The sequence below is a fragment of the Hyperolius riggenbachi genome, chromosome 9, assembly GCF_040937935.1.
Source record: "Hyperolius riggenbachi isolate aHypRig1 chromosome 9, aHypRig1.pri, whole genome shotgun sequence".
Lineage (NCBI taxonomy): Eukaryota > Metazoa > Chordata > Amphibia > Anura > Hyperoliidae > Hyperolius > Hyperolius riggenbachi.
Genome location: NC_090654.1, coordinates 285,575,146 through 285,719,324, shown reverse-complemented (window position 1 = coordinate 285,719,324; position 144,179 = coordinate 285,575,146). Strand labels below are relative to the sequence as shown.

General features: G+C 47.1%; 3 protein-coding genes across 3 annotated transcripts in view; 1 reads left to right on the top strand and 2 right to left on the bottom strand.

The window, feature by feature from the left end:
• CNIH1 (cornichon family member 1) overlaps nt 1–37,606 on the bottom strand; it is a 39,567-nt gene extending 1,961 nt beyond the window's left edge. The window contains exons 1-4 of the mRNA XM_068252387.1: nt 37,341–37,606; nt 17,197–17,265; nt 3,395–3,507; nt 1,745–1,888 (exon numbers count right to left, since the gene is read on the bottom strand). Coding sequence (XP_068108488.1) covers nt 1,745–1,888; nt 3,395–3,507; nt 17,197–17,265; nt 37,341–37,421 — 407 coding nt within the window. The 5' untranslated portion in view covers nt 37,422–37,606. The remainder of the gene's footprint in view (nt 1–1,744; nt 1,889–3,394; nt 3,508–17,196; nt 17,266–37,340) is intronic.
• An 18,081-nt stretch (nt 37,607–55,687) lies between these two features.
• GMFB (glia maturation factor beta) lies at nt 55,688–89,275 on the bottom strand. The gene is made up of 7 exons (XM_068252384.1): nt 89,175–89,275; nt 67,440–67,536; nt 64,658–64,707; nt 62,557–62,606; nt 61,130–61,212; nt 59,352–59,425; nt 55,688–56,515 (listed from the first exon to the last, which is right to left on the bottom strand). The coding sequence occupies exons 1-7, from the start codon at nt 89,175–89,177 to the stop codon at nt 56,444–56,446; spliced, it is 429 nt and encodes a 142-aa protein (XP_068108485.1). The 5' UTR covers nt 89,178–89,275; the 3' UTR covers nt 55,688–56,443.
• Nucleotides 89,276–89,868: 593 nt separating this feature from the next.
• On the top strand, nt 89,869–126,484 carry CGRRF1 (cell growth regulator with ring finger domain 1). Its single transcript, XM_068254720.1, has 6 exons — nt 89,869–90,064; nt 99,446–99,585; nt 102,330–102,507; nt 115,513–115,660; nt 120,969–121,076; nt 123,188–126,484. Exons 1-6 carry the CDS (start codon nt 89,961–89,963, stop codon nt 123,491–123,493), a joined length of 984 nt encoding a protein of 327 aa, XP_068110821.1. The 5' UTR covers nt 89,869–89,960; the 3' UTR covers nt 123,494–126,484.
• The last annotated feature ends 17,695 nt before the right edge of the window (nt 126,485–144,179 follow it).

Here is a 144,179-nt window from a genome sequence, read left to right as displayed (position 1 = left end):
CTGCAGGGGGCTGGTAGAAGCAGAACTAGCTGGCAGCGAGGGACCAGAGGATTAGTGAGTGGCTGCGAGGGCACAGGACTGCTGCAGGGGGCCGGTAGAAGCAGAACTAGCTGGCAGCGGGGACCAGAGGATTAGTGAGTGGCTGCGAGGGCACAGGACTGCTGCAGGGGGCCGGTAGAAGCAGAACTAGCTGGCAGCGGGGACCAGAGGATTAGTGAGTGGCTGCGAGGGCACAGGACTGCTGCAGGGGGCTGGTAGAAGCAGAACTAGCTGGCAGCGGGTGACCAGAGGATTAGTGAGTGGCTGCGAGGGCACAGGACTGCTGCAGGGGGCTCGTAGAAGCCCCAGGTGAGTAAAACTCATTTTTTTTCTGGCTTAAGTGTCCCTTTAATAATGCAACACTGCAGTTAGAGATAGTTTCATTTTTTTTATAGCATTCATACTGAAATCTATTAAATATCTATGCCTACTGTGTCGCAGTAATAGGTCCCTTTTGGATCAGATTTGATCAGACAGGGATCCATCTAATAGTCCCATGTGTTAGCCATCTACAAGTGTATGGCGTATAGAAAATCGTCCAGCGGAACAAATGGTGGTGCACTTGAAGCAGTCCGCAGTGCATTACTGTTTAACCTCCTTAGCGGTAACCCCGTGTGTGACACGGGGTAAGCCGCCGGAGGGTGCCGCTCAGGCCCTGCTGGGCCGATTTACTTAATTTTTTTTTTTGCTGGACGCAGCTAGCACTTTGCTAGCTGCGCCAGCACCCCGATCGCCGCCGCGCGCCCGATCGCCGCTATCCGGTGCGGCGCGCGCCCCCCCCCCCCAGACCCCGAGCGCTACCTGGCCAATCAGTGCCAGGCAGCGCCGAGGGGTGGATCGGGTCTCCCAATGACGTCCCGACGTCGCTGACGTCGGTGACGTCATCCCTCCCCGTCGCCATGGCGACGGGGGAAGCCCTCCAGGAAATCCCGTTCTTTGAACGGGATTTCCTGATCGGTGATCGCCGAAGGCGATCGAAGCGGGCGGGGGGATGCCGCTGAGCAGCGGCTATCATGTAGCGAGCCCTCGGCTCGCTACATGATAAAAAAAAAAAATTAAAAAAAACTGCTGCGCTTCCCCCTGGCGGTATTTTTCATACCGCCAAGGCGGTTAAAGGACAACTGAAGTGAGAAGAATATGGAGGATGCCATATTTATTTCCTTTTAAACAATACCAGTTGCCTGGCAATCCTGCTGATCTATTTGGCTGCAGTAGTGTCTGAATAACACCAGGAGCAAGCATGCGGCTAATCTTGTCAGATCTGACAATGTCAGAAACACCTGATCTGCTGCATGCTTGTTCAGGGGCTATGGCTGAAAGTATTAGAGGCATAGGATCAGCAGGACAGCCAGGCAACTGGTATTACTTAAAATGAAATACATATGGCAGCCTCCATATCCCTTTCGATTCAGTTGCCCTTTAAGCTACACACAATTTAGATGAACTTTGGACTACAGAACGTCACAGGATATGACATCACTGCTGTATTGAGTATCCTGAACTCGTACGTGGCAAGCTGTCTGTAGGACACCACAGGATATGACACCACAGGATATGACACCACAGGATATGACACCACAGGATATGACATCACCGGTGCGTATCCTGAACTCATACATGGCAAGCCCCCCCCCCCCATTTCTCAGCAAATAGAGGAGGGTGTCAGTGGAAGCACAATGAGAACACATATCATTGCATGTCTTACCCGTAAAGGTAGTAGAAAAATGACAGCAAGTAAAAAGCTAGTTTACACCATCCTTCCTTTTGACAATATGCCAGAATATCTGCATTCATTATAGTGGTGGGATCGTACAAGCCGGGCCCGCTCATCACCGGTCTGCTCATATACCTGAAACAACAAGAAAACACAGTGAAGCACAGAGTGATAGCCGGGGACTCCTGTGTACAGCTTCCCCGCACAGGTTTCTTCCATTCGTCTTGCTTCACTTTTTCCTCTTTCACAATTATGCAAATTATACAATGCACTGTATATTCTCATTATCGTAAACTCTGCTATAGCAAACATTCACTCCATGCATTGGAGCTGGAGGAACTTGTGATTTTTTTTTTTAAACAGATGACATTACTTTGGTACAGAATTCAAGCAGGATAACTATATGATTAATAAAAAAAAAATAGGAAAATAAGTAATTGTATGTTATTCTAATGTTTAATTCTGCCTTGCTCTAGCAAAACAAAAATACCGGATCTCAAAATTATGAATAAAATGTACCTTTTCCCTGTCCACCTCCCCCTTGCCATTTCCCCCGTGCCAGAGACCCCTCCTCCCTTTGAAGCGCGTTGACCAAGGTTTGTCAATGGGGCTCGGTTGCAAGCTTCAGGGAAGTCCCAATGCTGAAACAGCAAGGTGGGGGGAGATGGGAAGGGGGGGGGGGGGGAGATCCTTGAGGAACAAGAGGCTCCTCTCTACAGAGGTAAGTATGCGATTTCATTTTTATTTTAAAACTCACAGGTTTGCTTTAAAGAGAAACCGTGACCAAGAATTGAACTTCATCCCAATCAGTAGCTGATACCCCCTTTTACATGAGAAATCTATTCCTTTTCACAAACGGATCATCAGGGGGTCTGTATGGCTGATATTGTGGTGAAACCCCTCCCACAGTGTGATGTCAGCACCATGGTCCTGACTGTTTCCTGTCTGTGACCCTCATTGCACTGTGGGAAATAACAGCTGTTTACAGCTGAGTCCAACTGCCAAAAAAGCAAGCAGCATCTTCTTCCAGTGACATCACCTGCCAGCAGTAAAAATGTCACCATCTGATAAATGTCAGAATGTAAATCAGGGAGAGGAAAGATTGTACAATGGGCAAACACTGACTAAATCATTTATACATAATTATTGTAAAAATGAAGCACTTTTTTTTATTACATTATTTTCACTGGAGTACCTCTAAGTGACCTGTGGGCAGTTTTTTTTTTTATGTGTCCAGGAATCTAAAGTCTACCCCTCTTCGCTTTATAACTTCTGCTGTGTGGTATAATTTCCCCTCTCAGCTGCAGAGTCAGTCCACCCATATAGGTGTTGCTGGGTGGATCAATAAAAAATTCAGCTAAGCAAATAACGCTATCATGTATTGTTCTGATCTGGAAGCAGGTGTGAGGGTCAGATGCCATGACACTGAACTTGTGAGCAGCAGTTTTCTGAGAATAATTACACAACCTAATAAGCACTGCATCTTATAATGGGCTCTTTGATTAGAGTCTGTCCACACTGCCAGCTGCAGTGCTCCTTTCTTGCGGTTATGCTTTACAGCGCAGCGCTGAGAAGAAAGCACAATCAAGGCTTTACAATGGCTCTGAATGTCAGACGTTGGTAGAATGAATGAAATATTACCTCCAAATATGGTAAGCCAGCAGCGGCATGTTTAAACTGAGCGTAAGCCACTCTGCCGCACACAGAAACATGACACAGAAGAATGCATGGATGAGATACTCAGGAAGCACAAGCTGCAAGAGAGACAAAACAGAGAGAGCCGTTACACATATACACAGCTTACACAGCTATAATAGCGCCTCAGTGACCACACCCCCATACATAGCACTTACACAGCTATAATAGCACCTACCCAGTTGGCCACACCCCATACACAGCCCTTACACAGCTATAATAGCGCCTCAGTGACCACACCCCCATACACAGCTATAATAGCACCTCCCCAGTGGCCACACCCCATACACAGCTATAATAGCACCTACCCAGTGGCCCCACCCCATACACAGCTATAATAGCACCTACCCAGTGGCCACACCCCATACACAGCTATAATAGCACCTAGTCAGTGACCACACCCCATACATAGCGCTTACACAGCTATAATAGCACCTCCTCAGTGACCACACCCCATACACAGCTATAATAGCACCTAGTCAGTGACCACACCCCATACACAGCTATAATAGCACCTCCTCAGTGGCCACACCCCATACACAGCTATAATAGCACTTCCTCAGTGGCCACACCCCATACACAGCTATAATAGCACCTACCCAGTGGCCACACCCCATACATAGCGCTTACACAGCTATAATAGCACCTCCTCAGTGACCACACCCCATCCACAGCGCTTACACAGCTATAATAGCACCTCCCCAGTGGCCACACCCCATACACAGCTATAATAGCACCTACCCAGTGGCCACACCCCATACAGCTATAATAGCACCTACCCAGTGGCCACACCCCATACATAGCGCTTACACAGCTATAATAGCACCTCCTCAGTGACCACACCCCATACACAGCTATAATAGCACCTAGTCAGTGACCACACCCCATACATAGCGCTTACACAGCTATAATAGCACCTCCTCAGTGACCACACCCCATACACAGCTATAATAGCACCTAGTCAGTGACCACACCCCATACACAGCTATAATAGCACCTCAGTGGCCACACCCCATACATATCTATAATAGCACCTCGTCAGTGACCACACCCCATACACAGCTATAATAGCACTTTCTCAGTGGCCACACCCCATACACAGCTATAATAGCACCTACCCAGTGGCCACACCCCATACATAGCGCTTACACAGCTATACCACCACCTCCTCAGTGGCCACACCCCATACACAGCGCTTACACATCTATAACACCACCTCCCCAGTGGCCACACCCCATACACAGCTATAACACCTCCGCAGTGGCCACACCCTATACATAGCCCTTACATAGCTATAACAACACCTCCCCAGTGGCCAAATCCCATACACAGCGCTTACACAGCTATAATAGCACCTACCCAGTGGCCACACCCTATACATAGTGCTTACACAGCTATAATAGCACCTCCTCAGTGACCACACCCCATCCACAGCGCTTACACAGCTATAATAGCACCTACCCAGTGGCCACACCCCATCCACAGCGCTTACACAGCTATAACACCTCCCCAGTGGCCACAGGCTATATACTGAGGCCACCGGCTTCCATAGGCCGCATCAAACCTTGCACAGGACAATAACAATGTTGAACTTCATCCCAATCAGTTGCTGATACCCCCTTTTACATGAGAAATCTATTCCTTTTCACAAACGGATCATCAGGGGGCGCTGTATAACTGATATTGTGGTGAAACCCCTCCCACAGGAAACTGAGGACCATAAATCCTGGCAGTTTCCTGTCTGTGAACCTTGCTGCATTGTGGGAAATAGCTGTTTACAGCGGTTTCCAACTGCCTAAAAAGCAAGCAGCAGCTACATCACCTGCCAGCAGTAAAAATGTCACCATGTAATAAATGTCAGAATGTAAATCAGGAAGAGGAAAGATTTTACAATGAGCAAACACTGACTAAATCATACATAATTATTGTAAAAATGAAGCACTTTTTTATTACATAGTTTTCACTGGAGTTCCTCTAAGTAATTAAGCTACATACACAGGCTGGGCTGAGCTCAGCCATGCAGACAATAATGACCACCATGGCCAAGAATCGGGCAGTCAGACCGGCAGCAGCTGCACGACGAGCAATCCTCTGATGTTGGTTATTGCTAAAGAGCCGATGTGCTGGATCTTCAGTGATGCCTAACACCCGAGGATAGCTCAATCGCATTGTTCTCGCCACTACCCTAGCCGCCTGAAGCCACTGTTGTACGGGGTCGTCATCCCTCCACGGCAACATGACGACTCTGTATATCGTCGTTAGTGCTCCGTTGCCCGGCACAGACCGCTACACGATCCCTTGGGCAACAGAGATCCAGCAAACTCTGTCAAGCAAGTATGGGCCTCAAGAGTAGTTACTGAGATGTTAGGAAGTATAATCCCACTTTAAGATGAGATGGCTTTAGTTGTTGAAGTGATAACACTGTCAGTAGGTGACTGGAGGCTAGGGAACAGGATTTACAGCCAATCATGTGACTTCCCAGTCACATGACCATTGTGTTAATTAAGATAATTGTAATAATTATCTGATCACAGTAAAGCTGTTACAATGATTCCAAAGACCGGGAATTGTTTCTTCCTGGTTGCCTGCTGTCTCTCTGGGATTTGTGTAAGGGAGGGTAGTGTACATAGACACTGTCCTGTCACATCATACTTTTTCCTCTTTTTAACTAATTTTTCAATATTTTTTTTTCCTGATTTGCCCATAGACAGTGATGATATGAAATCTGAATAGGTGTTATTCGGATTTCATCCAGGTAATTAAATCACCTGTGCAGGTGGGAGAGGGGGAGTTAATCTTACCCATCAGGCGTCTTCTTAGATCCGTCCCTCGGCACCTCCCACGATGCGTTCCAAGCCACGGTCACGTGATTACAAATACTTTCTCCTTCCGGGTTGAAGGAGGAAGTGTATAGTCACGTGACCACCACTAAGAACGCATCGTGGGAGGCGGCGAGGGACGGATCTAAAGAGACGCCTGATGGGTAAGATTAACTCCCCAGCCTCCCCCCCCCCCCCCCCCACCCACACAGGTGATTTAATTACCAGGATGAAATCCGACCACCACCTATTCGGATCACATCCGAATCAGTTATTTGAGCATCCCTACCTATAGAATTAGTTTTGTGTATAACGTACTTGTTTGGGGGACTACAGGACATAGATGAGGTCGTCAGATAATGAGACTCCATCTCCAGATTCTGGACCCTACTGGTAATTTTCACTTTAGATAATATCTTTGATCAAGAAAATGATCGGACCGGGCAATTCCCCAATGACATACTTACCTGAAAGAGAAGCCTCTGGATCCTAATGAGGCTTCCTATGGCATCCTTCAGTTCACATTGCTGCTCACGGACCCTCCAAAGAATACTGACAAGGACTTGTTATAAATCTGATCAGGGCTGCACTCCACTTCAAGCACAAGCGCAGCCATACTGCGCCTTATTCGTGCCAGAAGAGGGGCGTGGCCTCAAGCAGCAGGAGGGTCCTGAGCAGCAGAGGTTAGCGTGGGAATCTGGAAGATCCAGAGGGGAGGTAAAGGTAAGTATGGGTTTCTGAAGCAGAGCTTGGCTCAGGTTCTCGTTAAAGGTGGCCCCACAATAAAATGATTGGTGAAAAGTTGAACATACGTGTGTGGTACATTGGTCATATTTTTGAAATGTTACAGTCAGAAAAATTGATTGCAATTCTTGAAATGAACAGATATTTAAGAAATTGTATGGTGTGTGGCCACCTTTAAGCCTCATCTACACGTGTAGATGAGGCGGCGATCCGGCGGCTCGATTAGCCGCCGGATTGCCTCTGCGGAAGAGGCGGCACGCTCGTCCCGCTCGTCCCCGCGCCGCACCGCTTATCTTCCGCTCGATTCCCTGCCATTGTCCCCTCGCGGGGATCGAGCAGGGAATCGGCGGTGGGGAGATCCGTCCTGTCGGATCTTATCAATCGAGCCGCATCAGCGGCTCGATTGATAAGGAACATCGCGGCCGCATCTACGCGTGTAGATGCGGCTTAAGATTGCCTTTCTCTTAATTGGGTGGGGGTTGATGCAATGGTCCTGATCCACAGGCAAGTAGCATCTGTAGACATCCTGCTTATTAATGCATAACTAGAACAGGACTGGGGAGTCTACTGCATCAAAGGAAGAGAGTTTATATGCTGGCTTTGCCCTGCTCCAGGTTTGCCATCCTGAGTGAGAGGAGGGAAGGTTCATAACTCTATTTCCTCCACAGATGAATGACATGTTGGAGACACCTGGACACCATGAACAACAGCGAATGGATATTTTCATAAGCAGCAATCATTAAAGTGGATCCGAGATGAAAAACTAACTATAACAAGTAACTTGTCTATATATCTTATCTAAAGTTTAGATAGTTTACACAGCAAATATAGCTGCAAACAGCTTGAATAGAAAATGATTATTTCTTCCTGTGATACAATGACAGCCGCCATGTTGTTTGTAAACATTACACAGAGGCAAGCTTATCTGTATCTTGAGCACTCAGCCTGTGAAAAAAAACCTAATCCCCCCTCTGCCTCTGTAATCAATGGCTAGTAACACCTCCTCCTCCTCCTGCCCAGACTGAGCTCCCATGAGCCCTTGCTACTGCCAAGGCTCTCTGAAAACCTGTGGGCGTGGTTTATTTATTTTATAGGGAATTATTATTATTGATTGTATTTATAAAGCGCCAACATATTATGCAGTAGGAATTAGAGTATTTAAACAAAAACCAAAAAGTATTTGGCTTGAGGAATGCCCTATAAACAATAGGAAAGGAACACAATTATGCAATGAGTAAAAGTTCACCTCGGATCCACTTTAAACCAACAAGACTAACATTTTGAGAAAGATCAGTGGACATGTAAAAAACAGCATAAAATATATAAAGGGGCCAACTAATTAGGACTACTGTAGGAGGGTAGGGAGGGGGGGGGGGGGGAAATTGAACTTCCCCAGGGGTTCTAATGGTCCCTGGCAGACATCTTGTGCCCGCGCAGCCACTCACTGATGCTCCGGCCCCGCCTCACTTCTGGAATTTGTGACTTTAAAGTCGGCAAACCACTGCGCCTGCGCGGTCATGTCCTCGCTTCCACTGATGTCACCAAGAGCGTACCCTACACTCCCGTTGACATCAGCGGGAGCGAGGACACGGCCAGGCAGGCAAGGTGCTTTTACGACTTTCACAAATTCCGGAAACGAACAGGAGGCAGGCACCGGAGCATCGGTGAGTGGCTGTGCGGAGACAGGACGTCTGCAGGGGGGCTGGTAGAAGCCCTGGGCAAGCACGGCTGTGGAGTCGGTACAAAAATCTTCAGACTCCTCGGCTTATAAAACCACCGATTCTGACTCAGTGTACCCAAAATGACTCCGACTCCTTAGTCTAATACTTACCAGGGCTGTGGATTTTGTACAAAATAATCAGACTCCTCAGTTTATGAAATCACCGACTCCAACTCCGGGTACCCAAAATTTCTCTGACTCCACGGCTCTGCGGGTAAGTTCAACTCTTCTCTCCCTACCCCCCTACAGTACTTCTTTAAGCAAAAGTGGTGAAGCTTTATCTACCTGGGGCTTCCTCCAGCCTCTAGAAGTCTCTCTGCTCCAGCAGCACAGTTCCATTGTCCATCAAGCTGCTGCTGTCCCCTCCATGAGCTTGTCGATCCCCAGCTGGATGGCAGACATCTGCTCATGCGCAGCTCACGTGGTCGCGAGCAATCCTGCTCTTGCGCAGTACAGTTCAAAACAAGCATGCGGAGGGGACAGCGGCATCCTGGAGGACAACGGAACTGCACCACTGGAGCAGATAGACTTCTAGTGGCTGGAAGAGACCCCAGGTAAGTAAAGCTTCACTAATTTTGTTTAACTCATGTGTCCTTTAAGGAAACCCGAGGCAGAGGGGGAAGTTATTTACCTGGTGAAACTCCCAACTCCTCCCTTCCTGCAGTGTACCAAGTCCATCAGAGTCCTCCCGATCCCCTCCAGTGTGTCACTGTCCTCCTCTGAAAGTATTGCGCTCTATTGCTCTGAGCAATGTGCAGAAGCGCAGGTTAAGTCCTTGTGAACTGAGCATGCACTCTCAAAGAGGTGCACAGACAGGACCACGCATGACCAGTAGACCAGACCAGGGTTCCGGTGGTTGCAGTTCTTTCTGAGGTGGCAGCAGCACACTGGAGTGGATCAGGCGTACAGTGGGGGAACCTGACAGATTTTTTTTTTTGGGGGGGGGGGGGGGGGCAGAAGTATCCTTTAAAGGAAACCTGAAATGTGTGGAAGAATGAAGGAAGTTAGACCCGTACTTCGGTAGTGGAAAGCCTCTGGATGGTCTGCGCTCCCAGCCATGGACGGATGCATCTGGACTGGGCATGTGTGACTAAGGTCCAAGCATGCCCAGTAGAAAGAAGCCACTTTTTTCCTCCATGCGAAAGTGGCTTCACTCTACAAGGCATGTGCACCCTTATTCACTCATAACCAGTCCAGACTTGCTTGTCCACGGCTGAAAACACATCCAGAAGGTGGAGCTACCCTGTGCTGGTGGGCAATACAAGAATCCATGATGTAACCGCATTATCAAACTACTCAGGTAAATTTCTAACTCCCCCAACCCCTTATTTTAGGTTTCCTTTACCGACCACCAAGTCCACCAGCCAAAGAGCAGAGCACAGCCCCAACTGCAACCCCCCCAATCCAAACAAGAATCTTGCAGTGTTAATATCACTTCATGCATTAATTATGACCTAGCGGTTAATAGGAGACACGTGAGGAGGATGGTTACAGGGTCAGGAAATGAAGCTGTGACATGCCTTCAGAATCAATGGTTAGCTAACAGATTGGCGAATTAGGGAGAACACCGATTATATCATGCCGCTAACTGCCCCACAAAGGAGCTCACTATCTAAAGTCCCCAGCAGAAAGCTCAGGAGATGCCTGCAATTCTGCCTCTAAGGAAATGCAGCTCAGAGCTGAGCCAATCACAGGCACTTCCTGTTGATTTTGATTGGCCATTTCCATAGCGCCAAGGTGGGGTTCTACAAGAGTAGCTATTTACAGGCAAGAGGGTGGCCTAATCTGCGCAGTAATCACAGATTCTAACTGTACTTACAACAAGGTCTAAAGTAAATTTATTCGTGAGCATGTGTCTTTAAAAAAAAAATAAAAAAAAATAACTTAACTTAAAGCGAACCTTAAGTCAAATGAAAAAAAATGAGATTTACTCACCTGGGGCTTCCCTCAGCCCCCAGCAGCCGATCGGTGCCCTCGCAGCTCCGCTCCGATGTCCCAGGACCCGCCGGCGAGCACTTCCGGTTTGCCCGTCACCGGCCGACAGGCATGGGAACGCGAGTGATTGTTCGCGTTCCCAGCCTGTATATCGCCCCCTATGCTGCTATTGTGGCCGCAATAGCAGCATAGGGGGCGATATATAGGCTGGGAACGCGAACAATCACTCGCGTTCCCATGCCTGTCGGCCGGTGACGGGCAAACCGGAAGTGCTCGCCGGCGGGTCCTGGGACATCGGAGCGGAGCTGCGAGGGCACCGATCGGCTGCTGGGGGCTGAGGGAAGCCCCAGTTGAGTAAATCTCATTTTTTTCATTTGACTTAAGGTTCGCTTTAAGGTGGCCATACGCTGGAGGATATAGATATAGACAGACAGATCATTATCTGATCAGAGAGTGGATCTATCAGCTCAATTGGCCCCACATACTGCACACAGATATTCAATCAATTTCAGCATCTTTGAAAATCTGTGTGCCTGCCGGAGTGCCAGGGCCACCCTGCGGTTCTAACCTATACGCCGCGTGGTCCCGGATCCTGCTGGTCCCCACCGGCTGCTCCACTTCTATTCCTGTGTATTTTAATGCAGGGGACAGACACTAGGGGCTAGGCCTGAAAGATAAATCGAATGTAAATCGAAATCGCGATCACCAAGATCAGAATCGTCAAAGTGGCGAATATCGCAATCATGAAAGTTCCACATGAGGAAGTGTGAAGAAGCGCCTTCAAACTTTCCCAAAGTCCCAGTGCGTGCAGTCCGCAGCGTTGGACGTACCTTCCATCCTCTATCGCCCTCTGCCGGCTCTTGTGCATGGCAAAACTCTGGGTTCCTGTATGTCACAGGACACACAGGAAGTATTCTGTGCATTAGAGCCTGCAGGAGGCGAAGTGGATAGACGGGCATCGCTGGACTCGTGCTGGAAGCTATGTTCAGAACTGATGTAGCTTGGGGGACAGAGGAGGCACAGAGAGACACAGAGTGGGCACAGAGAGAGACACAGGAGATGCAAAGGGTGCACAAAGAGAGAGAGGCGGCACAGAGACACAAAGAGGGCAAGAGAGAGACCCAGAGGAGGCATGAAGAGGAAAAGGGGAACAAGGAAAGACAGCTTGATTTGAAGGAAATCGTGAATCGAAATCGCAATTTCGGACAGAAATCGATCAATTAAATTTTTTCCTAAAATAGTTTAGGCCTACTAGGGGCGCTGTGACTACACCTGTATTGCATCACACAGGCACCTGGGGACAGGAAGTGGAGAAGACACCGGTGAGAAGCAGAGACCAGGACCAGCAGACACCAGGCTACGCAGCGGACAAGAGAGAATCTTCTCAAACGCCTCTAGCGACGCGCACTGGACCTACCGCCAATTAACCTAAATTTTTCGCCCAGACTGATCCACCCAATTGAGTGCTTTCTGCACCAATTTCTCACCGATTCAATCACAGTGATGAACCGTCCATATATCGACAGGAGATAATTACTGACTAGTGAGGTAAATTACTGACTTGTGCAGCAAATACCTCAAGAAATTGCAATTCACAAAGATGACAGCTTTGACCAGTTGGTAACTAGCAATCTCCATGCAGTGAAGTTGACAGACGTAGCAGACAGGCACTAGAAAGAATCACACAGCCCTGCTTCTCACCCAATTTGATCCAATGCACTGGCGGGCGGGACATGAGCAGAAGGAGACATTCACAGAAGCTTTTCTTTATCCCTTTAGATGTGTAGCTCTACACTGATACACAAAATAGGGCCCTCTAGTGGCTGCATGCACATCTAAATGCAATATTTTACCGACCTAAATTTTTCTTTTTACCGGATAACTCTTAGTGAATTGAGGCCAGTGATTTTTTAAAAAAATGTAACCAAAGCTTTCCCTCCAGGATAAGAAGATTATCAGGGATGCCGCTCTAGAAACCGCCATTTCGGTAGCTACTAAAAGGTTAACATCGCTGTAGTAACCATTTATTGACGTCCCTCTGAAGGCATATAACAGTTCATGTTGTTCTCAGTCAGCAGGCAAAACCAACCCGTTCCGTATGAGAAGATAAACAGCTTTGCTGCAAATCTGGAGGGATGGAGATGAAACAGGCATGTTGGGGGAGGGGAATCAATCCAACAGATGTTCCTAAAAATAAAACGTGGCAGTTGAACATTAAGTGGAGTGTACACACCTTCAGTGCTATTTTCACTCTTTTAATCTTTTTCAGCTTTTCAAATGTCTTTTTTTGTGCCGACAAAGTAAAAAGCAGATTGAAAGAATGTTAGTGTGACAGCTGGGAAGACCACAGGGAGATTAATAGCCAGAAAAAGAACCAGACATTCTCATCTTCAATGCAGAAACACAAATGCAGTGCCTACAGAATACATCACAAGGTCTTAAAGGTACAGTCCCACTAATGCAGGTTTTTTTTTTTTTTAAATAAATGTCCAACGTATTTACGACGCCCTCTCCTTTAATCGTTGTCCACTTTAATTAAAAAAATCTATAGCGCACATCACTCAGGGCTGGGACCCACTAGAGCAGGGATGTCTAACCAGTCCTTTGAGGGCCAAGGTCCTCACACATTTTTGACACAGCTCAAATGAATTGATGGGTCTGAATCAGGAAAGCTGTGGTCCATCAGGTAGAACACATTCCTCTCTTTCGCAGTCCATCCTAAACACCGGCATGGATCTGGCCCTCCAGGCCAGGAGTTCCACACCTGTGCACTAGAGTGATTTTGTGAGCGTTTAGGGAGCAATTCAAACCGCTAGCGATTACCCTAAACGCTCAGCTAATGTTAATGGATGGGCCAAATTCCACTGGAGCGATTGCGATTACCAAATCGCAAAAAGCATGACATGCAGCATTTTTAGCGTTCCTGCAAAGTATATAAACGCTGGCGTAATCGCTCATCAAAACCTGCACAGAGCGATTTTGCTAGCATTTTTACATTACTGCACACTGTAAATAAGTTAAAATTAATTGAAAGGACCAATCAGAATTAAGACCGCTAATCACTAAACAATCGCTGGCAAAAAGCTAACACTTTTTAAAAACGCTACCAAAATCGCTCATGAAATCGCTTACAAACCACTCATATAAAAACGCTAGCGATTGCGATTAGCAATAGCGTTTTGTAGTGGGTTCCAGGCCTAAGGGCTGGTGCACACCAAGAGCGCCTCTGAGCACTTTTAAAGGATACCCAAAGTGACATGTGACATGATGAGATAGACATGGGTATGTACAGTGCCAAGCACACAAAGAACTAGTCTTTCCCCTAAAATAAAACATCCTCCAAAAATAAGACCTATCTTATATTTCAAGCATGCTTGAAATATAAAACATCCTCCGATAATAAGACCTAGCTTTACCGCGAGTGACAGTTCCTTGTATCTGTCCGTACTGCTGCAGCCTGCTTCTTCCTGTTTACACATGCCCACCAATTAACACGGACTCTTCCGTATTTCATTCATGCATGGATTGCCTCCTCCTCCTCAACACCCACTGCTGTGAGTTAACAGACCTGGTATATACAAAGGAATATACAAACACAGGCATTGCTTTCAGTAGTAATTACCCAGTCTGCGCCTTTCATCTAATCAGCAGTGGCTCAGTGGGGTGCCTCTCACTGCAACCTTCTGACCAGGACTGATCAAGATGAGCTGGGAGTCCCCTGCCTTTATGGTGAGACAGCCCTCTATTGGCTAGTCAGCAACTGTCAGAGGTGAGATAATTCCCTGGCATTACTCTATGGTTTTCTCTCTCCCTGTTCTCCCATCCCAGCCTATGCAGATTCAATATGCCACTGAATAGTGGCATTGCTTTGACCAAACCTACATCCCTGGTTACCAATCCAGATCACTCCACCTGCTTCCCCATACCTGCACCTCTCCATCACTCCATATCTTCCAGTACAGTAGTGACTGCAGAAAGAGCAATCCAAGGGACTTGTTTTTCTCTGTTTGTTGTAGATGGAATCATAGTGTATGCCCATACACTAAAGTAGAGTCCCCACACACCTTATACACTAACATACAAAACACACCCCTTAAAATATAAGACATCCCCAAAAATAAGCCCTAGCACACCTTTTGGAGGAAAAATTATTATAAGACAGTGTCTTATTTTCGGGGAAACACAGTATGCTGTGTTCCTTTTTTTCTTTCTCTGCCTGAAAGAGTTAAATATCAGGTATGTCAGTGGCTGACTCAGACAGGAAGTGACTACAGTGTGACCCTCACTGATAAGAAATTCCAACTATAAAACACTTTCCTAGCAGAAAATGGCTTCTGAGAGCAAGAAAGAGATAAAGAGAGTCAGGACTGAGTCAGCCATTTACATACCTGATATTTAACTCTTTCAGGCAGAGAAAGCGATTCAGCCTCAACGTTAAGTATAGGAAAGTAGAAAACTGCTCTAGAAAGCGTTGAACAGAGCGATATTCCAAGCGTTTTATTGCCCAGAGCTGTTCACTTCCAGATCAAAGTTTACAAGAACTACAAAGTCACTACAACCAAACGCTTCAAAATCACTCCAAGGCCGCCTTGCATCCGCACATGGCATAGAACTGCTTGGCGGCAAAAGCAGCTCGGTGACCGAACCCGTTCATGTCTGTTATTGTGGCAATGAGCTTCCAGGGGGTCCTGGCATCCAGCCATATTTATTTCTTGCAAATTTTTGCATCAAAAATGCCATGTTCGATTTCGAGAAAATACATTGTATTCTTGCAGTACGGTCAGAGGAAAGAATTTTTTCTTTCTGATGCTAAAATTCACAGAAAATGGTAATTTTATCACACAAATTCAAGAGAAGCGCCAAAATCCTTTATTATAGCATGGAAATTCGTGAAAAATGTGAAAAAAGACAAATGTACTTCAAAATAATTTTTGATTAAAAGTCGAATTTTAGATTATTCTTTCTGAAATTAATGGCAAAAAAAAAAAAAAAAAAAAAAAACAACAACAAAACAGCGTTTTAGCTCATAACTTCCCGTTAACCATTTCAGCCCGCTGGGATTTTTCACCTTATGCATCGGAGCAATTTTCACCTCCCATTCATTCGCTAATAACTTTATCACTACTTATAACTATTTATTGATCTATATCTTGTTTCTTCCGCCACTAATTAGGGTTTCTTTGGGTGGTACATTTTGCTAAGAATTATTTTTTTATAAATGCATTTTCACAGGAATATTAAGAAAAAAATGGAAAAAAAATCATTATTTCTCAGTTTTCGGCCATTATAGCTTTAAAATAATCCATGCTACCATAATTAAAACCCATGTATTTTATTTGCCCGTTTGTCTCGGTTATGAAACCATTTAAATTTTGTCCCTATCACAATGTATGGCGCCAATATTTTATTTGGAAATAAAGGTGCATTGTTTCCGTTTTGCGTCCATCACTATTTACAAGCTTATAATTTAAAAAATGTTCGTAGTATACCCCCTTCAAATGCATAGTTCAGACCCTTAGGTAACTATTTGTCTTCCTTTTTTTTTTAATTGTAATTTTTTTTCCATTAAAAATGTTATTTGGGTAATATTTTGATGTGGGAAATAAACAGTTAATTTTTAATGTTGTTATATGTGTAAATTGTAATGTAAAATATATGTAGATGTAGTTTTACTATTTGGCCACAAGATGACCACCTTGAGTTTTTTCTTCCCTCCCTGTACTTCTCGCTATGCGGAAGCACAAGGGGGATGCGGAAATTTTGATGCGCAGAAAGACTGAAGCCTCTTGTAAGAGCGCTTCGGTTTTTCTGCTCGGGAGACGGATCGGGACCCATGTTCCCATTCACAGATCCCAGGGCTACCGGGGGACAGCACGGGGGCGGGAGCACCACCGCAGCAGAGCAGCCGCCCGGACGTGAGCTTCACGTCCGGGCAGCAGAGATGGTTAAACAATACCATCTGCCTGGCAGTCCTGCTGATCTCTTTAGCTGCAGTAGTGTCTGAATCACACACCTGAAACAAGCATGCAGCTAATCTAGCCAAGCTTTAGGCAACCCAGGCAATTTGCATGGTTTAAAAGGAAATGGGTCATCCTCCATATCCCTCTCACTTCAAGTGCCCTTTAAAGCCTCAGATCCAGCATGCTGATCAGGTGTTCTCACCAACATCTGACCACATGCTCGTTTCAAGGGTGACATTCAGACACTACTGAAGCCAGAAACATCAGCAGGATGCCAGGCAACTGGTATGTGTAACAGGAAATACATATGACAGCCTCCATATCGCTCTCACTGCAAGGACAACATGGGAATTTAAACCTTTTCATTATTCCGGTCTATCTTATACTGCTACTGAAGTGTCACCAATTATACCCTCCCCCCCTCATTTACAGCTCTGCAATGCCGAGTGGGAGTGTACCTTTAATGTAACCACAAAGCCCACCCTCTAAGGCTGGGATGTAGATGGAGACCACCTCCACAGACACAACAAGCATGAATGACACACACGCGCCCGAGGGTCCCCAACTTACTGGATTGAGGGTGTTACACTGGTCTATAGGATTTTTGTAGTCTGTCTTCAATTCATCAAACGCAATTATCTGGAAGAAAAAAAGAAAAGGTCAGTAATCACAATGTATGTTGGTCTCCACCTATATGCCATTTGGGTCAGGCAATAAACGGATTTCCTAAAAGCCGATACACACACTACTGTGTTTCCCCTAAAGTAAGACATCCCGAGAATAAGCCCTAGCAGGAATTCCTAGCATGATTGAAATATAAGACATCCCCCAAATGTAAGCCGTAGCAGCAGCCCACATGACACCAGCAGGTCACACTCAATACAGAGCCTGGATACAGGAGAGCAGCAGTATAATGTGAGTTCTACAGTCCTGTATATGTGTCAGGCAATTTGTGTTTTTGTTGGGGCCAGCCCTCCTGATCTGTCGTGATAAGCATCAGCAGCACTTCACCTCTTCCCAGGACACACAGCTTATCCTATCATAGCTCTAGGGAGCCTGACAGAGTTCTCTGCCTGCAAGAAATAGACTCCACATGAGCAGCAGAATCAATTTCTTGTGAGAGCCATTATCTGCAAACCACAAGCTCTGTGTATGCTGCTTGTGTTTCAGCATGGCATGCAGTATATACATTTTGTATAGGTAAACTACCAGGGTTTCCCCTAAAATAACACATCCTCTGAAAATAAGCCCTAGTGCATCTTTTGCAGCAAAAATTAATATAACAGTGTCTTGTTTTCGGGGAAACACGGCAGATCAGGGACAGGGATCAGGACCGGAGCCCGAAGCTGTACAAATGCAAAGTTGGTTGAGCTGTGTACACACACACACACACTAGATACTCAGCAGAGGCACTCGTCATCTGCCGCCTCGGCAGAGTTAAATATCGTATGTACAAGGTTTATGCTGGGATTTTTCAGCCGATTTACTGTCCAATCTTTTTTCCGTTGGATTTTCTTATCTTTTCTTATCAATTTCCATTCACTTCTATGAGCAATCGATCGAAAATCAGATCGGACATGTCAGAAATGATCTATCGAACATCGATCTGCCAAAGAATCTAATGGTGCATTCCCAGCATAAAAGAGAAACCGTCACCAAGAATTGAACTTCATCCCAATCAATAGCTGATACCCCCTTTCCCACGAGAAGTCTTTACCTTTTCACAAACTGATCATCAGGGGGCGCTGTATGGCTGATATTGTGCTGAAACCCCTCCCACAATGTGATGTCAGGACCATGGTTCTGACATCACACTATGGGAGCCTTGTTGCATTGTGGGAAATAACAGTTTCCAACTGCCAAAAAAGCAGCATCTCCTTCCACTGACCTCACCTGCAGTAAAGAGGTCACCATGTAATAAATGTCAGAATGTAAATCAGGGAGGGGAAAGATTTTACAATGGGCAAACACTAACTAAATCATTTATACATAATTATTGTAAAAATGAAGCACTTTTGTTCAATATGTTATTTTTACTGAAGTTCCTCTTTAAGCATCTGCAGCACCCGGTTTCCCTATACAATTCCTGTCGGCACTGAGGAAAAGCAAGATTCCAGTGAGCGGACTCTGTGCACTAATACTTCTGTGTAGTAAAATCACGTTCTATAGGTGTCTAGGACGCAGCAGGCAGAGATGGGCTCTCCTGGGCTAACATTTAGCTCAATTCTGCTTTTCTGGTAGGTATATCCAGGGCTGTAGAGTCGGGAGCAGCTGGAAGCCCAACATCACTGCCATCCAGTGGAAATCCCAGCAGAGACTCTCCTTCCTTCGTCAACTGAGGAAGTTCAGCATGGCCCAAGAGATTCTGACAAGTTTTTACTCCTCTACCATTGAGTCGATCCTCTGCTCCTCCTTTTTAGTCTGGTATGCCGGCTCCACCGCCACGCATAAACTACAGAGGGTGATTAGGTCAGCGGAGAGGATCATTGGGAGACCGCTGCCCCACTTGACCACCTACAGTGGTGTGAAAAACGATTTGCCCCCTTCCTGATTTCTTATTCATTTGCATGTTTGTCACACTTAAATGTTTCTGCTCATCAAAAACCGTTAACTATTAGTCAAAGATAACATAATTGAACACAAAATGCAGTTTTAAATGATGGTTTTTATTATTTAGTGAGAAAAAAAAAACTCAAAACCTACATGGCCCTGTGTGAAAAAGAAAATGCCCCCTGAACCTAATAACTGGTTGGGCCACCCTTAGCAGCAATAACTGCAATCAAGCGTTTGCAACGAGTCTTTTACAGCGCTCTGGAGGAGTTTTGGCCCACTCATCTTTGCAGAATTGTTGTAATTCAGCTTTATTTGAGGGTTTTCTAGCATAAACCACATTTTTAAGGTCATGCCACAGCATCCCAATAGGATTCAGGTCAGGACTTTGACTAGATCACTCCAAAGTCTTCATTTTGTTTTTCTTCAGCCATTCAGAGGTGGATTCACTGGTGTGTTTTGGGTCATTGTCCTGCTGCAGCACCCAAGATCGCTTCAGCTTGAGTTGACGAACAGATGGCCGGACATTCTCCTTCAGGATTTTTTGGTAGACAGTAGAATTCATGGTTCCATCTATCACAGCAAGCCTTCCAGGTCCTGAAGCAGCAAAACAACCCCAGACCATCACACTACCACCACCATATTTTACTGTTGGTATGATGTTCTTTTGCTGAAATGCTGTGTTACTTCTACGCCAGATGTAACGGGACACGCACCTTCCAAAAAGTTCAACTTTTGTCTCATCGGTCCACAAGGTATTTTCCCAAAAGTCTTGGCAATCATTGAGATGTTTTTTTAGCAAAATTGAGACGAGCCTTAATGTTCTTTTTGCTTAAAAGTGGTTTGCGCCTTGGATATCTGCCATGCAACCGTTTTTGCCCAGTCTCTTTCTTATGGTGGAGTCGTGAACATTGACCTTAATTGAGGCAAGTGAGGCCTGCAGTTCTTTAGATGTTGTCCTGGGGTCTTTTGTGGCCTCTCGGATGAGTTTTCTCTGCGCTCTTGGGGTAATTTTGGTCGGCCGGCCACTCCTGGGAAGGTTCATCACTGTTCCATGTTTTTGCCATTTGTGGATAATGGCTCTCACTGTGGTTCGCTGGAGTCCCAAAGCTTTAGAAATGGCTTTATAACCTTTACCAGACTGATAGAGCTCAATTACAGTACTTTTGTTCTCATTTATTCCCGAATTTCTTTGGATCTTGGCATGATGTCTAGCTTTTGAGGTGCTTTTGGTCTACTTCTCTGTGTCAGATAGCTCCTATTTAAGTGATTTCTTGATTGAAACAGGTGTGGCAGTAATCAGGCCTGGGGGTGACTACAGAAATTTAACTCAGGTGTGATAAACTACACTTAAGTTATTTTTTAACAAGGGGGGCAATCACTTTTTCACACAGAGCCATGTAGATTTGGAGTTTTTTTTCTCACTAAATAATAAAAACCATCATTTAAAACTGCATTTTGTGTTCAATTATGTTATCTTTGACTAATAGTTAACGGTTTTTGATGAGCAGAAACATTTAAGTGTGACAAACATGCAAAAGAATAAGAAATCAGGAAGGGGGCAAATAGTTTTTCACACCACTGTATATAACACAAGACTGCGCTCTAGGGTGTTGAGGATTGCCAATGATCCCTCTCACCCAGGCTTCCGCTACTTCAGCCCACTTCCCTTAGGCCGGAGGCTTCAAACCATCTCCACCAGGACTGCTAGACACAGCAACTCTCTTTCCCTCAGCAGTCAGCCTCCTAAACTCCCTCCACATACTTCCATCAGAGAACCCCCACTAATAGCTGAGGCCACACCTTGGCCGTTCAGCTGGCCCAGATCACTCTGGACTAATCAAACTAAACCAAACCATTGGTCCCATTTAATGTAATTTAATTTCATATCACAATTTCTGAAACTGCTCTGTGCGTAAAGAACTGTGCTGCCACCGTGGCCCCCTATGGTTAACTGCATGCCATGTCTCTGTATGTCTCTCGCTATCCATTTATGCCCTATTCTGAGCTTTGTATTGTGCCAAACCCAATTCCGAGCATGACCCGGTTATGCTTGGCGAAATAAATGATTCTGAATTTTGTGTACCTGGAGTCGGTGGTTTCAGTTAACTGAGGAGTTGGATGATTTTTGAACCAAATCCATAGCCTTTGTAAAAATTAAGACTGAGGAGTCGGAGTCGAGGAGTCAGAGTAATTTTGGGTACCTGGAGTGGGAGGTTTCATAAAATGAGGAGTTGGATGATTTTCGTACTGACTCCACAGCCCTGGGTGTATCTACATGCTTTAAATCTCATCTTAGGCCAGACACCCACTAGGAGTGATTTCTAATCGCTAGCGATTTGAGAAAGCTCTTGCTAATGCAATGCTGTGGGGGATTTTTATAAAATCACATCGCTCAAGTGGGATCACACCCACAGCATTACATTAGCAAGAGTTTTCAAATCGCAAAGCGCTCAGAAAATCGCTCCTAGTGGGTTTCTGGCCTAAAAGTGGACCTGAACTCTTGCACAGGACAGAAGGAAAACAGAGAAATGCCCCCTGTATGTATTTAGAGAGTTTAGCCTGAGTAATCCCCCCTCATTTGTGTCTAATCACTAGCTGTAACTTGATCTCTCCCCTGTGTCACATGACTGCCTATGGCAGATAAGCTCATTTGAAAAGCTCAGGCTGCAAACAATATGTCTGCTTCCATGAATCAGGAAGTAGAAACTGTGCAGATATGTTTTAGGCTTTGAATCAGCTGAAACAAAGAAATGTGTTTTTGTTTAAAGTTTATTATGCTGTTGTGTATTTTTTAGAGGCCTTTCCCCCTCTACACAGGATGCAACTCATTTTCATTCGCTTCCCCACTAGCACGCGTTTGCCGAATGGAAGAACACTGATCTTATGGTATAAATTGCAGCTAATGCTAGTGCGATTTATTAGCTGAATCGCAGATGTACTGAATGCAGCATTTTCATACGAACTCTTTGTAAAACAATTACACAGTGCTGTTTGATTAGATTTGCAAGATCTATTTCCCTGGCAGAGAATGCAATTACTAAGCAAAAAAAACAAACAAACTATTTTGTTATCCACTTTATCTCACAGGTTCTTTTCTAGTCTGTAATGGCAGAGCTGTAGTGATTGCTATACGATCCATTAACACCTCTGACCCCCTCCTGCGTACTGCCAGCCTTCCAGTAACACAAGCTCAATCTTTCAGAAGACCTGACAGAAAAGATATAAAAGGTGTCAGTTGCCTGTCATGCTAATCTTGTACTTGCAGTAAGGTCTGAGACACGCCCGGAACATGTATGCAGCCAGCAGTCACACCTGGAACAAGCATGCAGCCAACAGAGTCACACCTGGAACAAGCATGCGGCCAGCAGAGTCACACCTGGAACAAGCATGCGGCCAGCAGAGTCACACCTGGAACAAGCATGCAGCCAGCAGAGTCACACCTGGAACAAGCATGCAGCCAGCAGAGTCACACCTGGAACAAGCATGCAGCCAGCAGAGTCACACCTGGAACAAGCATGCAGCCAGCAGAGTCACACCTGGAACAAGCATGCAGCCAGCAGAGTCACACCTGGAACAAGCATGCAGCCAGCAGAGTCACACCTGGAACAAGCATGCAGCCAGCAGAGTCACACCTGGAACAAGCATGCAGCCAGCAGAGTCACACCTGGAACAAGCATGCAGCCAGCAGAGTCACACCTGGAACAAGCATGCAGCCAGCAGAGTCACACCTGGAACAAGCATGCAGCCAGCAGAGTCACACCTGGAACAAGCATGCAGCCAGCAGAGTCACACCTGGAACAAGCATGCAGCCAGCAGAGTCACACCTGGAACAAGCATGCAGCCAGCAGAGTCACACCTGGAACAAGCATGCAGCCAGCAGTCACACCTGGAACAAGCATGCAGCCAGCAGTCACACCTGGAACAAGCATGCAGCCAGCAGTCACACCTGGAACAAGCATGCAGCCAGCAGTCACACCTGGAACAAGCATGCAGCCAGCAGTCACACCTGGAACAAGCATGCAGCCAGCAGTCACACCTGGAACAAGCATGCAGCCAGCAGTCACACCTGGAACAAGCATGCAGCCAGCAGTCACACCTGGAACAAGCATGCAGCCAGCAGTCACACCTGGAACAAGCATGCAGCCAGCAGTCACACCTGGAACAAGCATGCAGCCAGCAGTCACACCTGGAACAAGCATGCAGCCAGCAGTCACACCTGGAACAAGCATGCAGCCAGCAGTCACACCTGGAACAAGCATGCAGCCAGCAGTCACACCTGGAACAAGCATGCAGCCAGCAGTCACACCTGGAACAAGCATGCAGCCAGCAGTCACACCTGGAACAAGCATGCAGCCAGCAGTCACACCTGGAACAAGCATGCAGCCAGCAGTCACACCTGGAACAAGCATGCAGCCAGTGGACTTAGACTCCATATGCAAGTGTGATGTCATGGTTGAACCAAAGAATGCTCACATCTGTGCAGATTTGTGCCTCTGCACATCTAATGGACTGAGGAGGACATTTTAACTTCTTCATGACAGCACCACTTTGTTGTTCACTACTTCAAGTCTGCCACTGTCCCCATTACCTTATTCCTTCCTGATTTCCACTCCCTCAACACCTGCTTACCTCCTGCACCAGTCACTGACCTCTTTCCTGTCCATGGCCAACAATCTGCATCCTGCCTCTGGCTCTTGCTTGTCCACAACCACCAATCAGCATCCTGCCTCAACCTCTTGCCTGTCCATAACCACCAATCAGCAGCATCCTACCTTGACCTCTTGCCTGTCCATAACCACGAATCAGCATCCTGCCTCAACCTCCCACCTGTCCATAACCACCAACCAGCATCCTACCTTAATTTCTTACCTGTCCATAACCACCAATCAACATGGGGCCTTGAACTCTTGCCAGTCCATAACCACCAATCAGCACCCTACATTGACCCCTTACCTGAGCTTGACAATCTGCTGCAGACCTTGACCTCTTTCCTGTCAGTGAGCACCAATCGACTGCCTGCTTTGACCTACAACCTGTACATGACCACCAATCTGCTGCTTGCCCCGACTTCTTGCCCATGGCTAAAGGCACCTGATAGCTAGAGTGACAGTTCCAGGCAGGATCATTAGACAGGGGAACAATGTGTACGGTTACAGTGGGTGACAGTACGGCACACGAGGCATTAGTTTCTGACAGTAGGGCGAGCACTCGCTCTGGACTCGCGTCTTAGATGGCAGAGTTCCATCTTGCACATACACAAAGCTTTAGTGACGTGACTGTATAGAAAGAAATCCTATGGATAAGAAGCCAAAACAGATATACACAACTGCTAATGCAATAGTGGGTTAAAATAGGGTTAACGTACAAGAGGAACTTCCTGTGCACCTGCACCACCCTGAACTTGAGGAATGAATGTCCCCAAACACACCAGAAAAAAAATTACTGCATGACACAGATCTGCTACACAAACCACTTTGTAACCTGTTATTTAGAGTAGAATTGTCACTGCTATACTCCGCATTCCTTTCAGAGAGATTAAGTCTGTGCCCAACAACCTTCCAGTCTCAACAACGGAATGATGCGAAGGAAGCAGAGGCCCCTCCCACGGAGCCTGAAATTATCTCCCTTAGCTCAGCTGCTGCTGATCATGTGATGCAGCTGCAGAAACCATTAAAAAAATACATTACTAGATGGTATTTTAAAAATCCAGAGTCCTTTCTCCAGCATCTGCTTCCTTCCTTTGCCTTCTCCATGTGACTGTTGAAGGCAGAAGCCCTTGTTATCGGAGTGCTTTGTGGCTGGTGATATGACTATGCGCTGTGGCTGCACAGAGCTGGTATATGTATATCATTGCATTTCACATCAGATATAGGAGCTCTCCAGGGACTACAATCTGCCAAACAGTAATGAGTCACTCCAAGGAGAAGAGTGAATGTGGGATCTCCCGGAGGGTGTGTATAGGAGGAGCTGAACTCCACAAGGGAAAGTGGCTGCACAATTTACACAACGCAATGGCAGAGCCCCTAAAAATCATGCTCTTCTCCAGCCGTGTACCCCGCCTAAACCTCACCCATGAAAATCTTGGCTGGGAACACACTCGGCTGCGCGATGCTGCGGGCGTTTCCGGCGCTCTGCGTTCCCAGTTGCATTTCCCGCATGCTATTCACCACGAACATTAGCGATTTTGCAGCACAATGTATTTAATTAAGAAATGCACAGAAATAAGAAGGCGGCTGGGAGTTCCCAACTAGGCAACGACATCAGAGGCAAGAATCTAGTGTGTGGACACCTGCACATGATGTTGTTTAGAGACCAGCCATGACGGATCACTAAACTGCTAACAAGACATTTTCTACTTTAGTCCCTCATGCCAGAGGACGCTGCTTACTCACTCGCTCTCTTCTGCCCTCCTAGAATATCACACACTGTACAACTATAAGCTAGCATCGTGGCCGTACAGCACTCAGGCCCAAAACCGTCTCCAAACAACTGATTATCAATTGACCCATATCACAAATTGGGTTTATGACTTTCGGTCAAGAGCCGGGTCATCATACTTCAGACTGCTGGGGGGCCGGAACATACATAAAATAATGTTGAAAAACCATTACATTGAATCTAGGTATTGATTCTCCCCCCCCCCCCCCCCCCCCCCAATCATGCCTGGAGGAGACCTCCCAGCAGCAGCCATTCAGTCATATAGCACCCAAAGAACGTCTTTGTGCACCAGACAGTGAAGAAAACCCAGGTAACAGCCCGATGTCCAGTTGGACAGCAGTGTCACCTGATGTAGAACAGGATTGGAAGCCAGCGAACTTACTGGTCATTGGCTTCTACAGTATGTGGATGGGTGGAGCCAGCATTGCTATTCTATATGCGGGCCGCCGATTTTTAAAGGTGCAGTGGGCCACATCAATAAGTTATACATTTTGTGTTTGGGGGGGCCAGTGAAAAAGCAAAGGGGGGGCTTTAGAGCATTCTGGTGATTCTGGGTCAGGTATCTGGGCTATCTGTGATATTTGGTCCAAGACCTACCCATTAGGGCTCGTTTCCACTAGTGCGGTGCGAATTGTCGGGATTCCACCACTGACGAAATCGCATGCGGATGCGATTCCGTGTGCGTTTTTTTTTTTTGCAGCGATTTCGCATAGGCAGGCTATCAGCGATTTTAACCAGGTCACTGCCTGGTTCAATTTACCTTAGTTTTAGTGCGAATTCGCATGCGAAATCGCGGTAAAAACGCATGTGCGATTTCCCCTATTAAATACATTGCCTGCGATTCGCCTGCGTGTGGAATTTTGCAGGCTCTACCGTGCAGAAAATTCCTGCACAGAAAAAACGCAGCAAAAAACTAACAAGTGGAAACAGGGCCATCCACTTGTATTGGTTATGCGAATCCGCATGCAGACAACGCATGCGGATTCGCTCTAGTGGAAACGGGCCCTTAAAGTATCAATCTATGCCTTGCACTGATGAAGAGCAATACATCCAAAACAGCTGCATACATGTTGGATTAGCACAGTTCCGTAGAATAAAAGCTAACCTGAAGTGGGGAGGGGAAAAGAGTCAGATACTTACCTCAGATGGACCAGAGGCTTCCTGGATCCTTGTAGAGCACAGTTACTACACAGGGTCCCTCCTCATGCTCTGGCCACACCCCTGGCAGTGGACAAGCGCATTCAGAATTGGTCTGCGCATGACCAGTAGAATGAATCTGCTCGTGCAGAGGCGTTCCCTCCATGCAAAAGTACGTCTCCTGAGCATGTGTGGATCTTACTTGCACATGCCCAATCCACTCGCCCGTCCACAGCATGGAGCACAGCCAGATGAAATCTATGCAGCAAATTCTGGACCATCCAGAGGATTCCCAATACTGTACTAACTACTTTTTTTATTTCTGTTTAGCCATGCTGACAGATCTCTGATCCATGCTGGCACCACTGGGGGCTCTGAAGACAAATCCTATGCCTGCTAGTAGGGTTGTCGCGATATACCGGTATCGCGATTTCAATGTGCATGGTTATCATACCATGCACATTGTCAAAATACCGGTTTTTCCGCATTCGCCGCCCGTCACCACTCAGCGAGTCGGCTCTCAGGCGCCGGATATGACGCGCATCCAGTGAGGACGCGGCTGCTGGAATGCACAGACTGCCTCCCAGGCTTCCACCAGCGGCGCCCTATGCAGAGCACTTCTCTTGAGTCCTGGGCTGGCGTCATCAATGACGCTCGTTCCCGCCCAGCGTCTCTGCACTCTAAGTGAATGAAGCACTTAGGACTGAGGACTTGGCTGCTGACAAGCGAGTATTTGTCCCCTGACTCCCCTCTCCTTCCGGCTCTCCACCTAATTCTAGCTACGCGTATCCCTATGCTGCAGCTACCTACCACTAGCTACACCTATCCCTGGCTACCTATGCTGCACGACCTACCACTAGCTACACCTAATCCCTGGCTACCTATGCTGCGCCACCTACCTCTAGCTACACCTATCCCTGGCTACCTATGCTGCGCCACCTACCTCTAGCTACACCTATCCCTGGCTACCTATGCTGCGCCACCTACCTCTGGCTACACCTATCCCTGGCTACCTATGCTGCGACCACCTACTTCTAGCTACACCTATCCCTGGCTACCTATGCTGCGCCACCTACCTCTAGCTACACCTATCCCTGGCTACCTATGCTGCGGCCACCTACCTCTAGCTACACCTATCCCTGGCTACCTATGCTGCACGACCTACCACTAGCTACACCTATCCCTAGCTACCTATGCTGTGGCCACCTACCACTAGCTACACCTATCCCTGGCTACCTATGCTGCACGACCTACCACTAGCTACACCTAATCCCTGGCTACCTATGCTGCGCCACCTACCTCTAGCTACACCTATCCCTGGCTACCTATGCTGCGCCACCTACCTCTAGCTACACCTATCCCTGGCTACCTATGCTGCGCCACCTACCTCTGGCTACACCTATCCCTGGCTACCTATGCTGCGCCACCTACCTCTAGCTACACCTATCCCTGGCTACCTATGCTGCGGCCACCTACCACTAGCTACACCTATCCCTGGCTACCTATGCTGCGCCACCTACCTCTAGCTACACCTATCCCTGGCTACCTATGCTGCGGCCACCTACCTCTAGCTACACCTATCCCTGGCTACCTATGCTACACGACCTACCACTAGCTACACCTATCCCTGGCTACCTATGCTGCGGCCACCTACCACTAGCTACACCTATCCCTGGCTACCTATGCTGCGGCCACCTACCACTAGCTACACCTATCCCTGGCTACCTATGCTGCGGCCACCTACCACTAGCTACACCTATCCCTGGCTACCTATGCTGCGGCCACCTACCTCTAGCTACACCTATCCCTGGCTACCTATGCTGCACGACCTACCACTAGCTACACCTATCCCTGGCTACCTATGCTGCACGACCTACCACTAGCTACACCTATCCCGGGCTACCTATGCTGCACGACCTACCACTAGCTACACCTATCCCTGGCTACCTATGCTGCGCCACCTACCTCTAGCTACACCTATCCCTGGCTACCTATGCTGCGGCCACCTACCACTAGCTACACCTATCCCTGGCTACCTATGCTGCATGACCTACCACTGGCTACACCTATCCCTGGCTACCTATGCTGCGCCACCTACCATTGGCTACACCTATCCCTGGCTACCTATGCTGCGCCACCTACCACTGGCTACACCTATCCCTGGCTACCTATGCTGCGCCACCTACCTCTGGCTACACCTATCCCTGGCTACCTAAGCTGCGGCCACCTACCACTGGCTACACCTATCCCTGGCTACCTATGCTGCGCCACCTACCACTGGCTACACCTATCCCTGGCTACCTATGCTGCGGCCACCTACCACTAGCTACACCTATCCCTGGCTACCTATGCTGCGGGCACCTACCTCTGGCTACACCTATCCCTGGCTACCTATGCTGCGGGCACCTACCTCTGGCTACACCTATCCCTGGCTACCTATGCTGCGGGCACCTACCTCTGGCTACACCTATCCCTGGCTACCTATGCTGTGCCACTTACTACTGGCTACACCTATCCCTGGCTACCTATGCTGCGCCACCTACCACTGGCTACACCTATCCCTGGCTACCTATGCTGCACCACCTACCACTGGCTACACCTATCCCTGGCTACCTATGCTGCGCCACCTACCACTGGCAACACCTATCCCTGGCTACCTATGCTGCGCCACCTACCACTGGCTACACCTATCCCTGGCTACCTATGCTGCGCCACCTACCACTGGCTACACCTATCCCTGGCTACCTATGCTGTGGCCAGCTACCACTGGCTACACCTATCCCTGGCTACCTATGCTGTGGCCAGCTACCACTGGCTACACCTATCCCTGGATACCTATGCTGCACCACCTACCACTGGCTACCTATGCTGTGTCCAGCTACCACTGGCTACACCTATCCCTGGCTACCTGTGCTGTGGCTACCACTGGCTACACCTATCCCTGGCTACCTACCACTGGCTACACCTATCCCTGGCTACCTGTGCTGTGACCTGCTACCACTGGCTACACCTATCCCTGGCTACCTATGCTGCGGCCACCTATTACTGGCTGCACCTATCCCTGGCTACCTATGCTGCGGCCACCTACTACTGGCTACACCTATCCCTGGCTACCTATGCTGCGCCACCTACCACTGGCTACACCTATCCCTGGCTACCTATGCTGCGCCACCTACCACTGGCTACACCTATCCCTGGCTACCTATGCTGCGGCCACCTACCACTAGCTACACCTATCCCTGGCTACCTATGCTGCGGGCACCTACCTCTGGCTACACCTATCCCTGGCTACCTATGCTGCGGGCACCTACCTCTGGCTACACCTATCCCTGGCTACCTATGCTGTGCCACTTACTACTGGCTACACCTATCCCTGGCTACCTATGCTGCGCCACCTACCACTGGCTACACCTATCCCTGGCTACCTATGCTGCACCACCTACCACTGGCTACACCTATCCCTGGCTACTATGCTGCGCCACCTACCACTGGCAACACCTATCCCTGGCTACCTATGCTGCGCCACCTACCACTGGCTACACCTATCCCTGGCTACCTATGCTGCGCCACCTACCACTGGCTACACCTATCCCTGGCTACCTATGCTGTGGCCAGCTACCACTGGCTACACCTATCCCTGGCTACCTATGCTGTGGCCAGCTACCACTGGCTACACCTATCCCTGGATACCTATGCTGCACCACCTACCACTGGCTACCTATGCTGTGTCCAGCTACCACTGGCTACACCTATCCCTGGCTACCTGTGCTGTGGCTACCACTGGCTACACCTATCCCTGGCTACCTACCACTGGCTACACCTATCCCTGGCTACCTGTGCTGTGACCTGCTACCACTGGCTACACCTATCCCTGGCTACCTATGCTGCGGCCACCTATTACTGGCTACACCTATCCCTGGCTACCTATGCTGCGAGCACCTGCTACTGGCTACACATATCCATGGCTACCTATGCTGTGGCCACCTACCACTGGCTACCTATGCTGTGACCTGCTACCACTGGCTACACCTATCCCTGGATACCTATGCTGTGGCTACCTACCACTGGCTACACCTATCCCTGGATACCTATGCTGCAGCCACCTACCACAGGCTACCTATGCTGCGGCCACCTACCACAGGCTACCTATGCTGTGGCCTGCTACCACTGGCTACACCTATCCCTGGATACCTATGCTGCGGCCACCTACCACAGGCTACCTATGCTGCGGCCACCTACCACAGGCTACCTATGCTGTGGCCTGCTACCACTGGCTACACCTATCCCTGGATACCTATGCTGCAGCCACCTACCACAGGCTACCTATGCTGCGGCCACCTACCACAGGCTACCTATGCTGTGGCCTGCTACCACTGGCTACACCTTCCCTGGATACCTATGCTGCAGCCACCTACCACTGGCTACCTATGCTGTGGCCACCTACCACTGGCTACCTATGCTGTGGCCACCTACCACTGGCTACCTATGCTGTGGCCACCTACCACTGGCTACCTATGCTGCGACCACTTACCACTGGCTACACCTATCCCTGGCTACCTATGCTGTGGCCTGCTACCACTGGCTACACCTATCCCTGGCTACCTATGCTGTGGCCTGCTACCACTGGCTACACCTATCCCTGGCTACCTATGCTGCGCCACCTACCACTGGCTACACCTATCCCTGGATACCTATGCTGCAGCCACCTATTACTGGCGGGTGGGGGCAAATTATTTAATGTAAGGGGGTGGGGCTCAGGTTCAAATTATTGTTTAATACCGTATACCGTCATACCGTGGTATTTTTTTTTTTTTTTTTACGGTTATTATATGTGGGATTTCATACCGTTGCAACCCTACCTGCTACGGTGCCCGCTTATTGGAAAGAGGGAGTTTATGAAGCTAGCCAGTCAACCTGGTTTGGAGAAATCAGATAAACACACCTACACTGGCTACTGTGTATAGGTCTCCTAACACTACACACTGTAGATGAAACCAGGGCCGTACAAAAATCATCAGACTCCAAATCCTTGATTCATGAAACTACGAACTCCGACTCCAAGTACGCAAAATTGCTCCGACTCCACAGCCCAGGGTAAAACTCTGCTGAGAATCCAGCAACCGTACCGTCCAGTAAGTGCACCACTCAGAAAATGCTGCAAGGTATAGGGCCTGTTCACACAGACGTTTCCTGGGCTGTAAACGTCAGTCGCGGCACTCGCAACCCAAATTAAAAATACAAAATTTTAGCAATAAAATCTATTTTCTAAATTATAATAATAAATAGCAGCCTTTTTTCAGCAGCATGATGACAAATATAAAATATTTTACATAAATTGGAGGAACCCCTCCCTTCCTTTCATATTGCTGGGACAGAATCCGGCAGACTGGTGGAGGATATAAAAAAACAAATACAAAACACAGGCTGCTACTGATGATGTCACAGGGGGAGGTGATCTCAGCTTGTGTGAGATTTCATATAGACGACGCCCCTGTGAGGGAGGGTAGCTGATGACAAACACGCCCATGATCTAAAACGTCCTACTAAGCTCAGAAGCAATGGCTGCCACCTGTATAACCCTAGTTATGAAAAGAGAAGGGTGAAAAGCATGCAGTGAAATGCTCACAGGCTTGAAGGAGTGTTTATCTTTGTATGTGTCAGAGTGCTGCAACTAAATATTTTGAATTTAAAAAAAAATTGGTTTGGGTCCGCTTTAAATGACGCCCATTCAAATGAATGAGCAGCGCTAGTACCATCATTTGCACAAACGCCACGTTTTTTTGTCCTGATTTTTCACGCCCCCTTCATCAGGGGTGAAAACTGCTAAGTGCTTTTCTGTAAGAATGCAGAAAAGCATTTAGAGGAAATACAGAGCAGAGCCCGTGTGAGCCGGCCCTGAATCGTACTGTTATTAGCATATTATGGCATTGCTTATCAGTTTTATATCCCTGACCTCTGTACCTGGACTGGAGTCTAGTGTGTCTAGCACTTCACAGTTCAAAGCATTGTTTATTCCCACCTCGTTTCCTGAATCCATCAGTTGTCAGCTAGGTTTACACCCTGTGTTAGGCAACACCATGCAGGGTGTTAAGGTGGCCAGACAACTCTCGACTTGACGTAACAGCAAGAGACCCCCAGCGACGTTCCCCCTAGTGAATGAACGTGCCACTGGTGTGTGTATTTATAAATTACCTGTCCTATATCGCCCACCCGTCTTCCATTCGCCCACCCGTCCTCCACTTCTTCCTCTTCTGTTTGCACCTATAGCATGTGTGTGACATCACACGCTAAACGCCAGCAGTGTGTGAAACCCAAATGGAAAAGGAAAATGCGGAAGACAGATGGGCACCACAGGACAGGTAATTTATTTATTTACTGTATTTATAATGCGCCAACATATTACGCATTAGTTTAGGTTACAGACAATATTTAGGGGTGACATACAGCAATATGACAATACAGGAATACAAGAAAAACCAGATCATGCAGCACAGTATGAGTACCAGGTAATGCTTAGTCACTGGATGGAGCATGGAGATCACACAGCACAGTATGAGTACAAGGTAATGCTTAGTCACTGGAGGGAGCATGGAGATCACACAGCACAGTATGAGTACAAGGTAATGCTTAGTCACTGGATGCAGCATGGAGATCACACAGCACAGTATGAGTACAAGGTAATGCTTAGTCAGTGGATGGAGCATGGAGATTAGGCAAGTTGAGTTCACTCAGATCCATCGGATGGGTGTACGGTAATGGAGGTGCGTGAACAGATAGGAGACATAAGGAGGGACCCTGCCTGCCCAAAGGCTTACAATCTAGAGGGAGAGGTAAGGACACGAAAGGTAGGGGACCAGAGTTCAGCTGCGGGTTTAGAGCACTAGTGAGGGGAGGGGGGGGGGGGGTAGGCCAGAGTTAAAAGGTGAGTAATGTAATAAATGCACACAGGGGACACATTTATACAGTAGGGGGTAGCAGCTAGGCGGCAGACTCTGCTGATTCCCAAGAGAAATGTAATGCTGAAATTGATCGGGATCGGGCTGCAGTGTACGGGCGGCCGACAGATTTCTCTCTAATCAGATTCAATCAGGGTACAATGGTTAATTTGCATATATTCAGCAGTGGTGCCTGGGAGACATCTCGAGCTCACTCCAACCTGAATTATCGCAAATTCTTTCTGTTTTAGGAAAGCAAACTTTTGTTTTTCAGATTCAATCAGAAAGATTTGTCTCTTGGTCAAATCTACCCATCATCGCTAGATGTATGGGTAACATCATCACCACCAACACTGTGCTCTTAAGTTTAGTTCCCACTGGGAACTACGTGCTTAGCCACTGTGATTTTGCAATGCGTTTTTGCACAGTCTGTTAGCTGAATCGCTCTGAAAGATATTGCATATAGCAAAATTTTGATTTCTAAAAATCAAAACACTGCTGTGGGAACACTGATAGGGTGACACTGCACTTGCGCTTTACCAATCAGCGCAATCAACCCCAGTGTGAACCAGCCCTTACTGCTTTTCAGATTTTCTGCTTTTTTCCCAGGCTGCTGAGAATCGCTTTTTATTAATGCCATAAAAACGAGAAAGCGTTGTGTGCTCAATTCAAGGCCGTTTTGTGGCTGTTGCCTCTCCCAGCTTAGATTGTGTTATGGACTATCAGGAGACCTCGGTTTCCCTCTGCTGAACAGAAGATTTGCATCATAAATTGCCAGTCACTGCAGAACAGCACCCTGACAAATACAAACACCGACCGCTGAATGGAACTGGGAGACACAGAAGCCTCTGATCACCACCTAGAGAGTCACTGATAGGTGATGGACTGCTGAAGGTGCAGAATCTGTCAGGCAACAAATACAGAAGCCACAGCTATGCCATTTATAAAGGGGTACCCCTCGGGCCTAAAGGGACCCAAGACAGATATTTGAATATGAGATCAAACAAATCTAACCCTAAGGATGGCTCGTAAATGTTTTTGAAACAATCTACCGGGGGGGCGGCATGTTCTCTAGCCTCCCGTCCCTCAAGTCTACACACGCCCGTCCATCTTGCTACTCTGTGTGCCATAGATGGAGTTCAACGCAGCCACAGTGATGTCGCCCCCCCCCCCACACACACACACACGGCATTCTGGGAGATGTAGTCCATTACTAGATCATCCCCAGGAGAGGTGGGCTCCTGACCCAGTGATTGCTGTAAGCCAATCACAGCACTTAAAAGGGGACAGACAGCTCTGGTCTTGAAGCAGCCAGACACGTACGGTCTTGGAAAATGTTAAAACCTGCTGTCAGGACAGCGCTCGAGCGACGCGTTTAACACCCACGTGAACTGGGCCGAATGCCTGGTACACACCATGGAATTTCCTGTCAGACTGATGGGTCGATTCAAATATTTCCGAATGGCCTGGTCTGATTTCTGATTTGTTTTTCTGCTCAATTTTGTATAAAAGTGCTCGGAAAATAGATCAGAAAAAACGATTGAAAATCAGATCGGACCTGTCGGAAATAATAGATTTGACGCATCTGAGGGAAGATTGCATGGTGTGTACCAGGCATAAGCCTGCCATACACTGGGAGTCCTTTTCCTGATGTGTCCAAAAGACAGGTCCCTCTCTGATTGGAGATCTATCATTGCCACAAGCTACACACCAAATGTTAATAGATTTTAACATGAAATCCATTAAAAATCAATTACCACCACTCTCCCAGGTGACTCCTGTTACTGCTGCTCCCCAGGTGCCCCGTGCAGTGTTAGCGCAGCGCTCTGACACTCACTTCTGCAGACGAAGCGCTCCCTCGTCTGTGCTGCCGTCATCTCCTGGTGACAGGTGGGTGCTCATGTACACCGCCGGTTCACAGGGTCACTTCGGGCACCAGGAAATGATAGCAGGACAGAGGAGGAAGAGGAAGTTTATGTCAGAGTGTTTTTTCTGTGCCAATTCTCTGCATTGGGCCCCAGGGAGCAGCATTAACAAGGGGAACGCATCACTGGACGCACCCTTAATCAACAAGCAAATAACTGTCCTCTGTCATCAGTAATGAGTCGATGCCTGCTATAGATCGCTAGAAATCACAATCAAGCAGCATGCTGAGGCAACAATCTGCAGCATATGCGATCATAGTGATTACATCTGCCGAGGAATGAGACTCTATGGGCACCTTTAGACATTAAAGTGGATCAGAGATAACCTTTTACTCATCGCATAATTGTGGTCCTTTCATATAGTTTATAGGGAATTCCTCAAGCCAAATACTTTTTTTGTTTTAATACTCTAATTCCCTATAAACTAAATAAGCCACGCCCACAGCTCCTTTTGTGCCTTGGCACTGTAGCAAGGGCTTATGGGAGCTCAGTCTGGGCAGGAGGAGGTGGTTACTAGCCAGAGATTTCAGAGGCAGAGGGGAGGAGGGAGGAAGAGAGGGGACTGAATTTACACACAGGCAAGCGGATAGCATCTCCAGCCCTCAGCCTGTGACAATGTGACAGACAGAACATGGCTGCCCTCATTGTATCACATGAATAAATAATCATAAACTTTTGAAGCGGTTTGCAGCTAGATATGCTGTGTAAACTTTAGATAAGATATATAGACAAGTTATTTGTTCTAGTTAGTTTTTCATCTCGGATCCGCTTTAAGCTCTAAAGGGCAGGTGCGTCTCTCCTTTTGTTTCTGCAGACTGGCTTATGCATTATACAACTGTGCTCAGCTCTGCAAATTAACTTGTTTGTCAAGTACCTAAACACACACCTTCAATTAGTGCCACATAAGACACAGGCACTATATAAATCAATATTAAATTACTGCTAACATCTTGCTGGGTATATTGTATGCCACACCTATCATTGTAATTATATTATTACTAGTTATATTTACTATACTTTATATAGTGCTGACATTTTGTGCTGCACTGTAAGGAGTCTCTTCCTATTCACAGTGGGGCCACAGACAGATATAAGACAGATAAACCACATCCATACCAACATCTTTATACATTTTGAGTTAAACTGGGCTTCAATAAAAAATAGCACTAAACAGTCACCCCTAGCAACCAGCCTGGTCCTATGTTGCTGATGAGCAGAGCTGTCGCCCTGGCAACCAGAGTTGAAGATGAGAGCTGACTGGTTGCTATATGCAACAGCTTTATGAGATGTAGCAATACAACAACCTGGCAACCAGAGTTGACTGCGTAGCTATAGGCAACAGCTTCATCTGATGTAGTTGTAATCAGAGCAGTCGCCCTGGCAACCAGTTCACTGTTCAAGGTAAGGGCTGATTAGTTGCCATGGGCAACAGCTCGATCTGAGGTAGTAGTAAGCAGAGAGGTCGCCCTGGCAACCAGAGTGGACAGTTGTGGAGGACAGCTGATTGGTTGCTATGGGCAACAGCTCCATCTCAGGCGGTAGTAAGCAGAGGTCGCCCTGGCAACCAGAATGGACAGTTGTGGAGGACAGCAGATTGGTTGCTATTGGCAACAGCTCCCCATGAGCAGCAATGAGGTAGTAACCCAGCCCCCAGCACTGGGGTCCGGACTGCCCCGACTCTCCATCCGCCCCCGGGGCCTCCAGCGCGGCCCCCCGCGGTACTCACATGCCAGATAGCGAAGAAGATGAGCGCCGCGGTAAGCAGCAGGGCCAGCATGTAGCAGAAGGCCGCGAACGTGAACGCCATGTTCAGTCCGGGGAGCGCAAGTGCTGGCGGCGCGGGGGCTGCTGGGTAAAATCATTCACCGGCCGCTGCCGCTCGGCCTGTGTGAGGAAACACCAGCCAGTGGCGCGCGCGCGACACTTCTGCCAATAGGAAGGCGTGGCCGCGCACACGCGCGCACCAGGGATGGCGGGAGGCGGAGCCGCGCGTGACGCTCCTGCCCATAGAAAGGCGGAACCGCGCCACTACAGGGAGTACACCGGAAGTCGGAGCAGCGCTTTTTAAGCTTCCGCCAATAAGAAGGCGTGCGTGCACGCCAGTGGTTATCGAGGGCGGTGCCGTGCACGGCGCTCGAGGCTACAAGGCGGGGAAGCGCACGCCGGTGTTGTGTCTGATTACGCTGCCTGTGGATTTGCGCTGCCCCGCATGCGCAGTAGGAGACTGTGCGGCCACATTTCCTATAGAATGATGCTGCTGGAGGTAAAATACTAAATATCTCCGCTCCTACACCTCTTACACTCCCCAAATGTTCAGGGTAGGGAGGGGACCCCCTGAACGACCTCTATGCTAAAATGCAGCCCCCGAGACCCGCTGGTCCCCGAGATAGATTTCTCTAATCCATCTCCTGAACCAGCGGGTCTCGGGGGCTGTAATTTGGCATAGAGGTCGTTCGGGGGGTCCCCTCCCTACCCTGAAAATTTGGGGAGTGTAAGAGGTGTGGGAGCGGAGATATTTAGTATTTTACCTCCAGCAGCATCATTAACTTCACACTGAGCATGCGTGCTACTCAATGTACAAGGGAGCTTCCAGGCAGCGCAATCAGACATTACACCGGGTCCTGGGGGGGGACGCGGGATCGCGCATGTGTCTTGTTAGCGTGATGGCGTTTGTCATCTCGCTGTCTGCTCTCTCCCATAAAGCATACTGTGATGGCCCATACTCACGGGCTACATTTGTGGCCTGTTGCTAGCACACGGGAGCGTGTGCGCGACAGGCCGGCGACTGCTCGTCGCCAGGTCCCTCTGCATACACACGGCGGAGGAACCTGGCAACTGATGCGAAGGAAGCTGTTGCTGATGTTCCTCCCCCCCAGCCGGAAGCTCAGGGTATTCCCTGCTGGTTGCTGTCGCTAGTCCGCATACCCACGAGGACTAGCGACAGTTGCGGCGGCAACTGTCGCCAGGCGATTGACCGCGCCAATCGCCTGGCGACGAGCGACGGTTCGGGGTTCGCGCCCATGTTGCGCCTCATACACACGGGCGACCTGCGGCGACAATTGTGGCCCGTGAGTATGGGCCATGACTGTCTTCCCTCCGTCTTCAGAACATTCCCCCCAACAACACCCATTCTCCAAGCCTCCACCCAGAGGCAGCTCATCCACCCCAACCATAGTGTATATACCACCCCCTGATTGCATATTCTACACCCTCCTGATAATCCACCCATATCTGCTCTACATCATCATGTAATATCATCCACCCATATCTGCTCTAGACTACACCCTCCTGATAATCCACCCATATCTGCTCTACATCATCCTGTAATATCATCCAACCATATAGATCATATTCATATTATCCTACCCATAGCCGGCCTATAGCTGGTTACCTATACTGAGGGCACCTACACTTGATTTCCTATACTGGGGGCACCTATAGCTGGCTACCTTTACTGAGAGCACCAACACCTGGCTACCTATACTGGAGGCACCTACGCCTGGCTACCTATGGGGGCGATGGAGACCTTCAACTGACTTCCTATACTGGGGGCACCTATACTTGGCAACCTATATTGAGGACACCTACACATGAGATCCTATACTGGGGGCACCTATACCTGGCTACCTACCTATACTGAGTCTGAGGGCCTTTTTTTGGGGGGGGGGGGGGGGGCGCACTGCGGCTATAATGCGTGGTGCAAATTGTCGGCTATGTGCTATCATTGTAAATGGGGGAAGGGGCTAACTGTCCCACTGATTGTTTTTATTAATATTCCTGAAATGTTCTAGCCTGCATTTTTAAGTATATTCAGGATAATGCACTCTTTCCATCCATTCATAGTATTTTTTCTATTATACATATGTGACGTGTCACAGAGATCATTTGGGATGATGTGTCACAACGTCAAAAAGGTTGGGAGCCACTGTCCTAGGAGATATCTCAGGAGAAAATGTGATTTGCATATGGGCCTGTGTGTGTGCGTGCAAACGCATGCGGGAAGAGGATGAAGGGGGGGCACAAAAATCAGGGTTCGCTCAGGGCGCTGTGAAACCTAAGGCCGGCCCTGATACTACCTAATAAAACACCTGTGTCTCTGCGTCCCATGTCCCTGTGTGTCCCTGCATTTGCGCTACTGCGCATGTGCCGCAGGGACAGCCGTTGTTGGGACGTGAGCAGGACAACCAGGGGTCGGGCGGGCTGACAGGTGGCGGCGGTGACAGACCTAGAGCCATTTTTTTAAATGGGCTTAGGTCAGCTAGTTGAATTATAAAGTGCCAAAATATTCCGTGGTTTTGTACAAAGTAAAGGGGGACACTAACCTCCCAGTCAGAGCCCCCTTCCCCTCTAAAAATAGCATCCTTTCTCATGTACATGTATTATAGTTGCCTATGAACTTCAGCAGTATCTTGGCTCGGGATATTGCTGAAGTTCCTTTTTTGGAAATGTCTCTTCTTATCTCCTCTTTTCTTACACTAAGCCAAGTGTGCCCTACATACATAAATTAAGTAGCCATGTTTCCTATATAACAATTATTCTGATCTGAGGTCTGAATGATGGGGAGGCGTGCGCCCACGGTTCTGTGGCGCCCATGGCACGTTCCATGCCTATACCCCTCTAGATACGCCTCTGCCATCAACTGAGGTTATTTACAACCAATTTGATTAGAATTTCTGATCGCTCTAATGATTTTTCACTAGAAATTGGACCGTTAGAAGCCACCTTAAAGAGACACTGAAGCAAGACTAAATCTCGCTTCAGCTCTCATATACAGCAGGGGCACGTGTGCCCCTGCTAAAACGCTATCCCGCGGCTTAACGGGGGTCCCTTCACCCCCAACCCACCCCCCGCAATACTTGGTCGTAAAATGGTCGCTGGCTGTCTCTTCCTGGAGGCAGGGCTAACGGCTGCAGCCCTGCCTCCCAGCGCGTCTATCAGACGCGCATCGCCGCCTCTCCCCCGCCCCTCTCAGTGAAGGAAGACTGAGAGGGGCGAGGGAGAGGCGGAGATACGCGTCTGACAGACGCGCATGGGGCAGGGCTGCGGCGGTTAGCCCTGCCCCAACCAGGAAGCGCTCCCCCGCTGCACAGAGGGGGTTTGGGGGGACAGGGACCCCCGTTAAGCCGCGGGATAGCGGCGGTTTAGCAGGGGCACGCATGCCCCTGCTATCTATGAGGTCTGAAGCGAGATTTATTCTCGCTTCAGACTCTCTTTAAGAAATGAACATGGGGTACATAATAATACAGACAAATGGAAGACATAAGTGGTGACAAAACACAGAATCATATAATCTACCCATATCTGTTCTCTATCTCCATGTAATATAATCCACCCATATCCATTGTCCATTTCCATGTAATATAATCAAAAACCGTTAGGCCCAGCACTCAGAATGGAGACATGTGCTATAGCTGATTAGAACTCTTTGCCTACGGAGATCAAAGTAGCAAAAAGTGAATATCAGCAGCACCGCTTAGAAGAAAATTAACTCTTTATTGAAAAACATGCAATTAAAATCACATGTCAGGAATGGGTTGGAGGCAACTACAGCCCGCTGTTTCGGAGCGTGTTGCTTCTTTGTCAAGTTGTAAGCTTGTTAAAAAAAATATTACTTAGTATTTATACAGTGCCAACATCTTCCGCAGCATTGTACAGACTATATTGTCTTGTCACTTAACTATCCCTTAGGGGGCTCACAATGTAATTCCTACCATAGTCTTATGTGTTATGTCTATGTATGTATGGTGTAGTGCGGGGGGGGGGCCAAACTTAAATACAAAGTGGGTCGATATTAAGCTCTGGGGCCAAGTCATGGGCCAACCTCAATGTCTAGTGGCCACCTCTTTGCCTTATAAAGTTTAAGTTCCCTGGTCTCTAATAGCCCCCCTCCATCCCCTATACAGTTCCCTTACAACACCTTGCAGCGCTGGGTCCCCGGTTCGAATCCCAGCCAGGTCAACATCTGCATGGAGTTTGTATGTTCTTCCCGTGTCTGCGTGGGTTTCCTCTAGCTACTCCACTTTCCTACCACATCCCAAAAACATACAGATAAGTTCATTGGCTTCCCCCCTCAATTGGCCCTCCACTATGATACATACATGACAAACTCTGGGCCGTGGGCCAAATGTGGCCCTCGGAGCCATCAGATTTGGCCATCAGGTGGTTTCTCCACTTTGTATTATGTTTGGCCCAGTCTAAACCACCAGATAAACTATATTGGAGGGTAAGCCGTAGAACAGTGTTTCTCAACATTTTATTGGTATGTACCCCTTTTAAAACCCTGTACTCACCAAGTACCCCCGAGCATGGTAAACATTTTCTCAAGTACCCCTTCACATGATAATTGATTCTAAACAATTTCCAAGCATTTACTATTGCTTTAAATTAGCTAAAACACTAATTTGGTGTTGTTTAACCTTCCTGGCGGTAAGCCCGAGCTGAGCATGGGCTATGCCGCCGGAAGGCACCGCTCAGGCCCCGCTGGGCCGATTTGCATACATTTTTTTTTTGCTACACGCAGCTAGCACTTTGCTAGCTGCGTGTGCAATGTGATCGCCGGCGCTACCCGCCGATCCGCTGCTATTCGTCGCACCGCGGCCGCCCCCCCTAGACCCCGTGCGCTGCCTGGCCAATCAGTGCCAGGCAGCGCTGTGGGGTGGATCGGAGTCCCGTATGACGTTATGACATCGGTGACGTCATCCCACCCGGTCGCCATGGCGACGGGAAGCCCTCCAGGAGATCCCGTTCTTTGAACGGGATCTCCTGATCTCCGACAGCTATCATGAAAAAAAAAAAATAAAAACGGATTTGCTGCCCCCTGGCGGATTTTTTTAGCAAACCGCCAGGAGGGTTAAATAAGATTTATTATTTCCTAAAACTCTAAATTTGTTATTCTTTGTTAAGTATATCAAGTCCAAGTACCCCCTGGAACCATCACAAGTACCCCCTGGGGTACGCGTACCACAAGTTGAGAACCTAGGCCCTAGAACACCAGGGAAGCCATATGGGGAGAGGGACAAAACTAGACATCAGGGAACTGTATAGGGTAAGGAAGGGGCCCCTAAACACCAGGAAACTGTATAGGGGAGGGAGGACCACTAAACACCAGGTAGAACATTCGTTGTTGATCAGCACCATTAACTGCACCCGATCGATCGATCGTAAGATTGATCATTCAGAAGATTGTGCCTTCAATGGCCACCTTTAGTCAGGATACTGTGGAGGGGGGGAGGAGTTGCTTAGGCCATTGCATCCTCTCACCCACACCACCAACTGTGCTGTCAAATACTGCGGTGCGGCAGGGAATAATGCCAGCAAGTAAATGCTGCAAGGGAGAACTGGGGGGCAAGACTGGTTGCATGCAGATTTGTAAGCAGGGCCACCTGCAAAGATCTGTGGGTGGGGCCACCTTCAGAGATCTGAGGGTGGGGCCACCTGCAGAGATCTGTGGGCCGCTCTGGTGTAATGCCCGGTACACACCATGCAATTTCCCATCAGATAGACAGCCAAATACATTATTTCCAACAGGTCTGACCTGATTTCCGATCATTTTTGTATAGAAGCGATTGGAAAATCGATCCAAAACCAAATTGGACCTTTCGGAAATTATCTATTTGATCGTCTGATAGGACTTGGTGTGTACCAGACATTAGTATTTAGTGGGGCCCTGTATCCCATACTGCAGCTGGCAGTCTCAGGGAGGGGACAAAAAGCCGGCGGCTGAATAAAGGCAATACCAATAATCCCCCATGAGAAGATGGACTAGGCCACAGCATGCCAAATTGTACTGTGATTGACAGCTGCATAGGAAGACAGTGATTTATAGTTCATCTTACTCTGGGATGAATGTACATCATTTAAAATGTTACCATTTTTCATGACAGTGCTCTATCAACTGCACCACACCATGGAAGACAAATGTACAATTTAAAAAAGACCACTCCAGTGAAAAAAGAAAGCAGTTAAAATCTGACAATTTCCTCATGGGGGATTCTCCGGGTTTTCTTTGTTTTCAGAAGAATTTCCTCACCGGTAGTTTAAATGCCAAAACAATAAGATACCAGACAGCCTCCCTACTCACTTGTACACTATTTTGGCAGTTAGACTTAGTAACTGCCATTCAGGAAAAGCTTTCGATAAACAAAGAAAACCCTGAGAATCTCCCACGAGAAGATGGACTAGTACAAAACCTGTCTGTTTTGTCAGATTTTAACAGCTTACATTTTTCAGTGAAGTTGTCCTTTAAATAAATTATAAAGTTCAATGCATTATCTTTTGTTTTGTTTTTTTTACATAACATGACGTTCAATTAATATGGCAGTGCTTCAGAGCGGTGAAATACAATATCACAGAGAACAAAGATCTAGCTTAGAATCTATTATCGAGTACAAAAGGTCACGGTCACCATAAGCCGATATAAGTGCCACTCTCTCCGGATTTTCTCCCTCTATAGCGCTTGTTTTTTTCTTTTCCTCGAACACCATGGCGACAGCTAAACGCCCAGCTGAAACAGAAGATGTGACATTTCACACCTATCAGGATTGTCAGTCTGTGTGGCCTTCTCTGTCAGCTGTAGACAATGCAGTCAGCCAGACATTTCTTAACCACACATTTCTTAAAGTGAACCTCCAGACTAAAAATCTACTCAGCAGCACTGAAAAGGCTTGGTGTTTCTTTAACAGTTTCACAGCATCAGAACTTTGTTTTTCTTACCCAAGCCTCATTTTTAGCTGCACAGAAAAAAAATGCCCGGGCATTTTCCCCCTGATGCTGTGCAAAGCATGATGGGATTTCTGATGTTGTTCTCCTTCTGCTGTTTTGGCGCAATTTTTTTTATTTTGAATTTGAGATTTGAAGCCTAGCGAGTACAGCTGGGATGAGTGATCAGGACACAGGACAGTTGGAACTGTGTCTCATGCTCCCTGTCACCTAATTTCAACCAAAAAGATGGCTGCCCTCGTGAAATCACAAACATTTGTCTGTTCTTTTAAAACAGGGTGGGTAAGAGATGATATTACCTATCTATTTTAATTAACATAACTAATGTAACTTAATGACCGTATGTGTGTTTAGGCTGAAGTTCACCTGTAAGGCATAGGGCCCACAAGCCAGACATTTAATTTCGGCGCCTCCATAGGCCGTAATGAGAATAACAGCTATAGCAGCGCTCAGTGACTAATTTGGGCTTGGCGATTGCCAGTGCTCAAATTACAAGAAAAAAAAAAAGAAAAAGGAGGTAATACTGCCAGCGGCAACAGCTGGTGCCCGAAAACGTGCCCCTCACCCCTAAGTTGCGACAACTCGAAGGGGGAATAGCATTAACACCACCCCAGGACTTTCAGCAGGCACAGGGGAGCAGTCTTGACTTCACCCTGCGCTGAAATTTGACCGCGGCCATTTTCCATGTATGCCCAAGAGCTTTTCAACTGTGGTTTTGAATTGCCGGAATCACTAGCGATTCCAAAAGCACTAGGATAATTAAAGTTAAAGTGGTATAAAACCCTGACATAATATTCAATAAAAACATGTTTTTCTACTTCTTATATGCCATACAGGTATCATATTTGCTTTTGTGCATAAGTGTTATTATTCATTTAGAAATTACAAGTTCCCAAAGTACTTTTTTTTTGCTCTGAGAGTTGCCTTTGCATTTTACTCAAAACTGGTTTTATTCATCTTGTATTGAAGGCAGAAATGCTTTCTGAGTGTCTGACTGTGTTCAGGAGCGTCTGCAGTGTCAGAGAAGTGTTTACTTAATTGTATCAAGTGAGAAATGTAAACACAAGATAACATTATCTCCACTTCGGATGCGTCCAGCTTTCTCTGCACTGAGCTTGTAAGTCCTGTGTTTAACTAGTTCAGTGCTGTTCTAATTTAAAAAAAAAATGGTGGTAGTATAGAATATGCTGTAAATAATCTTTTAGAGCAAAGAAGAAATAATGGGTTTCATTCCGCTTTAAGGCTCCCTGCACACTGCAAATCCGATTTGCGATTCCGATTTTGATTCAGATTTGCAATTCCAATTTTCCCTGAATGCTATCAACAGAAAAACGCATAAAAAAAATGCAGCATGCAGTCGAACAGTGATCAGACAGATTGGAAAATTATCTATCTAACCATCTAATCAGCTCAGAATCAAGCCGTGTATTCCCGGCATAAGGGCTTGATTCAATAAGACAAATAGCACGTCTTATCAAAGTTAACACGCCTTATCAGAGTAGCGTAGCAAGCGCTACTAACTTATGCCTGCTAATTGGCAATGGCGAGAACTACACTCGTCCTGATCAAAGTTAACACGCCTTATCAGAGTAGCATAGCGAGCGCTAGGAACTTATGCCTACTAATTGGCAATGATGAGAGCTCCGCTCGTCCTGCGGGTTCGTATGCTACTCTGATAAGGCATGTTAACTTTGATAAGGCATGCTTATTTGTCTTAGTGAATCAAGCCCTAACTGTGAAGCATGGTGGTGGAGAGATGATGATGATTTGGGCTCGTTTTGCAGCCACAGGCCCCAAACACCTTGCAGCCATGATACACTTTTACATACACTCACACAGACAACAGAACGAAAGTCAGTCTAAAAAAACCGGTTGAATTCCTTTATTTAACCAAGTTAAACCAGAAAATGCACAAAACACCAAAAAACGCTGCCACTAGTAATATAGAGACATCATATACTACAACCTGGGGAACAGGCGGCAGCGGAGAGTTCAGTCTTTTAGTAACTATAAACATCAGGGATTTTTTGTTCTTTTGTTACTTGCATACAAAAAAAGGCAAAAGAAAAAACGTAAGTCACAAGTAAACTTCTATACCAAGTAAGAAATACAATTGTGTCTGAAGTGCTTTATATACAAAGTACATTGAAATTTACTCGCAGAATAAAAAAGCCACACTGAAATGAGATGACATTTTTATTTTTTATACACAAGTTTCTCGAAGTTTTGGACATCAGGTAGTTTGTTATCACTACTAAAGTGAATTTGTGTTTCCACTTATAAAGATCCGCACAGAGACAGTACAGCGATGCAGAGGAATACAGAGGCTGCCTCTGGGGGGGGGAGAAGGTTAGCAGCCTGCTTCTAATGGATAGAATACTTTCACCTGCTCCATATTATATACCCTATGTGGTATTTTCACCACAATATGTAAGTGACGTGACGACTGGGGGCTCCAGCATGGACCTTAGAATACCCACTTAAAGTGAACCCGAGTTGAAAGTGATATAGAGGCTGCCATATTTATTTCCTTTTAAGCAATACCAGGCTGTCCAGTTGATCCTCTGCTTCTAATACTTTCAGCCATAGACGCTGAACAAGCATATGCAGATCAGATCTGACAAGATTATCTGTGTGCTTGTTTCTGGTGTTATTCAGACACTGCTGCAGCCAAATAGACCAGCAGGGCTGCCAGGCAACTGGTATTGTTTAAAGGACAACTGTAGTGAGAGGTATATGGAGGCTGCGATATTTATTTCCTTTAAGCAATACCAGTTGCCTGGCAGCCCCTACTGACCCTCTGCCTCTAATACTTTCAGCCATAGATCCTGAACAAGCATGCAGCAGATCAGGTGTTTCTGACATTGTCAGATCTGACAAGACTAGCTGCATGCTTGTTTCTGGTATGGTTCAGACACTACTGCAGCCAAATAGACCTACAGGGCTGCCAGGCAACTGGTAATATTTAAAAGGAAATAAATATGACAGTCTCCATATCCCTCTCACTTCAGTTGTCCTTTAAAAGGAAATAAATATGGCTGCCTCTATTTAACTCTCACTTCAGTTGTCCTTTAAATCAAGTTATGGCAGAATAAAGTCTTGCTGGAGGACTTAGCAGGAGGGGGCAGTATAAACATTTTAGGTATAGATTAGGTTTAGGCTAGTCTTGGGAGACCAGAAGCATAGGTGAATTTAAAGCACTCACTCAGCCTTAATTATTAACCTCCTTGCCGGTTATCCCGAGCTCAGCTCGGGGTAACCTGCGTGGGAGGATTTCTCAGGCCCCGCTGGGCCGATGTTCAAATTTTTTTTCCTACACGCAGCTAGCACTTTGCTAGCTGCGTGTGGTACGCGATCGCCGCCGCTACCCGCCGATTCGCCGCCGCGCCGCCCCCTCCCCCCCAGACCCCTGCGCAGCCTGGCCAATCAGTGCCAGGCAGCGCTGAGGGGTGGATCGGGATTCCCTCTGACGTCCAGGACGTCGGTGACGTCATCCCGCCCCGTCGCCATGGCGACCGGGGAAGCCCAACAGGAAATCCCGTTCTGAACGGGATTTCCTGCTTACTCTGATCGCCGGAGGCGATCGGAGTGGGTAGGGGGGAATTCCGCTGCTCAGCGGCTATCATGTAAAAATTTTTTTTTAAAAAAGTGCTGCGCTGCCCCCTTGCCGCGGGAATTGGACCGGCAAGAGGGTTAACAACAATTTCTTGTTTCTGCACTCAGTACTCGCATAGTAGAAGAATAAGAGTTTTGAAAAGTGTACTAATATATGTTTAGATTTGAGGCATGGTCATGTGACTGCTGACGCCTCTTGTCTCCTCCTCTGTGTTGTCTAGGAGGAGGAGTTGCGTTTTCTGGGACGGCTGATGTAGCCAAGTAACCCCCCCAACAATCAGATTGTGGGCGAGGGGGTGGCCAGGCTACGTTTAACCCTCACTTAACTGCTTGCTCCCTGTTTAAGGTCTTCGGGATTCCTTGGAAGAGTACTCATGTCCCCAAGTACTTTCAAACAAGCAGATCTAGGGATACGCCCATCTTCCAAAGCTCTCGGGACGTGATCGCTTCCAATGAATCCCGAAGGCATAAAAACTGAACAGGGGACAGCAGTGGAACAAGGACACAGAGGGAGGACCTGGAACAGTCTATGGATCCAGAGACTTCCCTCTATATAGGAGAGCACTTAACGATTTTGTTTATCGCTCATTTCAGGGTTGTTTTAAAGAGGGAATAAACTGACAAAATATTCAATAAAAATGTGTTTTCCTACTTTTTATTACCCATACAGTTATCATATTTGCTTTTGTGCACAAGTATTATTTTCCTTTTACAAATTCCCAAAGTACAGTCTATCTGCTCTGAAAGCTGCCATTGCATTTTACTGCACAGCTGCTGTATTTAAATATTACAATCTACCTAGTGATCACTTCTCAGTTCTCTCTGCTTCTACTAGGTGTGCAGCTCAGTTTCAGCACTGCTGCTAATATTTACTAATTGTAGCTGAGAAATGAATGTAAACAATGTTATCGCCTCTTCAGATTTGACAGGAAGCATTCCACTGAAGAAGAACGTGCTGTGTTTAACTGTTTGAATGCTGTCCTGCTATCATTTGTTTCATGCTGTAAATATTTTAGAGCAAAGAATGCTGAGTTTTACACCACTTTAATATGACTGACCAGAATGGTGGCATTTTGTCTGTAACGGTCCAATAAAACTACACAATGGAAATGTTCAGCATGTAAATACTAATCCTCACATAAACAGGCTCCTCACTGCAGATTCCCAGCTTTACTTCACAGTTTAAAGTGCACCTCCCCTCTCTCTACAGCAAAGGCAGCCATTTTGTTGACTGCGTCATACGTAAACTGGTTGCTTGGCAACCAATGGTTCATATCCGAATCCGTGGAAAGGCTTATAGGCCTCTGCCTAAGGTGGAGAATTTCCACGAATCTTACATCTAGCAACATATCTGACATAACCCGGTCTGCACAGGAGACAAAACTATAAACTGCAAACTACAGCAAAATATACAATTTACACTCTTAGCTTTAGTTCTCAACTGATTTGGATTTTTTCTTGTGCCTCTTTTGGTCTCGATTATTTCTCATGTTCATCACAACCATTCTTATGGTCCCCATACAATCTGAATTGATTGGTAGCCCTGAGAGATGCAGCCCAGACCTAACTGCAGATACCAGAGAGATTTATGGTGACAGTCTGTAAAGCAGACAGCAAAATGGCTGCTATCTGGACCCAAAATCAAGCATCAGTCTGCTCAGAACAGCTTATAACTTGTACAGGTGGAGCAAAATGATCGGGAGCCAGTCAAAACAGAATGCCATAAATGCCAAAAACATCTGTCCCTAAACAAAGAGTTTGTGTATTTATAGTAAAGTGTGCTTAAAATGTACCTTCCTCACCATCTGTATCCTCCACAATTCACCCTGGAAAATCCTCCAGTTGGCACAAGCATAGTCTGACCGCACATGCCCGTTGGCGGGAGCGCAAGTGGGTCTGGCATGGTAAGGCCGCACCTGCACAGTACACCCCAGATGGGAGGATTTTGAGGGCCGAATAGCAGAGGATCCGATCCAGGCGGCGCAGGACGGCAGCGAGAGAACGATCAGCCTGGAGGGGGCTGGAGGAAGCCCTAGGTATGTGTCATTTTTCTTTAAATCTCCCCCCGTCTCAAAATGACATACTAGGGCCCTGCCCAAACATCCACTATGTATTTATTTTACCCACCTTTTAAGAGGATACCCCACCCCCTGAGAGTATGAGCTGTTATACTGCAGAGTACGCTGATCTCAATTTAAAATAAGCAGGTGTCCACCACTCAGTGAGCCAATCAGAATCCTCCCTGGGGAGGGACGATTCCCATTGGTCCATGTGGAATAGGGCAGGACACAAACTTGCGTTCGGCTAGTCAGAACGGATCCCGTCTTAATGGATTGATGTGAACAGATTCCTATTGCTTTGCATATACTTGCATTGTGAAAGGAGCTGCTTAGTAAAGCCACACAAAATTATTATTATTCTGGGTCAGTGAGTTAGTGCACCATTTTGCCTTGTGGTTGATGGGGGGGGGGGGGGGGGCACTTTTCAGTACCAGATAACCCCCCTCCTTTGAAAGGCCCCTATCACAAAAAAAAATTGTAAAATTTAAAATACATGTAAACATCTACAAATAAGTTTATTTCTTCCAGAGTAAAATGAGCCATGAATTACTTCTCTCCTATGCAGCTGTCACTTACAGTAACTAGTATAAATCTGACAGAACCAACAGATTTTGAACTAGTCCATCCCTTCATGGGAGAGTCTCAGCAAGGCTTTTATTCTTTATAAAGACATTCTCTGAAAATTATTTATGCAAGGATGCTGGCCAACCTCCCTAATCACTGCACCTTTTTGGGGGGAGTTGGACGGATCAACTGCCATTCACTAAGTGCTTTTGAAAATAAAGAAATCCCTGAGAATCCCCCACGAGAAGATGGGCTAGTCCAAAACCTGTCAGTTCTGATTTCTACTACCTACTGTGACAGCAACATAAGAGAAATGGAATTTACAGCTCATTTTACTCAGGAAGAAACATACTTCTTATTTGTATGGGTTTACATGTATTTGAAATTTTACGATTTTTACGATAGTGGTCCTTTAAGGAGGTCTGGTAAGGGGAACAGCGGATCCCCCCTCTTTATTTGGTCTCTTGGTGGAAGATACCAAGTGAAGAGGGGTAGTAGCATTGCTGATGGATGGGAAGATATCAGATATTGAAAAGAGGCATTTTTGAGCCGATGATGTCACATGAATGGCAGTGAATATAGGAGAATGTCACATTTCTTGGTCCTTTAAGTAAGGCCTCCAGCCTCCACAGCACCACATGTAGTAATCCTATAGGTCAAGTACAATATACACATTCAGGAATGGCTTGTTAGTACCAGATGGTCATACATGCTAATTATTCCAAGTTGATGTACATTTTATGCTAATTCTATACACATATGCAGCTTAAAGCGGACCCAAACCAAACTTTTTTTTTTAATTAAAAATATTTAGTTGCACCACTCTGACACATACAAAGATAGATAAACACTCCTTCAAGCCTATGAGCATTTCAGTGCATGCTTTTCACCCTTCTCTTTTCATAACTAGGGTCATACAGGTGGCAGCCATTAGCAATTCCTCCTTTGCTGGACACTTCCTCCTCCACCAGTCTGCCGGATTCTGTCCAATAAATGTAAAATATTTTATATTTGTCATCATGCAGCTGAAAAAAGGCTGCTAGTTATGATTACAATTTTAAAAAAAAGATTTAATTTCTGAAATCTTGTATTTTTAATTTCGGTCCACTTTAAAGGGAACCGGAGATGGCGGTGGCGGGGGAAAATTCATACATACCTGGGGTTTACCCCAGCCCCATTCAGTCCTTTGGCTCCCTCACCGTCCTTCTCAATCCACAGCTAGGGTCCTCTGAAGTTTATCCAGTCGCTGCCAGGCTGCGCGTTCACCACCATTGTGCTTCCGACACCAGCAGTGCATTAAGCTCAAAGGATGCACGATGGGGGTACGGGCACGTGGCCGTGCATGTGCAGTGTGCCCAGACTGGAGAAACTTCCGAGGACCCTAGCAGCAGATTGAGGCGGCCTGGGAGGGCCGAGAAAGGGTGAAAAGCATACACTTGCCCAATGAAAGGGAAGCATCTGTCTTTCGCCACCACCTGGGGCCCCCCGGCACATCAGGGCCTGCGCAGACGAGGCTCTGGTTTAGCGCGCAGGAGTGGCCTTACTCGCGCGGGTACAGCCAGAAGAGGAATGTGCCTCAATATGTTTACCGACAAGAATTTTTCTGGGGTGCGCGCTTGCCGACAAGGGAGCGTTGAACGGCATGGGACGTCTTCATAGGATCCAGAGGCTTCCTTTTTTCTTAGGCAAGCATGTGCTTTAGTATCTGAGCTTTGGCTCAGATACACTTTAAGCCGCATATCTCTGCATACAATTTGCATCAAGCCAGTATTAGCATCTTACTGACCATCCCTAGTCATTAGCACTTAGCAGGCAGCAGAATGCACATAAAGCAGCACTTCTATCAGCCACCACGACCAGCAGTAGCATCTATAGCAGTACTACATTCAGCATGGCAGTAGGAAAGGCATTGGGCCCATTTCCTGTAACAACAAATGAGCTGAAATGAGAACAGGATCTATTCAATTAGTGAGTTATGAAAATTGCCATTACTAATGTATGAAATAATGTTAGTGGCACGACTCATTTCACAGACCTGCAATTATCATACAAGTTATGGCTGCATGCTTGTTACAGGTGTGTAAATCAAACCACTGAAACCGAAGGACTGACATGACAGCCGGGCAGCTGACAATGTTCACAGAATGAGGTAGGCAAATGGCGGCTTTCAAATTCTCTCCAAGTAGGTCTGCTTGTAATTCTATTGCACACATACAATTCAATTTTTTAAACTTTTTTTCAGATTCAAGGATTCCGATATTTCTATTTGGTTGAAACTTTTAAAAAGCGATCTGACCAACGCATCATACACTTGTGTTTAATTTTCCCACACGGCCGAGAAATAATCAAAGGAAAAAAAAATTCAATTTTTTATACAATCAATTTTAGCAGAAACAGAGAAAACAAAAATGTACAGTTTTTGTTTTAGCGGGTGTGGCCTCCTTTAGGGTATTTATAGTTAAAGGATACCAGAAGTGACGTGTGACATGATGAGATAGACATGTGTATGTACAGTGCACACTAGCACACAAATAACTAGCACACAATTATCAGTGAGGATCACACTGTAGTCACTTCCTGTCTGAGTCAGGACTGAGTCAGTCACTTACATACCTGATATTTAACTCTTTCAGGCAGAGAAACAAAAAAAGGAACACAGCCTAGTTATTTGTGTGCTTGGCACTGTACATACCCATGTCTATCTCATAATGTCACTTCGGGTATCCTTTAACTGTGCTTTAAATGATCTTAGTGGTATTATTGGAAAGAATCACTAGACAGCAGAATCAGCAGATCAGTAGGAACAACTCGCTCATTCATCATTTGTTATTCAGCGATCAAACCATAGCGCTGGAGATCGATACTCGTACAAGACACTCACAATCAATGCTAGTGACGCTGGAATGATAAAATTCAAGTGTAGCTTAAAGGGAACCCGAGGTGAGAGTGATATGGAGGCTGACATGTTTATTTCCTTTTAAACAATGCACATTGCCCGGCTGTCCTGCTGATCCTCTGCCTCTAACACTTTTAGCCATAGACCCTAAATAAGTATGCAGATCAGATGTTTCTGACTGAAGTGTGGCTGGATTAGCTGTATGCTTGTTTCAGGTGTGTGATTCAGACATTACTGACAAGAAAGATCAGCAGCACAGCCAGGCAAAAGGTATTGTTTAAAAGGAAATACATAGGGCAGCTTCCATAGGTGTCACACCGCAGGGTTCCTTTTAAAGAATACTTCCAGTGAAAAAAAAGCACAGGGCCTGTCGTGTGAGGTTCTGCCCTAATGCTGCCAGGATCGCACCGATCGGTCTCAGGGTTACTCACCTGCTGTCGCATAATTCATTAGGCAGGTGAAGCTCCGCCCCCTGCTTCAGCAAGACAGTCACACCCATTTGTTTCTGCAGTTTTCCGAAACTCTGGCCACTCCCACCTGAGTTGCCACGGCCCGCCTCTAGTTCGGCAGCCACCAATTAGGTCCAGGCTGCCGAGCTGGGGGCTGGCCATGGAAATGCAGGTGGGAGTGGCCAGAGCTTTGGAAGACTTTGCAGTGCCCGAGGAGGATGGTGGAGTTTCTAAAATTGATGAATCACGAGTGAGTTATTAAAAAACCACTATCGCAAAAATGCAAAAATCTAAAATACATGTAAGTACGTACAAATAAGAAGAACATTTCTTCCAGAGTAAAATGAGCCACAAATTACTTTTCTCCCATGTTCCCGTCGCTTACAGTAGGGGGTAGGATTCGGACAGAACTGACAGTTTTTTTTTGACTAGTCCATCTCCTCAAGGGGGATTTTTAGTATTTTGTTTATTCTTTACAAAAAGGGCTCCCTGAAAGGAATCCATACAAGATACCAACCACCCCACCACCACCTGTTTGTACGGTATTTTGGCAGTTGGACTGAGCAACTGACAGTGCTTTTGAAATAACAGCAACCCCGATTATCCCCCATGGTGAGATGGGCTAGTCCAAAACCTGTCAGTTCCGTCAGATTTCTACTAGCTACTGTAAATGACAGCGACATATGGGGAAAAGTAATGTATAGCCCTTTTTAAATGTGCATCTTAGTTGTATGTGTTGACATGTATTTAAAATTTTACAATTTTCACAACAGTGGTCCTTTAACCCGGAGTCCCAGCGGTCGTGGAAGCGGTAAGACAGAGCCTTGCATAACAGGCTGATTCTTTCACTGTGAGTAGTATTTAAGGTATCTGGATGTAACAGCTGCCCCCTCTGTCTATTTTTGACTCAATCCTTGCTCATTCCCAGTTGCATTCATTCTGCAAGCCAGAGTTATTTGCATCCGACTGACTATCCTGAATGAGAACACAGCACTGGTAGTGTATGTGCAGGGGGACCCCCCCAGCCCCTTGTTCCTTAGTGAGGATACACAGGAGCCAATCCAGCGATTCCTATGTGCACCTTTATCAGCAGAGGTCTGAGGGTAGTAGTTGGAGGATGCAAACTTTTTAGTAAAGATTTTTTTCTATTATTTATACTATAAGAGTTGAATAAATGTAGATACAAAAATTCATCTCGAAAAGAAACGAGGCCTTTCAACAGAAGTACATCAACACTTCAAGTTTATGGCGGAAGGAGACAGCTGTCATGTTTCCTTTCAACAGGCAAAAGGAAACGTGGAAAGACATGCAATAACACACGTTATAACCATGCGGCTGCATGCACATACATGTCAATGGTCCCAGCACTGCTGTACAGTTCATCGGTTAAACCCCAATATCCAGGCAAAAAAATGTACTGGGGGGAGGGGATATCTTATCACTTTCCCACTATGAGTGGTCCTCACTGCTTCTGGGGTTCACTCGGGACCCCTATTTTCCCTGCCACCCCTCCAACTGGTCTTCAGGACTCTCCACCCCATAGTGTCTGGATGCCACACTGGTGATTGGGAAGCCACCCAGTTAGTCCAAAGGTCCGTACACACGCCGGACTGGAAGCAACGACGGGTCCGTCGTCACCTCCCGCTGGGCGGGCGTTCCAGCGACAGTCCGGCGTGTGTACAGTCTGTCTGCAGACTGATACGGCTGTTTCTGAGCGATCCGCCCGGCGGATCGCTCAGAAACAGCCGTATCAGTCCGCCGACAGTGCGTACACACGCCGGACTGTCGTTGGAACGCCCGCCCAGCGTCATTGCCTCCAGTCCGACGTCTGTACGGACCTTAAGCAGCTCCCATTACCATACTGTAATGTGAGTGGCAAAAAGGGGCGGGGTGCTATCTTGGAGGTGGCGGTCTGAAGGTCTTTAGTGGGGGACACAGCGGGGGAGAAGAGGGGTCCTGAGCAAGGGAAAGCGGCAGCGAGGACCTGTCACTGCTCGGAGAGGGGAGTACAAACTTTTCTCCCCACCAGTAACTTTATATTCAGCCTGGAGATGTTCTTTAAGTGGTCCTGCAAAGAAAACAAAAACCCACACGCATTGAGCTACAGATACATGCGCTCCACGTCATAAATAAGCCAGGAAATAGCAGTCAGAAAGGCCGTCGATAGAAGGTGGATGGTGATAGAAAATTCAGAACATAACAAAAGACGTCAAGCTCCAGTGTCACCAGGATGAAACGGGCAATGTGCTGCCTTTCCGGAGCGGCTGAAGAACTACAAGTCACAGCAGGCCGCTGGCAGAGCCTGAGTGCGCTCGCAGTCCCTCCGCGGCTTGAGGAGGGGAGCTGCCCACACCAAGCCCCTCGCTTCTCCCACTCCCAGCAGTGAGGGGGTTAAGCCACCAATTTATTCTAAGGAATTGCGCACGTTTGCAGCACAGACACTCGCATGTGGGCGGACATCTTGTCTAAATGAGGAATAAGAAGTACAAAGGGAATACTTTTACATAAGAAAAGAAAAAAATACGGCTTAGTGGAAAAATCCCAGCTTCTCCTGCAACCACTCTTCAGTGAGGTCCTCGGTATTCCGGATCTCAAATACCTGCAATAGAAAAGAGAAAAACAATATGATGTATGTAGCCGAGCGTGTGTCTGGTATAATATACAGGGATTGTCTGACACCTAATCAAATTCCATTTACCCACTGCTCTGTTTATTATAAAGCCTTACCCTGCACTGCAAGCACTCCAATCTATTCAGAAATGTTTCTGCTGTAATAAATCTCATCTCAGTCTGCCTGACTATTTGTTTCATTGTTGACGAGAAGGAAGCTCGTCACCACCACCACCTCCCACATACCTGCTCCTTACTGATTGGCTGAGGGCAGTTCAGTGAGCTGATGAAATCTGATCTATGCTGTACTCTCATGTGTTTACAAAGCAAGCTAACTATGACAGTGCAGTTTCTAGGAGTAAAAAAAAAAATAAGGGAAGAAATGACATCAGTATTGGCTTCAGTCAGAGGGAATTCAGATGGCAAATGCCTGAAACAGAATACTCTTTATTTACTTTATAAAATTCACTGAAATAAAAATGTGGACAATGCAATACATGTGTTATGTAAGTAGAACAAGTATTTATCTACTTATATAAGTGTTTTTTTTCCTAGGCTAGTATGGCTGTTCCTGCTGCTTTAATTTCTCCAGGGCCCGCCCCTTGCTTCCTGGTGCCCTAGGCCATGCCTCAAATCCGGCCATGCATTTCTCAGCAACGATTGAAACAGATTGTCCGTTTAACCACTTGCGTACCAGCAGTCTCTGCCCGCTTAAAGGGACTCAGAGCTCCCAAAAAAGATGTATACATACCTGGGGCTTCCTCCCGCCCTATCAGCCTGGATCGCTCCCACGCCGCCGTCCTTTGATGTCTGCAGTACCGGTACCGGGTCCCCGCACTTCCGTTAGAGCCTGTTTCTACTACACGCAGATTGGATGCAGAAAAACTGACTCCAATTAATGCCTATGGGCCTGTTTCCACTTAACACAATATTTCTGCTGCAGATTTTCCCATAGGTATTCATTGGAGAGTTTTTCTGCATCCATTCTGCGTGTAATGGAAACAGGCCCATAGTCGGAGCCAGTCTGACGTATGAGAAGTGCGCCTTCTACATATCTCTCCAGCAGCAGCTGCTGGATTGATACGTAGAGGGCGCACTTCTCCTGCATAGACTGGAGCCAACTGACGGAAGTTTGGGGACCCGTTACCGGAGCTGCAGACATCGGAGGACGGCGGCGTGGGAGCGATCCAAGCTGATGGGGCTGGAGGAAGCCCCAGGTATGTATATTTTTTTTGGGGGGGGGGGGGGGGGGTGGAGCTCTGGTACACTTTAAGGACCAGAGACTGCTGATATAGTAAAACGCTGCCTTCCGACGAATCACTACACATACCCGCCGCTCTCACAGGTCACGGTCTCATCGCCGCAGGCTCCTCTTTCTGCCGTCTCTATGACGGCAGAGCGCTGACAGTCGGTCAGGAGCCGCTTTCATTAGTTCCTGACTATTAATGCGAGCCAAAGTGATTGGCTCTCCATCATCACGCGGCCAGAAGCCATTGAAAGCGGCTCCTGACCTCCTTACAGAGCTCTGCCATCATATAGACGGCAGAGCGAACGAATTGCGGCGGGTGCAGAGCGGCGAGATCGGTGGTAACGGCGAGGGCACGCGATGCATTAGTATGTTGAATCTACGTCCGGTCAGAGCCGCAGCACCACCTGCTGGACGTAGATTCATGCTGCGCCGGTCCGGAACCAGTTAAAGTAAACCCTAGGCGGTAATAAATAAAGAAAAAAAGATACTTACCCAAGAAAAGGGAAGCCTCTAAGGGCCGGTTCACACGGACGCTTGGCGGCGTCTACCTTCAAGCGTTCGGGACCCATCGGCTAAACTCTCCCATTCAAGTGAATGGGAGAGTTTAGCATTGCGCGGTTACCGTCGATTGCATAAACGCGGCGTTCTGATCCCGATTTAACGCATCGTTTCGGCCATCCCTAGAAGCCGCATGCAACGTCCAGGGACGGCGCGGCTTCATGTCTCCGCACGAGAAACGCCGATCGCGACAATCTCCGTACTGCCGCCACCGAACGAGACGTCACAGGACGACGCAACTTCCTGGTCGCCCCAACGCTGCCTGCCGCCCGTGTGAACCGGCCCTAAAGGAAGCATCTTCCCTCTTCCCCCTCCAAATCACTGCTACTACCATCTTTTAGATCGCCTCGGCACGCCTCTTTATGTACGAGCACGTGGACGTTGGGTCCGGCTTACTGTGCAGGCGTGGCCATACTCCCAGAGGTGCAGGGACCAGAGTTCCCCTTCTAGAGCCAATCTTATTGTGGCCCTGGCCACAGTTGTTAAGGGGAGGGCGTAGTATGGTGGCTGCACTATGGCCACACTTATAGCACCCATGGCAGTTAAAGTATGACCATGGGAGTGACCAAAGGGTGAAAGGAAATAGGGTGTGAACACGGGTAAAACAGCGTAGCGAATATACATTTTTCTGGGCAATGATTTGTAGTTACACCCCTACTAGTGAAGGCCCATACAGAAACCACTCCTCCTGAAAACTGTGGCCCTCCCTTGGAAGCTGGCAGGTAAGGCGTGGGGGTGGTCAATAAGATGCTAGCAATTCTGAGTTGATGCAAATGCTATGCTAATTTTATGCAACTTGGAAACGGACCAATCAAATTAATCCGCTGCATCTGGTCAGTTTCCAATGATCTGGATGAAGTTAGCACAAGCTTTGCACCAGCTCGGCATTATCAGCATCCGATCGACCATTCCGGCTAGCGAGGAAGATTTCCCCGGCTCATTTGGTGCCGCTCAGCATTGCAGCGCGGGAGGTTCACTTTACCGCCGCCCCACAAATCGCAGTGAGGAAGGAAAGTACCTTTGTGAGTTCAGCTTGCTGGACCAGTTTGTTTTTGCTGCCGGCGTACATCATCTGCTGTTCCGGCTTACAGCCTGGATTGGAAAGGAAAGATGTATATTTTCAGACACGCCATATGGAAGAACAGTGACACATCACAATGCAACGGAACAGATTTATGTTAATCTACTTATTAATATGCGTTGATACAGCAAGAGTACATCTCCCACAGTGCTTTACAGAACACACCAAACCATCCCATGTACTAAATAAAGACACTGATGCCTATGACAGATGATCGCTGTGATTGGCTGGCTGGGAGAGGGAGGGAAAGAAAAATATTTTTTTTTTAAAAAAGGGTAAATTTATTTAAAAATAAATATTTTTAAAAAATAAACAAACATGCCAGCAGAAAGCTCTGTTGGTGGGCAGAAAAAGGGGGGGGGGGGGGGGAGGGAAATCACTTGTGTGCTGAGTTGTACAGCCCTGCAGCAAGGCCGTAAAGCTGCAGTGGCCTGATTTGTAATTAATAGCCTAGTCACTACGGGGGTGTAAGCCTACGGTCTTCAAGTGGTTAAGCCAGTTGCGTGTGGTCCGGAGAGACCAGGGAATCGGAGAGACTGGAGAGAATCCAAAGACATAACAACAAAAGTTGTTTAGGTGATACCTTTAAAGGGGAACGGAAGTGAGAAGAATATGGAGGCTGCCATATTTATTTCCTTTTAAAAACAATACACATTGCCTGGCAGCCCTGCTGATCTCTTTGGCTGCAGTAGTGTCTGAATAACACCAGAAACAAGCATGCAGCTAATCTTAGCAGATCTGACAATGTCAGAAACACCTGATCTGCTGCATGCTTGTTCAGGGCTGTGGCTAAAAGTATTAGAGGCAGAGGATTAGCAAGACAAGCCAGGCAATGTGCATTTTTAAAAAGGAAATAAACATGGCAGCCTCCATATCCCTCTTGCTTTAGTTTTCCTTTAATGACTAACTGTACAAGATTCCTCTGCAAGCTTTCAAAACTAAGTTTCTTCTTCAGGCATGATACAGAGCTGGATAAGAAAGGTACAGTTCTGATCCAGTTCTGAAACATGCCTGAAGAAAAACTTAAAGTTTTGAAAGCTTGCAGAGGAATCTTGTACAGTTAGTCATTAAATGTATCACCTTAACAACTTTTGTTGTGATGTCTTCGGATTCAAGTGGTTAAACTGCAGATAAATCAACGTTCCAGGAAATACCGATGACTAAACATGGTTAATGGGCTGCCGATATTTATGACTTGCATGCAAGTTGCATGGAGCTAGTAGCTCAGCCAATCAGAATCAGCAGCAAGTTCATCTGATTGACCCATTTCAAGCTGCATATTATTTGCATTACATCTGAATGCAAGCTAGAATGATGTTTCTCTCATTGACTACTGACAGTACTTGTAGATTAAAGGGGAACTGAAGTAAGAGGTATACGGAGGCTGCCATGTTTATTTCCCTTTAATCAATACCAGTTGCCTGGCAGCCCTGCTGATCTATTTGGCTGCAGTAGTGTCTGAATAACACCAGAAACAAGCATGCAGCTAGTCTTGTCAGATCTGACTTCCAAGTCTGAAACACCTGATCTGCTGCATGCTTGTTCAGGGGCTATGGCTAATAGTATTAGAGGCAGAGGATCAGCAGGGCTGCCAGGCAACTGGTATTGCTTAAAAGGAAATAAACATGACAGCCTCCATATACCTCTCTCTTCAGTTCCCCTTTAACCATGCTCTGCGATGTGACCCCAACACAGGAAGCAGCAGCCAGACTTACCTACAGGACTGGAGAAGATGAAGCACAGGGGGTAGGAGACCCGTCCGTCCTCATGCTGGTACTTATAGCTGTACACTATGAATGTGAGCCGAGGTTAAGGAAAACAACAGCTGGATATATAAAGCAGTAAACGAATCACACACACAGACAGGACACAATGGGCTTGATTCACAAAAGTGTAAAAGCTTGCGCGTGTAAAGTTTTGCGTGCACCGCTTCGCGAGAAAAATCAGCTGCTTCGCGTGCTAGGTAGCGTGATGAGCATACCTTGCACGCAAAGCAGCTTATTTTGCACGAGAAGCGGTGCGCGCGAAACTTTACGCGCGCAAACCCTAGTGTGCATGTGCAAAGCTTTTAGGCATGCTAACTGTGTTAGCACGCTTTACTGAATCAAGCCCAATGTATGCAGCATGAAAAAAAAAAAAAAAAAGCGCAGGGTTTACAGTTAGTAGAATCTCGCTACAATTAGCGATATTCTTCTACTGAATTTCCATAGCAGAATATTGGTAATATTTACCGATATTTTTCTATGGCTAAACCTAACCCTACTCTCATACAGAACCCTGCCTCTGCCGAAACCTAACCCTAAGAACCTCTCCCCGGGTGGTGCCTAACCCTAAGACTCCCCCCACCCCGTGGTGCTTAACCCTAAAACTCCCCCCCCCCCCCCCGGTTCTGCCTAACCCTAAGACTCCCCCCATCCCATGGTGCTTAACCCTAAGGCCCCCCCCCCCCCCGGTGCTGCCTAACCCTAAGACTCCCCCCACCCCGTGGTGCTTAACCCTAAGACTCCCCCCTTCCCCCCCCGGTGCTGCCTAACCCCAAGACCCCCCGCCCCCACCTGGTGGTGCTTATCCCTAAGACCTCCTTGGTGGTGCCTAACCCTAAACCCCCACCCTGGTAGTGCCTAACTCTAAGACCCCTGCCCTGCCTGGCAACACGCGTCTGATTGGCTGCCCAAAGCCAGGAGTGCTCTGTGCATGACGTCACATCTACGTAGTGCACATGTGCAGAGCGCTAACAGCCGCACAATCAAGAGGAAAACGGGGGGTTGTGAGCAGTGGGCATAAAAAGAGCTTCCTACATGTGCCTGCTCCCCAAATTTGTACATTTTTAAGAGCGCTAAGGTACCCTTTAAGTCTATAATAAAGTAGTTTTGCATAGCGAGAGTGATGGATTGCCAGACACCTTCTCAATGACATCAGGGGACACACCTGTGCGCACGCTAGACTTTTACAAATGACTCCTGAAATCTGAATGTGATCTGGTAAACAGCGTTATTTCTGATTTATGTAAAATAAAACTCTCTGGCATTCTCTCCGGTTTTCACAAGTAGACCCCATCCGTATCTGCGGTCAGCTGATCAGCAGCGCAGGCCACCGCAGAGATTCCAGGTGTGGATGTCGCTATTCACATGTGAAAGGATATCTGGGCTGCCTCTCCGGTAGCTCGTCTTTCAGCTCATCGGGGGAGATGCCCTGCTCACAAGAGAGAAGAGACAAACAGCAGCAATTAGTAGGGCAGGTCCCTGGCTGCAGTAATTGCAGAGCCCGATCAGCCCCGGGGAATAGAGCGAGGCTGGGATAATTTAATCACAGCTCTGTAAGAAACTCAGCTATAGAGAGAGCTGTGCTGCTCAGCTGCCATGTGTGCCCATACGCTCTGACGGCTGAGAGTGCCCATACGCCCTGAAGACAGAGTGTGCTGTGCTGCTCTGCTGCTACGTGTGCCCATACGCTCTGACGGCTGAGTGTGCTGTGCTGCTCCGTGTGCTGATACGCTCTGACGGCTGAGAGTGCTGTGCTGCTCCGCTTCTACGTGTGCCCATACGCTCTGAAGACAGAGTGTGCTGTGCTTCTCCGCTTCTACGTGTGCCCATACGCTGTGACGGCTGAGTGTGCTGTGCTGCTCTGCTGCTACGTGTGCCTATACGCTCTGACGGCTGAGTGTGCTGTGCTGCTCTGCTGCTACGTGTGCCTATACGCTCTGACGGCTGAGTGTGCTGTGCTGCTCTGCTGCTACGTGTGCCTATACGCTCTGACGGCTGAGTGTGCTGTGCTGCTCTGCTGCTACGTGTGCCTATACGCTCTGACGGCTGAGTGTGCTGTGCTGCTCTGCTGCTACGTGTGCCTATACGCTCTGACGGCTGAGTGTGCTGTGCTGCTCTGCTGCTACGTGTGCCTATACGCTCTGACGGCTGAGTGTGCTGTGCTGCTCTGCTGCTACGTGTGCCTATACGCTCTGACGGCTGAGTGTGCTGTGCTGCTCTGCTGCTACGTGTGCCTATACGCTCTGACGGCTGAGTGTGCTGTGCTGCTCTGCTGCTACGTGTGCCTATACGCTCTGACGGCTGAGTGTGCTGTGCTGCTCTGCTGCTACGTGTGCCTATACGCTCTGACGGCTGAGTGTGCTGTGCTGCTCCGCTGCTATGTGTGCCGATACGCTCTGCCGGCTGAGTGTGCTGTGCTGCTCCACGTGCCAATACGTTCTGACGGCTAAGTGTGCTGTGCTGCTCTACGTGCCGATACGCTCTGACGGCTGAGTGTGCTGTGCTGCTCCACTGCCACGTGTGCCGAGACACTGACGGCTGAGTGTGCTGTGCTGCTCCACTGCCACGTGTGCCGATACGCTCTGCCGGCTGAGTGTGCTGTGCTGCTCCGCGTGCCGATACGTTCTGACGGCTGAGTGTGCTGTGCTGCTCCACGTGCCGATACGCTCTGACGGCTGAGTGTGCTGTGCTGCTCCGCTGCCACGTGTGCCGAGACACTGACGGCTGAGTGTGCCGTGCTGCTCCGCTGCCACGTGTGCCAATACGCTCTGACGGCTGAGTGTGCTGTGCTGCTCCGCAGCTAGATGTGCTGATACGCTCTGACGGCTGAGTGTGCTGTGCTGCTCCGCTGCCACGTGTGTTGATACGCTCTGACGGCTGAGTGTGCTGTGCTGCTCCGCTGCCACGTGTGCTGATACGCTCTGATGGCGGAGTGTGCTGTGCTGCTCTGCTGCCACGTGTGCAGATACGCTCTGATGGCAGAGTGTGCTGTGCTGCTCCGCTGCCACGTGTGCTGATACACTGACGGGTGAGTGTGCTGTGCTGCTCCGCTGCCACGTGTGCCGATACGCTCTGATGGCTGAGTGTGCTGTGCTGCTCTGCTGCCACGTGTGCAGATACGCTCTGATGGCAGAATGTGCTGTGCTGCTCCGCTGCTAAGTGTGCTGTGCTGCTCAGCTGCCACGTGTGCTGATACCCTCTGACGGCTGAGTGTGCTGTGCGAGAGGAGACTGCAAGGGGTAATGGGTGGGGCAATAGCACAGGGGTGACTGCCGTGGGGGGGGAGAAGTGGGGACTGCAAGGGGGAATGGGTGGGGAAAGAGCATGGGGGTGACTGCTGTGGGGGGGGGGAGCAGGGGAGACTGCAAAGGGGAATGGGTGGGGCAATAGCACGGGGGTGACTTCCGGGGGAGGGGGGGGGCAGAGGGTGACAGCACAAAGTGACTGCAAGGACTGAGTTAGATCCGGGAAATGACTGACCTCATGTTCCTCTTCTAGCACCACCAGGCGTCGGTCTTTGTCTATTTTCACTGGAGAAGAAACAAGAGACATCATCAGCAAATAATCCTACATAGGCTGTACACAGAGGTGGACGATCACATGCTAATATTATATCTCAACCGATGCAAATTTTGGCCAACTTCATTCTGCTTGGAAATAGACCAGACCGAATGCTTTTACTTGTCCATTTGTGAGCTGCATAAATTAGTGATTAGCTTTTCTGATGGCTCTGTGCAAGGTCAAAGGACAACTGAAGCATAAGGGATATGGAGGCTGCCATATTTATTCCCTTTTAAGCAATGCCAGTTGCCTGGCAGCCCTGCTGATCCTCTGCCTCTAATACTTTCAGCCACAGACCATGAACAAGCATGCAGCAGATCAGGTGTTGCTGACATTATTGTCAGATCTGACAAGATTAGCTGCATGCTTGTTTCTGGTGTGAATCAGATACTACTGCAGCCAAATAGATCAGCAGGGCTGCCAGGCAAGTGGTATTGTTTAAAAGGAAATAAATATGGCAGCCTCCATATCCCTCTTGTTACAATTGTCCTTTGAAGGTTCAGCACATACTAATTCCATTTCCTGTACAGCCAAACATTCCCTCATAATTCACTAAAGTCCAGTCCGGCTTCATATTACACTCAGGCTCACAGTGGGAGGCTGTGTGGCCCGGAATATAACAGGAATGCTATGGAACCAAAAAGTGGTACCGCACTTTACAGCAGCGTTGGTGTCTCATACAGTGAAGCATACAGTGAATGCAAAGTATGCTTCACTCTACTGTTAACATGCATGTTGTGCAGCAACTCTCTGCATGCAGTGCGTTACCATACCGCAACCTGTTACAAATCAGTTGTTACACTGCACTGCTTCACCGTGAGTGGGGCCTCAGGCCTTTTCTAGGCCCCTTGAAGTACACTTTAACCACTTGCCGACCAGGGGATTTTTCAATGATCGGTGCTGCGTGGGCTCTACAGCCCGCAGCACAGATCAGGATTGTGCCAGGGCGATCAGACTACCCCCCCTTTTTCCCCACTAGGGGGGGGGGGGGGGATGTCCTGCTGGGGGGGTCTGATCGCCGCCGGCTGCATTTGCTTAGCGGAGGAGGGCTCTTCAAAGCCCCCCTCCGCAGCGTTCTCCGCCGTCTCGCCGCTCGCTCCCTCCCCCTGTGAGCTGCGCAGGACGGATTTCCGTCCTGCACATTGAAGGATAGGCTTCAGCCTATCATATGCCGGCGATCCCCGGCCAGAGATCGCCGATCTGCCTTACGGCGCTGCTGCGGATTTCTTCCCCGCCTGTTTACATTTTGCCGGCGAGCCGCGATCAGCGGCTCTCCGGCTGTTCACAGAGACACCCTCCGTGAACTGACATGGAAAGGCCGTTTCCATGGTAACCCGCAGACGACCAGTTTACGCCAATCGGCGTTAGCTGGTTGTCAAGAGGTTAAAGTGGACCTGAACTCTTGCACAGGACACAGGGAAAACAGAGAGAAATGCAACCTGTGTGTTTTTAGAATGTCATTTGATCTCTCAGCTGTGTCAGCACAAAAATTCAGCAGCCCTTGGCAAGCAGAACTAATATGTAAACACAGGATGTTAACCCTATGTCTGCTTCCATGAAAGCAGGAAGTAGACACACTGCAGACTTATTGCAGGATTTGTATCAGCTGTAACAAAGAAATGTTTTTCTGTTAAGGTTATTAAGCTGTTGCTTATCTTTTAGCGCAGAGAGGACGTTCTGAGTTCAGGTCCGCTTTAAAGCCATTGCAGGAACTTCCCTAATCTCTATCCACGGTCAGATAGTGTAAAGGGGCCCATACACTGGACGATTTCAGCCATCGATCGATCAGAAATAGATGGCCGATCGATGGAAAGTCTAGGTCGATCGGCTGCTGGCAGCAGATTGATGGCCCACAGAGTTGCATTGGATCTAATGGTGCAATAATGCATTTAGATCAATTTTCAATAGATTTCCAATTGATTTCATTCTGAAATCTATTGGAAATCTGGTAGTGGATGATTGGTGTCAGGACACCTTCTGGGGAAAAGACACAGGAAACAAGAAACACGGGAGCCCAATAGTGTAATATGTTTAGTCACAATTGTCAATGTAGAAGATAGGAATCTACTCACAAGAGTGGGTTGCAGAGGGGCAACCGACCACAGGAAGCAGGTGGAGACAATTAACCCGACTCAACTCGGGGAGGTCACTAAGGACCTGGATGCGGTCGCTCTCCTTGGAAAAAAAGAAGGGAGGCAGATGTCCACCGTGGGGTAAACCACATATGTTCTGCCTCCACCCCTCACACAGGTATCGTATGGGGGTTAGGGATGCACTAAATGGTTTAAAGAGGCGCCCTGGTGGTATATAAAAGCGTTTAAAAGCAGTTTTAAAACCGATAAAGGTTTGAGGTTGCTTACCTCAAGGACGACAAATCTTTGTAGGGACAAAAGATTTTATTGGTAGCACAGGCAACGCGTTTTACGGGGTCTGAGCACGCTTCCTCAGGCCAATAGCAGTGCCAGGCCAATTGAAATAGCAAGCTAAGGGAGCCTCTCTCTTCTATTGGAAATCTGTTCCTAGTGTGTGGCACAACATCAGATACATTCCTGTCAGATTGGACCAGAAAGGCATCGGACAGGAATCTATCTAATGGTCCAATCTTATGAAAATCTATCAGTGTATGGCCACCTTAACAGTGTTTGGCCTGGAAACCTGTATTTTCACACCTCTGTGCAGCTGATAGGAGAGAGTTACGTACTGATAATAGCCGCATTGCTGGTCTCTTTGCGGAAACGGAATTTCTTCAGCTTCTCTACCAGTTGCTCGTCCACCTCACACACAACCAAGGACTCACTCTGTAAGACAAGACAGGCATAAATTCATGGCTGCGATATCCGGTGAGCTCAGGGCTGACTATCGGTATACAGTGTTACATAGTCTGGTTGAGAAAAAGAAAGACTTTGATCCGTCAAGTTCAACCAGGAGGAATAACAAACCCTTCCCTGAACCCGCACATATCCCTGTTGATCCAGGGGAAGGTGAAAAACCTTACAAGGCCTGGGCCAATTAACCTTAAAAGGGATCATTCCTTCCTGTCTCCAGAAGGCAGTCAGATAGATCCATGGATCAACTCTCCCGGAATGACCTAGTAGGTAAAGCCTTGGATACCCTTCATTCCAAGGAAAGCATCCAAGCCCTGTTCAACCACTACGGTATATCTACGTCCTTTGTGACTTCATAAACGCCACAAGGACGTAGATATACGTCTTGAAGCTGAAGCAGCGCTGTGCTTGATTGGACATTGCTCCTGTGAAAAACCTCAGTCACTATCAGCTGCAGCACTAATTGGTGAAAGGGCATATATGTTCCCTGAGCCAATAAGATTTAATTTTTTATCATTAAAAATACTTATATTTTCTCAGTTCATACTGAAAAATACACACTGTAGCATTATTTCATTGCATGCGCAGTACTGTCACGCCGGCCGCCGTGATGACGCGACGCGGCCGGCGTGGTGACGACTGACGTCATCTTTCCGGAAGAAGGAGCCCGACACTCGGTCCCAGTGTCGCCGGGAGCCATTTCTGAGCAGGGCCTGGGAGAAGAGCCAGAAGGACGCCTAGGGACCTCCCAACCTACGGTGGGCTGGAGAAAGCCCCAGGTAAGTTCAGATTATGATTTTATTTACTGCTCGGAGTCCCTTTAAGTTTTGTGATAAATGGTTGAAATAGCCAAACAAAATTTGTGTTTTTTTAATTTACAGTAGTGCTTTTAATTTTAAAAATGGAAATTGGTTAAACTAAGAAATGTGTTTTTTTTAATTTTCCCCTCTTTTTTACATTAAAATACATAGAAAACAAAATTGTTCAAGGGAAAAAATGCCATAGAATGAAAGCCTAGGTAGTCTTAAAAAAGATATATATTTCATTTAGTTGTCATAAGTAGGGATAAAGTTATTGTTGATTAAATAGGGACATAGCTAAAATGTCAAAACTGCTCTGGTCCATAAGGGGGAAATAAGGTCTGGATGCGAAGTGGTTAAATGTAGATAGAGTTAGCCGTAACTACTTCCTGAGATATTCCAGATTTTACCCACTCTCACTGTGAAGGACCACTTTCTAAACAGATGGCAAAACCCTTTTCCCTCCATACACAGATCCTGTCCCCTTGTCCACAAACCTAGGGACAAAAGCTCATCTGCCAAGCTTATATATTGCCCTCTGATGTAGCTAGTGTTCAGCACTAAAAATTAAAGGATCTCTATTGGGAAAAATTGTACATTTTAAAATACATATTGATAGAAAGTGAAATGCAACAGAATTTTTTTTTCTCCTATGTCAGAATCAGAATCATTGGGTCATGCCCGGAATTGGGTTTGGCACAATACATAGCTCAGAGGTGCAGTAGGTCAAAGAAGATGCCGTTTACAGGGCTACAGTAAAACATAAAACAGTGATAGGGAAAAGCATAATACATACATACACACTATAACAGCAGCACAAAAAACATAGTGAACACAATAAGCTCTCCCGAAAGTGGCACGAGAAGACACATATGATCAGTTCAGTGCAATTAACATTGTCCGTTTGACAGGTTGCCCGAGACCATTACTCTAGTCAAAACTCAGCAGGTGGTGGAGCGCTAATGGCGGGTGGAAAAATGTGGAGGGAGTTCAGGAGGTTAACAGCCGAAGGGGGAAAAAAAAAAAAAAGTTCCTATGTCTGGTGGTCTTGGTGGATATGACCCGCAGCCGCCTGCCCAGAGGTAGTGGGCTGAAGAAGCGGTGAACTGGGTGAGAAGGGTCACTTGCAATCTTCAGTGCCCTTTTGCGCAGTCTCGTGTTGTACAAGTGGGCAAGAGAGGGCAGGGGACTCCCGATGATCCTCTCTGCCGACCCGATGACCCTCTGTAGTTTGTGCCCGTCGCTGGCGCTGGCACCCGCGTACCAAACCAGGATTGAGGAGCAGAGGATTGATTAGATTGTGGAAGTGTAGAAACATGTCAGAATCTCCTGGGCCATGCCAAACTTCCTAAGCTGCCGGAGGAAGTAAAGTCTCTGCTGGGCCTTCCTCTGAGTGGCAGTAATGTTGGGCCTCCAGTTGAGGTCACATGCGATGGTAGTGCCCAGGGGGCGCGCGCAGGACACTCTAGACATTTCTGTACGTCACTGTCGCTTACAGTAGGCAGTCGAAATCTGACAGGTTTTGAACTAGTCCACCTCCTCATGGGGGATTCTCCGTATTTCCTTTATTCTTTAGAAAATAACTATGGAAAGGATCTATATAAGGATACTGGCCAGCCTCCCTACTCGTTTGCATAAGTAGCTAGGACAGACAACAATAAAGGACACAGCCTCGGAAGAAGCGCTGGTTAGCGCGAAACGGCTGTCAGGCTGCTTGTGGCCACTCCCACTGATCTGACCAGTTTTCAGCAACTTGGTATGTGACTTCTTTCACTTTACTCTGTATGTGGAATGATCTACAGGGCGATTAGGCCAGATAAACATCCATCATTCATGCGGTATAAAAGACAGAGGATCAGCAGAACAGCCGGGCAACTGGTGCTGCTCAAAAGGAAAAAATATGGCAGCCTCGATATCCCTCTCGCTACATTTGTCCTTTAACTTTTCTCTAATAGCGCATCAGGGATGTCTGTATGGCGGATATTGTGGTGAAACCCCCACAGTGTGATGTCATGACCATGGTTCTGAGGCTACGTTTCCACTGTAGCGTGACATTTTCGCCTGCAATAACCCTGGAAAAAGCTCCATTCACTACCATTAGTTGGCAAATAAAACGCACAAGTGGAAACCTAGCCTGACAGTTTGCTGTCTGTGAACCTTGTTGCATTGTGGGAAATAAATGGCTTTTTCCAACTGCCAAGCAAGCCGTATCCCCTCTGTATATAGATCTCTCAGTAATGACATTCTGCAGAGATCTCAACAGGAATAAAGAGGTCAGCGGTACGGCGATTGCACGGATACTCATGGTGCCCTTGCAATCTGTAAAACATGCGCAATTTACATGCGTTCCAAAAATCAGACTGAAATATTCAGTGAAAAAGGCCCCCAAATTTAGTCAGAACCATGAGAAATAATACAAATAAACCATTTATTTTGGTGCCTCATCCTACACCTCCATGTTTTGTCAGCAGGAGAGAGTGTCGCTCGCGCAGTAAAGAAAACTCAACATTATAACAGCAAAGTCCCCAGACTTGGTGACTAATACTGCGCCGTTTGCAGCCATCTTAATTTTACTGCACTGCTGCAAATCCAAGCTTGCCAGTCAAGCCAGCAGGGGAGCTACAAGATATGTCACATTTTTACCTACAGTATATATATATTTCTCACAGTATAGTACTTAAAATGATAAACTATTATTCATTGGAACCCTAATATCTACGCAAAACTACAAAAAGTAAAAAAAATACATAAGCAATTGGAAAGCTGAAAAGTCTATGCAACACCGTGCACTGTTTCACATACCCATATTAGTGTTATTTGTATTTTATATAGCACTGACATCTTCTGCAGCACATTACAGAGTACATAGTCATGTCACTGACTGTCCTCAGAGGAGCTCACAATCTAATCCTACCATAGTCATAATCTAATGTCCTACGATATTATTATTATGTATTTATATAGCACTGACATCTCCTGCAGCACATTACAGAGTACATAGTCATGTCACTGACTGTCCTCAGAGGAGCTCACACTCTAATCCTACCATAGTCATAGTGTTATGTCCTCCCATATTATTATTATGTATTTATATACGGTAACACTGACATCTTCTGCAGCACATTACAGAGTACATAGTCATGTCACTGGCTGTCCTCAGAGGAGCTCACAATCTAATCCTACCATAGTCCTAGTGTAACATCCTACCATAGTATGCAGGTAGCAGTGGGGATGAGCAGGTCCAGCACAGCAGATCTGACGTGTGCGCGAAGTATAGAATGGGATCTCTGATACCCTTGTTCTGCAGGCATGTGAAGCTGAACTGATCAATGTTACTGTGTTACTCTCCTATCAATCACCTAACTGTAACCGATCCCTTTATTGATAAATCTGCTTTACCACACCCCGATATTAACCCCTTCCTGATGCCCAACCTTACCCTCCTCTATAACGTAAAACTTCCCGCTTGGCACCTGACGCTGACATCCTGTGCTGAAGTCTATTGAGAATGGGTGTGCAGTGTGTGGGAGAAATCACATTAGGCGTTAATCTAAGTTTGTATGGCCTGGGTACTCTAAAGTACTAGCCATAGTACTAGTACTCTAAAGGATTAGCCATAGTATGCCAGGGGAAAAAACACATATATAAGTAGATAAATACTTGATCTACTTACATAACACATGTATTGTACTGTCCACGTTTGATTTCAGTGAATGTTATATAGTAAATGAAGAGAATTTTGTTCCTGGTGGGAACCATGTCTTTTGCCCACAGCTGAGGCTAAATCCTGATGTCATTTCTGCCCTTTACTTTTTTTTTTTTTCTTTTCTCCTCCAATCGCTGAGTAACCTCAGCCTTGCTTGTAAAACACAAGTGAGTAGGGGATCGTGTTTCAGCTAGGCAGGGAAATAAATGGAAGAGGAGGAATATATTATAGATAAAAAGAACTCCCAGCATGCAACTGTTTGGCACACACTACTAAAGGGCCAGCGCTCCTAAGGTATGTGATATCTCCAAATCATAACAGAAGAAAAAGTTCTGAATGCAGGATTAGCATCTTTATCACTTAATACACTCAGACCAGTTGCGGTTGAAATTTGATTTTTATGGTGACAATCCGGCTTTAAAGTGGGATGGTCACCATAAAAATCAAATTTCAACCGCAACAACTGGTCTGCGTGTATATAAGAGAGACTAAGGCGAACAAAAATTGCTATTTTTCCCTTCTAGTTCACTTCAGGAGTCTCAGTAGAGGTAAACCGCTGCATCCCGCGGCAAAACGAGGAGTTTATACCCCCCAAATCCCCGGGGGACAATCCGGACGGCGCTTCCTGGAAGAGGCAGAGCCTTCAGCTGTAAGCTCTGCCTCTACTGATGTCAATCGCCATGGATCTCCGCCTCTCCCCGCCCGTCAGTCTTCCTTCACAGAGAGGATTGGGGAGAGGCGGAGATACACACGGCGATTGACGTCAGTAGTGGCAGAGCTACAGCTGAAAGCTCTGCCTCCCTGGGCAGCACAACCAAGAAAGTTGTGGATGTTTGCCCCAGATTTGGGAGGTATAAACCCCTTATTTTGCCGCAGGGTTTACCTCTACTGAGACTCCTGAAGCGAACTATGAGGTAAAAATAGCAATTTTCGTTCTCTTCAGCAGTCTCTTTAAGTGATACAGATGCTAACCCTGCATTTAAAACTTTTTCTGCTGTTATGGTTTGGAGTTATCACATACCTTAGAAGCACTGGCCCTTTAATTGCCATTGCCAAACAGTTGCATGCTGGGGGTTCTTTTTTAACCTATACTATATTCTTCCTCTTCCCTTTATTTCCTCTCCTAATGACATAAGACAGTGCACTTCCTAGTATAGACCTCAGTGGGAGGGTCTGAAGACTCTGGGAGGAGGGCGGGTAACGAATACACAATTAGCAAGAGGAGAAAAAAAGAGTGAGGGAGGAAATGTCGTCAGGAGATCAAAAGGTAACCAAGATGGAAACTGCCTAGTATAGGATTCTCTACTTCTTTACAAAATTCCCAGGAATCATAACGTGGACAGTGCAATACATCTGTTATGTAAGTAGAACTAGTATGTATCTACTTATATACAGTATGTGTTTTATATTTCTAGGTTAGTATGGGTGTCACTTGTTCTTTAAAGTGTACCCAAGAGGAACTGAATGTGGGGGAGGGGGGGGGGGAAGATACCTAAGAAGAGAGAAGCTTCTGGACCCTGCGAAGGCGTCTCACATCCTCCCAGCTCCTCGCAAAAAATCAGACACGAGCTTGTTGGATTAGCCATAGTGAGCTCCCTCCTCTCTTCATGCACAGGTGTACTGCGACTGTACAAGTAATTCCATGTCTGCGCAATAAGCACGAGCCTTTAATGGCCGAGCTACTGCACAGGCACGATAGCAGCGAGTCCACGCTCATGGAGGAAGAGGAGTGAGGCCGTGACCTTTAAATCTAATGGAATTCTTAAAGTGTAACCGTCGGGCATAAAATCAAAAATCAATTCTTTATTTTTATCTGGTAAACAAGTAATACGGATGCTAACCAGGCAATCCAAAAGTTACAATCTCTTTTACTTTTCTTGTTTATAAATGATTATTCCCCAGTTTACCTGACTCTTATTTGGTACACACAAAGGAAGTTGCAGGGCATGCTGGGTTGTCTTTTTGCTTCTTTATCCCCTCAGACTAAACTAATGTACAGAAGCAAAAAAGGACAACCCAGCATGCCCTGCAACTTCCTTTTTGCGGCAACGTACCAAATAATAGTCAGGTAAACTGGGGAATGATCATTTATCAACAAGAAAAGTAATAGAGATTGTAACTTTTGGATTGCCTGGTTAGCATCCGTATTACTTGTTTACCAGATAAAAATAAAGAATTGATTTTTGATTTTATGCCCGACAGTTACACACACAAAAAAAAAAAAAAAAATGACGTAGATAGGGAAGGCTCTGGGTCCTATAGAGTATTCCTGCTCCTCTCTCGGTCCCCTCATTCCAGCTCTGGCTCCCCTGTTTGAATCCCCCACCGTGGGAGGCTTTGGAAAGCCCGAGTGCTCCCGAAGACAGGCGACTCCATACTGCTGGCGCCCGGTATGGAGCAGCCCGCCTTCTGGAGCACTCGGGCTTCCGAAGTCCCTCACTGCGGCAGAAAGCAGTACTTGACCAATTGGTGGAATACTGCTACGGGGAGCTGGCGCTGTAATGGGGACAGAGAGGAGCGGGAAGGGTCTATAGGACCCAGAGTCTTCCCTCTCCTTAGGTATCTGGTTCATATTTTTTTTTACTTTTTTTTTAGATTCCCATTTACTTACCAAGGTTGAGGGAGGATCCAGACACTTTACTTGTACTCATTGCTGCTGCCCGGGACCTTCTTAAAGGATACCCGAAGTGACATGTGACATGATGAGATAGACATGGGTATGTACAGTGCCTAGCACACAAATAACTAGACTGTGTTCCTTCTTTTCTTTCTCTGTCTGAAAGAGTTAAATATCAGCTATGTAAGTGGCTGACTCAGTCCTGTCTTAGACAGGAAGTGGCTACAGTGTGACCCTCACTAATAAGAAATTCCAACTATAAAACACTTTCCTAGCAGAAAATGGCTTCTGAGAGCAAGAAAGAGGTAAAAAGGGTGAATTTCTTATCAGTGAGGGTCACACTGTAGTCACTTCCTGTCTGAGTCAGGACTGAATCAGCCACTTACATACCTGATATTTAACTCTTTCAGAGAAAGAAAAAAAGGAACACAGCCTAGTTATTTGTGCACTAGGCACTGTACATACACATGTCTATCGCATCACGTCACATGTCACTTCGGGTATCCTTTAAGAGGGTCCCGGGCAGCAGCAATGAGTACAAGTAAAGTGTCTGGATCCTCCCTCAACCTTGGTAAGTATCTATTTTTTTGGCCGAGGCACACACTAGGCCAGTGATCTGCAAACTTGGCTCTCAAGCTGTTAAGGAACTACAAGTCCCACAATGCAACGCAGGAGTCTGACAGCCACAGTCATGATTCATAAAGGCAAATGCATTGTGGGACTTGCTGGAGGGCCAAGCTTGCAGATCACTGCACTAGGCGAAATCGCATATGCGTTTTCCACTATGTGGCATGGAAAGCGTACATGCGATTCTGCCTAGTGTGTTCCTACCCTGAAACTCACCTGAAGTCATAATATGGGGGCTGCCATATTTATTTCCTTTTAAACAAAACCAGTTGCCTGGCTATCCTGCTGATCTGTTTGGCTGCAGTAGCGTCAGAATCACACCAGAAACGAGCATGCAGCTAATCTTGTCATATCTGTCAATAATGTCAGAAACACCTGCTCTGCTGCATGCTTGTTCAGGGGCTGTGGCAAAAAGTATTAGAAGCAGAGGATCTGCAGGGCAGCCTGGTAACTGGTATTGCTTAAATGGAAATAAGTATGGCATCCTCCATATACCTCTCACTTCAGTTGTCCTTGAAAAGGACCACTACAGCAAAAAAAGTAAGCAGTTAAAATCTGAGCGCTAGTTCTCTCTACGAACACAAAACACAAATTGCGATTGCAATCTTACCGTAATTTGCATTGAGAATCCCGTTCAACGGAACAAGAATCATATCGCAATAGCCCCAAAGTGCTGCGATTTAAGCAAAACGCAAACTGCTGCAGTGAGAATGATCCCATAGGAATACATTAAGCACTTAGCTGATCGCTAGCAATCAGCAAAGCGCGTAAGTGTCAACCAGTCCTCACAGAACCAACAGGTTTTGGACTAGTCCATCTCCTCACAGGGGATTTTCAGGGCTATGTTTGTTTTCAAAAGCATTTCCTGAACGGAAGTTGCTAAGTCTAATGGTGGCCATACACGATACAATAAAAATGCTCGATTTTCCCATTTATTCGATCTAAATGATCGAATCGAATGAAAGTCGAAAATATTTTTTTTTTTTCGATCAAGAAATTCGAACGATTATCCCGTTTTTTTGAGAAAAATCTGATCGGACATGCTGGAAAAATCTTTATATTCGGTCTAACGGAATAAAAAAAAGAAATGAAGGATTGTACAATGTATGGGCACCTTAATAAAGAACCTCCAGACTAAACATCTACTCAGCAGAACTGAAAAGGCTTGGTGTTTCTTTTCACAGCATCAGAACTGTTTATCTTACCAAAGCATCATTTTTAGCTGCACAGAAGCTAAGCTCCGCCCCATCAAATAAAACTGCCCGGGCTTTTTTCCCCTGATGCTGTGCAAACCATGATGGGATTTCTGATGATGATGTTCACATTGCCTAGCAACTGGGAGGGGTGATCAGGACACAGGACAGTTGGAACTGTGTCTCATGCTCCCTGTCACCTCCTTTCAACCAAAAAGATGGCTACCCTCATGAAATCAAACATTTTCCTGTTCTTTTAAAGCAGGGTGGGTAAGAGATATTACCTAACTATTTTAATTAATACAACTAATGTAACTTAATGACAGTATGTTTGTTTAGGTGACAACATTGTGTTCAAGTGAGTAGGGAGGTTGGCTGGTATCTTACTATTTTGCCAGTTAAACTGCCATTCATGAAATGCTTTTAAAAACAAAGCTAACCCTGAGAATCCCCCATATGGAAATGGAGTAGTCCAAAACTTGTTAGCTCCGTCAGATTTTAACTGCTTACTTTTTACGCTATAGTGGTCCTTTAAATTTAAAGAGCTTTATGACATCATAAAGCTTCCGCACAGAAAAGTCAAGAGCTTGTCACCAAAACCATGCACATTTATTGCAATTTTCAGCAGCCTGGAGCTGCTGGTAAGTCCAGCAATCTGCATAAAATCTGCATCAAGGAACTTTCCGGCTCGGGCTCACTTAACAGTTTTGTGCGCATTTTGCCATGAGCAGGGAAACTGCCGCATTGCCCATCTGACTGTCCATTTTGGAATTGCACGGTGTGTGCTTTCCTTTCCGTTCTGAGTTTGTGTTTTTTTCTACATTTCAAAATTAGACGGCTTTTTGGTTTCTCCTGCATGACATGCACATTCCTGATCACAATGTCTTTCGCCGCAGTACGAAAACTTGCAAACCAACGTGAAAAATCAAATTTGGAAAACGCAATCACAGAATGAAAGCAGAGCACCGAAAACCTACAAACGCCTGCAAAATTTCAGTCACATGTGCGCTCTGCCTTTTTTCATTTCTCTGTCGCCCTGCAATCGCTTTTTATTGGAATCATTTTTTTCGTTCATTTGAAATGTTGGGTTTTGTTACAAAATACAACAGAATCAAAAATGCACAATATGTGAGGGGAAAAACAAAACAAAAAAAAACAAAACAGAAAGTTGTCCGTTTTTTTTTTCCAAAGCAAAGGAAAAAAAAAAAAAAAGTTCCTGGTTCTTACGCTGCCCATTGACTTCAGTTACATGTGCTGTGGTGCGCATTTCCTGAACTACAGTCAAGTACTACTTCCTGCCGATTCTGACAGGCACAATTTGCATCCCAATAAGCACCCGCAATCAGCGCATGCAAACCACATCAACTAACACAGATAACCGATTACACTCTTGTACTACAAATCCCCAAATCCGCGTTGGCGTTCTACGAAGACATGCGGTTGGCAGGGAGAAGGGGGGGAATCACTGGAGGACGTGCAGCATGAGTGAGGAACCATCAATAACTAATTCATTTCCAATTAGGCAGCAAAGCACAAAACAAACAAAGCGAGGTAACGATAACAATATGAAGTCATCCAGGTGCAAATACAGGCTGCCCTGCAAAGCAAACAATCTCTCCTTTCATGTCCGTACAAGAGAACCTGCCAACAACACGGAACTAGACAGACAGCATGTGATCACCAGCCAATCACCTGTGAACGCGAGGGGCACACTGATAAACTCGCGCAGAGGTATGGGCAAACTTTTAAAAGTAAATCTGGGGTGGCAATAAAAAAAAAAAAACAGGAACTGTAGGGAAAATAACAATGAATAAAATTGCCTATTTTTTTACAATATTAATTTATAGATTATTTAGTCAGGGTTTGCCCATTGTAAGATCTTTCCTCTCCTTGATTTACATTTACATCACTGGTGATCACATCTTCAGTCCTGTCGGTTGATCTGTACAGAATGTTCATTACTGAGAGTTCTATGCACAGAGGGAGATTGGCAGTTGGAAAAAGCTGTTATTTCCCACAATGCAAAAGGAAACTGTCAGGACCATGGTCATGACATCACACTGTGGGAGGGGTTTCACCACAATATCAGCCATACAGACCACCCCGCCACCCCCACTCCCTGATTATCTATTGGAGAAAAGGCAAAGATTTCTCATGGGAAAGGGGGTATCAGCTACTGATTGGAATGAACTTAAATTGTTGGCTGCAGTTCCGTTTTAAAGGGAACCTTAACTGAGAGGGATATGGATGTTTCTTTTTAACAATACCAGTTGCCTGGCAGTCCAGATGATCTATTTGGCTGCAGTAGTGGCTGAATCACACACCTGAAACAAGCATGCCAATAATCCAGTCTGCCGTCAGTCAGAGCTCCTGATCTGCTGCATGCTTGTTCAGGGGCTGTGGCTAAAAGTATGAGGGCCCATTCACACCAGAAGCTCTTTTCTGAGCGTTTTGTGATTAGCGGTTTTTAAAATCGCTTCCATAATTCACGTTCATTAAAATTGCGGTAAAGTTGCGGCGATTTTCACATATGCGAACACGAAATTGCTATTTTTCCGCAATTTTTACTGCGATTTTAATGAAAGTGAATGGGAGCGATTTTTTAAAACCACCTATCAATCGCAAAATGCTCAGAAAAGCGATTCTAGTGTGAATAGGCCCTTAGAGACACAGGATCAGCAGGAGAGTCAGGCAACTGCTATTATTTTAAAAAGGAAAAAATCCATATCCCAGTGTTCTCCCCAGGTTCTTTCAGCCGGATGCTCCACCCGGCTAGTTTTGATGAGCACCCGGCTGTCATTTGCTCACCTCCTCCTATATTATAAGCAGAGTTGCCTACAGAATAGGCAACTCTACCTGCATTTTCTCATATTGTGCCACCCGGCTACTTTTTCATGCCACCCGGCTGGAAAGAATTTCTGGGGAGAACACTGATATCATTCTCAGTTTCGTTTCCCTGTAAGTAAGAGGGTATCCCACACTAGGCTTCTCGCTTCTTCCATCAGACCACGGCGGCTGCCCGGGACCCTCTTGAAGAGCATGTCTGACTCCCTCTTCAAGCAAGAGAACGGACATGCTGTACCTGCGCAGTATGCTCACCCTCACACGTGAAGAGGAGCACGGCCACAAAACATATACCACAAGCTTGTGTCACGCATGGCACCGCTGGGGGCCAGAACTAGCAACAAATGTAGCAAACAAAACGATTCCCTGAAATATTAACAATTGGGAGGTACAAAAAGACTACCCTTTCTCGGTGTTCCACCGCACCAATATGAACCACAATCGATTACAAGGCTAAATAAAGTTCAAAAAATTCCAGGAAACCAGCAAAACTGACCATGAAACTTTTTCTTCTTTTTAATTTGCAAAAAGTATAAAAGTGTACAAAAAACTTCGGTGCATCATCAATACATCCATAGACGTGTTCAATGCAAAAACAAGTGGAAAACAATTATTCAAGGCAGGCGAGAATGATTTTGTTTCGATGTTTCGAGTCCCAATACTCTTCTCCAGGCCTTCATAAATACAAAGTGTATCTGAATATCACAAACTGACAATTCAAGCAAAAAACATCTGGGCAAGGATTAAGCAGGGCGCACTGCCAAATAGATGCCAAATACGGTAGCCACATGGGAGCAGGACAGCCTAGGATCACCTTGTTTTATCAGTTTATGATATTCAGATACACTTTGTATATATAAAGGCCTGGAGAAGAGTCACTGCGAAACAAGTTGACGTCGCCTGCCTTAAACCACTCTGCATCCAGACCTTGTTTCCCCCTTATGGACCACTGTAATTTTGACATTTTAGCTATGTCCCTATTTAATCAGCAATAACTTTATCCCTACTTAGCCACCTGAGGACCACAGGCTTAAACCCCCCCTGGTGACCAGGCTATGTTTAACATTTTAGTGCTCTGCAGTTTTAACACCTTGCTGCAGAGCCATACTACTTAGCACACAAGCGATCCCCCCCCCTTATCTGCCCACCAACAGAGCTTTCTGTTGGTGGGCTCTGATTGCTGCTATAGGGTTTGTTTTTTAATTATTTTTTTTATTAAAAATTACAATTTTTATTTATGTTTTACCCCTCCCTCCCCCCGACAGCCAATTTCAGCGATCTCTCTCATAGGCATCAACCGATGAGAGCCAATCGCTCTGTGAGCCTCTCCAGGGGACAGACGAGTGACACGGCCGTCCCCAGTACATCGCTGATGTAGATCGCAGCACTGTACAGTGTAAATAGCCATCTAACAGTCTGTTAGGCTGGTAGAATGAAACAAACCACACCCCCAGGACCTGACACCAATCGGCGTTAGGCGGACGCAAGTAGGTTAAGACACCGAAATAAAATATATAACGTTTGTTTTCAAGACTAGGGCCACATACACACATCAGACCATAGTCTTTGGAAACTGAAAGATCACAGACCAATCTTACCACCCTTCATGTAGTATGAGAGCCACACCTACACAGTCTATTCTATGGAGCTGCACTCCACATCAGACAGAAATCTTACCCCCTTCCATGTAGTATGAGAGCCATACTACACACTCTATTCTATGGAGCTGCACTCCCCATCAGACAGAAATCTTACCCCCTTCCATGTAGTATGAGAGCCACACCTACACAGTCTATTCTATGGAGCTGCACTCCCCATCAGACAGAAATCTTACCCCCTTCCATGTAGTATGAGAGCCACACCTACACAGTCTATTCTATGGAGCTGAGCTCCCCATCAGACAGAAATCTTACCCCCTTCCATGTAGTATGAGAGCCACACCTACACAGTCTATTCTATGGAGCTGATCTCCCCATCAGACAGAAATCTTACCCCCTTCCATGTAGTATGAGAGCCACACCTACACAGTCTATTCTATGGAGCTGCACTCCCCATCAGACAGAGAGCTTACCCCCTTCCATGTAGTATGAGAGCCACACCTACACAGTCTATTCTATGGAGCTGCACTCCTCATCAGACAGAAATCTTACCCCCTTCCATGCAGTATGAGAGCCACACCTACACAGTCTATTCTATGGAGCTGCACTCCCCATCAGACAGAAATCTTACCCCCTTCCATGTAGTATGAGAGCCACACCTACACAGTCTATTCTATGGAGCTGCACTCCCCATCAGACAGAAATCTTACCTCCTTCCATGTAGTATGAGAGTCACACCTACACAGTCTATTCTATGGAGCTGCACTCCTCATCAGACAGAAATCTTACCCCCTTCCATGCAGTATGAGAGCCACACCTACACAGTCTATTCTATGGAGCTGCACTCCCCATCAGACAGAAATCTTACCCCCTTCCATGTAGTATGAGAGCCACACCTACACAGTCTATTCTATGGAGCTGCACTCCCCATCAGACAGAAATCTTACCCCCTTCCATGTAGTATGAGAGCCATACTCTACACAGTCTATTCTATGGAGCTGCACTCCCCATCAGACAGAAATCTTACCACCTTCCATGTAGTATGAGAGCCACACCTACACAGTCTATTCTATGGAGCTGCACTCCCCATCAGACAGAAATCTTACCCCCTTCCATGTAGTATGAGAGCCACACCTACACAGTCTATTCTATGGAGCTGCACTCCCCATCAGACAGAAATCTTACCCCCTTCCATGTAGTATGAGAGCCATACTCTACACAGTCTATTCTATGGAGCTGCACTCCCCATCAGACAGAAATCTTACCCCCTTCCATGTAGTATGAGAGCCATACCTACACAGTCTATTCTATGGAGCTGAACTCCCCATCAGAAAAAAATCTTTGCATGATGCTGCACACACAGATGCTGTACAGACACAAAAGATCAGTATCTGCAAAAGATCTGTTCCTACCAAAAATCCATCCCTGCAAATTGCAATGATAGTCTATGAGATCTGCAGATCATCGTACACACATGATTTAACTGACATTCATCTGCAGATCAAGCAATCATCCACAGATCTGAAAATCCATCCTGGTGGATCTGATCTGCAGATGAATGTCAGTTAAATCATGTGTGTACGATGATCTGCAGATCTCATAGACTATCATTGCAATTTGCAGGAATGGATTTTTGGTAGGAACAGATCTTTTGCAGATACTGATCTTTTGTGTCTGTACAGCATCTGTGTGCAGCATCTTGCAAAGATTTCTGTCTGATGGGGAGTTCAGCTCCATAGAATAGACTGTGTAGGTGTGGCTCTCATACTACATGGAAGGGGGTAAGATTTCTGTCTGATGGGGAGTGCAGCTCCATAGAATAGACTGTGTAGGTATGGCTCTCATACTACATGGAAGGGGGTAAGATTGGTCTGTGATCTTTCAGTTTCCAAAGACTATAGTCTGATGTGTGTATGCACCTTAAGGCCCAGTGCACACCAAAAACCTCTAGCAGATCTGCAAAACGCCAGAGCTTTTTGAAGCAGATTTCTGAGCCATTCTAGGCATGTTTAGAGAAGTTTTCTACACATGCCTATCGTTTTTTGGAGCGTCTTTGTGTAGCAGATTTCATATATTGTTACAGTGAAGCTGTTACTGAACAGCTAATGTAACAAAAACGCCTAGAAAACAGCTCTGATCTAGCGTTTTTCAGAGCAGTTTGAACTTTTCCTATACTTTACATTGAGGCAGAAACGCTTCTGAAAACCGCAAAAGTGCTGCAGGACCCACGTTTGCGGTTTGCTAAAAACCTCAACCTCTTGGACAGCAAGAATGACGAACAAAGAAGTATTGGAACGTATAAGACCAGACATGTCACTGGAAGGCAAGATCACCAGACTCAGACTCCCATATTTCGGCCACGTGATGCGATCAAATTCCTTAGAGAAAAACCTAATGCTGGGACTGATCAGTAGCAAAAGGCGACAAGGCCGCCAGAGAATTGGCTTGATACCATCAAAGCTGACACAGGATTGAGCTTAAAGGAATACTATCGATGTATGCATTTATTTTGAAATGCTGTATGTTGTAGCACACATTAGGGCAAGTACTAGGAGCAATTTGATTCCTCACACAGCTGTTCCTCTCAGCTGTAAAATCCTCAGTCAGTTTTGGCGTCAGTGTTGGATACAAAATGTATCTAATACTGAGCTCCCAGAGGGCTAGACCATGTCTCTGCACAGGGGAGTTGCTATCAACTCCTCAGGTATAGTTTAATTATCACCTTTCTGAAAGAATCTTGTTGATATGGTGGTAAGGGGTTAAAGATTCTAGCAATGTGTGTTTATTATCTTTGCTTCTCTTTACTGATAAAGATACTAATAATGCTAATTGTAGACAGTGGTCTGCCCCTCTCAGCAGCTTGTAAAGTGGATGCAGCCTGGAGTGAATCGCCTCAAGCAGGCAGCCAGTCTGAGTGTAAACACATAAACAAACAGCAGCAAGAAAAGTCTTCGTGCTAGCCCACTGAGTGTAGCCACTTCCAACAACTTATTAAATCACAGGAATGAATGCACGGTTCTGCTCCTGACGTTGGGAATGTGCAGCAATCTAAATGGAAAAGGAGCGCTCCATAGTGCATTACTGTGTAAAGGTTTTTAATCGCAAGATAAAAATATATACTCACAAGATGCAAGTAAATATGCGCTTATCGGCGGATCACCACCGCTAAACCTCCCCTTGGCGGTTCGTCCTTCCGCCTCTGTGGCCAGCAGTGCGTACTCCGGTCGGACGGTGCTCGTCTCGCTAGGGGGTGGGCGGGGTTTGGTCCTGGCGTGCCTACAGCGTCATTACGCGTTTCGGCGCTTCAGCGCCTTCGTCAGATGACGCTCTAGGCATTGGCACGCCTCTTATACACACAGCCATCGCCTAGGTAACGGCGGCGGCGGCGGTGTGGGAAAATAGATGCGTGTCTGCATTAAAAGTGTCATAATGGTAAGGGCTGTGGCAGGGGAGTGGGAAGAAAGGCTTTGCAGCATAACTATAAATAAAAGAACTGGCCACAATGCTTCGGACTCCCCGCTCACAAAATAGCATAAAAAGTTAAAATAATAAAAACATACATAAATTGGTCACACACATAGTAACTGACCAGGGGAGGGGAGAAACCCCCCTGGCACAGACAAATACATAAATCTAAGCGACAATAAAATATGGCAAAACTTTACATTCATGAAAACTTCTTCTGGGAAAAAAACCCGTGAATGTAAAGTTTTGCCATATTTTATTGTTTATTTATAGTTATGCTGCAAAGCCTTTCTTCCCACTCCCCTGCCACAGCCCTTACCATTATGACACTTTTAATGCAGACACGCATCTATTTTCCCACACCGCCGCCGCCGCCGTTACCTAGGCGATGGCTGTGTGTATAAGAGGCGTGCCAATGCCTAGAGCGTCATCTGACGAAGGCGCTGAAGCGCCGAAACGCGTAATGACGCTGTAGGCACGCCAGGACCAAACCCCGCCCACCCCCTACCCCTAGCGAGACGAGCACCGTCCGACCGGAGTACGCACTGCTGGCCACAGAGGCGGAAGGACGAACCGCCAAGGGGAGGTTTAGCGGTGGTGATCCGCCGATAAGCGCATATTTACTTGCATCTTGTGAGTATATATTTTTATCTTGCGATTAAAAACCTTTACACAGTAATGCACTATGGAGCGCTCCTTTTCCATTTAGATTGAGTGTAAACACAGACTACTGTTATAGCTTGTTATATTCCAGCAATATTACAGCTCATTTAGTTACCTGTTACCACCTCAGATCAGCCTATTTCTCCTCATATCTGCTGCATGCTGTGAGTGACACAGTGACATATATTTGTGAGCTGTGTGACAGAGTAACCAAGCAGCTCAGGGTGACCCAAACTACTATGAGCTGTGTGAGAAATGAATTTTTAAGCAGGGATAGTGAGAGAGAGAGAACTGGGTGAATAAATAAAGTGCCCCTAGCACTAGTGGTAATGTGTACACTAATATAGAGTATTAAAAAAAAAAAGTCGTTTCAATCGATAGTATTCCTTTAAGGCAACTGGCAGAAATGGTACAAGATCGGACAGCATGGAGAGAGCTAACCCATAGAATCACCAAGAGTCGGACACAACTGAATGGATAACATCATTATCAAAAACCTCAAACCTCTGGTGTGCACCATCCCACTGAAATACATTAGCCAACCTTTTTTTTTTTTTTTTTTACAGGCGGAAGCGGTTTGTGGAACACTTCAAAAACAGATTGGTGTGCACCAGGCCTAACTAGGCTTTCATCCTATGGTAATTTTTCTCTTGGACAATTTTGTTTTTTTTATGTATTTTCATGGAAGAAAAAAATTAAAAACACACATTTCTCAGTTTTACCAATTTCAGTTTAAAAATAAAAAGCACTACTGTAAATAAAAAACACATTTTGTTTGGCTGTATCTACCGTTTATCACAAAACTTAAATTATGTTCCTATCACAATTCATGGTGAGGAAATGTGATTCTGAAATAATGCTGCGGTGTGTATTTTTCACTATGAACTGGGAAAATAAAAGTAATTTTATTAATAAGTAATCTTATTGGCTCAGGGAACATGTATTCCCTGAGCCAATTAATGCAGCAGCAGATAGTGTCGGAGGTGTGCACAGGAACAAGCCCAATCCTGCACAGCACTGCTTCTGCTAAAAGACGTATATCTAAGTCCTTGTGGCTTTGATGAAGTCACGGAGGACATCGATATACCGCAGTGGTGGAAAAAGTGGTTGTTTAATAGGGTGAACATGTCTATGGATATATTGATGCACTGACGTTTTTTTGTACACTTTTTTCATATTAAAAAGAAGAAAAAGAAAACTATTCAGACTGATCAGAACTGGTTCAGAGAGGAATAGATTCACCACCACACACAGCACTTTGATTGTCTATTGATCCCAGCAAGGTATCTACCAAAAATTGACTGAACCTCAAACAGTTCAACACTAGGACTATCTCAACAAATGCTACTGCCCTGCAGTGTCATGTCATGTGACTAGCATGATGTAACAATACCAGAGGGATGTCATGTGACTAGCGTGATGTAACAATACCAGAGGGATGTTGTGTTGCTTGCATAGTGCAATTATGTAATTTTACTAGCATGATATAATTATACCACAATTATGTGATGTTACTGGCAGGGATGGGGTGGGTGCAGGGAGTATCCCTGAGGTGGAGAGGGTGCAAGGAATCTCTCTGGCTGGGTAGGAGGGTGGGGATAGGCTGCAGGGAGTCTCTCTGGTGAGGATAGGCTGCAGGGAGTCTCTCTGGCTGGGTAGGAGGGTGGGGATAGGCTGCAGGGAGTCTCTCTGGTGAGGATAGGCTGCAGGGAGTCTCTCTGGTGAGGATAGGCTGCAGGGAGTCTCTCTGGTGAGGATAGGCTGCAGGGAGTCTCTCTGGTGAGGATAGGCTGCAGGGAGTCTCTCTGGTGAGGATAGGCTGCAGGGAGTCTCTCTGGTGAGGATAGGCTGCAGGGAGTCTCTCTGGTGAGGATAGGCTGCAGGGAGTCTCTCTGGTGAGGATAGGCTGCAGGGAGTCTCTCTGGTGAGGATAGGCTGCAGGGAGTCTCTCTGGTGAGGATAGGCTGCAGGGAGTCTCTCTGGTGAGGTTAGGCTGCAGGGAGTCTCTCTGGTGAGGTTAGGCTGCAGGGAGTCTCTCTGGTGAGGTTAGGCTGCAGGGAGTCTCTCTGGTGAGGTTAGGCTGCAGGGAGTCTCTCTGGTGAGGTTAGGCTGCAGGGAGTCTCTCTGGTGAGGTTAGGCTGCAGGGAGTCTCTCTGGTGAGGATAGGCTGCAGGGAGTATCTCTGGAGAGGATAGGCTGCAGGGAGTATCTCTGGAGAGGATAGGCTGCAGGGAGTATCTCTGGAGAGGATAGGCTGCAGGGAGTATCTCTGGAGAGGATAAGCTGCAGGGAGTATCTCTGGAGAGGATAAGCTGCAGGGAGTATCTCTGGAGAGGATAAGCTGCAGGGAGTATCTCTGGAGAGGATAAGCTGCAGGGAGTATCTCTGGTGAGGATAAGCTGCAGGGAGTATCTCTGGTGAGGAGGAGGGTGAGGATAGGCTGCAGTGAGTCTCTCTGGCTGGGTAGGAGGGTGGGGATAGGCTGCAGGGAGTCTCTCTGGTGAGGATAGGCTGCAGGGAGTATCTCTGGTGAGCTGCAGGGAGTATCTCTGGTGAGGAGGAGCGTGAGAATATGCTGCAGGGAGTCTCTCTGGTGAGGATAAGCTGCAGGGAGTCTCTCTGGTGAGGAGGAGGGTGAAGATAGGCTGCAGGGAGTCTCTCTCTGGTGAGGATAGGCTGCAGGGGGTCTCTCTGGCTGGGTAGGAGGATGGGGATAGGCTGCAGGGAGTCTCTCAGGCTGGGGAAGGAGGGGACAGGCTGCAGGGAGTCTCTCTGGTGAGGATAGTCTGCAGGGAGTCTCTCTGGTGAGGATAGTCTGCAGGGAGTCTCTCTGGTGAGGATAGTCTGCAGGGAGTCTCTGGCTGGGGAGGGGACAGGCTGCAAGGAGTCTCTCTGGTGAGGATAGGCTGCAGTGAGTCTCTCTGGCTGGGTAGGAGAGTGGGGATAGGCTGCAGGGAGTCTCTCTGGCTGGGTAGGAAGGTGGGGATAGGCTGCAGGGAGTCTCTCTGGCTGGGTAGGAGGGTGGGGATAGGCTGCAGGGAGTCTCTCTGGCAGGGTAGGAAGGTGGGGATAGGCTGCAGGGAGTCTCTCTGGCTGGGTAGGAGGGTGGGGATAGGCTGCAGGGAGTCTCTCTGGCTGGGTAGGAGGGTGGGAGTAGGTTGCAGGGAGTCTCTCTGGCTGGGTAGGAGGGTGGGAGTAGGCTGCAGGGAGTCTCTCTGGCTGGGTAGGAGGGTGGGGATAGGCTGCAGGGAGTCTCTCTGGCTGGGTAAAAGGGTGGGGATAGGCTGCAGGGAGTCTCTCTGGCTGGGTAGGAAGGTGGGGGATAGGCTGCAGGGAGTCTCTCTGGCTGGGTAGGAGGGTGGGGATAGGCTGCAGGGTGTCTCTCTGGCTGGGTAGGAGGGTGGGGATAGGCTGCAGGGAGTCTCTCTGGCTGGGTAGGAGGGTGAGGATAGGCTGCAGGGTGTCTCTCTGGCTGGGTAGGAGGGTGGGGATAGGCTGCAGGGAGTCTCTCTGGCTGGGTAGGAGGGTGAGGATAGGCTGCAGGGAGTCTCTCTGGCTGGGTAGGAGGGTGAGGATAGGCTGCAGGGAGTCTCTATGGCTGGGTAGGAGGGTGAGGATAGGCTGCAAGGAGTCTCTCAGGCTGGGGAAGGAGGGGGCAGGCTGCAAGGAGTCTCTCGGGCTGGGGAAGGAGGGGGCAGGCTGCAGGGAGTCTCTCTTGTGAGGATAGGCTGCAGGGAGTCTCTCAGGCTGGAGAAGGAGGGGGCAGGCTGCAGGGAGTCTCTCAGGCTGGGGAAGGAGGGGGGCAGGCTGCAGGTAATCTCTCTTGTGAGGATAGGCTGCAGGGTGTCTCTCTGGCTGGGTAGGAGGGTGGGGATAGGCTGCAGGGAGTCTCTCTGGCTGGGTAGGAGGGTGAGGATAGGCTGCAGGGAGTCTCTCAGGCTGGGAAAGGAAACAGGCTGCAGGGAGTCTCTCTTGTGAGGATAGGCTGCAGGGAGTCTCTCAGGCTGGGAAAGGAGGGGACAGGCTACAGGCTCAGCTTGTCCCCTGCAGGGGGAGGGAATGAGGCGTCCCGTGTGTCGCCAGGCGCTGCTCACTCACCATTCTGCTGGGAATCCTCAGCCAACACCCGCTGCAGGGAGTAAAGCAACGCGTCACGTGATCCTCCCAGTCAGAGCGCTGAGCCCAGAGTGCGGGGCGGGGCCAATGCGCCCCCTCCCGAGGACAGCGGCGGCCATCTTTGTAAAGGGCAAAACTTTGAGGTTCCTTATATTCATCTAATTTTAAAGTATTTGGTCATTGCTATGCGTTGTATTGCAGCATAATTCTGTGTGGCGGCATCAAAGATGAGAAACGTTACTTGCTTCACCGGTGATAGGATGTATTGCTTCCTACAGGGCGCCATGTTTGAAAAGGGCAAACCAGGAGTTCTGCGCATAACCCAACAGGGAACGTCTGTAGCAAATAATACGATGTAATATACCCCGCAGAACGCAACACACGCAGATATACTCTGATTTGCGTCATAAACGCTCTCGCGAATGGTCTCTGCTTATGAAATAATGGCTAGACTGTCTCGTAATTTGGCTTTAGTCACAGAGCAGCTTTCCCGATACAAAGATGGCGGTCACGGCGTTGTTGAAAAGTCTGCATCTTTCTTCCCAAAACAAAGATGGCGGCTGCATTGTTAGCACGGGCGGTAGCGTTTCTTTCCCTCAGCCAAGATGGCGGGCGTGGCGTCACTGACAGCGGGTCACGTGCGCTCATGCGGCTCCGCTCAGCCAGGCCAATGGGAAGCGTTGACAGCTGAGCGTACGGCGGCCCGGAGTGACCAGCATTGTTCAATCCTCGTTTTCCGCGCTGTGCTATGCTGAGCCTGGTTCCGCTATGCCGGCCGCCCTCCTGACCACCCTGTACGAATACTCGCCCCCCTTCTACATCGCCGTGGTGTTTGTCTGCTTCGTGGTGACGTGTGGCCTGCTGCTGGGATGGTAAGTGGCCCTAAAGGGGGAGAAGCTTCCAGCCTGCCTATCTCCTACATGGCCAGAGAGCAATAGATGGCAAGTGGGTCTGAATAAAGATTATTTTCAGCCTCCCATTCCAATAATGCTTCTGATATAATAAAATGTGCTTTAATAAATACATAATATAAGGAAAGTTCCTTCCTGGCTGCATCCGGTAACTCCTTATTGCTGAGGGAGGAGGAGCTACATCTAATCACCTGATGCAGCCCATCTCCTCCCACTGCAGCCCTTGCCTGCTCAGTGTGTACTGTTGGGATGGCCAGTGGGGTGCTAATTATTCTAGTTGATACAAATCTTATGCGGATGTATGCAATTTGGAGATGGACTGACCAAATGCAGTATGTATAGTATCTTTACAGCGGTCACATTTCAATTGCATTTCAGGTCGTACATGATTTCTAGATCGCAAGAGTACAGCCATACCTCTCAACTGTTTGAGATGAGAAAGAGGGACACTTAAAGGGGAACTGTGGCGGAAAATTGTAAAATTTAAGATATGTGCAAACATAAACAAATAGTACGTTTTTTCCAGAGTAAAATGAGCCATACATTACTTTTCTCCAATGTTGCTGTCACTTACAGTAGATAGTAGAAATCTGACAAAAGCAACAGGTTTTGGACTAGTCCATTTCTTCATGGGGTGATTCTCAGCTATTTATTTATTTATTTTCAAAAGCACTTAGTGAATGGCAGTTGCTCTGTCCAACTGCCCAAAAACTGTGTAGCGAGCAGGGAAGCTGGCCAGCATCATTGTTTAAATGATTTTTAAAGAATATCTTTATAAAGAATAAAAGCCTTGCTGAGAATCCCCTATGAAAAGATGGACTAGTCCAAAATCTGTCGCTTCTGTCAGATTTTTACTACCTACCGTGACAGCAACATAGGAGAAAAGTAATTTATGGCTAATTTTACTCTGGAAAAAACGTACTTTGTCTATGTTTGCACATATTTTGGAATTTTTCGCCATAGAGCCCCTTTAAGCCACGCCCCTGCCACACCCCTGATCATGCACCTGTCACATAGTCACGCATACCATAAGATTTCATAAGAAAAAAATTCAAACCACACTGGACCTTTCTATCCTGGTTCATTTTCCTTCATATTAACATTTTAAAATTAGTATTATATCAATTTAAAGGATGGGAATAAAGTTAAGAGTCAATCAAACACATTTTCTTAGTAGAGAAATATATATATATATATATATATATATATATATTAGTTGACCTAAGCCCGTTTAAAAACGGCTCTAGATCTCGGTCCCACCTCCGCCACCAGTCAGTGCGCCCCCGCATGCTCGCGCGCACACACGCGCCCCTGGCCGGCCTCCTAGCCCGTCCTGCATCCTGTCCCAACGGCTGTGTCAGTGCAGGACATGCGCAGTACCGCAAAAGCATTGACACACGGACACGACACGACACAGGGACACTTGCTAATTATAAGGTAGGATATTTACTTAGAAAAAGGGACAATAGAGGTGGAAAGAGGGATAGGGCAGCCAAAGACGGACTGTCCCTCCTTAAGAGGGACAGTTGGGAGCTATAGTACAGCCATTAGCATAGTTAGGGCTGGTTCATACGGACGTCTGCGTGGCGTCGCGTCTGGGGGCGTTGCGGCGGCTGCGCGGTCAGGCTTTCAGTAGCCTTCGGTCGCGTCGTGATGCGGTCGCGTTTTTTTCTTCCCCTAGGGGAACATTAGCCGTCGCGGTTGACCGCTCCCTGGAAGCAACATGTCGCTTCCAGGGGCAGCCCGAACGCTCGCGAAAATCGGGACCCGAACGCCGTGTTCGGGTAAAAGCACGCAAAAGCTCGGTGTAAACGCTCCCATTCACTTGAATGGGAGCGTTTACCGCGAGGTTCCGAACACTTGCGGTAAACGCTCCGCAAGCCTCCGTCTGAACCAGCCCTGAGTGTGGTTCTGCTTTTTCACTGGTTCTCTTTTATTTTTTGCCAATCGCAAACGCGTTGCATGCCTCATTTTTCATGCATTTGGGATTGTCCTATACAGCCGGTCCCCTATATACAAACAGGTTCCGTTATAGTAGATTGCATGCACAAGTGCAGCTTGTGCAGTAGCACTAAGGCACTGTGAGAATCTGCTCAGCTGCCTGTGCAGACAGGCAGCGTTTTGACCACTGTTCACGTCTGCATTCTGCAGGTCTCTTTAAGAGAGACCTTCTGTCAGTTTTGCAGCTTGGGTTGCTGAGGAATTTGCATACATTAGTCATGCAAATCCCTTACCTGCCTCCTGTGATGACTGGCACTATAAGAGCTTTATGTTTCCCAGAAGGCTTGGCTGGTCATTTCCCTTCCATGGTCTGTTCCTGATGGACACTGCTATGTAGTATACACTCCTAGTGAGTGTCAGCCATGCTACTTCTCGTTGAAGATTAGTTTAGAGTTATTCGTGGGACTGCGCTAGGCAGATTCCCTAGTCTAGTTAGGATTGTATTATTTGTATTGCCTGTTCTGTCTGTCTGTGGGGTGCTAACCAGAGCAGCGGTTGCTACTGGTAGGCCCTTCTGTTCTGTTATTATCTTCTCTGGATCGCACTAGTCTCTTTGCGCTAGTGCTGTGGATCCTTCTGTTCTGTCTTCTGGGATCGCGCTTGCCACTTTTCGCTAGCGCTGGGGATCCTTCTGTTCTGTCTCCTGGGATCGCGCTGGCTACTTTTCGCTAGCGCTGGGGATCCTTCTGTTCTGTCTTCTGGGATCGCGCTGGCCACTTTTCGCTAGCGCTGGGGATCCTTCTGTTCTGCTACTCTGTACCTGGATCACGCTAGCCACTTTTTGCTAGTGCTGTGGATCCTTCTGATCTGTCTTCCTGAATCGCACTAACCGCTAGCGGTAGCGGCTGTGGATCGTTCTGATCTGTGTTTCTGCTTGGATCACACTTGCTCTGTCGGAAGAGCGGTGGATCCTTTCTGCCTAGTTCCTGTTTCACGTTTGTCTGTCTTGTCTGATTCGAAATGCTTGCTGTAGGCTCGGTGAGGTAACCGTTAAGCAAGCGCTCGCGTTCTCTGTTTCGTGTTTGTCTGTCTTTGGTTAGTTAGGCGTGCTTGTCTCTGTTGTGCGTAACACGCGGAGACCGCGCACGAACGCGTGCACTGTTGCGAATGAGTTCGGTGTTCGCGTTCAGCTAGCGTTTATCTTCTTTCTCTTTGTATGATTTGCTGTGCCTTTGCTACCCTTGTGCTCTGTCCTGCTCAGTCTTGTGTCGCTATTGGCAATCGCCATTCTTGCGATTGCGTTTCCTACTTCGTTTCCGCCGTTGTGTGTTCGCCGTCGCTGGGTGGCGACTAATTTGGTGGGCACACATTGGTTCTGTCCCTTTGCTCTGTTCCCTGTGGGCTATCCAGCCCTGCCTGATTGTACCTTGTCCCGGATCTGTACAATTCCTATTTGGCATCTGTGGCTGTGCAGCGGCTGAGTTCGCCTGCACTCCACAGCGCCATCTGCCGGTGGGAATTGCCCTCTGCGGGTGCATAGCACCTAGCCTGGGTGTCCGCAATAATACGCTTGTGGAGGAAATCCGCCGCGTCAGCGCACGTCTGGTGCTCTGACCACAGAGACGATTCCACAATCGTTACAGGCACTCATACACGGCTTTTTCCTCCATGCACAAGCAGGTTTGTGCTACCGGGCAGGCATGGGCTGTATTTGTGCCTTTGCAGTGCAACTGCAAATAATAGGGTCCCAATAAGCTGTGGTGGGGTGGAGGAGGATCTGAGAAGCCACTGGAAAAAGAAAACAAAAGAAAATGCTTAAAGGGGAACTGAAGAGAGAGGTATATGGAGGCTGTCATGTTTATTTCCTTTTAATCAATACCAGTTGCCTGGCAGCCCTGCTGATCCTCTGCCTCTAATACTATTAGCCATAGCCCCTGAACAAGCATGCAGCAGATCAGGTGTTTCAGTGGTTCAGACTTACAAGTCTGATCTGACAAGATTAGCTGCATGCTTGTTTCTGGTTTTAATCAGATGATACTGCAGAGAAATAGACCAGCAGGGCTGCCAGGCAACTGGTATTGATTAAAAGGAAATAAACATGACAGCCTCCATATACCTCTCTCTTCAGTTCCCCTTTAAAGTGGACCCAAATCAAAAATACAAGATTTCAGAAATAAAATCTATTTACTAAATTATAATAATAAATGGCAGCCTTTTTTTCAGCTGCATGATGACAAATATAAAATATTTTACATTTATTAGAGAAACCCCTCCCTTCCTTTCATATTGCCGGGACAGAATCCGGCAGACTGGTGGAGTAGGAGGTGTCTGGCAAAGGAGGAATTGCTAATGGCTGCCCCCAGTATAACCCTAGTTATGAAGAGGGAAGGGTGAAAAGCATGCACTGAAATGCTCATAGGCTTGAAGGAGGGTTTATCTTTGTATGTGTCAGAGCGGTGCAACTAAATATTTTGAATAAAAAAAATGTTTGGTTTGGGTCCGCTTTAAAACCAATCTGAAGAGAAACTGAAAAGTCAAAATATAAATAAACATGTCATACTCCCCTCCAGCGTACAGGTAGTTCTCGGGTTACGAACGGCCCGACGATTGCTCCGGCCCGTCCATGACGTCACAGCCAGCGCCGGATTGCGGCAATTTAAATGTTTTTAAGTACATTTACATTGATCTAAAGACGCCGTGTGTGTGGGGAGGTGAGCAGTTACATACCGCACACCTCCCATGTCCTGGCGTCACCCTCTGCATAAAAAAACCCCAAACACACATGGCGTCTTTATATCAATGTTAAATGTACTTTAAAACTTTTAAATTGCTGCAATCCGGCGCTTCCTGTGACACTGTTTCGACTTAAGAACAGATTCAGGTTAAGAACGAGCCTACAGTCCCTATCTCGTTCGTTAACCGAGGACTACCTGTAGTCTACTCATCAGTCTCTTTCTCCTCTCCTGTGTCCGGTTTGTCCACTGTGATCAACAGAATTCTTCTTCCTCTATTTTAAAAATGGCGATGACCCTGTAACAGCTTCCTAGTCGGCCCACTTTTAAAAGGTAATATCGCCCACTTGAGCCACAGGGAAAAATGGACATTACCTTGCACATCATTTGTCCTTTCAGTTATAACTGACAGCAACTGAAATATAACTGACAGCAACTGATATATTTCAGGAAGGAATCATTCTATGAAGCAAATGGTGAGCTTCTGAGAGGAACTGACGGCGAGGTAAGTACAGTGGTTTGCAAAGGTATTCAGCCCCCTTGAAGTTTTCCACATTTTGTCACATTACTGCCACAAACATGAATCAATTTTATTGGAATTCCACGTGAAAGACAAATACAAAGTGGTGTGCCTCTTGGAGTCTTCAAAAGACTTAAGACTGGGGCAGAGGTTCACCTTCCAGCAGGACAATGACCCTAAACATAAAGCCAGGGCAACAATGGAAAGGTTTAAAACAAAACATATCTATGTGTTAGAATGGCCCAGTCAAAGTCCAGATCTAAATCCAATCGAGAATCTGTGGCAAGATCTGAAACTGCTGTTCACAAATGCTGTCCATCTAATCTGACTGAGCTGGAGCTGTTTTGCAAAGAAGAATGGGCAAGGATTTCAGTCTCTAGATGTGCAAAGCTGGTAGAGACATACCCTAAAAGGTGGTTCTACAAAGTATTGAATATTTACGCACACCCCACTTTGCAGTTATTGATTTGTAAAAAATGTTTGGAATGATGTATGATTTTCGTTCCACTTCTCACATATACACCACTTTGTATTGGTCTTTCATGTGGAATTCCAATAAAATTGATTCATGTTTGTGGCAGTAATGTGACAAAATGTGGAAAACTTCAAGGGGGCCGAATACTTTTGCAAACCACTGTATGTCATATTCATTTGTAGGTAAATCATGTGTTTATTTTAAATAATTTTACTCGGTTTAGGTTCCCATTGAAGGTCCTTTTACGCTAAATCAGTTGCTCTCTGTTATAACTGAAACGACTTGAAACTGATTTTCAAAGTAATGTCCATGTTTTCCTATGGCACAGTTCCCACTATATACTCATTCAAAGCGTTTTCTTTATTTTCATGACTATGAACATTGTAGATTCACACTGAAGGCATCCAAACTATGAATTAACACATGTGGAAGTATAGTACATAACCAAAAAGTGTGAAACAACTGAAAATCTGTCATATTCTAGGTTCTTCGAAGTAGCCACCTTTTGCTTTGATTACTGCTTTGCACACTCTTGGCATTCTCTTGATGAGCTTCAAGAGGTAGTCACCTGAAATGGTTTTCACTTCACAGGTGTGCCCTGTCAGGTTTAGTAAGTGGGTGTGGCCAAACTTTTGGTCTGTACTGTACATCTTAACTGCAAGCTTTTTCACAATGCACAGCTATGGAGAAAAAAAAAACGTACCACGTACCAACGAATTAAGTGTAAAAGGGCCCTTTTCCACTAGAGCGATTGTGATTGCTGAATCGCAAAATCGCAAATCGCTAGTGATTTTTAAATCGCTAGAGTTGTTACTTTATCATAGAAATCACGAGAAGTATTTTCCACTACAGTGATTCGATTTGGAAATCGCTAATCGCAAATCGCAATCGCTTCCTGGAGCGATTTTTACAATGATAATGCAATGCAAATGAAAATCACAAATCGCAATCGCATAACAGAATTAATGAAAAATCGCAATCGCAATCGCTGGCGTTTGTGATTTGTGATTGCGATTGCTAGTGGAAAAGGGCCCTAAGAAGTTTCAGAACATTTGCAGAACTGCAAATCAAGCCCTCCTCCCAGTCACCCCCTTTCGCGTACCGATAATTCAGCAGCTGGGAAGTTTGGGCGCAGGGTAAAGCCAATAAACATCCTGCGCTGCTCCTGCAAGTCCCGGCGGTGTTAATGACTATTCCCCCCTCCAGGCCACTGTGGACATTGGGGAATTACGTAATTCAGCTCCAGTTATTGCTGGCAACCTAATGACACTATTTTTATGGTAATTTGGGCTCCGTCGTTTGACAGCGCCCAAATTACTGTCTGAACGCCGCTATAACAGTAATTCCTATTACGGCCTATGGTGGCAACTGCTGCGCCCAAATCTCTGGCGCTGCTTTTACTTGCTTCGCCCCTTTCCTAGTCTTCCCTTGCTGATCCTCACAGTCTGGGGACCCATGTGCAAGGTGTCATATTAAAGCTGTGGCCACCGTGATTCTTCCAGCCAGAACAAATGTAACCACAATCTGTATTGTAAGTGGGGGGAGTGAGTAGTTCCCCCCTACCCCGCCCCCCCCCCCCAGGCCGGGCCGAGGCAGAGGCGAAAGAGGCTACAGCCTCAGGGCGCAGTGTAGGAGGGGCGCACAACTCTCTCAGCTATTATTCCCCTATTGTGTTTGAAGCAGAGAGAAATAAGAAAGGAGGATACATAGCAGTGACTGCAAGCCAGATAACTAGAGATTAGGGTGTTAGGGAGTTTGTGGCCCTGGGACGCCACTCAGTCTAATAGCAATCAGTGTGTGACGGCTGGGGTGGGCGGGATGGGGGAGGGGCCTCTTAGTGTAATAGCAATCAGTGTGTGACGGCTGGGGTGGCAGGGATGGGGGAGGGGCCTCTTAGTGTAATAGCAATCAGTGTGTGACGGCTGGGGTGGGAGGAATGGAGGAGGGTCCTCTTAGTGTAACAGCAATCAGTGTGTGACAGCTGGGGTGGGAGGGATGGAGGGGCCTCTTAGTCTAATAGCAACCAGTGTGTGACGGCTGGGGTGGGAGGGATGGAGGGGCCTCTTAGTGTAATAGCAATCAGTGTGTGACGGCTGGGGTGGGAGGGATGGAGGGGCCTCTTAGTGTAATAGCAATCAGTGTGTGACGGCTGTGGTGGGAGGGATGGAGCACCTCTTAGTGTAATAGCAACCAGTGTGTGACGGCTGGGGTGGGAGGGATGGAGGGGCCTCTTAGTGTAATAGCAATCAGTGTGTGACGGCTGGGGTGGGAGGGATGGAGGAGGGGCCTCTTAGTGTAATAGCAATCAGTGTGTGATGGCTGGGGTGGGAGTGATGGAGGGGCCTCTTAGTCTAATAGCAATCAGTGTGTGACGGCTGGGGTGGGAGGGATGGGGAAGGGGCCTCTTAGTGTAATAGCAATCAGTGTGTGATGGCTGGGGTGGGAGGGATAGAGGGAGGGGCCTCTTAGTCTAATAGCAATCAGTGTGTGATGGCTGGGGTGGAGGGATGGGGGAGGGGCCTCTTAGTCTAATAGCAATCAGTGTGTGACAGCTGGGGTGGGAGGGATGGGGGAGGGGCCTCTTAGTGTAATAGCAATCAGTGTGTGACAGCTGGGGTGGGAGGGATGGAGGGGCGCACTTTGGTGTCTCAGCCTTGGGTGCTGGAGGACCTTGTCCCGGCTCCGGTCCCCCCACCCCTTTCCTTTTCCATCTCTGTTCCCCCGTAGTTACGAGTCTGTCCAGAGATGAATAATTCTGAAAATGTATGAACTACGAATTGTGTACTTACTCTTTGCCAAATCCCTTGACAGTTGCTAGAGTTCAGCTTTAGGGCTGGATCAGATGGACGTCTGGCGAGCTTTTGCCAGACGTTGCGTTTAAACGCCAACACAATTACACTAGCTTTTGAAGACTTTCGCGAGTTCGGGTCCCTGCACTACTTTCCCGGCGTTCACTGCCTCTGAAATACTTTCTGTTTTAAGAAAGTAATTTTTTGTTTTCCATAGCATTTTAGTAAGGGGGATTTTTGGTCCATTGTAGCCCCTTACACACTCCTAGGAGTTCTGGTTCACCAAGAGCATGCTGGGTACTCTGGATGTTTCAAGTCCTATCCTATTGAGCCACATTAATCTATGTCATGCACTGATGAGGATCAATCAGAAACAGTCTGTATGCATGTTGGATTATTGTGGCTATGTAATATTAAAAAGCTGACACATCATTGCATTCCAGCGGATCTGGAGGTGTGTTTAGCTCACAGGGACAACAACGGGTAATTTGCATATTCAGCAGTGATGCACTGGGAGACATCTCCGAGCTCACTCCAAACTGATATACTTTCAACTGTTTTAAAAAAAAAAGCAATTTTTTGTTTTCCATAGCATTTTAGTAAGAGGGCTTTTAGGACCATTGTAGCCCCTCACACACTCCAATGAGTTCTGGGTCACCATAAGCTTGCTGGATAGTCTGTGTGTCTCTGACAGCAACATGTTGCTTTCGAGGCGAGACGCTGGGATCTACCGCCAGGCGTTCATGAAAGTCTGCCAAAGCTGAAGCGGAATACTAACGATAAACGTCACATCTAAACGCTGGGAAAGTGTCCGTGTGTTAACAGCCCTAATCTGCAAGTGGCTCTGGGTAATGCTGAGTGTCCTGTGTGTTTTGTACCTTGCAGGTTTGGTGTGGATGTTCCCATTTTACTGCAGAATTCAGAAGAACCGCCTTCCAAAACCTTCGCCGTCAGGAAGCAGATGGTGCAAATCACCAATCCCTTTGCAGTGGAGATCGCCAACTCTGACGCCGCCACATTAAGAAGTAAGAGGCTGTGCAAATGTTTGTGCTGGACTGCTGAAATGGCTGCAGCCAACAGTCCTGCATGCATGAGCATATCTGCGGAAACAAGCATGCAGCAAATCCACTCAGACTTAAGTCAGGAATTTCTGTTCTGCTGCATGCTTGTTCAGGGTCTATGGGTAAAAGTATTAGAGGCAGAGGATCAGTGGGACAGCCAGGCAATTTGCATTGTTTAAAAAGCAAATTAATTTGTTAACCTGCATATCTGTTTCTTCAAGTGTCCTTTAAAGAGAACCTGTAACCAAAAAAAAGTTCCCCTGGGAGGTACTCTCCTCGGTAGGGGGAAGCCTCAGGGTCCCAATGAGGCTTCCCCCTCCCCTGTAGATGCAGGCAGTCCAGCGCTGGCTCCCCCGAAGTGTCCCGGAATCCTTCCTCGACAAGCCTGACAAGCGCTGATAAATTTACCTTCCCTGGCTCCAGCGGGGGCGCTGTTGCGGCTCTCAGCACAGAGATAGGCGAAAATAGCCGATCTCTGTCGGATCCGCTCTACTACCCAGGTGCAGGAGACTTGCGCCTATGCAATAGAGCGGCCCGACAGCGATCAGCTATTTCCGCCTATCTCCGAGCGGAGAGCTGATACTGCGCCTGCGCTGGAGCCCGGGAGGTAAATATTTACATCGCTGCTGTACGGAGAGGCACAACGAGACCGGCGTGGGACACAGGAGGACGGGGGAAGCCAGATACATCTTTTAATCCACACCTGCTGTTGAGACCACACGCCTAAAACATTACATTTACCCAGTTACCCTTCATATTATTCTCTTCGTCTCTACTGTTACTATTAAAATGTTTTTTTTAATTATTGTTACAGTATGTTCATAAAAAATAGTGTGTATTTTAGGAAAAATACACCAAAGGTAAACTGAACGGAGTGAAGTGAGAAGACCAGCTAGTGATTTGAAAAGCTCTCGCTAATGCAATGCTGTGGGGGATTTTTATAAAATCACATCACTCCAGTGTGCACACACACATAGCACTACATTAGCAAGAGCTTTTCATATCACAAAGCGCTCAGAAATGGCTTAATAATGTTCTGCTAGTGGGTTCCAGGCCTTAGAAGAAGTTGGAGCTCACCATGGTCAAGACTCAAGAGAATCAGTAGAACTACAAACACGGACAATGTTTTATATCAGAACAACAACCAGTTGAATTTGTAGGTAGCTTATGTCGATGGTTCCTGTGATTTTAACAACCCCAGGTTCATCTAAAAGACAGAAGGAGACCAGGAGCCCAATGGTGCAGAATCATGTAAGATTAAGGAAAGTACATTGCTAAGGATGTACAGTATATACCAGTACTCACAAAGGTGGGTTGCAAATTCTTGCAACCACCGTCAGAGCAGGTGGGAAATTAACCGTCCCCAGGTCTGTGACAGGAACTGGGCGGTCGCACTCCGGAAGTTCTTTAGGACAACTAAACTATCACCTCTGAAAGAGGTATGACAAGACACTAAAAAGGGGTGGAGGTGCCCAATGCATAAAAGATAGGCTAATAAGCTATTAATCTTATAAACAGAGAGGGGATATCACCTCTCTTGAAGAATTTGGATCAGTTTATTGAAAAGGGTCTTTTATTCGAGCACATAAAATTGACAACACGTTTCGTGAGTGCTTGCCCACTTCTTCAGGTCAGTGAAAAAAACAGGTGCCTTAACTGCTATGGCTGTATAGCAAGTATGAGTGCCTCTCTGTGTCATAGAGAGGCACTCATGCTTGCTACACAGCCATAGCAGTTAAAGAGACTCTGTAGTCTCATTTTTCACCTCTTTTCTTCATATAATCCTGTGCTGCATGAATGCCCCAATAGATACGCTGCATCCCCGCGGCAGATGGGTGATTTATTACTGTTTTTACAGCCCTGCAAACCTCCAGACCTTCTCTTCCTGGAGAGGCAGAGCTTTCAGCTGTAGCTCTGCCTCCTCCGCAGTCACTCTCTGCTGATCGCCGCCTCTCCCCTTCCCTCTCAGTCTTCCTTTCACTGAGAGGGGCGGGGAGGAGGCGGAGATCCACGGAGATTGATTGCGGAGAGGCTGAGCTACAGCTGAAAGCTCTGCCTCTCCAGGAAAAGAAGCCCTGCGAGCCAGGGCAGCACAATCAGTCGTGGAACTTTGCTGGTCGCTTGCACATTAATAAATCACCCACCTGCCATGGGAATGCGGCGAATCTATTAAGGCATTCATGCAGAACAGGATTATATGAAGAAAAGCGGTAAAAAAGAGACTTCAGAGTCTCTTTAAGGCACCTGCTTTTTCACTGACCTGAAGAAGCGGGCAAGCACCTGCGAAACGCGTTTTCCATTTTATGTGCTTGAATAAAAGATCTTTTTCAAAAAACTGGTCCAAATTCTTCAAGAGAGGTTAGATTCCCTCTCTGCTTATAAGGTTAACCGCTTATTAGCCTATCTTTTATGCATTGGGCGCCTCCACCCCTGTTTTAAGTTGAATTTGCAGTTTATTGATAAAGTTGTATTTGCTTTGTCTGCAGCGGGAGTGACGTTACGCCTGCACTGCCTGGAGGAGGGTACCCTGACGTGTTACTGGGGCTGCAGCGTGTGCTGAAAGTTTATTGATAAAGTTGTATTTGCTTTGTCTGCAACGGGAGTGACGTTACGCCTGCACTGCCTGGAGGAGGGTACACTGACATGTTACTGGGGCTGCAGCGTGTGCTGAAATTTTATTGATAAAGTTGTATTTGCTTTGTCTGCAGCGGGAGTGACGTTACGCCTGCACTGTCTGGAGGAGAGTACCCTGACGTGTTACTGGGGCTGCAGCGTGCAGCGGATACTGGAAGCACTGCACAAACATGTCTTCTGCTTTCCGATAGTGACACCCGGGGCGATGGAGGAAACTTTGTACAGCGAGTACCTGTATAAAGAGCAATACGAGTATCCTTTCACCGTGTCCTGCACATGGCTGATTATAGTGTACCGTATCTGAATCGACATGTGACGTGATGAGATAAACGTGTATGCATAGTACAAAACATATTAATAACCAGGCCTTTTTACATGATTTATTTTGCTGCCTGAAAGAGTTCATTTCAAGGCATGGAAGTGACAGCTTCTGTCTTGTCGGTACCTTGTCGGGAATCTAGTAAACATCACTGATAAGCAAATTATTATTATAATCATAAACGTTTTTCTGGCAGAATACAATTTCCAAACTCAAGGGAGAGAGATACGAAGGTCAATAGTTCATGTATTTTAAGTCTGGGACACTTAATAGGCTGTCACTGATTAGAGACAGTAAAACGTTCCAATCTACTTTGTAATTGTTTAAATAGTAAAGAAAACCCGGGGAATCTTAAAGAGAACCTGAACTGAAAATAAAAAGTCAAAATAACCATACACAGGTCATACTTAAAGTGAACCTTAAGTCACCTATAAAAAATGAGATTTACTCACCTGGGGCTTCCCTCAGCCCCCAGCAGCCGATCGGTGCCCTCGCAGCCCCGCTCTGACGCTCCAGGACCCGCCGGCGAACACTTCCGGTGTGGCGGTCACCGGCCGACAGGCATGGGAACGCGAGCGATTCTTCGTGTTCCCAGCCTGTATATCGCCCCCTATGCTGCTATTGCGGCCACTTGAGGACCACAGTGGTAAACCCCCCTAAAGACCAGGCTCATTTTTACTAAAATGTAAGGCCAAGCTGCAGGGCCGCACAACACAGCACAGGAGTGATTTCTCCCCCCCCCTTTTCCCCCCACCAACAGAGCTCTCTGTTGGTGGGGTCTGATCGCCCCCAGTTGTTTGTTTATTTATTTTTAAATAAATATGTGTGTGCTTTTATGTTGTTTTTTTTGTTTGTTTTTTTTTGTTTTGTTTGTTTTTTTACAGCAAACCCCTCCCTCCCCCAGCCGGCCAATCCTGGCGATCGGCTCTCATAGGCTTCCGCCTATGAGAGCCGATCGCTCTCTTGTCCACCAGGTGGACAGCCGTGTCACATGACTGTCCCCAGTGCAGCACTATGTAAATAGACAGCGATCACGCCGTCTAACAGTCTCCGCCGCTCGGAGACTGAAGAGAGGGCGGAGCTCTGCCCCCCGAGAAGGAGATGTGCGCGCACCATGCGCACGATCTCCTTCAGTAGCCGGCTCCAGGACCTGATGCCAATTGGCGTTAGGCGGTCCTGGGGCGGCCGCCGCGGCCACGCCCGTTGGCGTGGAGCGGTCTTAAGCCTCATCTACACGGGTAGATGAGGCGGCGGTGTGGCTTATCAATCGAGCCGCATCAGGTCGGATCTTGCTTCCGCCGATTCCCTGCTCGTTCCCCGCGAGGGGACAATGGCAGGGAATCGAGCGGAAGATAAGCGGCGCCGGCGAGGACGAACGGGGAATCGAATCCGGCACGAACGAGGACGCGGTGGGTACGCGCGGGGACGCGGAAGAGGCGATCCGGCAGCTAATCGAGCCGCGGGATCGGGCTATAGAGTAGTTAATTCCTTTGAGAACTTGTGGTCATTCCTCAAGAGGCGGGTGGACAAACAAAAACCAACTAATTCCGAGAAACTCCAGAAGTGATTATGAAAGAATGGGTTGCTATCAGTCAGGATTTGGCCCAGAAGTTGATTGAGAGCAGCCCAGTCGCATTGCAGAGGTCCTGAAACAGAAGGGCCAACACAGCAAATACTGACTCTTTGCATAAATCTCATGTAATTGTCAATAAAAGCCTTTGAAACATATGAAGTGCTTATAATTATATTTCAGCACATCACATAAACAACTGAAACAAAGATCTGAAAGCAGTTTAGCAGCAAACTTTGTGAAAACTCATATTTTTGACAGTCTCAAAACTTTTAGCCAGGACTGTATGTAATATTCATTTGCAGCTACCTCATGTGTTTATTTAAAATAATTTTACTCGCTTCGGGTTCCCTTTAAAAAAAAAAAATCATTTTTAGGAGTAGGAGGAGAAATATAATTGTTTATCACATCAGTTTATTTTCACCTTGAGTACACTTTAAAGGACACCCGAGGCGAAAATAAACTAATGAAATAAACAATTGTATCTATCTTCCTTCTCCTAAAATGACTTTTTAAGATATTCCACAGTTTCATTTTATGTTTAAATCTATCTTTTTAAGTTTTAACTGTTTTATTGTTTTTGCTCAATGACCCATTCATTGAAGTATGCTAGAGCTAAAATGAATGAACCATTGAACCTTTTTATCTCTTTCCTGCTCTCAGAAGCCATTTTCTGCTAGGAAAGTGTTTTATAGTTGGAATTTCTTATCAGTGAGGGTCACACTGTAGTTACTTCCTGTCTGAGTCAGGACTGAGTCAGCCACTTACATACCTTATATTTAACTCTTTCAGGCAGAGAAAGAAAAAAAGGAACACAGCCTAGTTATTTGTGTGCTAGGCACTGTACATACCCATGTCTATCTCATCATGTTACTTCGGGTAGCCTTTAAGGAAGGGGTTATATGAAATTTCACTTCCTGCCAGGTAAGTTTATGCACAGAGGACTGTATTCCTCTTTAACCCGTTAGCAGTTTCAAATAAAATATTTAATTTAAAACTGCTGGTGCACTCTAAACACGTGCTGGTAAATCTGCTGGCTTCCAAGTTCCAGACGGCTTCTTCTCTTCCTCCCCTGGCGGCTCAGAACTTCCGACTTGTTTTCCGAGTCCCGATCACATTGGATGACGTGATCGGGATCCAGGAGATGGTGTCAGTGTTACAGTGCCACCCGGTGGTGGAAAAGGGGTGATGGAAGAGACACCTTTTTCAGAAATTGCAAAACACTTTCGATTTGGCTTTGCAGCAGTTGAATGTGACCTCTCCTTAAAGGACTTACGAGGCCAAAATAGGGGAAAAAAGTTAATTACCTGCACAGCCTTTTACGGCACGGAGGACGCCGTCCGCGCCCTCCGTGCCGATCCGCCGGGTCCCCCCGCTTGTTAGCCCCCCAGGCCGGCTCCCGACCCCTCGGCCCGGGTTGGGCTCCCCTGCCTCTCCCAAAATGGCCGCTTGCTATGCCCGCGGCTGCGCAGTCCGTGTAGCCGCGGCTACGTAGCGTGGATCGGGGAGGTTGGCCCTAGAGCTGCGCAGCCGCGGGCATAGCAAGCGGCCATTTTGAGAGAGGCAGGGGAGCCCAACCCGGGCCGAGGGGTCGGGAGCCGGCCTGGGGGGCTAACGAGCCGGGGGACCCGGCGGAGGGCGCGGACGGCGTCCCCCGTGCCGTAAAAGGCTGTGCAGGTAATTAACTGTTTTCCCCTATTTTGGCCTCGTAAGTCCTTTAAAGAGAGTCTGAAGCCTTCTAAAATCTTCAGCAATATCAGCAGTGCTACAACGCCGTATTCCCGCGGCAGAACGATGTCATTAAACCCCCCAAATCCCCGGGGCAAAATGCGGGGAGCGCTTCCTGGTAGAGGCAGAGCTTTGCACTTTAGCACTGCCTCTACTGGAGTCAATCTCCGCTAATCGCCACCTCTCCCCGCCCCTCTCAGTCTTCTTTTCCTGAGAGGGGCGGGGAGAGGCGGAGACCAGTGGGGATTGATGCTAAAGGAGGCAGAGCTACAGCGTTTGGGGGGGTTTAATGACCTCATTCTGCCGCGGGAATACGGCGTTGTAGCACTGCTGACATTGCTAAAGATAAATGTCAAATAAAAAGAGGATTTTTAGAAGGCTTCAGACTCTCTTTAATGCTGCATGTCGTGCTTTGCGATAGATCCCATAGGGTTCCACTGTTGCAGCGCTTTGCCATTCGCCGCTGATCAGCATCCGCTGCAAAAGTGCTGCCAGTGGGCCCCAGGCCTCATACTGCTTTCAGATCCATTACAAACAGCATGGTAGTGGCAGTAGTGTAAATAGGAAGGTGTAAATCGGGATGATACCATTTGTTGTCTAACTTGAAAATAGTTCTACCCTCAGATTCTTCTCCCAGAAACAATGCTGTTGAAAAAGTAGAAAGTTTGGATAGGGAACTGGCTAATGGACAGAAAAAAAAGAATTGTGGTAAATAGATCGTACTCAAAATGGGAGACTGTTAGCAGTGGGGTCCCACAGGGGTCTGTACTGGGTCCAGTGCTCTTCAATTTATTTATTAACCTCCTTGCCGGTTATCCCGAGCTCAGCTCGGGGTAACCTGCGCAGGAGGATATCTCAGGCCCCGCTGGGCCGATTTGCATAATTTTTTTTTGTTACAAGCAGCTAGCACTTTGCTAGCTGCTTGTAACTTCCGATCGCCGCCGCTCGCTGCCGATCCGCCGCAATCCGCCGCGCCGAGTCGCTCCCCCCCCGCCCCAGAGCCCTGCGCTGCCTGGCGGATCGGGATTCCCTATGACGTCCCGACGTCCATGACGTCGGTGACGTCATCCCGCCCGTCGCCATGGCGACCGGGGAAGCCCTGCAGGAAATCCCGTTCTCAACGGGATTCCCTGCATACTCTGATCGCCGAAGGCGATCGGAGTGGGTGGGGGGATGCTGCCGCTTAGCGGCTATCATGTAGCGAGCCCTTGGCTCGCTACATGATTTAAAAAAAAAAAAATTAAAAAATGTGCGGCGCTGCCTCCTTGCCGGATTTTTTAGACCGGCAAGGAGGTTAATGACCTAGTAGATTCAGTAGTGAGCAATGTTGCTATTTTTGCAGACGATACAAAATTTGTGCAGAATCATCAACTCTCAGGAAGATAGTCATATTGCAACAGGATCTGGATAGGATGGCTATATGGGCACATACATGGCAGATTAAATTCAATGTTGACAAATGTAAAGTCATGCATTTTGGTCTGCCAATGGTCTAGCACCATACAAAATAAATGGGATACAGTTGGGGACTTCAAACTTAGAGAAGGACGTAGGAGTACTCATCGACAACAAATTAAATAATCGTATTCAATGCCAAGCCACTGCAGCTAAAGCTAATAAAATTTTGGGATGCATTAAAAGGGAAATATTATTATTATTTATTGTATTTATAAAGCGCCAACATATTACTCAGCGCTGCACAAGAGATAAATGGGGTAACATGCAGGTAGAACATACGGAAACTCACAACAAAACAAGATCATGCAAATGATTTGATAACAATACAGTGTCATAGGTCAAAATAGAGACTGTTGTAGTCCACAAGAGGGGTGATTGTGAGTAAGATTGCATAATCAAGCTGGAAACACTTAAGGTGCCCATACACTCGTCAGATTGGCAGCAGATAGATAAGAAATGCATCTGATGATGTATCTGATGCGTTTTTAGAACATTTTTTACCAGGAAAGAATTCCAATAGATTTCATTTTGAAATCTATTGAAATTCGATCTGATGGCATTTTTTTGCCATCAGATTTCCATTAAGGCCAATGCAAACTGATAAGCAATCTCATCAGATCGACCTAAATTTTCCACCCTGCAAGTTCGATGGAAATCCATCGAAATCGATCGAAATCGGCCGTCGATCGGTCGATTGGCCAACCGATTTGCAATCGATCGATCGATCGGGATCGATCGGTCGGCCAGAAAATCGGCTGAGTGTATGGGCTGCTTAAGGGAGAGGGCCCTGCCAGAGGCTTACAATCTAAAGGGTGGGGTGGAGACAATAGGTGCGTCTTTTGAGAGGGTGTCTAACAGAACATATTATGGTGCTGGTGTAGGGGGGTATGCAAGCGTGAAGAGGTGAGTCTTGAGAGCTTGTTTGAAGGTATTAAAGCCAATGGGTACCGCTTAAAAAATAAAAAAGTCAGATACTTACCTAAGGAGAGAGAAGGCTCGGTCCTAATGAGCCTTCCCTCTCCTCTCCCGGTGCCCTCGGTGCTGCGCTGGCTCCCCCGTTCGCGTCCGCCGCCGCAGGGACTTCGGAGGTCTTCGGGAGCACTCGGGCTTCCGAAGACGGGCCGCTCCGTACTACGTACGCGCGAGTGTGTCATAGAGGGCGCTCGCGCATGCGTAGTATGGAGCGGCCCCGTCCTCGGGAGCCCGAGTGCTCCTGAAGGCTTCCGAAACATCCCTTCGGCAGCAGAAGTGGCAGTGTTTGACCGAACTGGTCGAATACTGCCACGGGGGATCCTGCGCGGGACCGGGCACCGGGAGAGGAGAGGGAATGCTCATTAGGACCGAGCCTTCCCTCTCCTTAGGTGAGTATCTGACTTTTTTATTTTTTAAGTGGTAAGCATTCACTTTAAAGGTGGGGGCGAGTCTGACGGCTGGTGGGAGCGAGTTCCAGAGAGCAGTGGCAGCCCTGGTGAAGTCCTGCAATCGTGCATGTGACTGAGTTATGCGTGGTGCGACTAGGCGCAGGTCATTGGAGGAGGGGGCGGGCTGGTATGTGCCTGTGGACCAGACCAGAGATGTAGGTCGGGCAAAAACTCGAGATGCTAGCATAATATTGCCCCTGTTTAACTCTCTAGTAAGGCCACATCTGGAATATGGAATTCAGTTCTGGGCACCGCATTACAGGAAAGATATTGCAGTTTTAGAGCAGGTGCAGAGACGAGCTACAAAATTGATACGTGGGATGGAAGGTCTCGCTTACCAAGAAAGGTTAGATAAACTGGGTTTATTTAGTCTAGAGCAGGGGTCTGCAACCTTTAAGACATAAAGAGCCACTTGGACCCGTTTCCGAAAAGAGAAAAAAAACTGGGAGCCGCAAAACCATATGCACAAATCGTTAGCAGATATGACCCCCATATGCACAAATCGTTAGCAGATATGACCCCCATATGCACAAATCGTTAGCAGATATGACCCCCATATGCACAAATCGTTAGCAGATATGACCCCCATATGCACAAATCGTTAGCAGATATGACCCCCATATGCACAATCTTTCAGCAGATATGACCCCCATATGCACAAATCGTTAGCAGATATGACCCCCATATGCACAATCCTTCAGCAGATATGACCCCCATATGCACAAATCGTGAGCAGATATGACCCCCATATGCACAAATCGTGAGCAGATATGACCCCCATATGCACAAATCGTTAGCAGATATGACCCCCATATGCACAATCCTTCAGCAGATATGACCCCCATATGCACAATCCTTCAGCAGATCTGACCCCAATATGCACAATCCTTCAGCAGATCTGAAAAGAAAAATCCATTTACTCACCTAGTCAGAAGACCTCCTGTCACAATCTCCTCCTGTCCCGACCTTGTGGCGCGCAACTCCCACGATCCTCTTCCTACGTCACGTCCTGCCTGCATTACACTGCAGGGCTACGGGAAAATGGCCGCCCGAAGCCCTGCACTGCACTGGTCCGGCGGCCTCTCTGATAGGCTGCCAGCGACAGCACACGTCACACGCGCCGCAGCCACTGACACCGGAGCCGCGGCAAAGGTAAAAAAGAGCCGCATGCGGCTCCGGAGCCGCGGGTTGCAGACCCCTGGTCTAGAGAAAAGACGCCTTAGAGGGGATCTAATTAACATGTATAAATACATCAGAGGGCAATATAAAAGCTTGGCTGATAGGCTTTTTGTCCCTAGGCCTTCTCAAAGGACTAGAGGACATGATCTGCGCATGGAGGAAAAACATTTTAGACATTTCAGTGTTCTCCCCACAAATTATTTCCAGCCGGGTGGCATGAAAAAGTAGCCGGGTGGGCAAGATGAGGGAATGCAAGGCTGGTACTTCTGTGCACAACTCTGCTTACAGCATGGGAGGAGGTGAGCTGATAACAGCCGGGTGCGCATCAAAACTAGCCGGGTGGAGCACCCGGCTAAAAGAGCCTAGGGAGAACACTGCATTTTAGGAAAGGGTTCTTTACAGTAAGAGTGATTATGAAGTGGAATGCATTGCCACAGAAAGTAGTTATGGCAAATTCTATGTCTGCATGTAAAGGGGGCTTAGATGCTTTCCTTGCGTTGAAAGACATCCATGGCTACAATTACTAGGTAATGCCCAGTGGTGTTGATCCAGGGATTTTATCTGATTGCCATCTGGAGTCGGGAAGGATTTTTTTCCCTTTTGAAGCTGATTGGACCATGCCTTGTAAGGGTTTTAAACCTTCCTCTGGATCAACAGGGATATGTGAGGGAGCGGGCTGGAGTTGTACTTTATACTGGTTGAACTCGATGGACGTATGTCTTTTTTTCAACCCAAATAACTATGTAACTATGAATCCAGATGATACCATTTATTGGGTAACTTAAAAAGAAAAAATAGAGTAAGCTTTATGCTGATAAGCCTTCATAGTCTGAAGAAGGCTTAGTACTCAAAAGCTTACTATTTTTAGCCAATAAATCATCCAGATTGAAAACTTCCTAGTTTATGAGCAGTTAGGAACTAAGTGTACACAGCATTGTTTATGGGATAAGAATCTGAGGGCAGAATCCATGATTTGGAGGCAGCATGAAAGCCTTTGTGCTGCCCCTGTAATCCCTCCCCCTGCACCCTCCACCCTATTCCCTGCCTGTACAAGTCTATATTACATTGTATTTGCATTATTGAAAAGAGAATTCCTTAAAATTTTAAATACCCAGCAGGTGACCTTGAAAGTAAACCCAAAACTGAAAAAAATTAAAGTAAGATACCTACATCATGGTATGGGGAAGAAATTGTGGAAATTCTGAAATTTCACCACTAGATGGCGCCATTTGCTACGTATTAGAGAGCAATTCTGACAATGTTGTCAAGCAATATGCACAGCTTATATGGAGGCTGTTACCTGAATATTAGTCCCTCTGTCGTTAGTTACACTCTTGATTTTCCTTGGAGGAAACCATGTCAGATATAAAATGTGTGCAGGTGACCCTCCAGGTGTCGCTGGACTCCTCTTCAGTGATTTGCCATAGCGGATCTCGATCTGTTGTCTTTTTTACCCTGTAAAGCATGTTCCTGCAGCGTTGTGCCATTTTCACACCACCCACCCTCCCCTTTCCATAGAGCAGAAAACGCAGCTCAGCAGGGAGCTGAACAGCCTGTCTGCACAAAGCTTATACTGTCACCCAATCCTTAAAGGACACCCGGGGTGGGCAGCACGGTGGCGTAGTGGTTAGCTCTCTCGCCTTGCAGCGCTGGGTCCCTGGTTCGAATCCCAGCCAGGGCGCTATCTGCAAAGAGTTTGTATGTTCTCTCCGTGTCTGCGTGGGTTTCTTCCGGGCACTCCGGTTTCCTCCCACATTCCAAAAACATACGGATAAGTTAATTGGCTCCCCCTAAAATTGGCCCTAGACTACAGTACGTTCACTACATAATATAGACATATGGCAATGGTAGGGATTAGATTGTGAGCTCCTTTGAGGGACAATTAGTGACAAGATATATATATATATATACACTGTACAGCGCTGCGTAATATGTTGGCGCTATATAAATACTAAATAATAATAATAATAATTAAAAAAAAATAAACAATTGCATCTATCCTCCTTCTCCTAAAAATGACTTTTTAAGATATTCCACAGTTTTATTTTATATTTAAATCTACTTTTCAAGTTTTTACTGTTTTATTGTATTTGCTCAGTGACACATTCATTGAAGTTTGCCAGAGCTAAAATCTCTGAACTATTGACCCTTTTGATCTCTTTCCTGCTCTCAGAAGCCATTTTCTGCTAGGAAAGTGTTTTATAGTTGTAATTTCTTATCAGTGAGGGTCACACTGTAGTCTGACTCGGTCCTAACTCAGACAGAAACTGTCACTTACATACCTGATATTTAACTCTTTCAGGCAGAGAAAGAAAAAAAGATAAAAGGTGCTAACCAGCTGCCAACAACCCACATTATAAGGTTGTATGTCTCGCATTCAGTGGTAATCCTAACGAACCTCGAGCAGATATGGATCCAAACTTCCACCACTCCCTCATTCCCATATATGGTATGGTATCCAGGAAGGCCAATCTATAAACACAACAAAAAACGGCAACTCTAAGTGTAAACCGTTTATTGTAAAAACAATCGGTATAGACCATAATAACAAGATAATAACAAAGACTTACATACGGGGCCCACGAACTGGGAACCCCTAATACAAACTAGCGCGTGTAAGCTGGTCCACAGCCACTAAGACATTAAAGGTGCCGCCTGTCTTCTTTCCGACCGGTTTCGCAATCTAGCGTCATCAGGGAATGTCGAAACCGGTCGGAAAAAAGACAGGAGGCACCTTTAATGTCTTATTGGTGGTTTATGGTGGAGTGGAGTAGGGAGTGGTGGAAGTTTGGAGCCATATCTGCTCGAGGTTTGTTAGGATTACCACTGAATGTGAGACATACAACCTTACAATGTGGGATGTTGGCAGCTGGTAAGCCCCTCTTACTCTTTTCTGGTGATGGTTGGCCACGAGACCATGTGAGGTTGGAATATCACCGTGGTGACGTTTTATTGACTGTAGTTATTCCTCTTTGATCTGCACTGACTTCTTAATACTAATTTTGTGGACTTTGGACGTTCATTCTCGGCAGCGATCATATGTTCTATTTCCTTGGCGCTGATAAACTGTTCGCTTGTATAGTTATTTGTGTGCCCGGCACTGTACATACACATGTCTATCTCATCAGGTCACCTCGGGTATCTTTTAATGATTATTTTAATTGACAAATGTTGAAGTGGTGTACTAGGTTTTAAGTTTGGCTGAATAGTGTGGAGCGCAGTTTACTACAACCAATCTGGAACCTAGCAGATCCAGACGTTGCTGTCCACCCAATCACATTGGTGGAATGGGGTTTCCTGCTGGGTCCCCTAAACTAGACTAGCGCCATTTTATTTTTCTTTTGTTTTTCAACCAGTTGAGGACCGTAGGCTTACACCCCCCTAGTGACCAGGCTAATTTTTACAGTTCAGGCCACTGCAGCTTTAAGGCTTCGCTGCAGGGCTGTACAACTCACACAAGTGATTCCCCCCCCCCCCCCCCCCCCCCAACTTTTTTTCTGCCCATTAACAGAGATTTCTGTTGGTGGGCTCTGACCCTTGCCGGCATGTTTTGTTTTTGTTTTGTTTTTGTTGATTTGTTGTTGTTTTTTTATACATTTTCCCTTTATTTAATTATTGTTTTCCCTCCTCCCCCCCAGCCACTTGCAGCGATCTGCTGTTAAAGTCATCAGCCTATGACAGCCGATCGCTCTCTGAGCCTCCCCAGGGGACAGCCGAGTGTCACACGGCTGTTCCCCAGTACAGCGTTGCCATAGATCGCGCCACAGTACAATGTAAATATACAGACGGTCTCGCCACTGCGTGACTAGTGACGGAGCTAAGCTCGTCATTCAAGTGGAGATGTGCGCGCGATCTCCTGCAAAACCCCGCCCCAGGACTTCACGCCAATTGGCGTGGAGCGGTCGGCAAATGGTTAAAGGAAAACTATAATGAGAGGGATATGGAGGCTGCCATATTTATTCCCTTCTAAGCAATACCAGTTGCCTGGCTGTCCTGCTGATCCTCAGCCTCTAATACTTTTAGCTATAGCCCCTGAACAAGCATGCAGCAGATCAGGTGTTTCTAACATTATTGTCAGATCTGACAAGACTAGCTGCATGCTTGTTTCTGGTGTGATTCACACACTACTGCAGCCAAATAGACCAGCAGGGCTGCCAGGCAACTGGTATTGTTTAACAGGAAATAAATATGGCAGCCTCCATATTATCACTTCAGTTGTCCTTAAGATCAGGTTAGCTATCGATATCTCTGTGATGACACGGTTGGGTACTGACTAGCACTCTCACTTTGCAGCACTAGAGTCCTGGGTTGAAAGGTTTGCCTTGAAACTGTCTACATGGAGTTTGTTCTTTTCCCGTTTAGATGAGTTTACTCCAGCACCCCAAAATCATTCTGAATTCACTGGTACCTCCAAAATTGGCCTTTGATTATAGTAGGAACGTAGGGAATAGACAGTGAGCTCCTCTGAGGACAGCCTGTGACATGACTATGTACTCTGTAATGTGCTGCAGAAGATGTCAGTGCTATATAAATACATAATAATAATATGGGAGGACATTAGACTATGACTATGGTGGGATTAGATTGTTAGCTCCTCCTGAGGTCAGTCAGTGACATCACTATGTACTCTGTAATGTGCTGCAGAAGATTTCAGTGCTATATAAATACATAATAATAATAATAATATGGTAGGACATTAGACAATGACTATGGTAGGATTAGATTGTGAGCTCCTCTGGGGACAGTCAGTGACATGACTATGTACTCTGTAAAGTGCTGCAGAAGATGTCAGTGCTATATAAATACATAATAATAATATGGTAGGTCATTAGACTATGACTATGGTAGGATTAGACTGTGAGCTCCTCTGAGGACAGTCAGTGACATGACTATGTACTCTGTAAAGTGCTGCAGAAGATGTCAGTGCTATATAAATACATAATAATAATATGGTAGGACATTAGACTATGACTATGGTAGAATTAGACTGTGAGCTCCTCTGAGGACAGTCAGTGACATGACTATGTACTCTGTAAAGTGCTGCAGAAGATGTCAGTGCTATATAAATACATAATAATAATATGGTAGGACATTAGACTATGACTATGGTAGGATTAGACTGTGAGCTCCTCTGAGGACAGTCACTGACATGACTATGTACTCTGTAAAGTGCTGCAGAAGATGTCAGTGCTATATAAATACATAATAATAATATGGTAGGACATTAGACTATGACGATGGTAGGATTAGATTGTGAGCTCCTCTGAGGACAGTCAGTGACATGACTATGTACTCTGTAAAGTGCTGCAGAAGATGTCAGTGCTATATAAATACATAATAATAATATGGAAGGACATTAGACTATGATTTATTTTTCAGTGTACATTGCAAACTGCTTCAGAAAATGTCAGTGCCACATAAATGCATATTTATCGCTAATACTACAAATGATGGGTGGCGGCACATCTGCACGGTCGGACACAACCATCTTATGTGTGTTGGCAGTTTGTGCACCCCCCTCCCTGTGCTTTCTGTCCTGCTCATCTCATAAACGCAGCATTTTTCTTAACGTGTCTATTTAGCGTCCAGAAGGAAATCAAGGCGGAGATTCTGGCCGAGCTGCCGGAGGATAACGAGGTGGAGGATTTTGGCGCCATTCCCCGAACTCGTTATCCACTTCTAGCCCTGCTGACTCTGTCTCATGCGGAGGACCGGGAGCGCTATCCCATTGTACGCTGGAGGGTAACGGCTCGGGGGGGATTATGTGTGCATGGAAAGTGTGCTGACCCCTCTGTAACACTCCCTGCCGCTGACCCATGTATTCCGCAGCCATCATTTCACACTTACATGCCCAGGAGAACACCAAATTACCCCCAGGGAACTGTTTAGGGGAGGGAGGGCCTCTAGACCACCAGGGAAGCTATATGGCTGAAGGAGGGGGCCACTAGACACCAGAGAAGCTATATGGCTGAGGAAGGGGGGCACTAGACACCAGGGAACTGTATAGGGGAGGGAGGGCCACTAGACACCAGGGAACTATATAGAACTGTATAGGGGAGGGAGGGCCACCAGGGAAGCTATATGGCTGAGGGAGTGGGGCCACTAGACACCAGGGAAGCTATATGGCTGAGGAAGGTGGGGCACTAAACACCAGGGAACTGTATAGATGGGGGGGGGGGCACTAGACACCAGGGAACTGTATAGGGGAGGGAGGGCCACTAGACCACCAGGGAAGCTATATGGCTGAGGGAGGGAACCACTAGACACCAGGGAACTGTATAGAGGGGGGGCACTAGACACCAGGGAACTGTATAGAGGGGGGGCACTAGACACCAGGGAACTGTATAGGGAGGGAGGGCCACTAGACACCAGGGAACTTATATGTCTCAGAATCCCTCTCATTATTGCAGGTGAGTATGGATTCCAGGCAGCCGCCATGTCGCCGCTGAGGAGTAGTTAGTAGGGATGGTCAATGAGAATCTAATCTTATGTAAATTTATGCATCTTGGAAGTTAGCCTATCACATGCAACAGTTGCTGCATTTGATACGCATCAGATTTTGCATCCACTCGGAATCTTTCGCATCTCATTGTCCACACTTAGCAGTCGGCTGATGGCTTCCCACTGCCTGGTTTGTCTCAGGAAGGGACTACACCTGAAAAAAATCGCATTCAATGCAAAATTGCACATAATGGTTCCCTATGGGACATGTGCGATTCTTAGAGAGCGCTGCATTTTGTTTTGTGCAAATTCCCATGTAATTAAAAAGCGCAGTCCCTGTAGCATAGTATTGCACACTGCATGCGATTCCAATAGATCGCAAAAACGGACTGAAAATTGATGCACTGTGTGTGGCAGAAATCGATGGCTTTCTGTTCAGATTCACCTGTGCCGGTTGGGGGGGGGGGGGGGGGTGTCAGGGATATCCGCTGGTTAAATCCATGTGCGTAAAGCCATTGTTTACTATTTTAAGCGGACCTGAACTCAGAGCTTCCTCTCTGCTCTAAAAGATAAGCAGCAGCATAATAACATTTAAAGAGACGGTGAAGCGAGAGAAAAAATTATGATATAATGATTTGTATGTGTAGTACAGCTAAGAAATAAAGCATTAGGAGCAGAGACATAAGTCTAATATTGTTTCCAGTACAGGAAGAGTTAAGAAACTCCAGTTGTGATCTATGCAAAAGAGCCATTGAGCGCCACCACTTTCAAAGTCACAGAGAGCTCTGTCTTCTGAAGCTTATTATCTCAACTATTTGGTTTTTTTTCCTGCATAGAACAGGTCAAAAGTTCACTGGCCTGCTCTGTAAAATCATTTAGGATGCTGATTAGTCTGTAAACTGCAAATATTAGAGAATGATGCAGTGTTATAAAAAAAAAACAAAAAAAAAAACAACTATATAACTGAAAATAAAAATCAGAATATTTTCTTTGCTACTAATGTTCTAGAAATTATCCATTCTACACAACCAATTCATCATATCATTTTTCTTTTCACTTCAGTAATTTCTTACAGCTGATACAAATTCTGCAATAAATCTGCAGTGTGTCTACTTCCTGCTTTTAATGGAAGCAGACATAGGGTTAACATCCTGTATTTACAAATCAGCTGCTCTGCCTTGGTAGCCAGATGACACAGCTGAGAGATCAAATAACAGTTATGATAAGTGACAGATGGGGGGGGGGGTTAGACAGACTAAGCTCTCTAAATACATACAGAGTGCATTCCTCTGTGTTTTTATTCTGTCATGTGCAAGAGTTTAGGTCCACTTTAACCACCAGACTATTCTGACTTGGAGAAAAATTCTTTTTTTTTTACTACAATCGGGGTGTCCCTGTCTGATACCCCAGTGCAGTGTGGGAGGGAGAAACCACTGCTCTGATTGGTTGATCTGCGCTGAGACACTGATGTGTGTTCCAGGCCTTATTTTACCCAGATGAAGATGAGTGGTGGGTGGTGGGATTCAGCCTGGAGATGCTGGACAAAGGGAAGGCCCCCCGACTGATATCATTATTTACAGGATTTCAGACACACTTGCAGAAAGTCCCGGCCTTTCCGGCTCACGCTGAGAACGCTGTCTGTGAAGAGCACCTGTCACATATTTCCAGGGGAAGGAGAACAAGCGAAGCCAGAAGAAGAGTAAATATAGAACAGGGCCAAACAATGCGGGATAACTCTGAGAATGAGTGGACCTGAACTCTTGCACAGGACAGAAGAAGAACACAGAGAAATGCACCCTGTATGTATTTAGAGAGTTTAGCCTGTCTAATTCCCCCTCATCTGTGACTAATAACACCTCTTATTTGATCTCTCAGCTGACGGCCTTGGCAAAGCAGCTCATTTATAAACACAGGATGTTAACCCCATGTCTGCTTCCATGAAAGCAGGAAGTAGACTCATGGCAGATTTATTGCAGGATCTGTATCAGCTGCAACAAAGAAATGTTTTTCTTTAAAGGCTATTATGCTGTTTCTTATCTTTCAGAGCAGAGAGGAAGTTCTGAGTTCAGATCCGATGTAAAATCCATCTGAAATCAAAAATAGAAGTAAAACTAAGTACTCACCTCAGAAGTTGTAACATCCTGAATAGTCTAGATCAGGTATGGGCAAACTTGGCCCTCCAGCTGTTATGGAACTACAAGTCCCACAATGCATTGCAGGAGTCTGACAGCCACAGTCATGACTCATAAAGGCAAATGCATTGTGGGACTTGTAGTTCTGTAACAGCTGGAGGGCCGAGTTTGCCCATGCCTGGTCTAGAGGCTTCCCCCATCCTCCACGACCCCACCCATCCAGCGATGTGACCCTCTGAACCAGTGGCCTAGCTAGGAATTATGGGGCCCCATAGCAAAATGTTCATGGGGCCCTCAGAACTTGAGCAACGCCACCTGCCCCTACCCTATGGAGTTGATTGGGCAATTTACATTCCCATGCAATGTACACTAAGTATAGTCTTTGGGCTAAGAGACAAAGTCCACAGGTGGAGAAACAATGGAAAGTTCAGTGTTCTCCCCAGAAAATGTTTCCAGCCGGGTGGCATGAAAAAGTAGCCGGGTGGGGCGAGATGAGAGAATGCAGGGCCGATGCTTCTGTGCTCAACTCTGCTTACAGCATAGGAGGACGTGAGCCGATGACAGCCGGGTACTCACCAAAACTAGCCGGGAGGAGCACCTGGCTAAAAGAGCCTGGGGAGAACACTGAAGTTAATAGTGAACACATCAACTACAACCTGGGCCCCTTTTTCTCCAGGGCCCCATAGCAGCTTCTATGGCTATTGTCATGCCCCTGCTCTGAATACATGTACAAAGAGCTTGGCGAAAAGGTTCTCGCAGCCACTTTCCCGTCCATGAGGGCGGCGCCACTATGCAGGCAGGAGTACAGCCAGTGCTATTGCAGTAGTACTGAGTCACTCATGCGTGGCTTTTCCCGCCGTGCACGGGCGACTCCGTGCTACGGCCGTACATGCGCCTGTGCTCATACACAGCGAGCATCAGTGGGGTGGAGGTAGGCAGACCGTGTGATATCTGCAGACAGGCAGGTGCTGCTGCTGGCTTAGATGTGAGTCATGGCTGTGCCATCAGTGAGTGGAATGTGCTATCTCAGAGGCAGGAAGGGGAGGTTCTCTTTACTGGCAGAAGTATTGGAGCGACTTTATGACTGAACATCATGGGATATACGGGTCAGGGAAACACAGGAGGCTGCCAATTACTTCCATGTGAGGCTTAATAAGCAATAACATAACTTCCTGCTGCAGAACGGATCACAAGAAGAGCTCTGTGTCAGCAGAAGGCCAGACTCCAGGCTTGTCTCCTGCAGATCACATAGCCGGGATTCAGCCGTGCATAACCAGAACCTGACATTGTACACGGCCAGGACTTGTCAGTGCCCCCTGCCCTGAGAGTGGCCGGTCAGTCCTTGTCATCTACCAGTCTATAGCCAGGATTCAGCCGTGCATAACCAGAACCTGACATTGTACACGGCCAGGACTTGTCAGTGCCCCCTGCCCTGAGAGTGGCCGGTCAGTCCTTGTCATCTACCAGTCTATAGCCAGGATTCAGCCGTGCATAACCAGAACCTGACATTGTACACAGCCAGGACTTGTCAGTGCCCCCTGCCCTGAGAGTGGCCGGTCAGTCCTTGTCATCTACCAGTCTATAGCCAGGATTCAGCCGTGCATAACCAGAACCTGACATTGTACACGGCCAGGACTTGTCAGTGTCCCCTGCCCTGAGAGTGGCCGGTCAGTCATTGTCATTTACCCATCTAAGGGCTCGTTTTCACTAGACCAGATGTAAATCGGACACACTAAGCACATCCGCAATCGGATGCGTTCTGTAAACAATTCAGTATCTCTCCTATCCGATCGCGTCATCAGCAGAAGCCGGCACTAGCGGAGCAGTGAGAGGTGGGAGAGGGGTCTCTGATGGGGGCTCCGATGGATTGGGTAAATGCTGTTAAATTTATTCAGGGGGAGCGGAGAAGAACAAGGGGGGAGGGGGGAGAACACGGGCCAAATTTAGGGAGCCCCTAACATCACGGTGGTTTATATTGGCGGTTATAATGCAAATACTCCCTGTATTTGGAATATTAGACACAGGGACTTTTTCCCCCTATTTTGGGGGGTAGCAAAAGTGTGTCTTTTATGCCGAAAAATATGGTAATTGCCGCAGTTAATATGTGGGGTGATTGCCGTATTTCATATGCAGGGTGACTGCTGTACTTCATATGCGGAGTGACTGCCGCACTTCATATGCAGGGTGATTGCCGCACTTCATATGTGGGATGAATGCCACACTACATATGTGGGATGACTGCCACACTACATATGTGGGGTGATTGAAGAATTGAAGATTGGGGATTTCTTAACGTTAGCTGGTTGTTAAGTGGTTAAGCTCACTTCATATGTTAGTTATCTTATATTGTACGGAGCTAGCACAGTTCTGCAGTCATTTTGTTGAAACTCCTAGTTTTTTTTCTGTACATTTGTTTTGTTTTCAGTGTAATGTGAAATGTGTTTACCTTGCGCTGGTTTTTCCAGGTCTCCATGCTGAGTGTCATCCACGTTCCAGACAAGAGTTACAGACTCCCCTGCAGGATAATCTACCAGTACCTGCTGACCCCACATGGCCAGTACTATGACCTCAAGGTGAGGAACCTTCCGGGTACTGCTCGCACCTCTCTCTGTTGTGTGTAACATGATGAAATCCAGGGGTGGAACACCAGAGGAATTCAGTGAGGAGCAGACAGCACACCTGCTTCTGTAGTATTTATTATTACTACTATTCTTATTAATAAACTTTATTTATGTAGGGATAAGTATAGCAACAAATCCCTGAGTCCAAATGGTGAGGGAGAAGAGCACACGGAGAGGAGGGCCCTGCCAAATGGGCTTAAAGAGACTCTGTAACATTCAAAAGATCCCCTGGGGGGTACTCACCTCGGGTGGGGGAAGCCTCCGGATCCTAATGAGGCTTCCCACGCCGTCCTCTGTCCCACGGGGGTCTCGCCGCAGCCCTCCGAACAGCCGGCGACTGTGCCGACTGTCATTTCAATATTTACCTTTGCTGGCTCCAGCGGGGGCGCTGTGGCGGCTTTCCATTCCGAAGTACACGGAAATACCCGATCTCATTCGGGTCCGCTCTACTGCGCAGGCGCAGGAAACTTGCGCCTGCGCAGTAGAGCGGACCCGACGGCGATCGGGTATTTCCGTATAGTTCGGAGCCGACAGCCGTCAGAGCGCCTGCGCAGGAGCCAGGAAGGTAAATATTGACGTCACCGCTGCCCGGACTCCACGGAGGGCTGCAGCGAGACCCCTGACGGATGGAGGACGGCGTGGGAAGCCTCATTAGGATCCGGAGGCTTCCCCCACCCGAGGTGAGTACCCCCCAGGGGATCTTTTCATGTTACAGTTCCTCTTTAAAGCGGATCCGAGATGAAAAACTAACTATAACAAGTAACTTGTCTATATATCTTATCTAAAGTTTAGATAGTTTACACAGCAAATCTAGCTGCAAACAGCTTTAATAGAAAATGATTATTTCTTCCTGTGATACAATGACAGCAGCCATGTTGTTTGTAAACATTGCACAGAGGCGGGCTTATCTGTATCTTCAGCCTGTGAAAAAAACCTAATCCCCCTCCTCCCCTCTGCCTCTAAAATCAATGGCTAGTAACACCTCCTCCTGCCCAGACTGAGCTCCCATGAGCCCTTGCTACTGCCAAGGCTCTCTGAAAACCTGTGGGTGTGGCCTTTTTAGTTTATAGGGAATTAGAGTATAACAAAAAAAAAGTATTTGGCTTGAGGAATGCCCTATAAACAATAGGAAAGGAACACAATTCTGCAATGAGTAAAAGTTCACCTCGGATCCACTTTAATAATCTAATGGGTGGGGGAAAGGGACACATAAGGGGGGGGGAGGGTGTATGTCCAAGGGAGAGGGGTGGAGCTATGAAGATGGCAATAGTGGACAGATGGGTCTTTAGAGCGCACCTGAACTGAGAGGTAGCTGCATGCTTGTTTCTGGTGTGATAAACACACTACTGCAGCCAAATAGATCAGCAGGGCTGCAAGGCAGCTGGTATTGTAATAAATATGGCAGCCTCCATATACCTCTCACTTCAGGTGTCCTTCAATATGTATGACATAAATCTATATTACTGTTATTTTAGTAAATAAGGGCTTGTAACTATTGATAGGACACCAAAAAAAAAAAACCCAAACTGAAAAAATACAGCTTTATTGCCAAATAACATATTGTTGCTATACATTGTACCAGGAACATAATTTAAATGTGATAGCTGGGACAAATTGGCAAATAAAATGTGTGGATTATAGCATTGCTTATTTTAGAACTATAGGGAGTGGAATTGGAGAAGTAGTGTGTGTTTTTTTTAATATATTTTTTCTTGTTTTTCCTTTTAAAATGCATAGAAAATAAAGTCATTTTTTCGCCACAAAAAAGCCTAATTTGTGGCGAAAAAAAAAGATAAAGATGATTCAGGTGTGAGAAGCAGTGATAAAGTTATGGGCAAATGAATGGGAGGAGCATTGGCAGGTGAAAATGGCTCTAGGCCGTCAGGGTAAAATGGCCTGTGGGCTGAAGTACTAAACTGGGGGTAATAGCAAGCCCCTAGTTTTGTTGTAGTGGTAACTCCTGGGGGTGTGGTCAGACAGATGATTTTATTTAGCATGCAGGCTGTCTGTTTAGTAGTTCTCTCTTCCCTGCTGATTTTAGCCGTCTTTTATTTCTTATCCAGCAACTTTACATGTCCACAAACGAGCAGGGAGCAGAGTCTGCGGAGGCGGCCGGAGGGAGTCAGGACAGCAGCACCGCAGACCAGGAATTGCTGCAGAAGTTGGGACTGTCGGAGGAAGAGGAGGAGCCTCAGGGGGGCAGAGACTGCGTCGTGTGTCTGAACGACACTGTGAACTGGGTGCTGCTGCCCTGTCGACACGTCTGCCTGTGTGACGGCTGCGTAACGCGAGTTCAGCATTGTCCGATCTGCCGCCGCTTCGTGGAGGAGACCTTTCCTCTGCGCAGCCGGACGCCACCGACCAGGTGAAGAGGAGAGACCGGGGATCATGCCTTATCTCTCATACTCATTTAGGCAGAGCACGTCTATGATAAGTAGGACCCGTGCAGCTGCATAGGTGCCACAAGCACAGTCAAGGAAGCATTATTCTCCTTCCTCTGCCTCCTATAAGACAGGATGGAGCAAGCACCGATCAGAGCAGGATGATCCATAGGGCAACCTAAGCAGGTGCCTGGGGTCTTGTGGGCATCAAGGGGCCCAGTTGCCATCTTCTTTGACCCATCTCACAGCTCAGCTTACCCGAAAGACTATGATTAACCTTGCCTTGGCCCCATTTTGTCCTTCTCTGAGCACCGTAATACTTACTATGGCAACATTACAGAACCCTTCTAAGAAATGGAGATGGCCAGCGAGATTAAAGGACAACTGTAACAAGAGGGATATGGAGGCTGCCATATTTTATTTCCTTCACAAACACTGGTCCGCACGACAGCCGGGGGCCCCGGGCTCTCTCACTGGCTGGAGCCCCAGACCACCATGCGATACCTAGAGGGAAGTGCGGGCAAGCCCTGGACCTATTTATTTCCTTTTAAGCAATACCAGTTGCCTGGCTGTCCTGCTGATCCTCTGCCTCTAATACTTTTAGCCATAGCCCCTGAACAAGCATGCAGCAGATCAGATGTTTCTGACATTATTGTCAGATCTGACAAGATTAGCTGCATGCTTGTTTCTGGTGTGATAAACACACTACTGCAGCCAAATAGAACAGCATGGCTGCCAGGCAACTGGTATTGTTTAAAGGAAACCAGAGCTGACAAACAATAAAAGTTTTATACATACTTGGGGCTTCCTCTGCCGAAGAGATGCGTAGAGAGCGAACTTCTCTTTGCGCAGACTGGCGGAAGTTATGGGACCTGGTGCAGAAGAGGGAAAAGACTGAGGACGGCAGCGTGGGAGCGATCCGTGCGGATGGGGCTTGAGGAAGCCCTAGGTATGTATAAAACTTTTATTGTAGGTCAGCTCTGGTGCACTTTAAGTGAATGTTAGGCTGGAAATTAAAAAAAAATACAAAAACAGATACTCACCTATGGAGAGGGGAGGCTCTGGTTCCTATAGAGCCTTCCCGCTCCTCTCCTGGTCCCCGCGTTCCAGCACTGTCACCTGGTAAGCAGTATGCGACCAATCAGTTGAATACTGCTCCTCTGCCAATGCGAGGAGCTCCCGAAGATGGGCGGCCCCGTACTGCGCATTCGTGCTCTTGCATGCGCAGTACAGAGCGGCCTGTCTTCAGGAGCACTCAGGCTCCCGAACACTTCTGAAACCTACTGCGGAGGGGGATTCAAATGGGGGTGACATTGCTGGAACATGGAGACCATGAGACGAGAGGAAATGCTCTATAGGACCCAGAGCCTTCCCTCTCCTTAGGTGAGTACCTGCTTTATTTATTTTTTCTGGCTCAACACCATCCTTAACCACTTAAGCCTATCTGGACGAATATATCCATCCAGATAGGCTGTGCTGCTGCCAGTGCGCCCACTCCCGCGCGTGCTCCCGCCCCCTGCCGTTAGCCCCAAGATCAATGAATGGGAATATAATTCCCATTCATTGATCTAAGTCCCCCACAGAAAATCCGACAGCCTCTTATCAGAGGCCCGCGGTCTTTGCAGAAAAAAAGTTTCTCGTCCTAATGCTTCCTGGAAGCGAGATCGTTCACTTCCAGGACTTTTTGACTGTGGCCATCTTGTGACCAAATAGTAAAACTACACCCACATACATTTTTTATTAAATAAATACATTAAATTACATTTAAAATTAGCTGTTTACCTCCCACACCAAAAATTACCCAAATAAAATTTTTAATTTGAAAAAATTTACAATTAAATAAAAATAACATAAATAGTTACCTAAGGGTCTGAACTTTTTGAATATGCATGTCAAAGGAGTATATTAATATAATGTTTTAAATTATAAGCTTGTAAATAGTGATGGGCGCAAATTGAAAAAATGTACCTTTATTTCCATATAAAATATCGTTGCTATAAATTGTGATAGGGACATAATTTAAACGGTATAATAACTGGGACAAATAGGCAAATAAAATGTATAGGTTTTAATTACGGTAGCATGTATTAATTTCAAACTGTAAAAACTGAGAAATAATGACATTTTTTCCATTTCTTTCTAAATCTTCCTGTTAAAATGGATTTAGAATAAAATATTTCTTAGCAAAATGTATCTCTCAAATAAAGCCTAATTGGTGGCGGGAAAAAACAAGATATAAATAATTTAATTGTGATAAGTAGTGATAAAGTTATTGGTGACTGAATAGGAGGTGAAAGTTTCTCGGATGCATAAGGTGAACAACACTGTAGGCTGAAGTGGTAAAAAAGGAAATAAGTATGGCAGCCTCCATATTCTTCTCACTACAGTTGTCTTTTAATAATTCAGTCCCTCATACAAATTGCATGCAAAATTTTACCCAACTTGGACTTCATCCAATCAGCACTCTTCCTGATGATTTTAATGGGTCCAATTCAATCTGCGGGCAAGCTAAAGTTATTAGCATTTCCTGATCATTTATTTGAACTTTACTTTTTATTTAATGCAAAAAAATACCGCCATCCACAGAAGTTCCGGGACGGCAGAATCAACACTGCTGCTGGTCTCTCAGCTACTGCAGACGTGAAAATTAAGTAACCACTATTCCTGCTTTGTGCAGCTCATTACTCATCCAGAAAGAGGAAAATACATGGGTGGCCTTAACTAAAAATAGAATTCAGATTTCAGACTTGAAAACTACCTACTGTCAGTTCTGGGTATGTTATAGTTGGCCACAAGTTATTATTATTTAGTATTTATATAGCGCCAACATCTTCCGCAGCGCTGTACAGAGTATTTAAATTAAAATTTGATTAAATTAAAATCTGAAGGTCACTTTTATTAGCATACATTTTACAAACATTTTGCAGCCCTGACGTGTTTTCTACATTTTCTGTGGAAGTTTATTTTAATGTAGATATGCAGCTAAATGTATTGCATTTTTAATAAAATACGTATATGTTGAAAAAAATACAAACTTGGTTGTATTATTGAAGGCAATATACAGTGGTCCTGATGGGGGCGCCATATAGACTTAGACCTTTGGAGTAATGGTTTCCTGTACAGTTGCTTTAGCATATAATAGAGAACCTTACAGATTCCGCAGGGGCAGTCTTATCAGTCCCCGCCCCTGAGGAGCTTCCAATCTGACATTCCTATCACAATTTTCAGTTAAAGGCCCGTTCTTTGTGGCATGGGGGAAGCATTCAAACTAAGGCTTCAATTCATGCAGTAATGCAGAAAACAGCAGATTTTACCAAACCTTTAATAAAATATCAATTTATAAAGGCTGCTAATGCTTGGCAAGCTGAAATTACCTACCAGTGAGGTAAATTACCAACTTGTGCAGTAAATACCTTAGTAAATGTCAATTCACAAAGATTAGAGCATGCGGTATAGCCAAGTCTGCAGATCAGACAATCATCTGCAGATCTGAAGATCTATCCTGGTGGATCTGATCTACAGATAATTGTCCGTTAAACAAGGTGTGTATGAGATCTGCAAATATCATAGACTATGAATGCATTTTGCAGGAACGGATCTTTGGCAGGAACAGATCTTTTGCAGATGCTGATCATTAGAATGTGTACAGCATCTTTGTGTGCAGCATCTTGCAAAGATTTCTGTCTGATGGGGAGTTCAGCTCCATAGAACAGACTGTGTAGGTGTGGCTCTCATACTACATGGAAGGGGGTAAGATTTCTGTCTGATGGGGAGTGCAGCTCCATAGAATAGACTGTGTAGAGTATGGCTCTCATACTACATGGAAGGGGGTAAGATTTCTGTCTGATGGGGAGTTCAGCTCCATAGACTAGACTGTGTAGGTATGGCTCTCATACTACATGAAGGGGGTAAGATTTCTGTCTGATGGGGATGCAGCTCCATAGAATAGACTGTGTAGGTATGGCTCTCACACTACATGGAAGGGGGTAAGATTTCTGTCTGATGGGGAGTTCAGCTCCATAGAAAAAGACTGTGTAGGTATGGCTCTCATACTACATGGAAGGGGGTAACATTGGTCTGTGATCTTGCCTTTTCCAAAGACTTTAATCTCAAGTGTGTATGAAGCATAAGGCTGGCCCAACATTGATCGATAGTGACCCAATTCAGGAAGCGATCAACCACTCTCTGATCGAAATCATTCAGGTAGTAGTAATCGATAAAGCCGGTGCTTCAATAGAGCAAAACGGCGCAACCGCCTAAGACTAGAGATGTCGCGAACGGTCCCGAACCGTTCGCCGGCGAACATCTCTGCATCTCTGGGCCGTGTACTACTTCTGGGTCGCTATGACCCGGAGTAGTACGCCTGCGATAGCCCAGCAGTGAGCGTCCTATATCGCGCTCCTGTTGCCGGGCACTCTCTGCGCATGTGCGTGACGTCACGCTCATGCGCAGAGAGTGCCCGGCAACAGGAGCGCGATATAGGACGCGCTCCGCCGGGCCAGCGCAGGCGTACTACTCCGGGTCATAGCGACCCGGAAGTAGTACACGGCCCAGAGAACGGTTCAGGCCATCTCTACCTAAGGCCTGAGCTCTTTAGGGGTCCTCAAGTCAAGGATTGCAAAGGCCCCAAGATTACTGTCCGTATAGTACTAATATGTAAGGCGTCCCATTTTTATTTTTGTTCAGAGTCCTAATTTACCAAAAATAAACAAGTATGGCTTAGTTCTTCACTCATGCTGGCAATTGTAAACAACAATGACATCACTTCCTGTCTATTCACATAAGCCAGACTAAACTAATCAATAACAACAGTCCAGTGTTAAATCTGTTATTTGCATGCTGAAAAAAAAAGAGAAAGACACAAGACTCAGTACATGCTGTGGGGTCATGGGATTCTGTCGCCCCCCGGTGACCATGGAGAAAAACGCCGGACACAGGAGGAGGAGCAACTATTGACAGGTGAGCTTGCGATGCTCACCACGTGCCTGCAGGGTACACGATACACGGAGGGGCCGGAACAGATTTCATGCTGAAATCCATTGGAAATTTGTGTTCAGTACATTTTCAGCAATAGATGCCTCTCCAGAGAGTTTAAATCTGCTGACCATCTGCCAGTGTAGGGGCTCCTTAAAGGGGACCTGAACTCAGAACTTCCTCTTTACTCTAAAAGATAAGCAGCAGCATGATAACCTTTAAAGAAAAACATTTATTTGTTACAGCTGATAAAAATCCTGCAATAAATCTGCAGTGTCTACTTCCTGCTTTTATAGAAGCAGACAAAGGGTTAACATCCTGTGTTTACAAATTAGCTGCCCTACCAAAGCAGCCAACTGACACAGCTGAGAGATCAAATTACAGCTGCGATAAGTCACAAATAAAGTGGAATTAGACAGGCTAAACTCTCTAAAAACATACAGAGTGCATTTCTCTATACAGGAACCAGGAAAAGTGGTTTACTATATCAGAAGTTTAATATATCAGAAATTGTCCTAGAAATGGCCCAGCATGCCCTGGTACACTCTCTGCTGCACAGGACCAGCTCTGTCCTCCCATTGTAGGTACAGTATAAGCACTTGTCCTAGAAATGGCCCAGCATGCCCGGGTACATTCTCTGCTGCACAGGAGCAGCTCTGTCCTCCCATTGGGGGTACAGTACAAGCACTTGTCCTAGAAATATCCCAGCATGCCCTGGTACATTCTCTGCTGCACAGGAGCAGCTCTGTCCTCCCATTGGAGGTTCATTACAAGCACTTGTCCTAAAAATATCCCAGCATGCCCTGGTACATTCTCTGCTGCACAGGAGCAGCTCTGTTCTCCCATTGGAGGTACAGTACAAGCACTTGTCCTAGAAATGGCCCAGCATGCCCTGGTGCATTCTCTGCTGCACAGGAGCAGCTCTGTCCTCCCATTGGAGGTTCATTACAAGCACTTGTCCTAAAAATATCCCAGCATGCCCTGGTACATTCTCTGCTGCACAGGAGCAGCTCTGTTCTCCCATTGGAGGTACAGTATAAGCACTTGTCCTAGAAATGGCCCAGCATGCCCTGGTACATTCTCTGCTGCACAGGAGCAGCTCTGTCCTCCCATTGGAGGTACAGTACAAGCACTTGTCCTAGAAATATCCCAGCATGCCCTGGTGCATTCTCTGCTGCACAGGACCAGCTCTGTCCTCCCATTGGAGGTACAGTACAAGCACTTGTCCTAGAAATGGCCCAGCATGCCCTGGTGCATTCTCTGCTGCACAGGACCAGCTCTGTCCTCCCATTGGAGGTATAGTACAAGCACTTGTCCTAGAAATGGCCCAGCATGCCCTGGTGCATTCTCTGCTGCACAGGAGCAGCTCTGTCCTCCCATTGGGGGTACAGTACAAGCACTTGTCCTAGAAATATCCCAGCATGCCCTGGTACATTCTCTGCTGCACAGGAGCAGCTCTGTCCTCCCATTGGAGGTACAGTACAAGCACTTGTCCTAGAAATGGCCCAGCATGCCCTGGTGCATTCTCTGCTGCACATGAGCAGCTCTGTGTGTCCTCCCATTGGAGGTACAGTACAAGCACATGCACATTTGGTGGACTACAAGGTTAAGTATAACTTATGGCTGCACTGCCAGGCAGGGAAAATTGCTGGTATAGTATTCAGGGCTCTTTAAAAATTGCAACCGACACTGAATAGAGGCAGCCACTCGCTTCCTGTGAGTGGCTCCGATACCTCCGTGGGCGGGACTTAGCACTCTCCTCTCCATTCTCTTTAGTTTTGCAGCGAGTAGGCCCGCTCTGATCTGCACTACAAGTGAAAGTAGCCTGTACTGCGCCCCACATGCTACCAGGAGGGTCACTGCTAACAAGGTAAGAGATACCAGAGAGTGCGTACAATCCTGTGGGAGGACTGTGACTATATGTTTATCAGTGGAAGTGGTAACGCTGCATTCTCTTTTGTTTACATTCACATTATTCCTCATGTTCCCCAGGCTGCTTATTTGTACAACACTGTATATCCAGCACCAGTGCCATTCTTCTTGTCTTACAAATGTTATCAGGCATCAACTCGCCTGCAACCAGCCTGTAGAGAGCAGCCGACCATGGGTTTCACACTGACATATGACGCATGCACCGCCCACTGACATGAGGCATGCACCGTCCACTGACATATGACACATGTACTGCCCACTGATATATGACGCATGCACCGCCCATTGACATATGATGCATGCCCCGCCCACAGACATAGGACGCATGCACAACCCACTGACGCATGCACCGCCCACTGACATATGATGCATGCACTGCCCACTGACATATGATGCCTGCACCGCCCACTGACATGACGCATGCACCACCCACTAGCATATGACACATGCACCGCCCACTGACATATGGCGCATGCACCGCCCACTGTTTACTATACCCAGAGTCGGCGTCTTGTAGGGGTCAAAAGACGTTTACTATAACAGAAGTTTTATTATCTCTGGGTTTACTATACCATGCGTTGCTTCAATAGACTTATAATGGAGATTGGCCAGGACCTGGAGAGGGGGTTTATTATATCCAAAAGTTTACTATACCAGAGTTTATTATAACAAGAATATACTGTATTTTCCTTCTGTCCTGTACAAGAGTTCGGCTCAATTTTAACTTGGATAACCATTCCTTGCAGTGTCCTAATTATGCTGAGCAGAAAAGCATCTCAGAGTACACAACACATCACAATACACGTTTCGCTCCAGTCAGCCAATAACAGAGAGCTGAGGTTGCCGGCCCCCCGCCCCGGAGGACCTCCTCAAGTGGACACCTGAAGACTGGAAACGCGTAGCCTGGTCTGGTGAATCTGTATGTCTGCTGAGGACAGAGCTGAGGGTACGAGGGGCGGAGGACCTCCACAACTGGACACCTGAAGACTGGAATCACGTAGCCTGGTCTGGTGAATCTATGTCTGCTGAGGCCACAGAGCTGAGGCTGCAGGGGGCGGAGGACCTCCACAACTGGACACCTGAAGACTGGAAACACATAGCCCGGTCTGCTGAGGCCACAGGGCTGGGGGGGGGGGGGGGGCGGAGGACCTCCACAACTGGGACACCTGATGACTGGAAACGCGTAGCCTGGTCTGGTGAATCTGTATGTCTGCTGAGGCCACAGGTGGTGGGATGGAATGTGACATCAATAACATGACTCTACAGAGCCAGCCTGCCGTATGCCAGCAGTCCAGGCTGGGGGTGGCTTGGGATGTAGCAGAGCAGGAGATTCATGATACTGACAGATATGCAGACATTGTATCATATCAGCATGGAGCAGAATCTCAAAGGAATGTTTCTAGTGCTTCGTGGGATCCATTCCAAGAGAAATGGGATGTATGAAGACTTCTGATATAGTAATCTTCAGATACAGTAAACTTCTCGGCCAGGTCTCTGGAAGTCTACTAAAAGTAGATTTTATTGTATAATGTTCCAAATAAGGGTCCTTTTCCACTAGGTCCTTTTCCCTACCTTTCATGTCCTTACCTCTCCCTCTAGATTGTAAGCCTTTGGGCAGGGTCCTCCTCCTTTTGTGTCCTACCTGATCATGCACCTCCATTACTGTGAACCCATGCTATGCATCTGAGTGAACCTAACTTGCCTAATCTCCATGCTCCATCCAGTGACTGACTAAGCATTACCTTGTTCTCATACTGTGCTGCGTGATCTGGTTTGCATGTATTCCTGTATTGTCATATTGCTGTATGCTACCCCTAAATATTGTCTGTAACCTAAACTAATGTCCAGCGCTGCGTAATATGTTGGCGCTTTATAAATACAATAAATAAATACATAGGTAACGAGATCGCATTCGCAATCGTGCTGCCTTTAATAACCACTACCGCAATTTCATACTGATTGTGCCATGAACCGTTGAATGTAGGCACGCGATGGAACAAAAAATCGTGCAGGCTGGCGATTGCAATGCCAACAAAAACGAATTGCACTAGTGGAAAAAAACAGCACTGCGATTGCAAAAAGTTGTAAAGTAAAATACATTTCTAAAAAAATTTAAAGAATGATAATTGACAGAATCATAATTCTCAAAACAAATTTAAAGTCAATGGAAGCGCTATGTTAAAAAAATGAAGCAGATACTTACCTAAGGAGAGGGAAGGCACTGGGTCCTATAGAGCATTCGCTCTCCTCTCACACTTCCCTCCGTTAAGTGCTGGCTCCCTGGTATGAATCGCCCGCTGCGGGGAACTCCGGAAGTCTTTGGGAGCCGAGTCCTCCCAAAGACAGGCGTCTCCATACTGCACACACGCAGTATGGAGACGCCTGACTTCAGGAGGACTCAGCTCCCGAAGACATCCAAAGTTTCCCGCAGCGGGGGATTCATACCAGGGAGCCAAGGGGGGACTGAGAGAGGAGTGGGAAGGCTCTATAGGACCCTGAGCCTTCCCTCTCTTTAGGTAGCTTATGTGGATGGTTCCTGTGATTGTAACAACCTCAGGTTCATCTAAAAGACAAAAGGAGACCAGGAGCCCAATGGTGCAGAATCGTGTAAGATTCAGAAAAGCAAACTGCTAAGGATGTATATACTCACAAAGGTGGGTTGCAACTCCTTGCAACTACCGTCAGAGCAGGCGGGAAATTAACCGTCCCTAGGTCTGTGACAGGAACTAGGCGGTCGCACTCCGGAAGTTCTTTAGGACAACTAAAAAACTATCACCTTTAAAAGAGGTATAACACGACACTTAAAATAGGGGTGGAGGCGCCCAATGCATAAAAAATAGGCTGATAAACTATTAATCTTATAAACAGAGAGGGAATCTTACCTTTCTTGAAGAGTTTGGACCAGCTTATTGAAAAAAAGTCTTTTATTCGAGCACATAAATTTGACAACGCGTTTCGCAGGTACTTGCCCGCCTCTTCAGGTCAGTGAAAAAAACAGGTGCCCTAACTGCAATGGCTGTGTAGCAAGCATGAGCGCCTGTAGAACAAGCGTTTTGCGTTTTTGTGGACCCCCCCCATCCCAACCCCCCTCCCCCCCCATCCCAACCCCCCTCCCCCCCCCCCCCCCCATCCCCGATGCTCCACTGCGCATTGCGTTTCTGGTAAAAGCTCTTTTCTAAGCGCTTTTCAAGAGCCGTTTTGTAATTCACTCCCTGATGCAAGTACAGGAAGTGAACTCTTTGACCCGGAAAATAATAAATACAATGTATTTATTCTTAAAAACGTGAACGCAATCGCTGCACAAAGCGATTTTGTGAGCGTTTGCGTTTTTCCACTTAGGCAAAATCGCCCCAAAAATGGTTAAGGCAGCGCTTTGCTGATATGAACCTTCTCATAGAGATTCATTGCACAAGCGTTTTGTGGGCGATTTTAAACATTCCCTGCGCTTGAAAAAAAGCAAAAAACGCCCCAAGTGTGAACGGCCCTGGAAGTGCTACGAAAGATCTCAGCGCTCTATAAATACTAAATAATAATAATGTCAGCGCTCTGTAAATACTAAATAATAATAACGACTCAGTGCTCTGTAAATACTAAATAATACGCACAATAAAAACAGTACCTCTGCAGTTCCATAGCCGCTCGCTAGGGGGAGACTGAAGAATGCAGTACTGTGAGTGCAAGGGCTGATCTATGAATGCTTCATTCACTGCAATGCAAATGAGGGAAGTCAGTGCACAGCAATACACTCATCCACATTGCTTCATCTTCTGCACAGACAGGAAAAGAAATGACACCATTCATGTGAGGCTCAGCAGCTTATTCCATCTGCTCAGTACACAGGGCTGTCATTTTACCACGGCCACGCCCCTCCCGTTATCTGCTCAATACACAAGGCCGTCATTTTACCACGGCCACGCCCCTCCTGTTATCCGCTCAATACACAGGGCGTCATTTTACCACGGCCACGCCCCTCCCGTTATCCGCTCAATACACAAGGCCGTCATTTTACCACGGCCACGCTCCTCCCGTTATCTGCTCAATACACAGGGCCGTCATTTTACCACGGCCACGCCCCTCCCGTTATCTGCTCAATACACAGGGCCGTCATTTTACCACGGCCACGCCCCTCCCGTTATCTGCTCAATACACAGGGCCGTCATTTTACCACGGCCACGCCCCTCCCGTTATCTGCTCAATACACAGGGCCGTCATTTTACCACGGCCACGCCCCTCCCATAATCTGCTCAATACACAGGGCCATCATTTTACCACGGCCACTCCCCTCCCGTAATCTGCTCAATACACAAGGCCGTCATTTTACCACGGCCACGCTCCTCCCATAATCTGCTCAATACACAAGGCCGTCATTTTACCACGGCCAGGCTCTCCCGTAATCAGGGACGGATCAAGACCAACTTGCGCCTGGGGCAAGGTCAGGTTTTGGCGCCTAAAGGTCAGGTTTTGGCGCCTAAGCTGCCATTCATTTTGCCGCCTTTTTAAGAATTCAACAAACTGCGCCTGGGGCAAGATACCCGCTTGCCCCCCCCCTAGATCCGTCCCTGCCCGTAATCTGCTTAATACACAGGTCTGTCATTTTACCACGGCCACGCCCCCTCCCATTATCTGCTCAATACACAGGGCCGTCATTTTACCACGGCCACGCCCCCTCCCGTAATCTGCTCAATACACAGGGCCGTCATTTTACCACGGCCACGCCCCTCCTATTATCTGCTCAATACCCAGGGCCATCAGTTTACTATGGCCACGCCCCTCTCGTAATCTGCTCAATACACAGGGCAGTCATTTTACCACGGCCACGCCCCTCTCGTAATCTGCTCAATACACAGGGCCGTCATTTTACCACGGCCATGCCTCTTCCGTAATCTGCTCAATACACAAGGCCATCATTTTACCACGGCCACGCCCCTCCCGTAATCTGCTCAATACACAGGGCTGTCATTTTACCACGGCCCTCCCGTAATCTGCTCAATACACAGGGCCGTCATTTTACCAAGGCCACGCCCCTCCTGTTATCTGCTCAATACACAGGGCCATCATTTTACCACGGCCACACCCCTCCCGTTATCTGCTAAATACACAATGCCGTCATTTTACCACGGCCACGCTTCTCCCGTAATCTGCTCAATGCACAAGGCCGTCATTTTACCACGGCCACGGCCCTCCCGTAATCTGCTCGATACACAGGGCCATCATTTTACCACGGCCTTGGCCCTCCCGTAATCTGCTCAATACACAGGTCCATCATTTTACCACGGCCCTCCCGTAATCTGCTCAATACACAGGGCCATCATTTTACCATGGCCCTCCCGTAATCTGCTCAATACACAGGTCCATCATTTTACCAAGGCCATGCCCCTCCCTTTATCTGCTCAATACACAGGGCTGTCATTTTACCACGGCCACGCCCCTCCCGTTATCTGCTCAATACACAGGGCCGTCATTTTACCACGGCCTCCCCCCTTCCGTTATCTGCTCAATACACAGGGCCGTCATTTTACCACGGCCACGCCCCTCTCGTTATCTGCTCAATACACAGGTCCGTCGTTTTACCACGGGCGGCCACGCCCCCTTCGTTATCTGCTAAATACACATGGTCATCATTTTACCACGCCCACGCCCCTTCTGTTATCAGCTAATTACACAGGGCCATCATTTTACCATGGCCACGCCCTTTCCGTTATCTGCCAAATACACAGGGACATAATTTTACCACAGCCACGCCCCTTCCATTATCTGCTCAATACACAGGGCCATCATTTTAACATGGCCACTCCCCTCCCATTATCTGCTCAATACACAGGGTCATCATTTTACCACGGCCACGCCCCTGCCATTATGTGCTAAATACACAGAGCTGGGGATGGGTACTAGGCTGGCTTGGGAGCTGGGGATGGGTGCTAGGTTTGCTGGGGATGGATGCTAGGCTGGCTGGGGAGCTGGAGATGGGTGCTAAGCTGCCTTGGAGAGCTGAGGATTGGTGCTTTCAGGCTTTTCTGGTCAATGACTATAGGTCAGGCTGTATGCCCATATGACTGACCTATAGCTCAGCCCGTAACACCTGCGTAAACTCCACCATACTAGAATACACCCTGCAGGTAGATGTAGCATACAGACTGACAGATAGTAATCCACCAACAGAACCTGATAACTCTAGTAATGTAATGGGCGCAGTATTCACAAGTATATATATATAGTCACCTGAGGCCTGAAGGATGAGGCAATACAGACGAATTAATCAGATGACTGCGGAGACAGATGTTCCTGAATGGCAAAGCAGTCCAGATATTTTCCAGAGATAACGAAGTCTAATCAAGGCGAGGTCAGTCCAGGCAGAGTTCATGCAAGTCCGTGTCCAAGCAGCTAGCAAGCGTCGTCCAGGTACAAGGCAGTAGTCGTCAATGGGAATCAATCAGAGGTTAAGCATGGTCAGGATACAAGGCAATAGTCAGCGACAGGAATCAATCAGAGGCTAAGCGTGGTCAGGATACAAGGCAATAGTCGGCAACAGGAATCAATCAGATAGTGAGCGCATACCCAGCAACAAGCCACAGCTAATGCTATCACAGGCGATGACTGGGGGCGCTCACCAGGTTTAAATACAAGAACTAACCAATCAAACACAAGCAGAATTGAACACAAACCAATAACAGTTCAGTGTGTCAGTTGATCAGCCGAATTTTGATGAAATCGGAATTCGGCTGTAGTTATTAACCCTACTATCTATTGATCGATCTATCTATACTAATCAGCATAAAAATCACAGGAGTAAATAATATTATCCTGTTACAATGAGGCAAGCAGGGGCGTAGGGCCTGTGGTCGCAACGGTCGCCTCGGCGACCGGGCCCGGCTCCTGAAGAGGCGGGGGAGGGGCCCGGGGGGCCCATGTCCGTTTGGACTCGGAGATGGGATCCCTGCGTGCGTTATTGGGAGGGGGGAGCTGCAGCCGTGGGGAGGGCAGTCCGACCTCTCCCCGGGCCCCCCCCTCCCCCTCCCCCTCAGATGCAGAGTGCGCAGCGCACGGAAGCGCTGTAGGCAGAACTCACCTGCCTGCGTTCCAAGCGCCGCTGGTCTCCTCCCGCTCTGCATAGATCTGCTGTTACACACTGCTTCCGGCTAAACAGGAAGCAGTGTGTAACAACATCTATACAGAGCGGGAGGAGACCAGCGGCGCAGGGACGGAGGTGAGTTCCGCCTACAGCGCTTCCGTGCCTATCCGGGGGGGCAGCTACCTACTCTAACCTATCCTGGGGGGCCAGCTACCTACCTAACCTATCCTGGGGGGCCAGCTACCTACCTAACCTATCCTGGGGGGCCAGCTACCTACCTAACCTATCCTGGGGGGCCAGCTACCTACCTAACCTATCCTGGGGGGCCAGCTACCTACCTAACCTATCCTGGGGGGCCAGCTACCTACCTAACCTATCCTGGGGGGCCAGCTACCTACCTAACCTATGCTGGGGGGCCAGCTACCTACCTAACCTATCCTGGGGGGCCAGCTACCTACCTAACCTATCCTGGGGGGCAGCTACCTACTCTAACCTATCCGGGGGGGCAGCTACCTACTCTAACCTATCCTGGGGGCCAGCTACCTACCTAACCTATCCTGGGGGGCCAGCTACCTACCTAACCTATCCTGGGGGGCCAGCTACCTACCTAACCTATCCTGGGGGGCCAGCTACCTACCTAACCCATCCTGGGGGGCCAGCTACCTACCTAATCTATCCTGGGGGGCAGCTACCTACCTAAGCTATCCTGGGGGGGGCAGCTACCTAACCTATCCTGGGGGGCAGCTACCTAACCTATCCTGGGGGGGCAGCTACCTACTTAACCTACCCTGGGGGGCCAGCTACCTACCTTACCTATCCTGGGGGGGGCAGCTACCTACCTAACCTATCCTGGGGGCCAGCTACCTACCTAACCTATCCTGGGGGGCCAGCTACCTACCTAACCTATCCTGGGGGGCCAGCTACCTACCTAACCTATCCTGGGGGGCCAGCTACCTACCTAACCTATCCTGGGGGGCCAGCTACCTACCTAACCCATCCTGGGGGGCCAGCTACCTACCTAATCTATCCTGGGGGGCAGCTACCTACCTAACCTATCCTGGGGGAAAGCTACCTAATCTATCCTGGGGGGCAGCTACCTAACCTATCCTGGGGGGCACCTACCTCATCTAACCTATACTGGGGGGCAGCTACCTAATCTAACCTATACTGGGGGGCACCTACCTATCTAACCTGGGGGCACTTAATTGTCTAACCTGTATTCGGGGCACCTAGCTAGCCTATACAGGTGGCAACTATACTGGCTACCTATATTGGAGGCACCTACCTAACTAACCTATACTGGGGGCACCTACCTATCTAACCTATGCTGGGGGCAACTATTCTGGCTACCTATATTAGAGGCACCCACCTAGCTAACCTGTACTGGCGGCGCCTGCCTATCTAACCTATACTGGGGGCAACTATACTGGCTACCTATGCTGGAGGCACCTACCTGGCTAACCTATACCGGGGGCAACTATACTGGCGTACCTATGCCTGGCTACCTATACTGGGGGGACCTATAGCTGGCTATAGGGATTTGGATATGTGTGTGCGTCGGGTGTTGCCGGGGGAGGGGGGCTGTTGTTGCCGTGGGGGGGGGGGCCCACATCCAGATTCCGCATCGGGGCCCTGAGGTCTGTAGCTACGCCACTGGAGGCAAGATATTTGAGGGTAAATAACAGGTTCACATACATCACTTGATTGTCTGCAACGATATCCGTCCGATTCAATAATAATAATAAAATCTGGCAGAGATTGATGCCACAACATGGCCACCTGATCAATCGGTTTGATCAACTTCCGTGTGAATAGATCTAAATAATCAATTCAGGCCTAAATTGGTTGCATGTATCGATAGGACATGCTGGAATATCTCGGCCAACATGCTCGATTGGGTGCGCAGTGGTAACAGCGTGCAATAATTACGAACGAGATGGTATCCCCCGGCCGCTGCCCAGTGCCCCTCCTAATGTACATGTTGAGTATATTATTTATGCCTTGATTCGCTATTCGCCTCGATAATGGGACCTATAGTATATATAGAAGCATAGTCTCCAAACATTGGCTTATTTTTTAACTACAGTTAGTCCCCAGTTAACAAATCAGATAGGGACTGTAGGTTCGTTCTTAACCTGAATCTGTTCTTAAGTCGGAACACTGTGCCACCTCTGTCCCTTGTACCTCCTCTGTGCCCCCCTGTGCCTCCAGTGTCACCCTCTGTGTCACCTCTGTCCCCTGTACCTCCTGTGTGCCTCCAGTGTCCCCCTCTGTGTCACCTCCGCCCTCTGTACCTCCTGTGTGCCTCCATAGTCCCCCTCTGTGTCACCTCTGTCCCCTGTACCTCCTGTGTGCCTCCAGTGTCCCACTCTGTGTCACCTCCGCCCTCTGTACCTCCTGTGTGCCTCCATGCGTACGTTAAAAAAGGGCGCAGGGAAAAAAGGGCGCAGGGTTTTAAAAGATAATCATGAATAACGTTTAAAAAAAATTGTGTTATATTTCGTTTAAAAATAATGTTTTATAAAGTTATAAATCATTAAATAATGTGTATAAAATCGGCAATTTTAAAAACGTTAATCTTCCCTGTTTAAAAATTGAAATTTATAATAACGTTTTATAAAACATTAATAAGAATTTGACTAAAGCTATACCTAACCCTACTCTCACACAGAACCCTCCCTGTACCTATCCCTAACCCCTAGACCCCCCTGTTGGTGCCTAACCCTAAGACCCCCCTGTTGGTGCCTAACCCTAAGACCCCCCTGTTGGTGCCTAACCCTAAGACCCCCCTGTTGGTGCCTAAACCTAAGACCCCCCTGTGATAAGCATTAATAACGTTTTAAAAAAATATGGTGCGGTTTTTCGTTTAAAAATGAAAAAAATATTGTACGGTTTTTCGTTTAAAAGTAATGTTTTAAAAAATATTGTACTGTTTTTCGTTTAAAAATAATGTTTTAAAAATTATAAATCATTAAATAATGTGTAATCATGAGAAACAGTTACAAAACATTAAAAGTCTCCGGGCGCCGCTTTTAAAACGTTATTTTTCTCCGGCGCCCTTTTTTCCTGTTGGGCGCCGATTTAAACGATATTTATTATGGGAGTGAATGGCGGCGGCCTTTTTGTCCACCTGCCTCATGCGCCCAAATTTCCTGCTTCCGTGCCTCCATAGTCCCCCTCTGTGTCACCTCTGTCCCCTGTACCTCCTGTGTGCCTCCATAGTCCCCCTCTGTGTCACCTCTGTCCCCTGTACCTCCTGTGAGCCTCCAGTGTCCCCCTCTGTGTCACCTCTGCCCTCTGTGCCCCCCTGTGCCTCCAGTGTCCCTCTCTGTGTCACCTCTGCCCTCTGTACCTCCTGTGTGCCTCCATAGTCCCCCTCTGTGTCACCTCTGCCCTCTGTACCTCCTGTGTGCCTCCAGTGTCCCCCTCTGTGTCACATCCGCCCTCTGTACCTCCTGTGTGCCTCCATAGTCCCCCTCTGTGTCACCTCTGTCCCCTGTACCTCCTGTGTGCCTCCAGTGTCCCCCTCTGTGTCACCTCCGCCCTCTGTACCTCCTGTGTGCCTCCATAGTCCCCCTCTGTGTCACCTCTGTCCCCTGTACCTCCTGTGAGCCTCCAGTGTCCCCCTCTGTGTCACCTCTGTCCCCTGTACCTCCTGTGTGCCTCCAGTGTCCCACTCTGTGTCACCTCTGCCCTCTGTACCTGCTTGTAAAAGTTTAAAAGCCATTTTTTATTTGAATTTTTCAAAATCGATTTTCTCAAAAACTACAAGTCCAATTTGAAAAACATTTTTGGGCTTGTTCCCATGGAAATAGAGAATCCATGCCGATACGAGTCGTTCGTAAGTCGGGGACTACCTGTAATAAACAACCAAGTGATTCAAGTGGAATTGTAGTCAAAATAATTAATAATAAATTAATACAAATTGCTATCTTTTTTTCTTTTTGTTTACAATATACATTTAGGGCTTATTCACACCTAGGACATTTCGCTTTTTTTTTGCGCACCGGCGATTTTTAAAAACGCCCTGAAATCGCCATTACCTTATTCCTTATGGGACGGTTCATATCAGCGCGTTTCGTCCGCTTTCCGCTCAGCAAAGCGGTGCCTGTACCATTTTTGGGTTGATCTTGCTACAATGGAAGGTATAGGAAAAGTACAAAACGCTCACAAATCGCTTTATCTGGCGATTGCGTTCGCGATTTTATGAATAAATACATTGAATTTATTCATTTCCTAGTGAAAGAGTTCACTTCTTGACTGACGTCAGGAAGCGAAAAAACGGAATCGCTCTACAAAAGCGCTTTGTACAAAAAAGCAGCGCGCAGTGGAGTGCCTGGAGGCACAAAAAAACGCGAAAGGCATCCGTCAGCGATTTCAGAATTTCGATTTTAGATGTGAACAAAGCCTAATAGACTATTTAGTCAGTGTTTGCCCATTGTAAAATCTTTCCTCTCCCTGATTTACATTCTGAAATTCATCACCGGCGGCAACATCTTTAGTGCTGGCAGGTAATCTCTGCGGAATGTTTTTTTGTTTGTTTTGTTTTACTGACAGTAAAAAAGATCTCTGGTCTCTCAGCATGCTCTGGGGGGGGGGGGGGGGGGGGATCCGCATAATAAGCAGCCCAAGGAGGGTGGGGCTACACACAAAAATTCAGCAAGATAAAGCTATGGGAAGTGTTTCTGATGTTAATGACCATAAATTGGGTATCCTGATTAATTTTCCTGCATTTTTCTATAAAACGTTAAAGTTATTCTTTACAGAAACACTGAAGCCAGTTTAAAAATGGCTTTTTACTGCTAAAACGCCGCTATCCCGCAGCAGAACGAGGGTTCTTCACTCCCCAAATCCCCCCCTGCAAAATCCACAACTTTCTTGGTCATGGATTTTGCTGCCCGGGGAGGCAGAGCTTTTGGCTGCAGCTCTGTCTCCATGTGTGTCAATCAGCGCGTATCTCCGCCTCTCCCCGCCCCTCTCAGTGAAGGCAGACTGAGAGGGGCGGGGGAGAGGCGGAGATACGCGCTGATTGACACACATGGAGACAGAGCTGCAGCCAAAAGCTCTGCCTCCCCGGGCAGCAAAATCCACAACCAAGAAAGTCATGGATTTTGCAGGGGGGATTTGGGGGGGTTAAGACCCCTTGTTCTTGGTTTCAGCGTCTCTTTGAGGCTCCCTGCATACTGCATGCGAATCCGATCCCGATTTTGAATCGGTTTTTACATCCGATTCCGATTTTGACTTTTAATCGTTACTGCATGCTGCGTTTTTGACTCCGTTTTTCTGTACATTGCATTTAGGGAGAATCGTAATTGCAAATCGGAAACGGAATCGGAAAACAGGAAATCTGGAAAATTGCCAGAGACTGACAACTGATATGTGCATGAGCTGTTTAGGCTCCGCCCTAACTGCAATGTACGGTCTTCTTCATGCTGCAATGGGAATGGGGTGGAGCACAAACCAAGCTGTCTGAGATCACAGCCTGCATCTCTGGGTTTTTGTAGCGCAGGAAGTGGCTGGCGGAGGGGTTCCTGAGCAGGAACCATAAAAAAGGCCTATTTAACATCAACTAACCTTACATCAAAAAAGGCTTCACCACTGAGTTCTGCACAGGACTAGGGATACAGCTGTGCCTGGAGGTGGACTGTAACTAAAGACCACATCACTCCAATCAGCACGAAAGCGGCGGCAGCCCTAGGACTGCCTAACGCCAATTGGCATGCAGTCCTGGGGGCGTATTTCGCGCGCATCTCTGCTTGAATGATGGAGCTCCGCTCCGTCATCAGTCTCTCAGTGGCCAGGAGACTGTTAGATGGCGAAACCGCTGTCTATTTACATTGCACATCGCTGTGATCTAAGGCAGCGCTCTACTGTCACGGCTGTCCCCATGGGAGGCACAGAGAGCGATCCGCTCTCATTGGCTGGCGCGGGAGGGAGGGGGAAAAAATTAGTTACAATTAATTTAAAACAACACACAAATACATATATAAATAAACAAACATGCCGGCAGGGATCAGAGCCCACCAACAGAGATCTCTGTTGGTGGGCAGAAAGGGGAGGGGGGGGGGGGAATCACTTGTGTGCTGACTACTACAGCTCTGCAGCGAGCCCTTAAAGCTGCAGAGCCCTAATTAGTAAAAAATAGCCTGGACACTGTGGTCCTGAAGTGGTTAAACTATTGCAAGAACAGGGGCACAACAACAGCCCCTGTGATGGTGAAGTTTTGGGGGGCCTGGGGGATAAGGAGATCCCTTCCTGTGCAAGGTGCCATTGGATGCCATCCCTGCATGTCATGTGACCTGCATCAGGAGCTGCAGGGAGACTGCACAGCGGCTACAGTGGAGAGAGTAGTAAGGTCGTGTCACTGTGCTTGTACAAAGTGATGTACAACGCTGCATCTGCTCTGCACACATTGCGCAGGACTCTAAGCCCCGCCCTGAACGCACTGCGATCTTGCTTGGGGGAGGGGGGGCAGATTTTCATTATATAAAGACCTGAAGAAGGGTCTCTGACCCGAAACAAATCGATGTTGTTGCCTTTTCTACAATAAATTGTTTCTTTCTTTAAATTGTTGATATGCACCATACCACGTGATGTGTTTCGTCTGTGGTTTTTTCTATGGAGTAAAAAGTCTGTTTATATTCTTCTGCACTTTTTTGGGACGTTAAAAGAAAAAGTTCATCGGTATTTTTTGGCTTC

Coding starts and splice junctions, on each gene's coding strand:
- CGRRF1 (XM_068254720.1), top strand. CDS start 89,961: ATGCCGGCCGCCCTCCTGACCACCCTGTACGAATACTCGCCCCCCTTC. Junction 99,586..102,329: donor TGACGCCGCCACATTAAGAA/GTAAGAGGCTGT, acceptor CTTTGTCTGCAG/CGGGAGTGACGTTACGCCTG. Junction 102,508..115,512: donor CTGTATAAAGAGCAATACGA/GTATCCTTTCAC, acceptor GTGTCTATTTAG/CGTCCAGAAGGAAATCAAGG.
- GMFB (XM_068252384.1), bottom strand. Junction 62,607..64,657: donor TGCTAGAAGAGGAACATGAG/GTCAGTCATTTC, acceptor TCTTGTGAGCAG/GGCATCTCCCCCGATGAGCT. Junction 56,516..59,351: donor AGCAAGCTGAACTCACAAAG/GTACTTTCCTTC, acceptor TTTCTATTGCAG/GTATTTGAGATCCGGAATAC.